We start from the raw sequence: 110,941 nt of genomic DNA, 5'->3' as shown, positions 1-110,941 counted from the left end.
ATAAAGCTCGGGAGGACCATTTATTTACCGAAAAATGGATCTGTGAAAAAATGTTTAATTAAGTACAGGTTAACTAATTAATTTTAACGAATATTTTTAACGGCATATATTAATAGGTGGAACATATACACATTAAATTAGTGTTCATTAAAACAATGTACTAGCTTAAACCCCCTAAAGCCTACATTAAATATATTTTAACAACTCATTAATTCAAAAATTTCTAATAACTAGTTCAATTTCTTTTAAAATGCTGCTTTTAAGATTCTGTGGCTTTTGATAGTCAATCGGAGTTCAAGTGAGTAAAACGTCCCTGAGTCCATCCAGCTCTGATGGGTACAAAACTCGCGATAGGGAAAGTAAAAGCGGCTGGGCATATTGCTGACTACACTATCCCTTCACATGTCTAGGTCAAGAAACGTGAACTTTACTTCATTTGCCAAATGGATCGCTGGGTCAAAGATGAATCTTTACTTTTTACCCAACACATGCTTTCTAATCTCAAATAATGATGAAAATATTAATATTATCATAAAGTATTGCATTGCAAATTACTCAGAAGATGACATATCGAAACAACTGACTGATTTTATATTTGAAAATGTGTGCATATGTGTTTAAACTTTAAAGATAATAAAGTACAGAGGAGGGGGTCACTTACATTCATATTGATTAGGGCAGCACTCCCACACCTCACCTTCAGCACACGGCCACCACACCTGAGGAATGCAACAGTATTTTGACACGGTTTAAAAAAAAATTCATTCTTAGTCAGCCTTGTAAAGAATTAATTGGTTATCACTTCGCACGATTTGACAAGTTAGACATAAATTAATACAAAATTCTTCATTATATGTTCTAAAAGAGTGATTGTTACTTCTTTAGTTTTAATTCAATCTTATTCAGTGTTTCTTCCAGACTTTTTTCTTGGGGGGGGGGGGGTGTGGACTAAAATTTCCGAGGGCGGACAATGTTAAAAGTATATATTTTCTATATAAATTCCATTTCGTTCGGGGGGGGGGGGTAGACTTTCTTCGGGAACGGAGCACCCCCCCCCCACACCGAAGAGATGCCTGGAAGAAACTCTGATCTTAGGGGTCATCCATAAATGACGTCACACTCGTGGGGGGGGGGGTGTTCGTAATTTTGTAACGGTGGGGGAGGAGGGGGGTTCAGATGGTGCGACGTCACACTTTTGCATTATACAAAAGCAATGTTAGAAAACGAATTTTAGACGTGATATCATCATCATCATCATCACTCCTTTATGGCCCCTGGGGAGCAAAGGGCTGCAACCACACTTCTCCAGCGGACTCGGTTTTGGGTTGCTCCTCTAATCTGTGCCCATGAGAGCCCAGCTGTTTTTGCTTCTTCCTCAACCGTTCTCTTCCATGTTTTCTTGGCCGGCCCACCCTCCTTTTCCCCTGGGGATTCCAGTCCAAAGCATGTTTTGCGATGTTTTCTTTTTCTTTTCTTAACGTGTGTCCGATCCATCCCCATTTTCGGGCCTTAATATCTTTCTCTATTGGCTGTTGCTTTAAAATTTGCCACAGGTCTTTGTTTGATATTTTGTCTAGACGTGATATCGCGTTTTAGAAAACTGTTTTAATAAATTGTAATAGGAATTGATTAAAATACTCTATTTCGACAGAGTTCAGACAAGATTTTAGAAAAATATCGATGTTTAAAAAAAATTCAACTGCAATTTTGATAGAGGTTGTAGGCTGAGGTGTCACGTCATTTTAGGGGGGGGGTCTGGCTTTTTGTGACAACGTGTGACGGAGGGGAGGGGGGGCGTAAAAAACGTCCAAAAAAAGCGTGACGTCATTTATGGATGACCCCCCTAAATCATGTTAAGCTTTCCGTGACGGTTGTCTTAAATGAATATTAGCTGACAAAATGAAATCAAACATTCAACTTACGGTGCAGGGCGGATCTCTTCGCCAAAATATTTTCCACGGTAAAGAGTTGGCCTGAGCGAGCAGTACCAATGTAGAGAATACAATCAGAGCAAGAAGTAACGACCTCATTTTTTCTAGATGCAATCTGTAAGCAATACATCCAAAAGTTAATATTAAAAAACATTATTTTAAAAGCTTTAAAATTTAAAAAGCAATAATCCCCAAAATAACATCCTTATTTTAAACAATCAAACGCCTTTATTAAATATATATTTGGTTACGGCCATATACTATAGGCCAAACAAAACGATATTGCCTATTAGCCTAAAAAATTTTCAAAAGCTGTAAAAAAAAATAAAAATAAACCACGACAAAAAAAAAACTGTTTTAGTTAAAGTATTGAACTTATAAACTGTAGACCATAATCTACCAATATATTATGTCTACATAAAACATGCGTCGAAGTTTGGAGAAGAAAAAAAAAAAACTCCTCTTACCAGCTTATATCTCAAATCAAGTCGGAAGATAAGAAAATTAAAAAAGAAAAAAACTTTTATCTGCTGCAAGTTGGATCAGAAGCGGTGACGAAAGTGGGCATGTAGAGGTGTTGATTGTATTATTGACGTCTTAATGAAAGTATGCCAAGGAACTTGAGAAAAATTGTGTTCTAATAAAAATTATTTAAAATGTATCGTAGGCTATAACGAGCATCTATTAAATAATAAAAATAAGTTGTTTAGCCTATCAAAGCGCTAGTGTCGACTTCTAAAATTCGTTTGGTCCTAGTATGTAGCCTACACTGTTTTATAGTATTTTCTGATGGGGGGTCATCCATAAATGACGTCACGCTTTTTCGGACGATTTTTACCCCCCTCCCCTCCGTCACACGTCGTCACAAAAAGCCAGACACCCCCCTAAAATGACGTCACACCTCAGCCTATGCCCCCCCCCCCTCAAAATTGCAGTTGAATTTTTCTTAAAACATTGGTATTTTTCCAAAATCTCGTCAGAATTCTGTCAACATAGAGTATTTTGATCAATTCCTATTACAATTTATTGAAACAGTTTTCTAAAACGCGAAATAACGACTAAAACTCGTCTTCTAACATTGCTTTTTAATAATGCAAAAAAGTGACGTCACACCATCTGAACCTCCCCCCGTCCCCCTCATCACACATCGTCACAAAATTACGGACCCCCCTCCCCCCTACGAGTGTGACGTCATTTATGGACGACCCCCTTGACAAGGGACGACCAGAGTTTCTTTCCCCCTTGACCAGTAGCGTAGCGAGGGGGGGGGGGGGGGCGGGGGGACATATGTCCCCGGGCGCCGACCTTAGGGGGCGACAAAATGGGTTGAAAAAATAAATTGAAAGGTTGAGGGGGGTGCAAATTGAAAGTTTGAGGGGGGGGGGTGCAATTCAAAATCTTGAGGGGGGGGGGTGCAAATCGAAATCTTGAGGGGGGGGGTGCACATCGAAAGTTTGAGGAGGGTGCAAATCAAAATCTTGAGGGGGGTGCAAATCGAAACGTTTGTCCCCGGGCGCCGGGAAGGGTCGCTACGCCTCTGCCCTTGACTCCGGCCTAAAGTTAAAGTACAGAAAACACTGCAACCGCAGACAACTTCTTACTTCACACCAGTGGCGGAACTAGAAAAAAAAGGCTCCCCCGCAAAAAATTTTTTTGGGCCCCCCTATATGTATATATATATATATATATATATATATATATATATATATATATATATATATATATATATATATATATATATATATATATATATATATATATATATATATATATATATATATATATATATATATATATATATATATATATATATGTATGTATTATATATATATATATATATATATATATATATATATATATATATATATATATATATATATATATATATATAAGTAGCGTGCTTCTCTAAATTTTAAATTGTCTATTACCTGAGTATTTTAATCTATTTCATTTCAATGTATAACCACTCTGAGATAACGAACCAGACAAAAATAAGTCCGAACTCATTTCGGGGCCCGAAATAATCCCTTTTTAACACGTTTTTATTAAAACGTTTTTAAAATTAAAACGTTTTTCTTAACTCAGCTTCGCGTTTGTTTGTTTGTTTGCATGTTTGTTGTTAAAATTGACATCAAAAATTAGCCCACTTCTGATTGCTCTAGAGACCTGAAATTTGGCATGCATGCTACTTTCGCCTAACAATTTCAGATGCAATCATAAAAACTAGCAATTAGTGACCGTAATTAGCTTAATTTAATTACGCCCCAAGGACCATAAAATTGAGGACATGATTTCTAAAGATACCGACAAGACTTGAGGCCTATTGACACAGTTACTTCGGCCCAAATCGATGTGAGCGCGCTGGCCGTGATCGTATAGTGGTTAGTACTTCGCGTTGTGGCCGCGACAACCCAGGTTCGAATCCTGGTCGCTCAAGATTTTTAGTCCGTGTATTTATAAACACTTTTTTAAAAACCACGTTTTTCATGTGTAGCAACGGACTAAAAAGGAGAAAATAAAATACTTTAAAAAAAAAACTTTTTAAAAAACCACGTTTTTCTTGTGGACTAAAAAGTAGAAAATAACTATTTACATACATTTGATGACAAAAAACGTGGGTCGGGCAGATGGGTCGGGAAATTTGATGGTGAACGTACCCACGTTTTTTGTCATCAAATGTATGTAAATAGTTATTTTCTACTTTTTAGTCCACAAGAAAAACGTGGTTTTTTAAAAAGTTTTTTTTTAAGTATTTTATTTACAAGTGTTTTTATTACATTTTTATGTTATCGCAAAATGACAAATAGTTGTAATTTTTCCAGGCTGGTCAAATTAATATAAACACGTAAGCTGATTTGTGCAGTGGTTTCTCGCGTTATGTTTATTTTTATAATTTTTTGTATTTATATTATTAGTTTTGAATACATTCATTTTTATAGCTTAAGGATTCTTTAGTATGCTTTATTTAAATAATAATTAAGAGAAGAAATTGCTTTTAAACTTACATAGTACAAAACAATTTAAATGAGCTTTATGGGCACCCCTATTTTAATGAAGGGCAGTAAGTCATGGAAGTAGTTTGAACGTTTGCCTATCTTTCAAACTACAGCTCTTTTAGATTTTATATTTTTCTGCGCAACAGTGTGTGTTTGTTACTGTAGAACAATCACTGCTAAATATTATTTATGAAAAGAAAATTCATTGGTTTTTTTTTGTCGGAATTGGGCCCCTAAACGTCGTGGGCCCCCCCGCATTGCGGGGTCTGGCGGCACTGTAGTTCCGCCCCTGCTTCACACTCACACATTTTGAGACCTCATGTTTCAATATTTTTTTTAGATAGACGAGTCGATAAGGGAGGATGTGTGGCTTGTTTATTTTATTTTTTTATTATTTCAAATTATGATAGTGGAAAAATTGGAAGAAATGTGAAAGAAGTTGTGGCTTATTTCATTATTAAATTTCTAGTACCATTTCCTACGTTTTAAAAATATGACTTCCTAGGGGTTATAACTCATAAAAATAATTTTAGATTTATCGAACTTGATAGCAGACGATAAATGATGGAAATCTGCGATCTTGGAAAATACACGGGTTAGTTGTTTATCAATTCTTTCTCTATTAAAATATAGAATCTAGACTAGATCTAGATCTCGATCTATAGCAGAAATACTTATTTTAAATTCCAAGTGGAAATTATACATTCACAATGTAGATCTAGAATTCTATCTATATTTTAAAGATTCTATAACTTATAGAATCTATAAGGGTAGATTTAACTAGATCTAGATTTTACTAACTGAATGATCGCCACAACAGGTAGTGTACTGAACTGGTGAACTGTACTGTACTGTTACTGTGTTACTGCCTGACTGGACTTACTGTTGTTACAGTACTGTACTAGTACTGTAGTACTAGAAATCAAGTACTAGATCCAGAGGGCGTTGACGCACTCAACTTCACTGCTGAATTTTAAAATCTAGATCTAGAATCTAGATCTAGATCTAAAGTCTAATCCACATAATTACTGAATTAGTAAAGTAATAATATTTATTATTATTTATTTAGTATTTAAGCCTACTTTTATTAGATCTAATGATTCTAAGTTAATACAAAAGTAAAGTTTAGTAAATCATAGTTGTGTAGTAGGCTTTTCCTTTTACTCACACTGCATAATAGTTTTTATTAGTTATAGTTATAGAATAGATTAATGATTAATAATTATTAATTAATATAGATCATAGTCACTCATAGAGTTATAGATAGATTGGGGGGGGGGGGGGGTAAGTAGATAGATCTAGATCTACATCAAAATTTCAAAAATTGTAAATTTAATACAACAAGTGAACAAAGACTAAGATACCCTACTTATTACTAAAGTACTTAATTACTACTTAACCTACTTAGTACTAAAGTACCTACAGTACTCATGAGTACTCAGCCTCCTGCATATGTTCATATGTTGGCATATGAATACCCTTATTCATCATATTATATATTATGTGGCTAGTAATAAAGTTACTTCAATTATGAATTAATAGTTCAGTATATTTTAAAATAGGGATCTATAATTTCTTTTATTTTTTACTTAATTTTATTGCATTTTTAAATTATAGATTACTTTTCTCCTTTCTACAGATGCAATTGCATGGTAAGCATAAGATCAGTTATAACTTATTTCCTTCATTGTAGATCTAGCTTAATAAAAAATAAAAACAAGCTTAATTAATAATATTAAGAGCTTTTTGACTGTTTAATTTTAATTTACTGAGTTGTGTATTGAGCTTCAGGATTGATGATTCACATACTATTTTTTAAGTTTGTTCACATTTTATTAGTTTGCAGCAAACACTTAGTGAGGGAGGTAAAGCTAGTAATGTTGACATTCATCTGATGTTATCTAATATACAGAGATGTGAAGCCATTGTAAAACAGCTTCTGTTGATTGAAAAGGACTCATTTTATTCTGTAAGTTCATTACCAATTCCATTATTATTAACTTTCATAATCTCCAGAGTTGTTTATTATTCTCTATTTTGTTGACTTGTAAATTTGTGTTTCCAGACTGCATTATCCAGCCTATTAACTAGTTTGACAGCACAGATAAATATCTTAAATAAAAAAATATTTCAACTAAATGAAGTGTGCCACAGTGTTCTAAAATCACAGGATACTAAAACAGGATGTATTCAAAGCTTACAGAATGGAGCTAATCAAGGTAATATTTTTTGCCTATTCTTAAAAATTTATAAACTCTGCATGATTTAATGATTTTTTGTAAAAACTGGTTTTATTAATTTTTTTTTCAGATTTAAATCAAAAGCATGATAAGGACTTTGATGACCAACAATCAAAACACCGTCAGAATGTTATAGAATCAACCATTTCAAATGCAGGGAAAGTTGGTTTTGATGATGTAATTGGTCTTGAAGAAGCAAAATGCTCACTACAAGATGCAGTCATCATGCCTTTAATATATCCCCATCTGTTTTCTGGTGAGGAAATAATTAGCAATGTAAATAAAATGCAATTGTCTTTGACAGATTACTTATTACTATACTATAGATAGACCCTACTGTTAAGATGGTCCTCTTTTAGTAATTAAAATAAAGACATTAATTAAGCTATTTAATATGTAACAAGTAATGTTGTAAAACATTAATTGGTCAAATTAATAAATATTTATAGTGGTTTACCAGGTGGAAGAAAACCTTGGAAAAGAATATTGCTTTTTGGGCCACCTGGAACTGGTAAAACACGTCTAGCACAAGCTGTTTCTACTGAAGTTAAAGCCACATTTTACTTTGTTTCCAGTTCTGATCTTATGTCAAGTTGGGTTGGAGAAAGTGAAAAGTAGGGTACTTTCCTTTTCCATTTTACATACCATAATTACTATAACATACAAGTTAAAAAAATATTTTTAAAAATTATATGAACTTTTATTTTTTTTAACATAGCTTTTAAAATATTGATTAACTGTAGCTTAAGTAAGGTTCAATCTTTACAGGTTAATTAAAGAATTGTTTCATCATGCAAGCAATCAACCTAGACAATCAGTAGGCAAAATCCACTTTATTTTATTTCTATTTAATTTTAGTGCTGTTTTTTTTTCTATTTTAGATAATTTGTCAAAATACTAGTAGGTATAAATTGAAAGGTTAAAACCCATATTATTTTAATGATACATTTGTATGATTTCTACACTATTTCTTATTTGCTAACAAAAAAAACAACTGTTTTTTGCTATTGATATAATCGTTACTAATGTATTTTTTTCAAAATTGAAGGTTATATTTATCGATGAAATAGACAGCTTGTGTCGTCATCGGCGCTCTCAAGAAGATGAAGGTACAAGAAGAATAAAAACAGAACTACTTATACAAATGGATGGTGCAGACAGATGCCAGCAAGATAAGATTTTCTTGTTATGTGCAACTAATTGTCCATGGGATTTAGATACTGCCTTTTTGAGACGCTTTCAGAAAAGAATATACATTCCACTTCCAGATGTGTAAGTATTGATACTATGAGGAAAAATGTTTAAGTAATATGATCATATTAGAGATTAAAGTTTTACTAGGCTTGTAATGCTAATAGTCTTATAATTACAATTTTTTGAAAATTAAAAATAGATCCAACAAACACTAGTTTCTTAAATGTTCTAATAAAACCAAGTTAGTATTGAAATTTGCTATACTAATTCCATTAGCGAAAGGAATTTCAACATCTCAATCCAGTTTAGGAGATTTTTCTATGCTTGTATGTCTTCTGTTATATCAACTTTAAATTGATATGGTTGATTTTATGACACAGTTCCTCCCTTCCCCATACTGCTGACATAAAAATAAACAATCAAAATTACTTCAAATTAACACCTTTAAACTTGAAATCAGCTGTTTTCATCTTAGTAACTGACCATTAATTTATATCAAGTAGGTGAATATGATTATTGTAACACAGTGGAAATGAATATATTATTTTTTTTAATCCTAGGGAAAATAAATTTCAATCAATATTAATCAATTATCATCTGTGCATTCTTTTTATGTAACAGTTCGTCTCGCATTCATTTGATGAAACTCCACTGTAAAGGAAATAATGTAAATTTGTCTGACTCTGACTGGGCGCAACTTGCTACACAAACAGATGGATACTCAGGGAGTGATTTATCAACACTTACCAATGGGGCACTTTTCCAGCCTATCCGAGATCTACAAACAGCAAATTATTGGCAGCAAACTAAAGGTATGGCAGTAGATGTTTGTTTTGATGTTATTTTGAATTATTCTCTTTATACTATTCATTAGAATTATGTAACATAAATAAGGTCATGTTGGTTAGAATATTTTGTTGTACTTTTATTGTGTCACATGATACTAACTTATGATCTAAGCCACTTAAATCAACAGTGTTAAAACTTAATGTTTATAATAGAAAACCTACAGTTTCTTATCATCCCTAGAATTATAATGCATTTTTATGTAATATCTTTAATTTCAATTATTGATTGCATTTGATTTTAAGATGGACATTGGATTCCCTGTGAGGTCCACACCAAACTGGCTGTGAAAGCAAAAATGATAGATCTACCCCCAAACAAGGCAATCATTTTTTTTTTCATTAATCACTTATATTTTGCAAATTAATCATCCAAATTTTTTAAAATTACTTGTATGTTTTGTTTAAAGGTATGCCCAAGAGATGTAAACTTGGAAGATTTTCTTACTTCATTAAAGATCCACAGACCAACAGTATCCAAAGAAGAACTGCATAAATTTTCTGCATTCACTTCATGTTATGGTCAATCTGGCTAGTTTATATTTAAATAAAAATCATTTCTTAATGATAATTTAATTTTAAAAAGTGTTTTTGTATGTTTTTGAGTGAAATCATTGTTTTTTTAATTCCTTTATTAAGATAATTAAAGACAAAAATGTGCTGCCCAGTATATATGTATGAAACTATTTCTTTACTTCATATAGAATTAACAGATCAATCATTTGATGTGTTTTTTACATTATTTTTATTAATTTTATTGAGAGCCACTACTATAAATAATCATATATTCAGTATATTGAGGATCCAGTTGAATGTTTAGAAACTTAACATTACAGTATTATACTGTTCTTATCTTTGATCTTACAAAAATGGTTAAGATACTTGCAAACTTAAATTAACTGAAGTAAATATGTAGGTAAAGTAAAGTTCCCTTTTCAAACAGGAGAAATTCCTGTTTCAAAAAATAAAAATTGCAATTTTTGGGGGAAGTAGGCTGAATTATGACATTTTAAAGGTGTCATTTTTGTGATGGTGTGTCACGATGAAGAGTAACAGAAGGGAGAATAGCGTGACGTTATTAATGACGACCCTTGTCACTCAGCCAACTAACAACATATTTGACGTCCTTAAAGATAAGCATCTGGGCTTCCACTTAGCTGTTCGTGACAATTTAGATAAACATTTGACTATTGAGTAAGAACACAATAAAAATCCAGAAAACTGCCTTCAAAAGATGTTCTATATCTCCTGGCCTACAAATGTGAGGTCAATCTTCAATAAAAAGAAAAGTAAAATGGGGCTCTGAGTGGCATATTAACAGTTAATTATGTTAACAGACTGTCATTGAACTTAAAATCCCCATTTATTATTATAAATACAATATTGGATGGAATTTACTCCTACACAACATGGCATGTTGACTCTGACTTCAGCCTACTTTTTATTCTTTTTTTTATTATTTTTTTGGGATTTGTTTGCTTCTATGACCATTGTCCACGGCAGCAGTTTTCGATTTTGAAGTTTTCTCTCATAGATTTAGTTAGATGGGTTGCTCTAGTATAATGGCTTAGGGTCATAAAACCACAATTATACTTTCTTAAAATCGTTTTGGACAATGTTTGGATAAACGTAAAACCAATAGGGGAGATAAGAATTGTGTTAACAAAATTACAAGATGCGTTCACACATTTAATTCCCAGTTAATTCCCTTGAAATTTTATACCTGTACAAATGTGAGATGAGTCATTCCGGAAACTCTTGAAACTATTATTTACCTTATTATCACTGCGCGTTAGTTCAAGAATTCTGTAGGCCAAACCATTTGTTTTCTTTAATGAAGTGACACTTCGGGAACTGTACCAATCTAAATGTAAAGTTGCAACAAAAATGGGCGATCTTTAATTCTAGATTCCTTGCTAGATCTAAATCTAGCAAATATAAAATAATATGTTAATTTTATTTAGATCTAGGCCTAGGCCTAATGTTAAAAATTAAAAATTGCTTAGGCCGCCTATAAATTAAAACTCTTTAGTAATCTAATCTCATGCTACAACCTATACTAGAGAGACTAGTACTAGATCTAGTAGTACTAGTAAAGAGATCTAGATCTAAATCTAGAAAGCATCTAGAGTAATCTAGACTATTCTAGACCTATAGCCTATAGGCCTAATTAGTAATTAATAGGACTTATTTATAATAAGGTGGTGGGGACAATCTGAAAATTCACTCATCAAGTTAATCAAGTTATGACAGATGTTGTCACTTAATGTTACTAATGACTTGGCTACTCCTGGCATACAAACATGTTTACTAATAATTTAATTTTGGTGTAAGACTACTAGATCTAGATAGTAGATAGTTATGCATATTTAGTAAATTGTATTTTTGTAATGAAATGTGATGTAGTTGTTTTTATTTGGATTTGGATACTGAATAAAAGTTTAGGTAATTTTAAATATTGTGCAAGCTCAAAGGGGTATAATTATAAATAACTAATTCTATTCTCCTGAAGATAATCATGTCGGCAAACCCGTATGATCCAATTACAACCACAGACTCGTCCTACCTTGCTGATGATGACTGGGGATTGTCCCTGCCACCCTTGAGATACAAGACTTATACAGGGGTTTCAAGGTATTTTTTCTATAGTTTAGTCCATAGTTGTTATATAATTATACAAGCTGGAGTCTAGACTCCTAGCCGCCTTTACTTTCCCTAATGTGAGTTATGTACCCATCAGAGCTGGGTGGACTCAGGGACGTTGTACTGACTTGAACAGGGATTCAAACTCGAGACTTTTGGGTTAACAGCTTAGCACTCTACTGCTTTGTCATGCTGTCCCATAAGCTAGAGTGTAGTTACATCTTATTAATCCAGTGGTTTTTATCTTATGAACTTAAAAAGTTGCTGCATATAGTAACTTTATGTTTGACTAGAAGTACGTGAGCAAGAAAATTTAGAAAATAAAGTACATAGTTATTATAGTTTATATCAAACACAACATGGATCCCTGGACACTAACCTACAATTTTATGGGTTGCTGATATAGCTTAAAAATATAAGGGAGACCTGTTAAACATGGAGAAATAGGTCTGCATACTAAATTACTAGCATCAAAATTCAGTTCATACTTTTCAAGCTAATGATGAAAATCAGCTGAAACACTAAATGGGGGAAGGGATTTAATATGTGACATTAAAAAAAAACACAGCCAATTTTCTATTGTCAACAGGTTAAAGCGTTTCTGCAGTGAAATACGACATCACCCAAAATGTCTGATTGCTAGTATTGCTACAGTGTGTGTGATTATTTTAATTTCAATAATTATTGCTGTTGCCTCCAATGACCATGGTGTTGAAGTTAACAAAGAGGCTTTTGCAAAATGGACAGATAAAAGCGGTATATTTTATTTAATCCTAATAGTTTAGCATTCTTTTTAAAATCATTTATTACTAGCAGTGTAATTAACAATTAAACGAGAATGTCTGTGGGTATTATAAAAATGCTCTGCTTAATTTCCCATACCTGTGTGGACAAACAATTCAAATTTTAAAAATGTTGCAGCCAATGCAAAAATAATTTTTTTCTAATTACAATTACTCCATAAAATCTTTAGTAATAATAAATATAGCTATTCCTCATTTTGACTTGTGATTTTTTTTTTCTCACTCTTTGCAGCTTTAGTTTTTTACCCAAAACCTCAAGATGGCACTGTTCTCATATCATTTGTTGCTGATGACTTTAAAAAATCAGAAATTCCCTCAATCAAAGCATCATTGAACAATGTCACAGCAGGTATAAAATAATACCATTTTGGTTCATGAATTTATATTTAAAAAAGGTTTGGGACAGATTAAATGAACTTTATTTTTCTTCCAATTTTTGTCAAAGGAAGAGTTTTAATTTAACTTAATCTGTGCTATACCTTTAAAAACTGAGAGGAATAAATCATAAAAAGTAGTTTTTTTTTTTATAAAAATACATAAAAAATAAATGGTTTATTAGCTGTTAAGGTATTATTTCATTACATTTTAAAACATTTCTGTACTGCATGATTGAATCAAATTTGCAGCTTAACCTGCTGATTCATATCACACATTTTTAATCATAAGATTTTCCTAATGTACTTTTCAGTCTACAACTCAGCCCTACAGCTGGATGACACTTATGCAGATTGCAGTTACACCAATGCTCCTTATAATAAAACTTGCAAGTATACCAAAAATAGTTTTGGTGACTGGTGTGTTGCAACAAATAACTATGGTTATGGCTCTGGGCAGCCATGTGTCTTTATCGAACTGAACTTGGTATGGTTATATTTTAACATATCATTTTTCTGAGTTTGGTGTGTGTTGATTTGACACAAATTTTCTCTGAAATATTTCAAACCTCTTATGCTGCACTTATATTGTAAATCAATGATAGAAAAAAAAAGCATTTTAAGTGATAGTTAGCTTTACACACAAAGGAAATTCTATTTAAATGTTGATTTTTATGGCTTTTTAAAAATAATCTATATATATAATTCTCTTCTGGGAGCCGTTAGAAAACAAGCTGCAAGCGCCTCCTTGCAGTCCCCTCTCTTTCTCTCTATCACTATCACTACCACCCCCACCCCACCCCCACATTGTCTGGTGAGCTGTGGTCACGCTGTTTACATTTTACAATCATAGAGACGGGTTTGGTGACGGCTATTAGGGGCAGATAATTTAGTTTGAAACGATTATAAACTTAGAGGAGGTAACTAAGAGGAGGCTGCTTTCACGTGGGGGGGGAGGGGGGTTTAGTGTTTTTAAGCAAATATTTTCAGTGGCAGCATTGGTACTGTCGAATTCACAAATTATAAATTATTGAAAAGTAGAAAAAAAACAACTAAATAGCGGTGTATGATACGCAGCGGGTCGGCTCGTTTATTTAAATGTTGTTCTTCTTTTTTGTGTTTGCTTGCAAACCAGTTACATACTTCCCTTAGACAAGTTTAACTGGAATCTAAATATAATTTAACCTTTAAAAATGTAACCTAAATTTTTTTTTGCAAAAGTTACACTTGAAATAAAACAATAGTTAATTATGTGTAGGTTAAGCTTTGTAATTTTTATTTTACTTTTTTCCCTATAATCAATCAACACGGAATATAGGCAGTTTTTTTTTTATAATTATATAGGCATTTATGAATTCAGAAATATTTTGTATGGTAATTCACATCCTCTATTGCAGTACTCAATGCAACTTTTGATTATATCCTGTATTTTTTTATGTTTGTCAACATTAAATAAGATTGATGTCAAATGTTTTTATGATTTCTATCATTGGGTTAAATATTTTCAAACAAAAAGTGTTTTTGTTTACATTTGTAGAAAGAAGATCAGACGATGCAGCTAATAAATGACAGTAATTCTCGTTTGTGGAACTTATTAGATGATGAAATAAAGAAACATAATGATCCATCGAACATACCATTTACTTGTAAAGGCACAGTATGTATACTTTAAATAATGAGTGTTATTTTATTGAAGCTTATTTTATAGTATTACTAATTATTTTTCATATTTATTTTTGATTGTTTTAACTTGATTTAATTTTTTTTTTTTTTTTGTCAGGATAAAAATGATGAAAAACTTCTCCTGAGTGGACCTGAATATGGTGGTCGAATTTTCTACTCGCCTAAAACAGGTTTTCCATCATTTATCTACCGAAAGAGAAACACAGATATGCCTTTCCTCAAACCTGGAATAATGTTACAGTTTCCTTCCCTTTATCCAAAAGAGTTGATCCATGTGACTTGCACAGTTTGGGGCCAGATATACAGTTTGAGTGGCACCATTTTGCCTCATGACTTGTTGACAACACAGTTTGCTATTTATTATAAGTCCTAGTAATTCTGTTTTGCTGGATATTTATCTAGGTTATAAAAGTGCTTCCCGAAGCAGCTGTGTTTTTCAATTTACATCTGATTGACATTATGCAAGGACATTTTATTCCTTATGCTCATGTTCCATTCCTTATTTTTCATCTTGTGTTCAGGAATCATCCCTCCTTTTTAACCTTTGTCAGAGATAAATAACATTTTTCCCTGATATTATATTAAGGTTGTCAGTTCAAGGATTTTGCAAGTGCTTTTTGTGTATGATATTACTGGTAATTTTGGTAGTGTTCATTGAATCGCTATTGTTGGCAGCATAATGGAAGATAATTACCATCAATTAAAGTGTCTGTAAAATTTATATTTTCCAGCGCTATTGTAACTTGAAAAATCTAAATATTATTAAAATACTTACAAAGTTTGTTGTATTGAAAATTGAAATTTTGCATTTTTAACTAGAATTTAATAGAGAAAATATTTTTTAAATGTTTAAACATTTTTACTTTTTTTTTAGATAGGTCAGCAGTCGGAAGTATGTTAAAAATGTGTGTTTAATTGTCTGTCTACTGCTAATACACATACGAACGCTCTATTAATATTAACTGGTTGTAAAAGTTTATTTAAAGCATATTAAAATTATTAATTCAATTGAAATTCTCTTATAATCACTTTAAGAACAATCTATCTTTTTACACATGTTTGAAATTTGATGAATATATTTCTTTGTTAAATTATAAGCAATGTGTATATACCGGTGCCCTGTCAAAACGGCCCGGGACAAATCGGCCCCGTCAAAACGGCCCCGTTAATACGACCCCGTCAAATCGACTCCCGACAAACCGACCCCGTCAAAATAGCCCCGTCAAAAGGGCCCCGACTTATTGGCTCCCGTCAAATGGGCTCCCGTCATATTGACTTGCGACATATAGGCTCCCGACAAATGGGCTCCCGACATTTAGGCTCCCGACAAATGGACTCCCGACATATTAACCCCTGACAAATAGGCTCAGGACATTTTGGCTCCCGACAAAGCGGCTCCCGACATATTGGCTCCCGACATAAGGGCTCAAGACAAATGGGCTCCCGGCAAATGGGCTCACGACATTTTGGCTACCGACAAATGGGCTCCCGACATATTGGCTCCCGGCAATTGGGCTCCCGACATATTGGCTTTTGACAAAATGACTCCCGACATATTGGCTCCAGAAAAATGAATGATATGACCACTATTGGCATAAAAGTAACCATTGTGTCCTACTTCCAATACCACCATAACCTCTTTTTAATGCCCGAATGAAATTATTTTTTCATGAACCAACATTAATTCACAAACAAATCGAGCCCTTAACAGCTAAATTCCACCAATTCTAAAGTTTTGATAATGTTTAATTTACAACAGAAAAGATCTGTTGCTTAAAAGCGAGCACAGAAGTGTAAATGTATGATATACATGATGTTAACATGATAACAGCATTTTGTTTTGATAACCTACAAGCACAGTGGCGTAGCGAGGTCGGGTGTCACCCGGTGCGGCACTTAATGGTGTCACCCCCCCCCCAGAGGCGTTGCGACCCTTCCCGGGGACAAACTTTCAAGTTTTCGATTTGCACCCCCCCCCCCCAAACTTTCGATTTGCACCCCCACCCCCTCAACTTTTTCTCTATATATTTTGCTATTTTTTGCCTTTGTGTCACCCCCCTAAATGGTGTCACCCGGTGCGGTCCGCACCCCCCGCCCCTCCCCTCGCTACGCCCCTGTACAAGCATATTGCAGTTAGGAAGGTACAGCGTGGACCCTTCTCCCCACACAATGAGTTGGAACAGCCTATAACCGACTCAATTATGGATGTCATAGATAGATGATCCTTAAATTAAAACATACTATATTTTATAATAGATAAACTAATATAAAAATAAGGCCTGCCGAACAAGAGATGCATACGTTGTATTACATAAGAGTGTTGGATAAGCTAACTCTAAAGAATATTGATGAAGGGGTCCCACTGGCAGGTGTCATATTCAATGACCGGGAGACTTAGTCTCTACAGAAACGGTATTGTCAGTGCAGTGGCGTAGCTAGGATTTTTGGGCCCCTATGCAAAAATTATCAGTGGGCCCCTTCGTCAGCCGTTAGGCCAGTGGCGTCGCTAGGTCGGGTCTCACCCGGTGCGGCACTTCGTATTGTCACCCCCTCCCAGGAAACAAAGCATATATATATATATATATATATATATATATGTATATATATATATATATATATATATATATATATATATATATATATATATATATATATATATATATATATATATATATATATATATATATGTGTGTGTGTGTGTCGGCCTACATAGGCCTAAAATTTATATATATGCCACATACTGGTACACGTACGTGTTTAAGCTTTAATCACTGCTGACTTAATAGTAACGATATTTATCTACAGTCTGTTTATAATACAGTTGGATGTAGCATTGTTTTCTTTATAGTTTACGTTTACGTCGTGGTGTCACCCCCCCCCCCCCCCCCCCCCCCTCTTGATATAATTTTCGATTTGTACTTAGAAGACTATTTATCTTTAACTAATGGATCTGGAAAATGGCATTTCATTCTATAAATTTTACAATTTTTTGCCTTTGGTGTCACCCCCCCCCCCCTAAATGGTGTCACCCGTTGCGGTCCGCATCCCCCGCCTCGCCTTCGCTACGCCTCTGCGTTAGGCTACAGAGGAGTTAAACGAAGAGATCAACTTCTACTTACGATGGATATTTTTTAATATATAAATATTCTGAAGGCAACATTTTGTATTTTATATGTCCTGATTTTGTATTTATACTATATTATTATGCTTGCCTACTACTGCTAAAAAGTTTATTTATAGGCTGATTCTCTCAATGTCTTGCACGACAAAGTGATATAGCCTGTAGTGTTATTATAACGATTGGGCTCTGTTTGACCCACAAACACTGAATCCCACTGCCGAAACGGTGGGGGGGGGGGGGGGGGGCTTTTTGGAACTTTTAACCTTTTTCTTTTTTAAAATTATTTATATGTAACAAATATTAAAATTCCATTGTAAAAGTTTTAATTTTTTATGAGGGAAAAGGGCCCCTATGTGCCTTGGGCCCCCATGCCTTGCTTACGCTAGCTTTACGGTAGCTACGCCACTGTGTCAGTGGTCCTTTTGTCTGGAGCCAAATTGACAGGAGCCTTTTTGTCGGGAGCCAAAATGACGGTAGCCTATTTGTCGGGAGTCGTAATGACGGGGGCCGTTTTGTGGAGAAACTAAATGGCGGGAGCCTATTTGTCGGGAGTCGTAATGACGGGGGCCGTTTTGTGGAAAAAACTAAATGACGGGAGACTATATGTCGGGAGCCAAAATGACGGGAGCCTATTTGTCAGGAGCCTTATTGACTGGAGCCCTTTTGTCGGGAGCCTATATAACGGGAGCCTATTTGTCGGTAGTCTAAATGACGGGAGCCTATTTGTCGGGAGCCTATATGACGGGGTCCATATGTCGCTGGCCCTTTTGACGGGGCCGATTTGACGGGGTCGTTTTGACGGGGTCGTTTTGTCGGGGTCGTTTTGACGGGGCCGTTTCGTCATTGGCCGAATTGACGCCGCACGGTATATACCAATTGTCTTATAGATTGTAATAAAAATAAGTGACCCTGTTGTAAGTGGAGAATGATTGCATTGTTAGATTTTAACTAACATTATTGCTTTCATGAAACCTAAATTTCATTAGCTATGCAAAAACAACTTATATTGTCTAGTTTTTGTCAAACATTCCATTTTTAAGTAAAAATTAAAGATTTCAGTTGAGTAGCTATCAGTTAAAATATATACACCATTTTTAAAAAGTAATAGAATGTCAGCTTTCTGCATAGACCTTTTTATTATGCAATTTATCACAGCTTTCAAATTGATGAGTTGTTCACTAGAACTTGTTAAGTGGTTCTTCTGTAGCTTTACAATAATAATAAAGTTTTTCATTTGTCAATAAACTGTAACTATTAATACAAGCTTCTAACCTACACTTCACATATATTCCAGTTTTTTGCACAGCTTTGTATAAGTCCAATTTTTTGGTCTATTTTCCAAACTTGTCATCCATATCACATTTATTGACTTTACATGATATATAAATGAATATGGGAAAAACTCATTTTTGGATTTAAATCACTTAACAAGTTTTGGTACAGCTTTTCTAGTCCAACTGTATCATAGATGAGGTATTTTTAAAATTCATTTCTTTTGTTTTTATGAAAAAAAACTAATAACTCAACACATGATGGTATTCCATAACTTTGATTGCATGGGCATAATTTGTGAATTTTTAGTAAATGCCCAAGTTGTTTTTTGAGTAGGTAAAACATTTTAACATTCTGGTGCATATCTGCACATAGCTATAATTACATTCCAGTCTTTATTTAGAAATTTAGATTTGTAGTGAATATTTTTCTTCCTGTTAAAAATAGTGGCATGTATTTTTTAAACTCACACATCAGTATTTTTGTATTATTGTAATATTTAACTCTTTTTTTCAAACAAGCACTCAATGTGTGCTTATGAAGTTCTTTTCTTTTCACCATATTTTATTGCTTTTAGATTATCCATTTGTTTAAATCCTTTTACAATGTTTAAAACCCTTTGGTAAGATTGACCATAAATTTTCTGCTCAATATGCTATGAAAGCCCATTTTCTTTATGTTTGATTTCATTAACACTGTAGTACAAATTTTTATCCTGGTTCAATTGTTCTGGCATACCCACATGTATTAGAGCACATTATTTTACTAAACAACTTGCTAGCAATCTAATGTTACATTTCTTAATTATCTAACTGAATTTAATTATTTAGAACTTCAAAACATAATTTTGTTTCTTTAAAATGAAAGGTCACATAATTTGCAATTATTTTGCCGTAAAAATGCAATGTTTTTGATGCATCTGTTTAAAATACAATTAAAATAATACAAATATCTTACATATAAATCATATCCAAAGAAAAGAAAGAGGGCAAAAAGATATGTTTAGTTTGCTTAATTAATATTGTAATGTAATAAACTTTTTTCAAATATCACAAAGAGTATTTGTATAGAATGTTGTTTGTCATATTTAAATATCAATCTTTTAAACATTCAGTTCTTAAAATGTACATAAATTATACTGACATTTATTTTCAACATTAGTTCTAGATTTCTACATGTTATGTGTAATTATCAGCTGACTTGATGGATCAAATATGAAATCTTCAAAACCAAGGGAAGTAAATTGAAATTTAACTACCTACTACTTTAAGTTCTAAGTTTATACAATATAGACTATAGATCTAGTTATTGCAGTTTATGTGACCCTAATGGTTTTCATCTTGAACAGTACTTTATTATCTTGCTGAAACTGAAAATTCTGTTTTTGCACTTTTTTTTAACAAGTTTTGACTTTTTCCTTTGTGGCCCCCAGAATCTGTTTTGGGTAGCTCTCAATACTATCATTAACTGTACCCACACGAGTCCAGCAGCCTTTGCCTCTTGTTTTTCTCCAGGATTTCTAAGGGGCAGCCGATTTTCCTCCTTCCCTCTGGATTCAGTGTATGGCTTTCGTTGCAATATTATCTTCTTACCTTCTAATGGTATGACAAATCCATCCCCATTCACAGGGTTTGATGTCCTTTGAGTTTTCCCACAGGTCTTTATTTGACATTTTGTCTGGCCATCTTATTTCAATGATCTATCATGAACATATATTTGTGAATTACTATAGCCGGTCAGTATTTGTCAGTAAACTTTGAGATCTCAGAGCCGTGAAACAATACTGCCTTAATATTTGTATTGAAGATACTTATTTGGCTGATTTAGATTGGTGGGTTATTTGGTGATCTTTATTACCCTATATGCAAGGAACAAATGAATGGCAGTCAATACTTTTCTTTACTCCTGCACACTGGTATGCCATGCAGCATAACACAAAATATTTCATTATTTTAAGAGAATGCATAGCTTTTTAAGACTAGTTATAAAAAGACTAGTCAAACATGTTTTAAAATGTGTGATCTTGATTTGATCTACATTTTTATATTAGTTGCCCTGAACTGGATGAATGCAATTAAAGATAAGTATCATTAACTTGTAATAAGCAAGACAGCTCTTCTTTAGAAAAAAAGATTCCAAAGTACATTTTCAAATAATAACAGAACAACACAAAAGTCTATTTTAAAAAAAAAAACTCAGTTTTTTAAAAAAGTTTCAGTCCCAATATTTAATAACCCCATCCCAGCCTGCTGTGGCAAGTTTTGAGGTCTCATGAGGGTGCCACAGAACATTAATGCAAACATCATCATGGGCCTTGAATTTGGAGTATAATTTGGTGCTTCTCCAGTCCCAGATGTACACTTTTCCATCTGCATCTCCACATGTTATGTAGCTAGAAGCAAAAATTTCAACAACAATGATAATTTTTTTGTAGTGAAATAAGATTTTTTACAAGTTAAACAAGAATGTATCAAACAGGAAATTTATTGTGAAAATAAAAAGGGAATAAAGACATTTAGATTTACCTCATTTCAGGTGAGAAGTCTATCCCACATGCATACCCAGCAACCTAATATAAAAATATATTTTATCACGTTTAAGAATTTAGATTTTTAAACAATGAAAATTAAAAACTTAAAAAAAAATATTGTTCTCATTCGTTATATACAGGAATAAGATAGGCCAATGTTCAACCAGTATAAGAATAATTTAATTCGTTTGAGAATAAATTATATTGTTCCCTACCATATGTCCTGTAAATGTTTTCTTTCTAATGAATTTCATTCTGTTTAAAGCATTGAAAACACAAATTTTATTGTCCATAGACTGACATGCTAACCACTTTCCTGAAACAATACATTTTATTTTATGAAATGTTTCTATAATGTAAAATAACATTCAAATGGTAAATGCAATCTGCATATTTAAAGCTGACAATGTGTAACTTGAAAATTATCAAATCACTTAAATTTGCTTAAATCACTCATTATACACTTACCATTAGGTGACAAAGTAACAGCAGGCATTGAATGCATGGATGGATCAGCAATGTATTTGAAATCAACAGGAACATCCCTGAAAACAGATATGTAGCTAATTAGACTCTGAAATGAGTTATTTAAATTCACATACTACCCCTCGATAGTTTAACCGAAATTAATAATCAGACATTTTTTGCCACCTACAGGAAAGTTCTGAAATGCTTTAAATAAAATTCACTAAGGAACGTATGATTTAACTATACTGGGAAAATGTATATAAACAGTAGATAGTAAACAATGCTATTTATTGGCTACTACCATCAGCCTCTTCTAGTCCAATATTATTCAACAAAAACTAAGTAGCCTACTCAAATAAAACAGCTTACCACTCCCAAACTCTAAGACTCTTGTCATCAGATGTGGAAACAAAACGCCTATTTTGATCAATGAATGTGATTGTGTTCACTGGACCTAAATGCCTGTCATATTCCTGTATGATGTCTCCTGAGCGAATATCCCACTACAAGGTATAAATAGCTCCATTAGTATACTCGTTAAAAATTATCATTTTTTTGTGCTATTTCTTGGTTAATAAATAAGTAAATTTTAGTAAACAGGTGCATTACTTACACACACTATTTTCTTGTCAGAGGTTCCTGCTACAAACAGGTGTTGCTTATCCTCTTCTGGGTGAAATTTTACACAATATGGAACTTTCCGACTGGTAAAGCGAGCTTTACATTCACCTGTTTTTAAAATAAATTACGCTTCATTAAGTCTAAACATTACAATAAGATGTTTGAAAAAAAGATTTTAAAACTATCTAAAATAATTTTATTAATCTTATCCTGCTTTATACATAAATAAATATATAAAACTCAACATTTGGATAATTTATTACAGCTGCCATTCAATAGTAATTCATTAGACCTACCTGTCTCAGTATCCCATAATTTACAGTAGCGATCGTATCCACAGCTAAGAAATTCTTTGCCATCATTATTAAAACAGATATCTCTCACTGCCTGTTTGTGACCAGTGTACGTCCTTATGCATCTTCTTTCTTTATAGACTTCCCAGATCTTTCAGATGGAAAGTCAATACGAAGGATTTAAGCTTCCAAATTAAAAAATGTATGTTCTTTAATTTTTAAAAATGCATTTCATTGTTGGCTTACTAAAATGAAAAGATCTTTTGATTTTAGAAAGTGAATTTTAAAAAGCAAAACTTCAACCTAAATATTTTCAAGTTTTTTAAATTTAATAACCTTTATTTTGCAGTCCATTCCAGCAGACAAAATAAGGTGTGCAAACTTTGGAAACCAACGAATAGCTGCAATGCCTTTTGTATGGCCAGCCCAAGTGTGAATTAATTTTTTGGGAAGGAAACATTTCTCTGGCGGTTCTTCTGATTTAAGATTCACACCCACATCTTGGGGTGGATGTAAAAATGACCTGTTTTGGTAGTCATAAGCATCTTTAACTGAAAGAAAAAAATATTCTTTTTACATTACAATACATTTACAATGTATAATCACTTTTTAAAAAATTAAAGCTAATATGTGCAGCATTTTTTGTGCATAATATGAAATACTGATGTTTACAGTACATACTATGAAGTGTTGTTTTTTCTTCCAAAGGTTTTTCGTCAACCTGTTTTCCTGATTTATTTCTCTTGGCCAGGATTTCATCCAATACTTTTTGCTCTTCCTATAAATAATGTAAAATAATAGAGTATAGTAAAACACACATTAGTGCATATCTACAAAATAGAACTAAAGTTAAAAAATACTTACTTCACTTGGTCTAGAAACTGTCTCTTCATCTTTGTACTTAGCCCATGGGCCTAAATACCCATCAATGTCAGCTGGATCCTCATTGACCTCCCTTTTTCTCTTCTTCTTTTTCTTTTCAACCACAGAATTTGTTTCAAACACAGTTTTACCTATTGTTAGAAAAATGTTTGGACTTAATTTTTCTTTTTTTTAAAAAGACATACTCATCTACTTATTAATGTTTATATGCAAACATACTTTATTAACTCTCTAGTTTGAATCTTTATCAACTCTATAGAACATCCCTGAGTCCACCCAGCCCTGATGAGTACCTAACCCACTTTAGGGAAAGTAAAGCAGGCGGGCAAAATGCTGACCATATTACCCCCTCATATGCTGAGGTCACAGAAACAGGTGAACTCTACTTCACTTGCACCATGGATCATCAGGTTCAAAAGGAGAATTTTTTAACCATTAACAGAAAAATGTAATATATCAATTATTTTTATAAATATTGACTAAATACATTACATACTGCGTAATTTAAACTGTAAAAGTAGTTATTGAATTTAAGTAACATTTTAACATCAACTATAAATACCTTTATTTTCTTCAAGTAATTTCACATCCCCAATAAAAGTATCAGGCTGGCTACCATTATCTACACTGGGATCCAAAGCAAAACCTAAATATAAACTGGGTGATTAATCACAGCATATTCCGAAGCAGTTATATAAAAACAGACATGTTATACCAGTCTTTCTAAAGAATTATCTATGCAAATATTTGTAACAGTATTTACCATAGCTTGTGAATGTCTTTCTTTGGTTGTCAAATTGAAAAGAGTTTACATGAGCTGGCTCTACAAAACCACACAAGGTGTTTTTTTTTTGCGAGTGATTGAGCAGTTTTATATGGATTCACTGGGCCAACCTGAGAAAAAGAGGTTTTTCTATTACTACACAGTTCTCTAACTTATTTAGTGGTTTTTTTTTAGTGCTAGTGAAAATGTACACCAAAAGTTAAAAGTTTGAAAATTACTACTACACTATAATAATACTGTATGAAATAGTAATTTAATAGTTTGAGCCTTTATTATACTTACATATGGTGCAAACAATTCATCATGTTTAGGATTGTACTTCAACTCTTTTGTATTGGCATCAATATGACGTAAACCAGAGCTGTCCTCCTAAGTATAAATTTTTTCAAAAGATTCAGGGCTAAATTAAACATGAAAGATAAAAAAATATGGCTTAAACAAGCATGTATCTTTCATCTACTTCCTCTGCATCCTGTAATACAAGTCATTTGTATATCATGGCATTTAAAAAAGACATGTTTTCCATGTCAAGCTAAGTTCAAAAGAATGTTATTGTTTGCCCTTTAGTCTAGTCCTTAACCAACCCCAGTGTTGTGTGCTGATGAAGACCTTGGGTCAAAACATCCATTGTACCTGTAGGCTGTTGGGTCTAATATTTAATTGTCTTTAAATCTATTTGCCTAATGCTTAGTGAGATGATACTATAATATATATTTATAACTATAAACAATTTTCTTTTTAATCCCCTACCCTAGTCCTACCATATGCCGAACCCTAATTTGTAACGACGGAGTGGTCTAGCGGTAGAGAGCTGGACTGCTAACCCATAAGTCTCGAGTTTGAATCCGGGTTTAAGTCAGAAGAACGTCCCTGAGTCCACCCAACTCTGATGGGTACCTAACTCACGTTAGGGAAAGTAAAGGCGGCTGGGCATAGTGCTGACCACACTATCTCTTCATATGCCGAGGTCACAGAAACAAGTGAACTCTACTTCGCTTGCCCCATAGACCGTCAGGTTTGAAAGGGAAACTGTAACTTTAAATTTGTAACGATAAAACTACTTGATCTAACTACAGTAACCAGTCAAGATTACAATAACCTAACCTAACTAACACACCTATTTTATTTTTAAAATAATGTTTTTGGAATATCGGCAGGCATCTGTTGGCAATTGCACTTTGTATAAATTGTTACGTACTTTACAGTTTAGTAGAGTTTCTCAGTTTAAGTATTAATATTATCTTCAATCATCACTAACTTTCTTCAAAGGTCCACTCAGGCTTATTCTGAAAACTAGACTTAACTAAATATAGATCTAATCTAGATCTAGATATACTTTAGTGACTTGAGTTCGTTACCTTAGTCGCTCAGTTAGTAAGTTAGATCTAGAGTCTAGAATAGCTTCCGTGACATTTTTCCTGAACTGCTCGTTTGTGGTAGCGTAGCGCCGTAGTCTCTTGTACTTACGTCCAAGATCTATTACAATTAATAATACTTACGTTTGAAACAACCTCTGGGGCAGCTACTAATGCTATACTCTGGGAAATTGAAATTTCTGGATTTTTTATAGGTAAAAGGTGTGCGTTTATGCCTTCTTCTTCATCACTACTTGATTCATAATCTTTCAACCTGAGAATGCCAGCCATTTTTATTTAAACCAAAACAATTGTTCCGCACAAAATGAATTTGATTCCGGGGACGAAATTACAAATCTAGATCTATGAAAAAAAATTTGTTTGGTTAATTAGAGGGGTGTCATCTATTTATTAGTTATCAGAAAATTTATTCCAATACAGGTCTAGAAAATCTACCTACAAATTGATATATTCTAGTCAGTGGCGTCGCTAGGTCGGGTGTAACCCGGTGCGGCACCGAATCAGACCTAATGGCAATGGTGTCACCCCTCTCACCCCGAAAAAAATCAAAATGTATAGAGTCTATATATATATATATATATATATATATATATATATATATATATATATATAGATATATATATAGATATATATATATATATATATATATATATATATATATATATATATATATATATATATATATATATATATATATATATATATATATATATATATATATATATATATATATATGCAGTGGCGTAGCGAGGTCGGGTGTCACCCGGTGCGGCACTTAATGGTGTCATCCCCCAGAGGCGTAGCGACCCTTCCCGGGGACAAACTTTCAAGTTTTCGATTTGCACCCCGCTTCTCAAGTTTTTCTCTATATATTTTGCAATTGTTTGCCTTGGTGTCACCCGGTGCGGTCCGCCCCCCCCCCCGCCCCCCTGTATATATGCCACATACTATGTAAGTATGTGTATATGCATGTGTAGGCCTATATGTATTTAAATATATTTTTTATGCATTTTCTCTTTTTTAAAGCTACGCATTTTGGGCTGAACTTCGTTTTATTCTTTTCATTTATAGAAAATGAGTAACGTAACGACCAAATAATTTGTATAACGTTTGAATCCACTAAAAGCTATTTACCTCGTATGGGTTCACAATTTATAAACAAGTTATTATAATTTAACATATTCTATTGCAAAATATACATTTAATTATCAAGCTGATTAAAGTAGCGTGAATTGTTGTTTTAAAACGTTCAGCTGACGGAAAAGCAACATGTGTCAATGTGGCAAGCCAACCAGTTTTCTTAATCTGTTGGTCGCTTTTTATTGCTTATGGTTTCCATTATTCATTTCCGTCTCTCAAATTTGTTTTAACTCAATTGATTTACAATGGATTAATACACACACCTTTTAATAGGAATAGAAAAATAACCCATTAAACATATCACACATCGTACATAAAAAATCAACTACTTAAGCACAATCAACTATTGTTCTACTGGTGTCAGTCACCTTTCTCCACGCACTTACACACACACACACACATACATACACACACAAACATACATGCACAAATACACATGTAAGCTGTTGTATAATAATTTGCTTAATTGAATTATATGTAGATTTGAAAATTTCCATTGTGGTGTCACCTCAATTCATTTCGATGGACTGTGTATATGGTGTCACCCCCCCCCCCCCCCAGTCTTTTTGTCGAAAGTCTTCAATTTGTGCAAACATTATATTAATCCACTTAGAGAAGCCTTTCGGGGACCAACTCTAACAGCTATTAATTCAAGTGAAAAAATCATTGTAATTGTTGTAAATTATTACATTTGGTGTCACCACCCCACCCCAGGCTCGGCTTGATGTATAAGTTATTACAATTCTCAAGAAAACCTTTTCCTCAGGCAAATTTTGCAACGTCTAGTTGGTGTCCGTCACATTACCCTCACCGTCACAGCAATCTTTCATATAAAAATAGTGGGGGGGGGGGAAGGGGTGGCAAAGTGCAAAAGGGTTGGAGGGGGTGGGGTTACACTCAGTTACCGCACTAGGTGACACTCGACCTAGTGATGCTACTGCCTGTCAGTATTAGCAGTTTCGCCGGGCTTATAACTATTAATAGGCCACACAATCAGGCCAGCTTAAATAGTTGTCAGAGGCAATTTGAGACCAGAATTTTTTCATGCATTTCTTCTGATGGGGAGGGGGAGGTAGCAATATATATAGGCCCTATATAGAAAATGTATACTTTAATTAGTGGCTACCACAGGACTTTAAGTAACCTTCCTGTGTGAAAAATAGATAGCCTACAAATGAACGGGGAAAAACACGTTTCTGCCTTTGTCACGTATCTGCACTTTCTTTCAGGCATCTCTTCAAAGGGGGGGGGGGGGGGGTATCAGAAAATGTATGTCAGCTAGACTAGAACATAAACTGCCGCCCCCACTAGACTAGAATATAAGCTTCCGCCCCCACTATAGAATATAAGCTGCAGCCCCCACTACACTAGAATATAAGCTGCCGCCCCCACTATAGAATATAAGCTGCAGCCCCCACTACACTAGAATATAAGCTGCCGCCCCCACTACACTAGAATTATTATAAGCTGCCGCCCCCACTACACTAGAATATAAGCTGCCGCCCCCACTACATTGGAATATACGCAGACGTCCCCTCTAGACTAGGTGGTGGGGATACTGAGAGTGACATGGAGGGCTCATCTTTGGGGTGGGGATATTGATTTGGATGGACATCTGGTGGGTGGGGATACTGACATGGATGGGCATCTGGTGGGTGGGGATACTGACATGGATGGACATCTAGGGGGTGGGGATACTGACATGGAGGGTTCGTCTTGGGGTGGGTAGGGATGCTGACATGTAGGGCTCGTCTAACACTGAGTGCGGGGTCAGGTAAATTTGGGAATCGCTGACTTAGAACATCAACAAACGATTTTTAAAAAAACCACAAATACACCCACACACGCCTCACTTTTTTGCTTGCCCACAACTGTAAACACTTCTTTAGTTTATATTCTAAAGCAGGGGTTCTAAATACTTTGAGCATATCGCTCAAGCAACATATAGTCCCAAGTCAAGTTTCTTAATACCGGTAGATTTTTTTAAACTCAAAAGTGACAAACGAAGAGTCGATTTCCTAAACATATTAAAATTATATAACACTGGATAAGTGACACGAACTTGATATTTAAAAACAACAACAAAAAAACATTTAAAAGTGCTGAAATATTGATTCTTCGTCTACGAGAACTCAGAAGTGCAAAAAACTTTTCAATTACTTTTACATTTTTCATTTTGTGTTTCGCCATCTATTCGGTTGTTTTTTTCGGTTTTGCAATACAAGTGTGACACAGAGGCGTAGCGACCCTTCCCGGCGCCCGGGGACAAACTTTTCGATTTGCACCCCCCCCCCTCGAGATATCGATTTGCACCCCCCCCTCAAACTTTCGATTTGCACCCCCCCCTCGAGATTTCCATTTGCACCCCCCCTCAAACTTTCGATTTGCACCCCCCTCAACCTTTCAATTTATTTTTCCAACCCATTTTGGCGCCCCCTAAGGTCGGCGCCCGGGAACATATGTCCCCCGCCCCCCCCCCCCCTCGCTACGCTACTGGTGTGACAAACTGTATTGACATGATAAACAGTGTTTCCTCCAGAAGTTTTTCTCCGGTGGGGAAGGGGAGGGGGGGGGGCACTTAAAATTTTCGTTGGGGGGGAGGGGGCGGACTAAAATTTCCGGGGGGGGGGGAGGGGACGGACACTGTTAAAAGTATATATTTTCTATATAAATTCCATTTTGTTCGGGATGGGGGAAAGGGGGGGGGCGGAAGAGATGCCTGGTGGAAACTGATCATAAAGGAACCCCTGTTGCATATATTTGATAACCCTCTAATACAATACACCCGCACACTTTGTAGCGTGTCATTCAGTTCAAACCGCCAGCCTTTCACTTCCTGAATAAAAGAGTTCCATGTTTGTTGACATCTCAGTTTGTTGTGTAAACACTCGGCTCGCAGAGTGCGACTCTAGGCGACAGTCTGCTGAAGACGACGCTATATATGGCGCCACATTCGGTCAAGGCGAGTCGCTCAGAAAGTTCCTGCCCAAGCAGACGACAACCTTCACACCAGCAGAAAGACTGTCTCATTCTTTGGACCAACTCTAGCTCCTCGCCATGAAGATCAGTGTTCTCGTTGGCAAGTACTTTGTGATAGAGTTGTCTGCGCTTGTAGTCTCATGTGGTTACTGCTGGTGTACTTAATTACTTATGATGTGATTATTATCTGTTTGTTTGATTTAATTGTGGTTGTAATTGTCTGTTATGTTTGTTATAGTTGTAATTATCTGATGTTATTATTGTGGCTGTATTTGTCAGGTGTGATTATTATGGTTGTATTTGTCTGATATTGCTGTATTTACGATCTGATTATATTGTTGTAGTTGTATATGATATGATTAATGTGGCGATATATGTCTAGTTTGATGTTTATGCTAGTATCTGACCACCCTTGGGATTCAACTGTTAACAATACTATAGTCTTTTCTTATAGTTCTATTTCTCGGATGTTCTCTTAATGACCAATGGCCATTCATTAAGGCGCTGGTCTCACTTTTTAAATGTGCTATTATACAACGCCACAAGCCGGCCCACTACGTAAACACCCTTAGCCACCCCACTACTTGGACACCCTTAGCCACCCCACTACTTAGACATCAATAGCCACCTCAATACTTAGACACCCTTTAGCACCTCCCTATTTAAATGCCCTATAGCCACCCCACGTTTTGGACACACTTAGCCACGTCTTTAGCCACCCCACTTCAGTGACGCCTTTTAACCACCGCTCTTGGACATCGACAGCCACCCCTTGGCCAGTGGCGGAACTAGAAAAAAATGGCCACCCCGCAAAACAAATTTCTGGGCCCCCTATATATATATATATATATATATATATATATATATATATATATATATATATATATATATATATATATATATATATATATATATATATATATATATATATATACAGAATACAAACACTGGATAGTCATTTCTGGCCTGATCGGGTTTTCAAAAAAAAATGTTTTTTTTTTTCAATTTAAACAAATTACAACATGTCATGTTTGAGTGCACTAGTCAGTTTTGAATATTTTTTTTCAGATTTAGAGCTAGTTTACTCAATATGTTTGCTGTAACGCTAGTTAACCTCTGTTCTTTAGCCCGTCAAAAGAATATAAAGCGTGAAAGCTTTGTATGTGTAATGGTTTCTTGTGTTATGTTTATTTTTATGTTTTTTTTTGTATTTATTTTATTAGTTTTAAACATATTTCCTTTTTATGCTATGTCAATCTTTAATATGTATTTTTAAAAAATAATAATTAAGAGAAGTAATTGCTTTTTAACTTGTTTAGTACCAATAGGTGCTAATGAGCATCCATATTTATCCATTTAAAAAAGGGAAATAAGTCATGGAAGTGTTTTGAACGTTTGCCTATCTTTCACACTACAGCTCATTCATATATATTTTTTACGCAACAGCATGTGTTAGCTACTGTATAACATCACTACTGTAGTAGATCTGTTTGTTATTTACAAAAGGTTTTACCGTCAGGTCAAAGATGCAAGAAATTTATTTTTTTAACTATAAAAAAATTATTATGGTCGGCTACGGGCCCCTAAATGGCGTGCCCCCCCCCCCCCCCCGCATTGCGGGGTCTGGCGGCACTGTAGTTCCGCCCCTGCCCTTGGCCTAAAGCGTAGTATGAACGGCGTGATGTATTTTAACACGACGGTCGTTTCATTCTACAGTTACATCTATTTTAGCAATTTAGGCATTTATCTCCCTTAGCATTCAAAGCAAAACTTTCTCATTAAGTCCCTTTGTTTTGTGTCTCCCCCACAGGTTGTGTCTTGTGTCTGATGGCTTGTCTGAGCTACCACGGAGCAGCAACAGTGACAATATCCCAATGCCAGTGTCGTGGCTGCACCAACTGCAGCTGTGCCAGATGGGTTTGCAGAAGGTCCCTTCATGACGCTGGGAAACACAAGTCAGCAATTATTCGACTTCTGTTCAAGAACAGTTTGAGACTTTTGTTGCTGCCAGCTAATTTAAAAGATAAATAAATTGTTGGAATACTAGTTCTTAAAACCTTGTTTGTTTTGTTCTTTATGATATCTGTTTTGTTCTTTATGAGGTTGGTTTCTTTTATTCTTTATTAGATTAAGACAATATGTTCAAATTATTATGAAAAGTGGCAGAAAGAATCCAGTGTGATGTTTTGTTTAGACTCAATGTAGTCATAATAGTTAATCTTTGTATACACACTTTGGTATGTGGTTTTGCTTACACACTGAGATGCTGATCTTTGTAGACACGCTGAGATTTGGATCTTTTTGTACACCATGAGATGTGGATCGGTGTACACACTGGACATGTGGGTCTGTGTCCACACGTAGATATTTGTGTACACACCAATATGTGGGTCCTTGCGTACACACCAATATGTGGGTCCTCGTGTGGAAGAAGTGTCAAGTGTCCTCTAGGGCAAAATGTCTGAAAGAAACTCCTATGTTAGGTGCACCACGAAAATCAATTAAGCAAATGGTTCAGTGTGATAAGTGGTCCGACAAGAATACACACCAGTCATCTTCTTGAAAAGGTTAAAGATGAGAAGAACTACTGAAGACAAACCAAAAGGAACTGAACAGGAACTAACAGTCCCAATGGAAGACAGCGATTTAATTGATGATTCGGATCTAATTTATATGCTCTACGATCAGTGGCGTAGCGAGGTCGGGTGTCACCCGGTGCGGCACTTAATGGTGTCACCCCCCAGAGGAGTAGCGACCCTTCCCGGGGACAAACTTTCAAGTTTTCGATTTGCACCCCCCCCCCCCCCCTCAAACTTTCGATTTGCACCCCCCCCCCCCTCTCAAGTTTTTCTCTATATATTTTGTTATTTTTTGCCTTGGTGTCACCTCCCTAAATGGTGTCACCCGGTGCGGTCCGCACCCCCGCCCCCCCCCTTCTTGCTACGTCCCTGTCTACGATATAATGACAAGAGAACCACAAGAATAGTACAACTAGCTAAAAGTGCCGATCTGTAGATCAACTTTGGGAAAACAAAGCTGATGTAAACTAAAAACTAAAAAGTACGATAAAAACGTGCGCTAATTGAGTGAAAATATTTCAGCACCTTGGCAGCCCCCCTTCAGCTATAATAAATGATAAAATAAAATTTCCAATTTTAAAAGACTGGCCATAGCAGAACAGCCTTTTAACAAACTTGGGAAAACTTTGAAATCATCACCGCGGCAGAAATCAAGATGAAGATATCTAGCATACGTTTTAAGACGCTTCTTAAGTGCTCTTCCATGCAGTTGAAACGTGGATTAGAAGAAAAAGTAAAAGTAGAAAGCCGCCTTGAGTTTCAATAGACGACCCCATAAAATGTGTTATGAAAATAAAAGGGAGGATCGTATCTCGAACAGAGAGATGGGAAAGAAAACCTCACTAAATGATATCGTGTGCAAGAGAAGAAGATGTGTTTACTGTGTGGTGCATTTAAAACGGGAACCTATACTGATTTAAAACCTGCTGATGGGTCGTTTATGAATGACATTGATGTCACATCACACTCGTCGGGGGAGGTGGGGTCCGTAATTTTGTGACGGTGTGTGATGAGGGGAGAGGGTGTTCAGAAAGTGTGATTATGTCGCAGTTTTGCATGATGTGTAATTTTAGAGAACAAATTTTAGCCCTCATTTCACGCTTTGGAAATTTTGTTTAAATAATATTAATAGAAATTGATTAAAATACTATATGTTAACCTAGCTCAGTCAAGATTTTAAAAAAAATCGATGTTTTAAGAAATTCAACATGCAATTTTGAGGGTGATTGTAGACTGAGGTGTGACGTCATTTTAGGTGGGGTCTGGCTTATTGTGGCGATGTAAATCGTCAAAAAAGCGTGCGTCATTTAGATATGTATGATTTCGGACCGGAGCCCTTTCGACTTTTGTCGGGAGCCGTATGACGAGAGTTGCTGGCCCTTTTAACGGAATCGATCACAGGTGGTCTATTTGTCGGTGCCGTTTGACGCTGCACGTTAATACAAACATTTGTCTACTACATTATATGTAGATGTAGAGTGATTAAGTAAAGCACTAGACTAAGTCGAAAGTTGTAAGTAGACCTAGATCTGTAGCCTATAGGCTACTAGAACCAAATAGGTCTATATAAGGGGAGTCATCCATAAGTGATGTCACGCTTTGTTTTTTACCTCCCCCTCCCCTCCGTCACACGTCGTCACAAAAAGCCACCCCCCCCTAAAATGACGTCACACCTCAGCCTACAACCCCCCTCAAAACTGCTGTTAATTTTTTCTTAAATCATCGATATTTTTTTCCAAAATCTCATCAGAACTCTGTCAGCATAGAGTATTTTAAATTTTAATCAATTCCTATTACAATTTATTAAAACCGTTTTCTAAAACGCGAAATAACGGCTAAAACTCGTTTTCTAGCATTGCTTTTTTATAATGCAAAAAAGTGACGTCACACAATCTTAACCCTCTCCCCCTCATCACACACCGTCACAAAATTAAGGACTCCCTCCCCCCTACTAATGTAACGTCTTCTTTATTGTATTAAATTTGCTTTGCTTTGCTTTGCTGAAGCCTACTTTTTGGTAGATCAAACATCTGTTAATAAAATTACAAAGGCAAATCAATGTTGAATGTAGATCTAGATCTATGCCTATTTTTTTTCGTATGAAGTATCTATAAAGTAATTTTTTGTATATTTTTTAGGCCAACCGTTCACCTTTTTCTCCATAAATTAAGTAGGTCTATTTTTAGTATTAAAATGGTGGGGTAAACAAAAGGCCATGGAACTAGCATAGCGGAAGCATGCTTTTGTAACCCTCACGCCACCGAAATCATTCGATACCATTACCATCCATAATTCGTGTCATTACGAACGAACGAAAACATGCATGTGTTCAAGTAAAGGTAAACATGATTGCTCTTAGATTTTATTTTTAGCTCCATTTTAATTTTAGATGGTTTTAAAAGACCCGTAGGCTTAACAGTTGATCTAGACTAGATCTAGATCTTCTAGATCTAGATTCTAGATTAGATCTCTAGTCTCTAGTCTAGACTCTAGACCTAGATTCTAGATCTAGATTCTAGATCTAGATCTAGATCTAGACTATTCTAGACTCTAGAGTTAGAATCTAAGGAAATTTTAGTAAGAGACTGAGCTGAGAGTAAGAGATCTTTAAAAATCTTAACAAATAATTTGAAATTATTAATTATCATCTTTTCAGTACTAGATCTAGATATCTCTAGAATCTAGACTCTAGATCTAGATCAGTAGAGAATCTAAATCTAGATCTAGATCTAGTCTAGATTGCTAGATCTAGAATCTAGATCTAGTCTATACTATAGAGTCTACTAGAGATTCTAGATTCTGGTTCAAGAATCTAGTGAGTAGACCAGACTATCTATATAATATATATAGATCTATAATAAAAATTTATTAGGCCTAATAGGCCTCTATAATATTCTCTTCTGGGAGCCGTTAGAAAACAAGCTGCAAGCGCCTCCTTGCAGTCCCCTCTCTTTCTCTCTATCACTATCACTACCACCCCCATCCCCCACATTGTCTGGTGAGCTGTGGTCACGCTAAATGTTTACAAAGCCAAATGTTTACAAATCGTAAAGCCGTAGAGCTGGGTTTCTATTAGGGGCAGATAATTTAGTTCGATTTTAAACTTACAGGAGGTAACTAAGAAATAACTAAGAGGAGGCTGCTTTCACTGGGGGGGGGGGAGGTAGGGTCGGGGTTAGGGGAAGGGGGGGGGTTAGTGTTTTAAAGCAAATATTTTCAGTGACAGCATTGGTACTGTCGAATTCACAAATTATGAATTACTGAAAAGTAGAAAATAAAACAACTAAATAGCGGCGTATGATACGCTGCGGGTCGGCTCGTTCTTTCTAAAAGGGTCTAGCATACTTTTGTCTTCTAGTTCTAGATTCTACAAACTAGAGAACTAGTCATTCAATTACACTCAGACATTAATACTTAATAATACTCATATGATAACATGGGGATGATTTTAGATACTGATGTCTGATAATCATAATAGACTCTTCCATAAAATAGGTATGTTGGGTTGTTAGTAGTATTGTGATCTCGACTAATTTTATGGTTATGAATTACAGTTAGGTGTATAGTAGGATTAGGGACAGGGTTAGCATTGACATTAGCGAGCAATGTGTGTATTTAGTTAACTTCCGGTAACCTAACACCCCTTTTTTAAAGAAGATTCTATTATCGGACACTGGGATAAAAATTCTCCTGTTAATGTAAATAGTCTGTCATGCTCTGCCTAATATGACAGTTTTGCTGTCTAGTGATTCTTCATGTATGATTCAATTACTAAAAATTATTTTATCTTTATTTTTATCTGCTAAATTTAACTAATATATATGGTCATTCTTGTCTACTAACTGTATTAGCTTAGTTGTAGGCCAATATGTTAGGTAGTGTGTCATTCCATTAAAAAATGTTTATATATGTATGTATATATATATATATATATATATATATATATATATATATATATATATATATATATATATATATATTCACACACTCACACTAATAATAAGCTAATCTAAAATACATTTGCATGTGCATAATTATGAAGCCATTATTGCATATTTTATTCTACACAGAGCAGCCAGCCATACAACTACAAGTGATTGTAATATAGTAATATAAATTGTTTGAATGTAAATTTGATGTATTAACCATTGCTATTGATCATCCAACTCCACATCTACTATTTAATTCTGTGGAGCAAAGGGCTGCAACAAACTTATCAGGGCAGCATTCTGCAGTTGGTCTGCTGTTATATCCTAAATGCTATAGCCCTTGATTTGCCTTTTATAGTCTTCTTCCAGGATGTTCTTTGTTTTTCCTTTGTCCCTGTGGATTACAGTCTAGTGCCTGCTTGGTTATGTTTTCTTCTGTTCTGGTCAGTACATACCCATATTATCATCACAGGTTTTGATGACTCGTCTAATATAGCTCATCATACAACTGCTCTTAGGAGAATCAATCGCAAGATTGAATGATTTACCTCAATGTTTAATTTCACTTTAGGCTGGAAGAGGAATAAACATTAACTTTGTGTGTTTAGTTGTGATAGCATGGCCCTTTTCATCAATGTATATTAGACTGTTAACCATAACAATGCAGCTTATGTCAAAACAACTGGTTGTTGAGTCCAAGAAACAGACTAGTGAAAGCTTTAATAAAATGGTGTCACTCCATTTTAGCCGAGTTTGTATTAACCCCCAACACACACACGTGTAGATTTATGACGCCAGATCTTTCACTTTTAAAACAGGTCGTAAAAGATCAGCTCAAATATTTTTGAAAGAGCTAAATCAGCGTGAAGATGGTTCAGCGGTCTGGTTTTGGTCCTATCATAACAATGACACATCTCACCGTGTCATCGGGAGTTCATTACCACGGGTTTATCTTTTAGGTCAGGGTCTCAAGGTTAAGTGTCTCCAGAATCACTAGCGCGATCGATGGCGTGTGCAGGTTCTTGTCTGCACTGTTTTGTGTACATTTTAAACACAGCACGGAGCAAACAAATGGAATCACAATACACCCTGGTTAAAAGAGATTCATTCATCACTCTGTTGGAATAGTGAGGGAATTTGGTCACATGATCACAGTCACCCACCCGTCTATACCTTCAACCCTTATTCATCCCCTCCCCGCGGTTTCATATTAGTTTTGGGTGTTTCCCCTTTATATCAAGGGATATAACCAAGCTAGGTTGATTGTATCGAATATATTGAGTAGTTTCCCTTTACGCGAAATACTATGTGGTCATTCATAAATGACGTCACGCTTTCTTGGACGTTTTTTACACCCCCCCCCCCCCATCACAAAAAGTCAGACCCCCCCCCCTAAAATGACGTCACACATCGGATTACACCCCCTCCCTCAAAATTGCAGTTGAATTTTCTTGAAACATCGATATTTTCCAAAATCTGGTCTGAACTCTGTCAACATGGATTATTTAAATCAATTCCTATTACAATTTATTAAAACCGTTTTCTATAACGCGAAATAACGGCTAAAACTCGTTTCCTAACATTGCTTTTAATAATGCTCAAGTGTGACATCACACCCAGAGGCGTAGCGACCCTTCCCGGCGCCCGGGGACAAACTTTTCGATTTGCACCCTCCCCCTTAAGATTTCGATTTGCACCCCCCTCAAACTTTCGATTTGCACTCCCCCCCCCCCTCAAGATTTCGATTTGCACCCCCTCACCTTTCAATTTATTTTTCTAACCCATTTTGGCGCCCCCTAAGGTCGGCGCCCGGGGACATATGTCCCTCCCCCCCTCGCTACGCTACTGATCACACCATCTGACCCCCCCCATCACACACCGTCACAAAATTACAGACCCCCCCTATGAGTGTGACGTCATTTATGGACGATCCCTATCTACGGTTATACAACTTTCGGCCGGAAGGGGGGCTGATCACTATTACATAGCGAACATTTAGCAAGCTCTTGTCAATGTAGATTCAACGATTAACTTTCATTACATTAAATAATTGCTAAAATTCAGTTACAAATATCCTCATACTATCTTAAATGTTTAACCCCTCACCCTTTCACATGTCGCCAAATAAGAAAGTCCACTCCTCCGTCCGATGATTTAACCCCCCCCCCCCCCCCAAACAGCATAGTTTGCGTCATTGCGCTATGAGAACGAGGTCTTTGGGATACGATGGCCTGACTCCTATGTCGGTGGGCTGAGCGTCTCGGGTCATTTCCGTGTCAGCCCAGGAGAAAATATGCTAACCGGAAAAGACCAACCCTTCAAACTGGTTAAACCTAGCGGTGTCCGTAGGGCCGCTATGTTTAAAAAAAAAAGGGGGGGGGGTTAAAACTGCATGATAAACTTTTTACCCTATTGGGATTAATGGTTGAATATGTATGAATTGTCGGAGTCAGCTTGAAAAAATTTAAGTTGACCATTTACTCCATCTGTTGTTTCGTAACTCGAACCTTAATATAGCCTAACTTGATAGGAACACACTCAACGGACAACTTGAAAAGGCGTGTGATTTGCCGTTATCAATCAAGTGTAGTAAAGTTCTACAACCACGTGGCGCAAGATGGGGGTGGTGGGGTGGTACAAGGAGAGATAAGTGTGACAATATTTACCAAATCCGGCGCACAAACACCATAAGCTCGGTAGCTCAGATACAAACACATCCAGCATATGAAACACATGCTATGTATTTCCCTTTTTCAATTTTTACAGGCAGAGTTTCTTCCAGGCATCTCTTCGGAAAGGGGGTAGGAGGGGGGGGGGGAGTCTACCGCCCTCTCCCCCCTCGAAAGAAATAGAATTTATTTAGAAATATATACTTTACCGGTGTCCGCCGCGCCCCAAGCCCCGAGAAAAAAAGTCTGAATTAACCATTGTTTATAGGCCTACATATAAAGTAAACACGTAGGCCAATAATACTAGCATGATACTGCAAATCAAAAAGTCGGGATAGGCCTGATACCTGCCAGAGTTGTGTGGTTTTTTTTTTCAAGTCAAATCATTAGCTCACATAAAGACATACGCCATCCAACAGCCCACCTTATACAACCACGGTTGTTACTAAAATGCAGAAATTATTATCGTTAAGAAACTAAATATATGTTGCGTCTTATTTCTCAACACCCCCCCCCCTCCCCCACCGCACCGTTTCTCCCGCGTAGCACATGGTCAGAGAGAGACGTCACAATTTTCACCCCTTCCCCTCCCTAAAGTACGTAACGTCAACAGTTTTAGTAAACAGCACATGCCATTATGTCTTGTTGTGTAATGATAATGTGAGATCATACCAGTGCTACACACACAACCTGTCCCATGTCAGCCATGGTCAGTCTTGTTCACTTGACTGTACAGAGATCATACCACTGCCGTACACACACAACCTGTCCCATGTCAGCCATGGTCAGTCTTGTTCACTTGACTGTACAGAGATCATACCACTGCCGTACACACACAACCTGTCCCATGTCAGCCATGGTCAGTCTTGTTCACTTGACTGTACAGAGATCATACCACTGCCGTACACACACAACCTGTCCCATGTCAGCCATGGTCAGTCTTGTTCACTTGACTGTACAGAGATCATACCACTGCCGTACACACACAACCTGTCCCATGTCAGCCATGGTCAGTCTTGTTCACTTGACTGTACAGAGATCATACCAGTGCTGTACACACACAACCTGTCCCATGTCAGCCATGGTCAGTCTTGTTCACTTGACTGTACAGAGATCATACCAGTGCTGTACACACACAACCTGTCCCATGTCAGCCATGGTCAGTCTTGTTCACTTGACTGTACAGAGATCATACCAGTGCTGTACACACACAACCTGTCCCATGTCAGCCATGGTCAGTCTTGTTCACTTGACTGTACAGAGATCATACCAGTGCTGTACACACACAACCTGTCCCATGTCAGCCATGGTCAGTCTTGTTCACTTGACATTAGGCCTACAGACCTCCAGCTCGATCTAAAACATGGAGGGTTGCTCAATGGCTCATCGTTTGCGGTGGGTAGTTACGTATGGTATATAATTTCGTGGTAATGGAAAGTTTGTTCCACTTCACACATCACCAGATGTTATTTTAAAATACATGGATTCGATTATGGATTGGAAAACTATCGATTCGTCATCCGGAACTCAGTGTCGTAGCTTAGTGCACTGTTTGAACTGCATGTGTGAATTAACCTACCGCGGTACGCCGAAACACAAGAGTCATCCACCGAGCGATCAAATGTTGAGCGACGCCTCTGTCGACGCGTTTAATAAGCAATGGCTGACGTGGTTAATGAATAATAATTCTTGCTACCTAATCCCCACGACAGTTACTGTACCTGTTAAGGTCAACATTGTAACAGCGAGTATAGAGATTTTTTACACTGTTGTAGTCGCATAGAAAAGTATTTGGTCTACCTGTTTTCCTGATCCTCAGGTCCGTTAGTTGTATTAGCAGTTTGTTCACGCTGAGAGTTTTTTTTTTAATAAATCAATAGCAAATGCTGAATTGCTTAATAAATAGAGTTTAATTTTTAGCTTTGAAAACATTGTGAAACAATGTTGTTATACTTAGCCTTGTCCTTGATTGGCTGTAACACACTGGGGAATGTATCGGTGCATGCTCTACCTCAGTAATTTTTTTCTCAACGTCATTACTTTCCTATTGTGCTTTGTCTTTGACGTCTGCTTGTAGTGATTGATTTATTTTAAGGGATCCATTCATGTTATAGGTTTACGCTTCCCCTCTTTGGATATAATTTAATGCTCATGTAATATTTCTCGTTGCAGGTCTGTGCATTGCTTTATGATCTGGTAAACATTCGTCTTATAGAAAGACAATTCAGCAATAGGAAACTTTCTGAACTTCGTGAATCCAATGGAAGGGAATCTGTCCAATAATTCCCCGCCAAAAGAGACAAGGAAAAATAAAAGACATAGAGGTGGTCGTGATAAGGTAAAGGAGACAGTAGCTGAAGGAGCCAAGTTGAAGGCAGCAGTGCCTGAAACAACCAAACTCAAGGTAGCAGTGCCTGAGGCAATCAAACTGAATGAGCCAGCTACTGAGGTAGCCAGGCCAGCCCAACCAATGGCTCAAGTCAGCAATGGTAAAAGTGTTCCAGCCTCTCACGTCATCTTTGACTTGGATGAGAGCAGCACCAGCAATGAGGAGAACACAGAGGCGGAGGAGGAGATTGGCCCTCTGAGATCTGTCAGAGCCCCGCTGTCCACTCAGTCTTCCTACGAGGTGTCGGACATTCTCATGGATCCCGCCTTACATACACCCAACATGAGGTACATTTTTATCATTTGCACTAGAAAACAGTTCAATTAAGTATGACAACATTGCAGTTTTATTTGGAATATTATTAAGAAAGCATTATAAAATCAACTGTGAAAAAATATATTTGTACTGATGCACTCACCAACCCAACCACCATACAACCTCCCCAGCCTCACGCTTGCCTATATTTACACACTGTTGGATAAAAATAAATGACACCCTACAAAATATTAACCTAGGTTTATAGCCTATATGGCCTGTATAAATATCCAGTACATTACATCTGAAAATAGTTTAAAATAATTGTCTTAATGGTGAGTGTATTGATTTGTTCAGCATTGACTGCATTATTTCCGTTGTCATCTAATTGTTCTGAAATTCTTATTTCCCTCTGTATTCTAGTATATTCTCTTATCCTGCATGGCAATTAGTGGTCTTGTTTATTTCTTTTAGTCAGTGGTGTTGAGTTAGTATGGGAATTTGAATCCCACCTGATGGACTGAGAGAGCATGGATTGACCTTGTGACTATAATCATTATGTTGTTTTCAAACTGATTAAGTTATCACATTAGATAGTGCTCTGTTGCTTTGCTACTGTGCTAGATATTCATTCACACGGGGCATGGTTCATAAAATATATGGCCTGCTAGACAATAGGTCAAACTCAAAGTGATTATTAGTACCGGTGAATAATTTATGTTTATGTGCGGCTTCTTAGGGTAGTGTAATAAGCAGTCTATGAATGTTAAAATAGTGCTTCTTTACTAGCATTTTTAAGGCTAGTTTAAGAGTGCAATTTTAAACTAAGCAGTTTTTTTTTTATATAGGCTGTATTTTTTTGTCTGTAAATTTAGTTTCCTCTTGATGTCTTAACAAAGGCATTTCTTTTTTAAAAATTCTCTTAACAGCCAATCTAGCAATATTGTTGGCAATGACTTAAATATCAATACACCTGTTGTTAACATTGATAGTATTATTACCAATAGTATTAGATATATTATGGGGTCATTACCAATAAGATTAGATTTTATGGCCACTAAATGACTTCTCAAGACCCTGGTGGTTTTGGGGCGATTTTGCCTCCCCTTTCCCGATTGTCACAAAACGTGGTCAGACTACCCCTCCCCCTCCCCCATTACGTCTTCATCCTATCCTACCCACAAAATGCATTTTTTAATATGAAAGAGTGATTTATTTATAAAATGTTATCTGAATCAGACCAACATTTTGGTATATTGAATGGTATTGCATTTTTTAAAAACACAAACTTCGTGGACGACACCCCCACCCCAATACCAGGCCATTATAGTATAGACCTACTTTTCTTTTAGAAGACGATTTTGTTTTGCGCTTACATTTGGTATGGCTAATACTTGCTTTAAGTCGGGTCAAGCGAAGAAGGTTGTGAATGTAAATAAGGATATTTCAAATAATATGGTGCAATAGATTTAAAATTAAATGTTACTCGGAAGACTTTAAATTAAAATACTTAATATGATAGTCCCAAGTCGACTTTCTGTTTTCCTAATCACCTAAGTCGACATTCTGTTGCCCTAATCACCGTTATAAAAAAAGTATAAGAGCTCTACTGTTGGGGCTCGGATAGGTATACTATATTAATAACGTTTACAAATGGACCATTAGGAAAGGCGTTTTTCAAGTTACAAGTGTTTCAGGTTACGAACGCTCGTCACGGTCAAGCTCATTCGGCTAGCCTAGTGGGTAGGCCTAGTCCTTGACAGTAGGTTTAGACTTGTGCGGTAGACAGATCTAGATCTACTTTTGCAAACTCCCTGCATAAGAGAGCTAGCCTTAAAAAAACTGTAGCCATGCCCATTGGATTGTTTACAGACTTGAGGACAAAATGGCCGCCTACGCGAATGGAATGTTTTGACATCTGAAAACAGGCTTAGGTCTAGATCTAGCAGTTTTTTTATTTTTTATTTCTTGAGTTCCTAATTTTGTGTAACCAGCCTCAAACAATATTTTTTGTTTGCTACTAAAAATATGGAAGAAAAGTCTACTGAAAATGCAAATGAAAAAGAAGAGTTGGAAAAAAAGCCAACATCTGCAAACCGTGAAACTTCTTCGTTTCTTGGACACAGGTAAACACTCAGTAATGAGTAATGAGTAAACTGAAGGGAAGTGTTAGCAAAAATGCAACACCGCAATATCGCTATGATCATGAGTGTCATTCATTTGCCTTAAGTCTAGAAAACACTAGCTAAACCAGGCAGTTTATTTTAAGAATATAGCCTACCACTGATTTGCTGTCTTAATTTTAATTAATTTTAAACTCTGCCCCCCTTCTCCAGCTTTGTGCTATTAATTAATAAAATATTATTTAGATCTAGTTGTACTTCAAATAAATAACTGAAACTGCTTTACTACTTATATCCCCTGAAGCTGCCCTCAAATAAGCTACACTTTTGTAACATCATATTTATTAGGCTATTAAGCCTATTAAGTATTAAGTAAAGCATTATTTGTCAGTTTTTAGTAGTATTAGTTTAATAATATTATAATATATAACAAATTCTCCACCAACACTCTCTCTACCAGTTAGTCCTCATTAATCCTCATCTAACCGTTACAGTTTGATCAGTAGGAAAAAAAACTAATCAGTAGAAAAACGGTAATTTTTTATTGACTAATATTTTACAAATTTTCAACATATTCTGTTAGTCTATTGTCCTAATTTCTCATAATTCTTTCAAACAAAAGGCACACAATGTCAGGAATTTCTTTGGACACTACTGCCAAACGCAAATCATATGTTAAAGACTTTTGTGTGGCCACTCCTGAAGAATTTGTGAAAAGTTTTGGAGGAAATGTTGTTATTAATAAGGTAAAGAACAATACATTTTATAATTCTCACCTTATGATCAGTCATTTTTAGTTATGGGATAGTTTTAAATTCTAATTAAAATATTTAAATTTAATGAATAGTTTTATTTTTTAAATATTATCGTTTTAGGGGATGTAATATCATTTACAAGTACATAATCGAAACTCCTTTTCAGGTTTTGATTGCAAACAATGGAATAGCTGCTGTGAAATGCATGCGGTCTGTAAGACGATGGGCATATGAAATGTTTAGGAATGAAAGGGCAATCAAATTTGTGGTTATGGTCACACCAGAAGATCTTAAAGCCAATGCAGGTAATAATTATCTCAATTTGTACTGATTTAACTAAGCATTTGGGATTAACTAAACTTTTAAGTTTATATTTTCTTGTATTGAAATCACTATTTATGTAATTTTCAGAATACATTCGCATGGCTGATCAATATGTACCAGTACCTGGAGGTACCAATAACAACAATTATGCTAATGTTGAGCTTATATTGGATATTGCTAAAAGAATTCCAGTGCAGGCTGTCTGGGCAGGTTGGGGCCATGCTTCAGAAAACCCAAAATTACCAGAACTTTTGCATAAGAATGGAATTGAATTTATAGGTTAGTATTTTTAAAAATGTTTACCTTTTAACTTATTTATTATATTTATAATGAAATTTATTTAACAATAATATTGTATTAAAACGTTTATTACAGGTCCACCTGAAAATGCAATGTGGTCTCTGGGTGATAAAATAGCTTCATCTATTGTAGCTCAAACAGCTGGTGTGCCAACTCTCCCTTGGAGTGGTTCAGGTTAAATTAATTTCACAACTATTTTATGTAATTTTTCTTAAAAGCTAATTAAGAATGCTTGTTGCCAAATTAATTAAGGTAAATAAGGTTAATTAAGGTAAATAGTTATAAATTATAACTTACACGACTAAAAATTTATAATTGTTCTCATAATTTAAAAACCAAAAAATAATTAACTAATTTTTAGCTCTTCTAGTTGAAATGTATCAAAATTTACTAAATTGTATTAATTGTTGTAGATAATTCTTTCAAATTCACATTGTTCTGAACTTTTAAGGATTGAAACTGAGCCAGCATGAGCTGAAAAGTAAAACATTGATAGTACCAGCTGAACTTTATCGCAAAGGCTGCACAGCAAATGCAGAGGAGGGTCTGGAAGCTGCAAAAAAAATAGGTTTTCCTGTTATGATCAAAGCGTCTGAAGGAGGGGGTGGAAAAGGAATCCGAAAAGCAGAGAATGCTGAGGAATTTCCAAATTTGTTTAGACAGGTTAATAGTTTTTTAAATTCTTACAGTTATCAGTACTCACTCAACAAGTGAAAATGTGGTCCTTAATAGTAAATCTTATTTCATTTAGTGTAAAAAATTCACATTTTTTAATCTTACAGGTTCAACAAGAAGTTCAAGGTTCTCCAATTTTTGTGATGAAATTAGCCTCAGCTGCTCGACATCTTGAAGTCCAGTTACTAGCAGACAAATATGGGAATGCCATTTCTTTATTTGGTCGTGACTGCTCTATACAAAGAAGGCATCAAAAGATTATTGAAGAAGCACCAGCAGTGATTGCTAGCCCAGATGTTTTTGAGAAGATGGAAAAGGTAAAAAAAATAATTATTAAAAACATAGAAAGAAAATATGAATATAGGACAAACCTAATTATGTTACACTTTTAAATGATTATAATGTAGTGTACTTATAAAAATGTTCTAGGCTGCAGTAACACTGGCCAAGATGGTTGGATATGTCAGTGCTGGTACTGTGGAGTACTTATACAATGCTGAAGAAGACAACTTTCACTTTTTGGAGCTGAATCCTAGATTGCAAGTGGAACATCCATGCACTGAAATGGTTGCTGACATCAATTTACCTGCTGCACAATTACAGGTTTAAAAAGTTTTTAAAATATTAAATATAAGTATTCAGAATTTCTTATCTGCAGATCATATGGTTTTAAATTATATTAGAAGTTTATCTATCTTGGCAACTGTAAACTTTTTATTTTGCAGTCTCAATTTTATTTCTATCTTTCAAGGTTGCTATGGGCATACCACTACACAGAATAAAAAACATCAGACTTTTATATGGTCTTGACCCTTGGGGAGACTCAGAAATAGAATTTGAAAATCCAGTGATAAAACCTAGCCCAAGAGGTCATGTTATTGCAGCAAGGATAACAAGTGAAAACCCTGATGAGGTAACATGCCCAGACTCAATAATTTAATATCTCTTCATCTTATAAGATAAAGAAATATCATTATAAGCAAAATATAAAATTCAAAATAACACAATTACCAGTTATGCTTTATTTTATTTGCTGTTTTATTTGTTGTGTAAGCTAATAAAATAATGAAATGTAATGTTCCACATTTTAAATTACATTCACAGGGTTTTAAACCTAGCTCTGGTACAGTTCAAGAACTAAACTTTCGCAGCAGCAAGAATGTTTGGGGCTATTTTAGTGTGGCTGCCTCTGGAGGTCTCCATGAGTTTGCTGACTCCCAGTTTGGTCATTGTTTTTCATGGGGAGAAGATAGAGAAGATGCAAGAGAGTAAGAAAATCCTACGTGCTTTCTTAGTGCATTTTTTTAAAACTAGAAATGTTTAGATTATGTTTGGACAAAACTTTTATTTGACTTTCAAGCAAGAAAAATGCTATCTGACAGCAGCAACTTTTTTTATTTAATTAAGAAACCCATTTGATTAAGATCATCATCTTTTCCTGTTTGTGTCCAAGACAAATGGGGCTTTTAAATAGAGCTCATCTGTTACAATCACCTCTGCATACTAGGGGATAGTGTGATCCTCTCTATGCCTAATGCCTTTGTTTTCTTAAATGTTAGTCCTGCACCCATCAGAGCGGGTGGGACTCAGGGACATCCTTCAGACTATCCCGGGATTTAACTTTCGGGTTAACAGTCAACCACTCTACCGCTCGACCATACCATCCTATTTAATTAAGAAGCATTATCATGTTTTACACACGAATAATGCCATTCTAAGATAATTTTATAATCCACTTTAATTGTTGGAAACAGAAATCTTGTCGTGGCTTTGAAAGAACTTTCCATTCGGGGTGATTTTCGCACAACTGTGGAGTACCTCATCAAGCTGCTGGAAACAGAAACCTATCAGCAAAACAGCATAACCACTGCCTGGCTTGACAGACTCATTGCAGAAAAGGTGCAAGCTGAAAAACCAGATATTATGCTTGGTGTAGTTTGTGGTGCATTGCACATAGCTGACCAAGCAATCCTTACAGGATTTCAAGATTTTCAAACATCTCTAGAAAAGTAAGCTATGTATATTAATAGTTGTTTTGCTGATGTTGAAGCAAAAAAGCTATATTTTTTAATGCCATTTTGCTGGTTGTGTTCTAATATTTAAGTAGGCTATCAGCCTTGCATTGATGTAATTAGATGTTTTGTATAATAATGTTTAAAACTATGTTTAATTATTTTTTGTAATGTATTACAGAGGTCAAATTCAACCTTCATATTCTTTAAAGAATTCAGCTGATGTGGAGTTTATATTAGAGGGTGTCAAGTTCAAATTGAAAGTATGTTTCCACCACTACAGACATTTATAAATAATGTAATGCAAACATCTACAAACGTAAATCGAATAATTTTTTTTTTATCTTTATTAGGTTGTGAAAACTGGACCAAATGGCTATTTCTTGTTAATGAACAAATCCACATTAGACCTTGAAGCTCATCGTTTGTCAGATGGTGGTCTACTGTTGTCTATAGGTGGCTCTAGTTATACAACATACATGAAAGAACAAGTTAACAGTTATAGGATAACTATTGGAAACCAGACATGTGTTTTACAAAAAGATAATGATCCAACTATAATGAGGTAATATTTTCAAATTGAAATAATGGCATGCTTAGAAGTAATTCTGCAGTGTTGTGTTGTATGTTTCTTACCCTGTTTCTTACATTATACCCTGTTCATTTAGGTCACCATCAGCTGGTAAACTGATCAACTATCTTGTAGAAGATGGAGGTCATGTCTTTGCTGGTGATGTCTTTGCTGAAATAGAGGTTATGAAGATGGTCATGGAGCTTCGAGCATCAGAAAATGGATGGTAATTAAATGTTTTCTTGCCTATAAATTATTAAGCTTTAGTTTAATGTACTAATCTTTCATTATATTTGTTACAAAACCACTTAATAGATAGGCCTTATTGATTTTAAATATTTTTCATTCAAAACAGCTTGCATTATTCTAAGAGACCAGGTTCAGTTTTAGATGCTGGCTGTGTTGTTGCCTATCTCACCTTGGATGATCCTAGTAGAGTACAAATGGTAATGATGCCTGTATGGCTTTTGTATTTTGTGTGTTTTTTTGTGAGGGAAGATAATTACTTGTACCACTTTGATGTAAGAGAAAGGGGACAAAAAATAATCAACATCTGTACAAATTCACAGGCTAAACTGTTTGATGGTCCATTGCCAAGTCAGGAAAATACAGCCACCCATGGAGACAAGCGCCATCAGGTTTTCCAGAAGGCAAAAGCTGATCTGGATAACATTTTGTCTGGTTACATATTGCCTGAGCCTTATTTCAAAGAAAGATTGGCTTCGACTGTAGATCAAATGATGAAGTGTCTCAAAGACCCCGCATTGCCTCTTTTAGAGTTGCAAGTAATATATATTTTTTTTTTTTTAGTTCTGACAAAAAAGTGAGGTTTTATTGAGGGTGAAAATTTGTTTGTCATCCTTAAAAAATGGTTGATCTCCTTTATGTAATATATATATATTTTTTGTAATGTCAAATGTATTGTTTACAGGATTTAATTTCAATGATACAAGGAAGGGTGCCCCAGCATGAAGAGCGTGCAATTCGTAAACTGATGTCAAACTATGCCAGCAACATAACATCTGTATTGTGCCAGTTTCCTAGTCAACAGGTTACTCATTTAACTTTATATTTACACCTTTTTAATTTGAAGTGCTGCTTCAAAAATAAATCTGAAAATTCTTTAGAAATGTTTAATGTTGGTTTTATTTGTTGCTTTGAACAGATAGCAAGTGTGATAGACAATTATGCTGCTACATTATCCAAACGGTCAGATCGTGATGTGTTCTTCATGACCTGCCAGGGTATTGTACAATTAGTCCAGCGATATCGTAATGGAATCAGGGGCCATTTGAAGTCTGTTGTACAGGAGCTACTGCGGCATTATTTGAGAGTGGAACTTCAGTTCCAACAAGGTATTACATCTAAGTATTGTGGAAGTATTGATACAGTCAAGGTTTTTTGTTTTAAGATTATGTATTCATATAAAGGCATGGAAATTTTATACATGTTTGGTTTATACTCATCAGGATCATATGATAGATGTGTGCGCTCCATCAGAGAAAAAAACAAAGAAGATATGCTAGCAGTTGTACAGACAATATTCTCTCATGTTGCTGTTCAACACAAAAATACTCTAGTCATAATGCTGATTGTAAGTTATTTTTTTTAAACTCATAAATTGGGTTATATGATGTGTATTTTAGACTGAGCAGTTATTTGAATAAAGAGTTGTTTTATTTAAACAGGACCATCTATGTGGCAAAGAGCCAGGTCTAACTGACGAGATGGCATCTATTCTTAGTGAACTTACACAGCTAAACAAAACAGAGAACTCAAAAGTAGCCTTGAGGGCGCGCCAGGTTCTAATAGCAGCACATCAACCACCATATGAGCATAGACACAACCAGATTGAATCTATCTTCTTGTCAGCGATTGACATGTCTGGTCATAATTTCTGCCCAGAAAATTTACAGGTTTGTTGGATAGAGTATTTGCAGACTTTTTAAAATTATAAATTTAAAGATAACATTGCAAAGAACTATTTCTTTTAACTTGTTTCAGAAACTAATCAACTCAGAAACAGCTATTTATGATGTTCTTCCAGAGTTTTTCTACCATTCTAATGAGGCTGTGAGGAGGGCAGCATTGGAGGTAACTGTTGCATTTTTTTTTTTTGTTGTTATGATATTGAATTAAGAAAAAAGAACTGCTTTTTTTAATATTTTGTCTCATGTTAGTGCTTTTGGAAATATTGGAGATATATAATTAATCTTGCAGGCTATTGACTTTGAAATAGTGCTATTGATTCTAAATGCATAATGTGGCATGCTGTTTTGATTGAGATCACTTTATTCTGTTGTGTAGGTGTACATCAGGCGGGCATACATTGCCTATGAAATGAACTGCATGAAACATAGTCAGCTAGGTGATGGAAAATGTGTTGTGGATTTTAGATTTTTACTTCCTCGATCACATCCAAATAGGTGCATTGATTTTTTTCAACCATACCATGTTTTAGAAAAAAGAAATTCAAACTTACAAATTCAAACTGTGTATTTTCCATCAATAAATGTTTTATCTTTGTTAACACACAACATAACTATTTGCCTCACTAAAAGGATGATGGTCACACGTCTTGACACTGGAATGATAAGACTGAGCAGTATGGACAAAGATTCTGGGTCTGATTCTGACCACTGGGATGAGCCTCCACTTTGTCAACGTATGGGTGTAATGGTGGCTTTCCAGAGTATGCAGGAGCTAGAGCAGTAAGCTTTTAAGTACTCTATCTCTAACATAAGTAGTTTAAAAGGTTATTTAACTCGATCAGTAATTTTATCTCTTTGTTCATTCGACCAATTGAAACTTTTCAAAATTGAAATTATCTTGTAAAGTGGTTGGTTGCTTAAGATTTCAATTATATATTTAGATACTTTGCTGCAATCTTGGAGCAGTTTCAGTCTTTAACACCTCCCTGCAGTCCTTTAATCTGTGATTTTGAGGATGACAACATATCCACACAGTCAGGATCTGTAAGTGGTATTTTTTTTTTCAAACTTCTCGTTTTTTAAAAAGTGTTTAAAGGTATTGTAGATAATACATTAAACTCTTTTTCTTATATCCAAAGAATATTTCTGACTCAAGCTCTGATGATCCTACCCATATTATCAACATTGCCATGAAACGCTTAGATACTGATGATGATGATGCCCTTGCTGGTCTTTTCCAAGAATTCTGCAGAGGAAGAGTAAGACTTTCAAAAATATGTTCAAATTTTTCAAAATTTACATCAAATTTTCAGTGCATCTAAGGAATATGTTGTTTTGACAAATATATAAATTGGATACAGTTCTTAGCGTTGAGCTGTCATTTTGTTCAAACAATTTATATATTAAAAACATTAGGAAGATTATTAATTGAAAAGCAATTTATCCCTCTTTTATATAACCCTTTTATTTTGACCAGACAAAGGAATTAAATGCAAGAGGCATCCGCAGAGTTACTTTTGTTGTTGCTAACAGTGTAAGTTGTTCAACATTCATCGAAGTAAGTCACACAGTTATTCTAATTATGCTGGCCCCATGCTTATTAAGAAAAACGGGTGACCTGGGCAGCAAGAAGAAAATTATTAAAATTGGGTCCTCAATTTTTTTTCAAATTAGTTTTCTAGCATAAAAATTTGCGCTTAAATTTTACAGCTTTTTTTACAAGCTTTTAAAAAATATAAAAAACTCCTACCTGCATGTCCTTTTTTATTTATACTTTATTTGCAAATTTGTTTTAAGTTTCAATAGGTTTTATTTTTACTTTTTAAGTTTCTTTAATTTTTTAACCTTTCAAAAAAGAATAACAAAGATCATAAATTTTATGAACCTTTATATTGCAGAGAGCAATGCCCAAATATTTTACCTACAGAGCCAAGTTTGAGGTGAGATTTTGTCAAACTCAAAACATAGTTAGAGATAATTTATGGTTAAAAGAACTACTTTTAATAACATCCATTATTTTTTTTTCAGTTTTGTGAAGATCGGATATACAGACATTTGGAACCAGCTTTGGCTTTTCAGCTTGAAATAAACCGTTTGAGAAATTTTGATCTTGAAGCTATTCCAACTGCCAACTTAAAAATGCATTTATATCTTGGAAAGGCCAAGGTGAGTTTCATTACTTTCTTTAAAAACCCATAAACATTTGATATTCACACATTTATTGACATTTCCATAACTTAAGTTAAGAGATAGAAAATTAAATGCCATGTTTTAAGTCATCTTGAAAAAAAAGAAGTTTTAAATCTTAGACCACACCTTATATACATGGTATATATTATGTCTTAATGTTTTTTCTTAACTATAGGTTGCTAAAGGACAAGAAGTTACAGATTATCGTTTCTTTGTGCGCATCATTATCCGCCACTCAGATCTTGTCACCAAGGTTAGAGTTATTTTTTTGGCTATTAATACACTTGAAATTTAAGTATTTTCCATAGTATTTAGCGTTTTAATAAAAGTAATATATTTATGTTTACACAAATGACGAAGTTAAAAAAAAAGCATTTTCCTGTAACAGGAAGCTTCTTTTGAATATTTGGAAAATGAGGGAGAACGCACATTGCTAGAAGCCATGGATTCCCTAGAGGTGGCATTTTCACATCAGTCCGTAAGTAATGTCATCTAAAAAAATTTTCATGTTTAAACTCAAGTTCTTTTGTACTGTTGTGTTAATTTGTTGAATTGCTTAGAAAATCTGTGGTGGTATTTTATTTTAGTTGATATAAAAGAGTGTGTGCATTATATAAAGGTGCCCTCCAATAATTTTTTGTGTATATTTTTATATAGGTAGTTGGAGTGATTTAAGGATTTTCACATTGCTTTAAAGCTGTTTCGTTGAAAAATTGACTCAGTTTTAAAACATTTTAGTTACATTTTCCCCCCAAAATTAAATATGGTTTCACTAAAGATTAAATGCATCAGTGGTTTAAAAAAATATTTGAGCTAAACAGCCCAAAAACATGTTCTCTAGTTGTTAAACAAAATAAATATTTACAGATGTCTTCTGATGCTGCTAATCAGCAGGTATTTTTTTAGATGTTCAATTTTTGCTATTAAAATTCAAATTTAATGAAATTGGTGATTTTTTTTTCAAAGATTTATTTTGTTCAATGTGGATTACCAAAAATCTGAAGATTCAAATGATATTAAGATACAACTAAAGTAGAGTTTTTATAAATAAATTACATTATATTGCATTAATAGATAGTTATAATATTATTTTGCGATGAACAATTACCTATTTACAGACCAGCTATAACTAGTAAAACTTCATAAGTATAGCAAATTTTAAAAATTTCCTTTAATGATGTAAATATAGTTAAAAAGAAATACACTGATGCTTTTTAATTTTAAATCAAGTGCAGTGTAAAACATGTAATTTTTAAAAATTCATAGTTGTCCCTTGTATGAATGCTGACTAAATTTGAATTAGTAATTGTTTAGCACAAACTTCAAATTGTAAAGCTGCTAACAATATTATTGTTTTTTTCCCCACAATATCTTTCTAGATATTATGAATAGTTGAATTACTAATAATTGCCATATTTATATAACCCAAAGATTTTGTATTTTCTAAAATATAAAATATGGTTAACTACATAAATGAATTATTTAAAGCTTGTATAATTTGGAATTACCAAGTTTGTTAATTTAAAGGGTTAATAAATTGAAAATAGCTGTTTAGTTGTACATCTTTAAAGCATACATTTTTTTAATTAGAAGACAAATGGAGTTCACTTAATATCTTTAATATTCTCTCTATTTTTAGTCAAAGAAGACTGATTGCAACCACATCTTTTTAAATTTTGTTCCGACCTTGACACTCACTGAACCTGGCAAGGTAAGTTGAAAATAATTGTTATAAACATTTAACATTTGTAATATTTTTATATATAAATAAAAAATATACTTTTTTATTATCTAATTTGTAAAATTGTATTCAATTTTTTTAGCATGCAAGTTTTACCTCATGACATGATTTCTGTATAAGAATAATTTTCAACTTACAAACAAGCTTAGCGACTTTAATTTGGTAACAGCAGTTTCATTTGTCAAAAATTTTTTCTAGTTAGTAGAAACAGTACGAAATATGATAATGCGATATGGATCCAGACTTTGGAAGCTCAGAGTTTTGAATGCTGAACTGAAATTTACTATAAGGTTAGACACTTTAAAAAAAAAAAGTTATTTTGACTAAGTTAAAAATGAAGAATTTTCTATCATTATGAAAAAAGGTTTTTTTTTGTTATAACAAAGAGAACAATAGGTAACCTGTAAATTTTGTTCATCTGTACAGAATAACAGGTGCTGGTGGTGGCACGAGTTTCCCCATTAGAGTTTTTATCACTAATGAAAGTGGGTACTACTTGGATATAAGTCTCTACAAGGAAGTTACTGACTCAAGGACAGGACAGGTAAAACAGTTTAAATATAAATATGAGTAAACTTTTATTTAAAGGCACTTGAGTTTACATAGCTCATTATAAATGGGCATTGTATTGCTATTTTTTAAATTTGAATAGATGATATTCTGTCATTCTTATAAGAATTTTTGGTACACATTGGTAATGATTGTGACCCCCAGGACTTATTGTTTATTACAGATAATGTTTGAGGCGTTTGGACCTAAGCAAGGTCCTCTTCATGGGTTGTTGATCAGTACCCCTTATCTTACCAAAGACCACCTGCAGCTCAAGCGGTACCAGGCCCAGTCATCTGGCACAACCTATGTGTACGATTTCCCAGAAATGTTCCGGCAAGCCCTTCTTAAGGTCTGGGAGTCACATCTCAAGAGACTGCACATGGATGCCAGCCAAATGCCTGTAGACCTTATCACTGTAACAGAACTTGTATTAGACAGCCACAATCACCTCTGTACCATGAATAGATTACCTGGAGAAAATGAGGTAAATTATTATCAGTTCTTTCTCTTTCAGAAGTTAACCTTGTGACACTTACCATGTTTCTACAGCATCTAGATATCCAGCTGATATTTTCAATGTTAATTGCATCTGTATACACTTTTTAGCTCCAAATATTACATGTAATATTATTTGAAATGCTCATATTTTCTACATTTTTTTTGTCACCTATGTAATTTAGGTTGATGTGTTTTGCATGAAATAATTTCACCTATATCATCTTTTGTTTTGCTCTAGATTGGCATGGTTGCATGGAAGTTAACAATCAAAACTCCAGAGATCCCAACTGGCAGAGACATTATTCTCATTGCTAATGATATGACTTTCAAAATTGGTTCATTTGGGCCACAGGAGGATTTGTTGTTTAAAGTAAGATTTGTTTCTTAATAGAAATGACACATACTAATCTGATAATCCAATGAATTAATGTTAAACAATCGTGGCTCTTTGCCTACATCTCTCATAGTTCTTGTACACTGTGCTTTTGGACTAGTGTATACTATCTGTAGATCAGTAATTATGTTCAGCTGTAAACCTTTTTGTGTCATTTTAGAAAGCTTCAGAACTCTCAAGAAAGCTTGGCATTCCTCGAGTGTATATCTCAGCAAACAGTGGTGCCAGAATAGGAATGGCTGAAGAGTTGAAGCATTTGTTTAGAGTTGCTTGGTACGATGCTGATGACCCAGAGAGGGTATGGTCTTTGCATTTTACTTTTTTTTTGTTGGTCTAACAGATATTTTTAAACTTTGCTCAATGACTTATTAAACACTGCTGAACTAACCTGTGATGAATTTCTATTACAGGGATTCAAGTATCTTTATCTTAGACCTGATGACTATAAAAAGGTTAGCACCATGAACTCTGTTAGGGCTGAATTGATTGAAGATGAGGGAGAATCTCGCTACAAAATTACTGATATTATAGGTAATTTATCTCCTTGAATTTTTTATTTCTTCTGAATTCATATATAATTGGTTTGTTTAGAACGATTTTGATATAATAAAATATTTAATTATAGCAGTAAAGTTGGAAACTTAAAAAAAATTAGTTAAAATCACTTAGCTCTTGCATTTAACAAACCACTAATCCTTTAGGGAAAGAAGATGGTATTGGTGTAGAGTCATTACGTATGGCTGGAATGATTGCAGGAGAAACTTCTCAAGCATACAATGATATTGTAACTATAAACTTGGTAAAGTTATTTTCTTATTAGTATTTTTTGTGTATTTTTTAACTGTCAATGTCATTTTCTTTTAAAGAAATCTAGAAAGCATTTCTCTTTTCTTAGGTTTGCTTTTCTCATTGCATATAAACAAGATTTATTTTTGTGTGTACTTTATGCATTAACCATTTGTCTTTCAGGTGTCTTGTAGAGCCATTGGAATAGGTGCATACTTGGTTCGTTTAGGTCAACGTGTTATTCAAGTAGAAAGTTCTTTTATTATCCTCACTGGAGCTGGTGCCCTCAACAAGGTATTTTTTTACTTGCAATAGACATTTAAAATGATATTCTCATTCTGTCAGGTTTCTAAAAGCATTAAAATCTCTGTTACATTTGCTTATAGGTATTGGGGAGAGAGGTTTATACCAGCAACAGTCAGTTAGGAGGAATACAAATTATGCACAACAATGGTGTGTCCCACTCTGTTGTACCTGATGACTTTGAAGGTGTATGCAAGATTTTACATTGGTTGTCTTACATGAGGCTGGTATGTGAATCACTTTGGCAAAAAAAAAATTGTATTACATTTAAAAATGTATACTAGTTGCATATCTGTTTCAATTTGCTTTTTAGGAAATGCAACCACATTTTATATAACATGCAATTTTTAAGTTTTATAAAGACCTAGAATTTTTAAATTTGTAAAAATCTTGGAAAATTGTTTACAGAAATTTTGCTATTTATAATATACTGACCAGATTTATTTACCTGGGAAATGCCTAATAAACTAACCTTATTTATTATTATGCGAGTGTAAACTCAGATCATGACTTACAAAATTGGCACTCATTGCAGGCTCAATAATTATAGATTTTATAGTGCCAACAATTTCATTTTTAAAGTACCTAAAGAAAATTTAAAGCCCTTCACTTCAGTACATTGGCCATTTTAAATTTCCCAATTTATCTCCCTACCATTTTATTTTATCAAATACATTCAGTATTCATTATAAAAAAAAATTTCAGAAAAAAGGAGGACCTTTACCTATACTACAGCCTTTAGATCCAGTGGACAGGTTAATTGAGTTTCACCCTACAAGAACTGCATATGATCCACGTTGGATGTTGGCTGGTCGAAGAGGTTGGTTTTTTTTACGCTGCTTGTAGCTTTTCTTATTGTTTTTATGTACTTAAATAAAGAAGTCATTGTCTGCTTTGGAAGATATTTTTACTTTCTATTATTATAAAGTTCTCCCAATTTTTTTTCAACCAAATAATTGATCTTATGTTGTTTTGTCATTCAGAGAACGGCAAGTTTATGTCAGGTTTCTTTGATCACGGATCTTTTGATGAAATTATGCAGCCATGGGCACAGACAGTTGTTGCTGGAAGAGCCAGGTCACTATTCTTTTTAAACTTGAATCAGCCTGTGTTCTGTAAACTTTAACCCTTTACTGGCTGGGGCATCAAAATACACAAAATTGATCTACGTTTATGCATGAGATTAAATTAAATAGCAAAATAGTTTACTTATAATTAATAAAACTAATTCCTGAAAAACTTCTAATATTATTTCCATAAAAAATAATTTTAATTGCTAGAAAAAATTCAACTGTAGTCACTGGAGCAACGTTCATTTTCAATAGTTACATTATAAAAAAAGCCCGATTCAACGGCAGAGGCCTGTAAAGGGTTAACACGCACACAGTATCCCATAAGTTCTAGACAATTCCAACCCAACCTCAGAATAACCAGTAACAGCTTATTTTTTGTGTCTGTATAACATCATCTCAAGTACTATTGGGTTGATTTAAGGATTTAAATGTTTTTACAACACAGACTAGGGGGTATTCCTGTTGGAGTTATTGCAGTAGAGACCCGTTCAGTGGAGCTACACATACCTGCTGACCCTGCCAATGCTGACTCTGAATCAAAGGTATTATTTAGGACTACTTTGGTTTTAAAGCTGGTGATATTCATTGAGGTTTTTTTTAACTGCTCTAGAAGCACCTGGTGGTCAAACTTTAATTAAAAATAGATCCTATTAAACCTAAAACAAGATTTACAAGTTTTTAAAAAATGCCAGAAACAAAACATCTATAGTATGATGTCAGTGCAACTTAGCTTCTATGTTGCAGTTGATTCAACAAGCAGGTCAAGTTTGGTTCCCAGATTCTGCTTACAAAACTGCCCAAGCCATTAAAGATTTCTCCAGAGAAGAACTTCCATTATTTATGTTTGCTAATTGGAGGGGATTTTCTGGTGGGATGAAAGGTGAGACAACTTCATTGTTTATGGCTGTAGTTTTTATTACATTTCATATGGGGTAGTCCTACTGTATTTGATCTGGTTCTGTGCAGATATGTATGACCAGGTCCTCAAATTTGGCTCTTACATTGTGGATGCTATAAGAGAGTACACACAGCCCATCTTTGTTTACATTCCTCCTTATGGTGAACTGCGAGGTGGCTCTTGGGTTGTTGTAGACCCACTCATCAACCCAGACTACATGGAAATGTATGCTGACAGCTTGAGCAGGTAAGATTGTTATTCAATGAGAGAATTTGTTTTTTCCAGTTCTTTTTTACCTTAGGTTTACTTCCAACTGTTGATTAGTTTTAACCTGGCTACCATGAAATGAAATGCTCTTCTGCCTGTTATCAATGACTGTGTTTTCTTTTGTCAGAGGTGGAGTCTTAGAACCAGAGGGCACTGTTGAAATCAAATTCCGCAGAAAAGATATTGAGAAGTGTATTAAACGCCTGGATGTAGAAACCAAGAAATTAGTGGAGAAAATATCTAGTCCTGGCCTGAATGCAGATGTGAAAGCTAGACTTGAAGCTGAGCTGAAAGAAAGAGAAGACCACCTTGTACCACTGTATCACTCTGTGGCTGTTATGTTTGCTGACCTGCATGACACCCCTGGTAGAATGGAGGAGAAAGGTTGTGTAACGGTAAGTCTATACAAGACATCTAGATATTATTTCTTTTCTTAAAAGTTTGGCAACCCTTGCCATTTTGTCATGGAGAAATATTTTGTCACCATGAGTATTTTGAGACAGTAAGGGTGAACTTTTTTCTGGCCAACTGCTATAATTAGTTTTAATGTAGTAAAAATCTATCTTTGCACAATTGAATTGCATTTGATTTTTAGTTTTTAAATATGGAATTTTTTACATTTTGTAATAGAAAGTACTAGAATGGGCAAAGTCCAGAGAATTCTTCTACTGGCGTTTGCGCCGTCGACTGCTGGAAAATCATTTTAAAAAACTAATGAAACAACACATACCCGACTCTACACAAGCACAGTTAGATTCTATGTTAAGTCGATGGTTTGTGGAGGATAAAGGAACAATAAATGTAAGTCTGGCTTAATTTCTTCATGCTCTGTAGAAACATTTTAAAAAGTACATGTATTGAATGATACTCATGCCAAAGACACATAAGGCAGATGAAGTAGAGTACATCTGTTTCAATGACTTGAGTGTACATGGAGATAGTGTATGCCCAGCTACCTTTGTTTTCCTAACGTGAGTCAGGTACCCATCAGGTACAGATATGAGCTTGGCATCAGACCACAATATTAGCATCTTATTTTCCCTTTGAAAATTGTCCTCTATTATATTGGTTCCTGTGAGTTTTTCATCATTTTGCAGACTTACCAGTATGAAGATGACAAGCTGACTGTAGAATGGCTTGAAGAACAGATGAAAGATAGCAGTGATAAAAATGCAGTGATGGAGAACATTCGTTGTTTACAACGAGACTTTGTTCTGAGCCAGATTAGGAAGTGAGTGAATAGTTGCAGTTTTACTGAATCATTTTTTGTTTGTTGAATGATTTATAATCATTTGATTACCTGAAAGTCATTTGCCAGAGAAATCGGTCTTTAAATATGAACATATCAAAAAACCTTGCACAACAGATTATTTATCCTATTTAAAAACAAATTTCAATTTTAAAATTTCAGTTTATAACCTAGAAAGCTCATTTGTTCCCCAATTAAGTTTTTTGACAGTTTCCTTGTTTTCTTCAAATTCATTGTCACCTATTATGATCTGGTTATAATTATGCAATGGTTCCACCTCTGTAATGATATATCATAGTACTTATTTTGTTTCCATTAATTTTGAATGTGCTCATGAATTTGTTTGTATTCCAGTCTGATGGGCTCCAACCCAGATATTGTAATGGACTCTATTGTATCCATGACCCAGCATTTGACCAGTACACAGAGAAATGAAGTTGCTCGCATCTTAGCTAACTTAAGTTCACAAGAAGAGACCACACAAGAATCATAACAATTGCTTTGAGTTTTACAGTAGTGTAAAACTAATTTTTTAAATTTACTTAAAATGGCAGTCCTGATTGTAAAAAAAACATACTAGATCTACATATTTATGTAGTACAAGAGCATTGAAAAAATATGGACATAGTTAAAGTGAACAATTTTTATGGTATGACATGAAGCTCCAAAGATGACACATTTTTAGGAAAACAATAAATGTATAATTTATAAAAGGTGTCAACACTTATTCTGTTATGATGTTGGTTTTGACTATATCATTGTTACCACAAATGTTTAAAACTATTCCCAGATTTCACTGTTATATTGTCATAATTAGTCATGTATTTAAAAATTAAATCTCACAAAATATTTAACATAGTAGGTTGTGATGGATTTGTTAAAAATAATTTTGTATTAGGCTTGTAATGATTTAAACCTGTTAAACCTTGGAGATTATTTAAAATGTTTTTGTAATTAAAAAGTCCTGTATGTGTTTAATAACGGCAATAAACTATTTAACAAACATTTCAGCATGCTTAGAATAGAATTGAAGTCTACTTATCTCTGACAATTAATTTGCATTATTTTAGTTATTTTTATAAATTTTCTTTATTTGTTGAGTATTTTAAGAAATATTGAAATACTGTCCTAGAACTAGAAGCATAATATATAATAAATTGAATCACCTTCAACAAACTATTTTCACCATGTACGTGAAATTGTAGAAGACAAAGTTTTCAGCTTATACTACAATGTTTTCTCAGGTGTCAGTTAAGATAGTAAATTATTTTGTTGATTTAATCTAAGTATGTGCATTGTGTTAGGATACTACCTGACAGTTCACATTGAGACTTGAATTGTTCTGTTTTTGTTGAAGTGTTTCAATGCTTAGATTGTTTGTTGATAACAGCTATAGTCATCTACATTTTTTAAACTTAGAAACAGATATTTTTATGAGGCATTTCAGTTTTTGTTAACCAACTACTGTACTTTGTTTATGAATTTTATAATTGTTTTAAAAGTTTGCTGCTAATTGTAAAATTTATATTCAACTTCTTAATAAAAGTTAAATATTTTTCAAATATTTGTCTTAAAAATACTCAATCCTCCATATATATTTTTTTTCTACGGTTTTGAAATTATTTTAGCTGTGTAGGTTATTGATACTGATATTACTTCCTGCATTAGTTAAATATGCTTTGAATTTTTTTTTATATTTATTTTCTTGATACAGAAAAATGGAAAACTATAGAAATACTTTATGAAAACTTATCACATCATTTTCTGTTGTTCCACATCACAAACAGCAAATTAGAAATGTTATGAGCATCTCTCGTGTATATTTTAATATTTTTCTCTATCATTTAACATTGTTTAACCTAACTTGTTTTATTGTTTAAGGAAAAACAAGTTGAATGAAAGATTAATTAAAACAATACACTGTTAGTACATATTACAAGTGCTTTTTGTATGATTTAAGTTCATAATGTGTGCATTGAAATTCTTAAAAATCATTCCATAGTCTCTGTTTGAGCATTCTGTGGCTTGATGGTGATGTCACAATGTTGATTAATGCTAGTATGTCAAGGTTTGTGTCAAATGATTTTGTCTTTCTCATCTTTTGAAAACTAGATTTTTAAATATTTTTTTTTGCAGAATTTGTTGTTTTAGCTACTAAGAAAATAAATTTCAATAATTACAAGCTTTGATTGTCAATTCAATGAAATAACTATAGTGTTTTAATAACTCAAGGCTGGTTGATTTTTCTCAGACACAAGTCAACATGAATTAATAGAAAGCTCCAACCCTTTACATATGAGGCTGATTATACCATAGGCTGAAATACCCTACTGTAAATCACTAAGCACTTTAAGTTAAGCTAAAACATGCATTTCAATAGTTGAGTGTAGTAATGAATAAAGTTAAACATCAAACACATTTCTGATAAAGAGTAAGAAGCATATGCAATAGTTTATGCAATGGTTTATTTTACAAAGGGATTGAAACAATTCACATAATTGATGAAGTTTATTTGTAAAAACTACCTTTTTTAATAAAAGTAATTCTTCAAATGTGATATGCTACTGTTTGCTAGATGTTAACAGAATCTTATTTATAGTAGCATCTGGTATATGATTATTGCTTCAAGTGGTGTGCTTGAAAAACATTTACTAAATTCACATTATTCTTGCTGTTATTTTTTAAAACTTCAATTTATATTTTTTTAAATTTAAAATGTTACCAGTTTTTGATGGTTAGCCAGAGTAGGGCTTGAAGTGTGATGTAATATGTTAAGGGCTGAAGCAGATGGACCTCCCTAATAATGCACAACAGACTCCCATTTTTTCACTTGGTTTGAAAGGATGGCTGGCTGTTTTCCCAAATTTATGGAGGAAGGCAAAACAAAAAAAAGTTGCTATTGGTTTAACAAAGGTCAAGGGTAGTTTGAAACCTGAGGCCGGTCTTCTCTGGTTCTCAAGACCTGAGTTTGTGGATACGGTGGAAGGGTTTGAACCAGAAGCAGGTATTTCTCTCTCTCTTCTTCACCCATCTCCCATTCCAATGTAAAATCCTCGGGTTTCTTACTTGCTTGACTCGGAATAAATTTTTTCTGTTTGATAAACTCAGCATGGCCATCCTTAGGGGGTGTTTCCGGTACTAAATCAGTGATATCAGATGAGGTGTGATCATTCTGCTTGCATCCAGTAGCGGTATCTAAGTATGTCCACCTTGGTAGAGACAAACAATCCATTCGTATAAGGGCCTGAGGTTTCCGGGTCAAAATCTTTTTACATGGTTCTGGTGTTACTTTTTTTCTTGGGGGTGGCTGTAATGAAAGAGCAATGAAAAATTTTTTAAAGTCATGCAAATTAGTCGTTTTATTTTTACTCATTAGGTACCGTATTGTTTGTCATTCTCGCGTCTTCTAAATATAGTATTGAAAAAAAAGATGTTATATTACATTATCTTAGAAGCCTAAAACAAACTACTTTAATGTTTTCGTAAGTTTACAAATAACATGAACTGGCTGTGTAAGAAAATGATAAAAATGCAATGCCTAAACTCCAGCTGTCCTGCATGTGATAACGTTATTCGGCTCTACGATTCCAGCATCTAAACATGTTTATAGAAAACCACGGACGCTTCACTGACTTTGTTAGATGGGAAAACGCAAGTGTTCAAAGCTCATGTTACATTCAGTAGTTGTGAGATTTTAGAATAGATGAAACAAGTATAAAAACCTTTATAAGGTACTTTTTTCTTTAACAAAATAAAAAAGATTTCAAGATCGACTAATGTTTTTACCTTATGATTGAAAAAAACATAAGGTAAAAACATGTGCATTAGACAAGTCTTGTTACGTAGGCTTTTATACTTGTTGTGTTCTATTTTAAGAAATACTTTTAAGATATTAGTACAATTAGTACTATATTTATTCTTGGCAAAAGGTATACTTTATACTAAATGTCTATAATATTCCCTTCTGAAAGTCCCCCTACTCTAGTAACCTATCTGCCCGTTAAGCCCTTGGCCAGACTTTTATACAACACTCAATCAGATCACTTGACCGATCGTCATCGGCACTAACTAATTATCTCGCTTTTTGCTTTTGATTATATACTTTAGTGATTTTTTAAGTCAAGTGAAAAATCGAATAAAATCTGCCAAGAAAATGGATCAAAATTAAGCTATGAACGCACCTGACAACCCGACAGTGTGATCTATGAGAAAGGTTGTTATGCGAGCTTATTCGGCAGTAAATGCGAACTAATTGCTGTAATTTGTCTGAAAGATGTGTCATAATGGACGCCCGTGGGTTGATGTGGTAAACTATCAGCCCGTCAATTATCTATTTTACCCGAAAAACGGCGTGAGTAAACGAACCACCACCTCGTGTAATTATATGGCAAATGACGTAAAAAGATTAGAATTGAGATAAAGGATCTCCACCGTGTCTAAGCCCATATGCCAGGGTTGGTTTGAAGGCTTGGTCTTGTAAGAACAAGCCATCGGTCTATCCTTTGGGTTTTCCTAACTAAAAGCGTGAAATGCCACGTACTGAGCTGGGCTGTTTTACAAGGTATTCAAATTCGTTTTCGCTGTCTTCCTGTCCTGGCTGAATTTTCTTGGCTGAAATAAAAATCATCTCGTCCATCCGGACAACATTCGACTTATATTTCACTTCTTCTTCTTCTTCTGGCTTTTCTTCGGGCTTTGGGCGTGGTCTAGGCTTGGGATAATCTAATTTTACTTTTCTCCATTTGGGGGGTTCGACCTGTATACAAGAACGAGAGCTGGGTTTCGGGGTTTTCGATAGGCTGATTCTGGGTTGCGATTCTATTACAGGAGCTAGTTTTGAAGAAAAAATAAATAAAAAGATACCACGGATACAACAAAGTAAACACAGCTTTTCAAGATGTCGTTAGAGTTGAGTAACAATAAGGGGAGAGGTTATTTTTTTAAGCGAATCTTTTATCAAGCACCTAGAGCATGTAGAAGAAGGGTGAGATAACTAGACATTCATTTTTTTCTTGTCAGTTGTGTTAGCCACACATCTCCACACAGTCGAATCTAACACGTAGTGGTCTAAAAGTTTGATGTTAAAGATACCATAGCAATTGTCCTGATTGCCCGGCTTGCTAAAGATGGAGGTTAACTGTAGATTTTGGAAACAAATCTCCCAAAATGTTATCATAAGACATTTGTGGCATTGCTACCAAGTAATGTAACGATTGCAAAAGAAACCAGACATATTCCTTCCTATACGTATTCCCCTTGTAACGGTTTAAACAGAACACCTACACCCTCAGCTTTATTATACGTGGCTGCCATAGATACATTCTTTAACTAACGCCATTTGCCATAGTAATTACCGGCTTGTTATTATTATTCGGATTAGAAAAAAAGCTCGAGATGAAACTGGTTGTTTTGAAGCATTTCAATTCGCATCGATTGTTTACACTAGGGCTCTAGTCAATAGAACAGTTATGACATGCAAGGACATCTTTTAGTAAGGTGGAATACGAATGTTGTTTCACTCACACATCCTTTACTTACTGCACGATTTTCTATGGTGATGCTGTTGCTGAATATATTGAACTATCAAATATTATTTTAAAAATTACTGTCTTCAAGAGTTCCACTAGACACGCAACTTGTGTTGGAACTAGATCAAAACAATTTTTTGACCATATCGCCAACACGGGATGGGATCCATGTTACCGTGGACCAGACCGCTGCAAGAGGGAAAACTTTGTTAGATTCATGTAAGTGGCCAGATTTTTGTCAATGTGTGCACTACGCCTGATTCGCGGCCAGTTCGGCGACACCTTCAAAACACGGTTGCCTCGGAATATGGTATTTGAATCAGCCAACATGTTGCAGTAGGGCTTATCCCATTGGTTTCCCATGTTAGTAAACGGTTGGTCCTCGCTGAGCTTATTTTCTCATGTCCATCGCCAGCAGTGGAGTTTTGTCAGTGTCGTGAACTTGGGCGAAGCAGGGATACTTAATCTATCTCGTGCACCGAACGGTCGTCCATAAATGACGCAGCTTCCCCCACCCCATCGCCACATATCATCGCAAATAGTCAGACCCTTTAGGAGTCTTTTCTTCCTCCCTTCATAACTGCTAGCTAGCAATTTTGATATGGCCAAAACAGCGCTTATCAATATTTATACTTCAATTTCTTCTAACAACTCCGTACTTGTTACATAATCTTTATTTTTTACAATTAATAAAAGCGTAAAAAAATTGCGATATAGCTGCTACAATTCAGTGTCAATAATGTTTTCAAATTGCTAAATTGTGATGTTATACTTTATATCCAACCTTCCCCCTCGTCACATATCGACCCAAAAGTTCGCCCCCTACCTCAGGAATGTGACGTAATTTATGGACGACCCATTATTAAAATAGATCTATCACTTGCAACACACCAACACCATTCATTATCCGTTACATTGACAGAAAAGTAGCCACTTATACTGTATGTCTGGTGTCTTTTGCTGTTACAAATGAAAAAGCCCAATAGCCAGAATATATTTACGTATGGCACACGGACCCTAGAGGGTCCTATTAAAGGGGGTCCATAACATTTTGTTCTATTACATTTCCAATGGGTCCATGTGTGAAATTCGATTGAAAATACTTTCTGAGCTGCACAGGTGAACCTAAGTAAACATGGAAGTAAAAACCTGGAAGAACACGAGCTCTTGGAGCATGAAAGCACATGACAATAGGAGATTGGTTTTTATATTTATGGTCAAAATTAAGAATGACGTAATAATAAGGGTCGTCTAAAAATAAGCGCCCAAAGAACGTGCTATCAAAACAATTTGAGCTATTATCTGAAAGTATTATCACCAGTTGTCCTTGTGTGTATGAATGGTGTGAATAAGCATTTTTCAAGAATAAAATATAAAATAAAAATTGAGTCTAAAATAAAATGGCAACTAACCATTTCATTTGTGTAGAGGTGTCTGATGCCAGTGTAGGTAAGGGGTCGTTCATAAATGACGTCACACAAGTTTGATTATAGCACCCCATTTTTTTGCTATCTTCGTCACAAAAGGCTGAGGATATCACCCCCCCCCCCCCTGATCGTTTTCTCTTTACACCCACTCCCCTAAAGGAAGCATAGCTGGTTAGAAAAGCAACGTTGATAAATATATATATATATATATATATTTAGAAATACAACAGGTAAGCTACATGGAACGTCTTGACACATAGAATCAGACTTCCCTCCCTTCATAGGTGTGTGACGTCATTTATGGATGTCTATACACATGATATAATCAATAAAAAGCAACAAGAACAACACATGGGATTTACTTACTGTTGCCTGAGCCAGCGGCACTGGTGTTGCTGTTATGCTCCAGTATAGTTGGCGTTATAGGTAGCTTGTTGCTAGTTTGCTGTGGTCTCTTTCCCATTGCTCTTTCTGGAATCTGATCGGAGGGTCGCCAGGCAGTTCCGTTCAAATAATTTTTTTTCTCTTTGGCCGAACCTTTATTCTTTGGATCTTTGTCGCGCTTGTTCGCGGCATGATCATTCATCTCTCTCCATTTATTTCTCGCCCCGAAATTATCGTGAACTTCGTTGGTAGCGTACGGACTGTCGTCTGATACTTTAAATTTTCCTGTGGCACTGGTTTCCGTCGGAGAAAAAAGTTCATGCTTGGTCGATCGGCTGCCACCCATTTCCTTAAAATTTCGCGTATCTTCTTCAGCCCTGTACTTGTAAGAAACCCATGCACCGGGTTCATCCATAAGATCTCGGTTGACATCTTCTGCATAGTCTTCTTTGTTCACCACGTTCTCGCGACAAACGATTCCACCGACTTTCTTGATTTCATGAACAACTGGCACTGCCGGTGGAGCGACGGCGGCATTAAAAGAAGAGAAGGCACCTGCAATATTGTTCTCGCCGTAGAAGCCCGCGGACGGGTTGCGGCTAGCGGTGTAGTCGAAGTAACTGTCCCTCTCCTCTTGTTGCACACGCACCTCCCGACCGTATCTTTGAGTTGGCAGTTCTTCGTAGTCGCTTTGTCTAGGGGTTTTGTATTGAGATGCCTCGTATACATTCCAAGAATCGGCTTCACGGCTCATACGCCCGTCAAGTGGAGCTGCCCCGTACATGCTGGGTGATGCATATGGAGGATCAGCATAATCACCTCGCGATGGACTGCTAGAAAGTGAACGGGGATTAGCACGCTCCAAATGGCCGTACATGCCTGGAGACGAGTAATCGCTGGAGCCATAGGCGCCGTGGCTGGCGTAAGAATCCCCCTGTTGTCCAAACAGCCGGGGTCCCGCTGGGTGGGGACTCATCACAGAATCCATGTAAAACCCGGATGTGCTGTAGTGAGATCCACCAGACTGTTCTTTCACCCCCAGCGGTGGCTTGCGTCTTACATCTTGTGGCTCATAATCCCCCGTATAGAAATCTTCCAAATGATTGTTGTTGTGATTGTTAAAGATAAGATTGTCCTCCTCTTTTATCTCTTTTACTGGTAATTCGTGTTCATTGTTATTGTTCTTATACTTTGGGCAAATGATATTAGTGTAACTATCGTCCTCGTCATTAGGGGGCAATCGATGCAAATTCGGGCAGGCTTCGATGCCTCGCTCTAAAGGATCTCCCATGTATGTTCGAACTCGTGGACCTCGGTACCACATATCTTCCGTGTCTACTTTATTTGATGCTTGGAAGAAGAAACCGGTGTTCGCGGTCTCTTGCATGTCATATTTGGTGAAATCAATGGTTTTCTGGTAACTTGTTTCCTGTTTGACGGGCAGGGGCGCTGGCCTGTGGTTGACGTAATCCGTGTAGGCGGAGTCTTCGCTGGTAGTTATCTGTGGTCTAGAATCCACTTCACCCTTGGAGAATTCATCGTAATTCCATTCTCTTCCGAAATCTGGTCCGTTGCTGCTATTGTTGGAATAGTTGTTGCCCCATAGTGCCATTGTGGTGCCATTTATAATATCCAGGTCGCTGTCGACAACGTAATCGATTCGTGGCCTACCTCTGTACCGGCGAGACATTCGACTCTGTACTGGGCGTGAAGAATTGTTTGTGCTACCATTTGAATAAGGCACTTCTTTGGTAAACATGTCGTTCTGCTCGCTGTTGAAAACATCTCCAGTGTACAGATCTTGTTCGCTCAGCTCTTTATTGCACACGAGTTGGGTCGGTTCAAAGTAAAGATGGCTAGAAGAACTTGCTGAGCTGCTATCGCCGTTGTTGTCGTGGTCGTAGAAGGGATCTTGCTTGTAGAAACCGCCAGTGTAGCAGTTCTCCGCGGGCTCGCTTTTGCCGCTAATGCTGCTATAGGAGCTGTCTGATGTGCTGACATCGCCGCTCATGGTGTAGATGCCCTTACTTGAAGTCAGGTCATGGTAGTTTGGCACCTGTGCCCTTGTTGTCTGTCTTTTAGCGAAATGGTAGATAAATCCCGTGTCTACGTCAGTCTCGCCGCCGTGTCTCCTGGACGTATAATTTTCACAGACACTCTGAGGTCTGATCAGTGCCAAATCCGAGTGACTGCTCCTGACATTAGCGACCACGTGAAAGCTGGTGCTAGACTTGCTCTCGTGGGAACGATCGCGTTTAGACAAGGCCATGTCTTTCGTCTCATAGTACGTGTCTTCTTTGGTGTTCTCCACTGTGTACAGTTCAGCCTTCGCCACGACCAACGCGTCAACCTTGGTTGCTTCTGACGATTTCGGTTCATGGATATCAGCGTCAATTGCTGGCTCGTTATAATAGTTGCCCGTGTCGGCTAATTTAGTTTTAGAAAGGGACGACAGTTGTCGTTCTAGAGCGACAGGTAAATGTTTCACTCCATCGCAATAAGAATTATCTGGAGGAACAGCTGCAGGAATTGTTTTGACAGGCTTGTCTGTGCGAGGTGCAGGTACTGGGTGATCCACATATTTGGGAGGCTCTAGTGTAGTTTCGTTCACCTTGAGAGCATTATGAAGAGTTTGGCCACTGTACAGCTGGTCAGAAAGCACGGAGTGGGGGAGTTTTTGACCAGAGGACTTGGTTTTGTATTCTGTCTGCTTGACATCATCTACCACAGTGGTAACGGCGTCCCCGGTTTTTGATCTTCCAGTTTTAAAGATCCCTGACTTGAAATCGGAGTGGATCATGTTTTCGTTGACGGCAGATCTTGACCAGCTCTTTTTAATGTCGGATCTCTGGTGATACAAGGGCATAATGCCATCGTCCGAGGCAGATCTATGCCTAATGTCCACCTTACCCGGCTCGTCCTTCCACGACTCAGCCGATGCATGCCCTGGGGGAAACAGTCTTTCTTTACCTTTGATGCTGTTCTCTTTTCTTAAAGCAGATGCTTTGTTGGTTCGGATTGTGATTTTAGTGGATGAACGATTCACTTTGAGCAGACTGTCTTCTTTTTTCGTCAACTTTGGTTTCGGGTCTTTCTTGGTAGTAGACGTTTTGTAGGACACTGTAGCACTGCGGCTAAGGCTGCTTTTCTTGAGTTTACTGTCCTGTCTCTTCTCGACGCTATGTGGGGGGTCAACAGGCGTTCCTTCTCTGAGTAGCTGCAGTCGAAGGATTTTAATGGCATTTTGTTTATCTTTTGCAGATTTAATCGATCTTTTAATTGCATCACCATCAGCCGATTTGCTGACAGCAGCAACGAGTTCTTTCTTTGAAAACTTTGTGGTGATGACTGGTGACTGAGTTTTTGTGATTAGATTACTGCCTGTTGATGCTCTCTCGACACGGGGCTGAATTTTCGCGGTACGGGGAACTACTGGCTTAGTCTTTTCCTCCTCGTTATTCTTTGCCACAAAATTGAAAGATTCTTCTTTAATTGCTTTGATACGGTTGAGCTTTTTCTTTTTAAGCTCCAAGTTTCGTAGTAGCATGGACGCTTCATCATCCATGCATGGACTCATCATTCTTGGTGAGCCCACATCACGACCTTTCGATATAGCTAAAGCAGAGCACGTTGACAAGGTACCGTCCAGTATATCAGACGGTGCCTGTAGAGCCAGGGTACTGTCCATTGTAGCTGGTTTGCATGTTACACTACGGTTTAGTAACATTTTCGCACGACTCTCGTTAAGGAAGCCAAGATGAATGTCTGTTTTAAATCGCTGCAAAGACCTTTTACTTGACTCATCTGTATTAGAAATCTTGTTCGCATCTTGCACCTTGGTGCTGTCAAAGGATTTAGTTTCATCTTTCATAAGTCGTGGCCTAATGTCCAGAATATTTTTGACGCTCTGGGCGATGGACTGGGCGTACGCCTTGAAGTCATCCAGCGTACCCAAGCGCACGGTGTCTTTCTTGACACGACCCCAGCAGTTTTTGCACATGCCGCTGCCGCGGTCTTTCATGTCTTGCCCGCAGGTGCCGCTGCTAGTGTGCTGAGCAGAGTCACACTCATGTCTGCTATACGAATCATCGGCGCTTTCGTGGCCTGCGTCGAAGACGGCTGAATCAAAATCACAGCTATTAATAGAATTTGCGAGATTTGTGCTTTGTCTGGAAAGGTTAGAGAAGCAACCCGAGTCTTCGCTTGAATCCCTGGAAATGACATCTTTGACCAAGGTTGATTCCAGCTTGCCTTCAAGACTTTTGCGGACTGGCGATTCACATTTGTCTGGAGAGCAGTTTGTACTTAACTCATCCATGCATTTTGTAACGTCGTGCAAGGCCATGGAAGTTTTACACTCGTATTCTTTAAAGACGTGGGGGTCGCTTGTCTCCCTAGACTCGGACGGGCTCTTCATAGTTTCTTTGTCCAGGCCTTGTAAGCTGTACATTTGGAGTGCTTCAACGTCTGTGTTGATTTTTGTTTGATCGAGTTCCTGATCATAAATATTGTCAGAGACACTAAACGTATCCATCGATCCTCTTTCATATAGTTTGGTAGTTCGTCTCGGTGCCAGAGGTCTAATCGTCTGCGAGGCGACTAGGTCAGACTTGCCTTTAAACAGAAATTTCTTTCTTGGTTTCGTGCTTGGCTGGGTCAGTGGCACGTCAGAGCGCTGGAGGTCTTCGCTTTTCTCGGCCAGCCGGCTCAACGCTTCTCTAGAAATATACACATCGGAAACTTCGTTCAAGTTGTCTTTTACGTCCGTTGTCACAGCGACAGCTAGGTTTGGATCTAGTTCATACATTTCAGTTGCGTCATCATTCTGAAATTTAAAAAGAAAAGTAAACCTAGAGCAATTATTTCAGGCTTATATTTAGCTCACTCACTATGTCTGTTAATCCGCAAATTTTGGAATATTAATTGAACCCACTTTTCCATTGTCCGATTCTGCTGAAAATAGCCACAATAGATCTTGGATGACGACGCAAGAATATCGAATTTGTAATCTAATTAAAGGCTATTATTAAATAGATAATTGAAACAAAAATATTTCTGAATAAAAGGGGAGATATAAAATACTAGTGATCGCTCGATCAGAGGGCCTTAGAGGGTGAACTGTTTTCACGGTTGGCTGACGTCGTATCCTATCCTCGGCCTCGAACTAAATAGGGGTAGAGGTTTAGAGATCACAAGCTACTGGGGGGGGGGGGGGGTTAATGCAATCTTTTTAGTCGTAGCTGTAGTTTCAACTTCATTTCAAACAAATGACTAATAAGTGGAAAACAATTCTCATAAAAACTTGTTTTTAAGGGAAAAGGCTTTAATTATATTAAAAAATCACAAAACATCCCAAATGAAAAAATGCTCTAAAACGTAAAAAAAAATTAGTAACCTTAGTAAAGCTAAATGCTGGTATGGCTAAAACTAAACACCTGGTCGCTCAATTACGGAGATAATAATCCCTTTCATAGGGAGTTCATTGATAGGTTTACCTTCTATCACATAATATAAGATCTATGTTCAATTTTTATCATTGGGCGCCCAGGCAGAGGCGTAGCGACCCTTCCCGGCGCCCGGGGACAAACTTTTTGATTTGCACCCCCCCCCCCCCTCGAGATTTCGATTTCCACCCCCCCCCCTCAAACTTTCGATTTCCACCCCCCCCAACCTTTCAATGTATTTTTCCAACCCATTTTGGCGCCCCCTAAAGTCGGCGCCCGGGGACATATGACCCCCCCTCGCTACGCTACTGCCACAGGCCTTTATTTTTGGTCATACCAGCATAGGGGTCATCCATAAATGACGTCACTCGTACGGGGGAGGGAGTACGTAATTTTGTGATGCTGTGTGGTCATGGGATGAGGTTCAGATAATGTGACGTCACAGTTTTGTACTTTGAAAAATAATGTTACAACCTGAAATTTGGGCCGTTATTTCTCGTTTTTGAAGACTGTTTTTGTAAATTGCAATAGGAATTGATTAATATACTTTATATTGACTGAGCTTAGTCAATATTTTAGACAGAAATTAAAGTTAAAAAAATATACTGCACTTTTGAGGCGGTGGGGAGGGGGGGTTATAGGCTGAGGTGTGACGTCATTTAAGGGGGGGGGTCGAAGGCTGGCATTTTGTGACGATCTGTAACGGAGGAGAGGGGGGATGAAAGGAAAAATCGTCCCAAAAAGTGTGACGTCATTTATGGATGACCCCCATATGGCTTGAGTAAGGCTACACTAAAATATTTTTTTTATTTTTGAGAGCATTTTACTTTTGTATTTTTTTTTTTTTTTGTTGTGATTTTTTAATATGACAAAAACCCTTTTCCTTAAAAAAAATTCAATGTGAATTATTTTAAATCTCTGCTGTGTTGCAAACAGTTCTAGTCTGAGCAGATTCTAACACGTGTAATACACGTCTAGTTATACTTTTGTTTGTTCAAAACCAAAGTGCAAGAGTGAAATTAGGGATAGCTGACTCAGCAAAATAACACAAATCTAAAGTCTGATGCAGTCAACACATAAACAGGCACCAGGTACATACTATCATGCATAAACCTAAGAGTACCTATGGTAGAGCCATATACTATCGGGGTATTTCAAAATTCGGCATTGCTGTTTGGTTCAAGGTGTTTTTTTGTATGCATATGTTTATGAGTACATGGGTGAATAAGGGGGAGGGGTCGTGCCGCCATAATAACGGTGAAATAGCATAACGTTCAGCTACAGCCAGCAATAAAAATTCGCTGTACTTACTAAGACGCCAACCGGAAGTATGATATTCCACGCTTTAGTTTTCAGTCCCGCTTACTCTTACCTCGTGGTTTCTTAACCTTTTCATAGCCACCGAACTCCACCAGTTTCATTTGAGCATTCATCGAACCCTTCTTAATGGTTCTATCGTCCGCATTGACTAAATCCGACTCTTAGGAGTCGGGTGTGTGTCTTGACCTCCGCCGAACTCCTGAGACTGACTCGACGAACCCTGGGGGTTCGATCGAACCCAAGTTAAGAACTATAGCTCTAAAACAAATCCATAACCTAACCTTACCATAGCCTCGACTCTAGTCGTTACCCTGACCCCTAAAATCAATATCGCCGACAAAACCCGATAGCATATTGTATCATCATGCCGGTGTCAATTACAACAGAGCAATGACGTTACATATATTGACCTACCTCCATAACCAGAAGGTCTGAAACTGTGCCTTCCTCAGACTTATCCGCTTCAACAGAGATGACGTCATAGTGGATTCCTTGACTTAAAGGTTCAGACAGGTTGGTGTAGGAGTCTGCGACAGGACTGGCGATCAGGCCTGCGAGTGCAGCAACTGATCCGGTCTCAGGGTCTGCCATGCTAACGTTACAAGATGGGTCGCCTGCGCGACGGTGCTTCGCCCAACAAGTGAGTTCTTCTGTGCTGGCTGGTACTGTTAGAAGTAGAGAATCATCACTCTTGATGTTTCACTTCAGGCTCTGAAAGTAACATTTAAAACACAACGTGTGACGATGCATACAGAAAAGATAGGACTTTGTTAAGTCGCTACAAACAAGACAACACGAGTTTTTCATATCTTCTGACGAAATAGCTGTTCTGGTTAGTGCTAGGGTATGAGTAATGTTTTTAACAAACAGGTTGTATAAGTCTTTCTGACGTTTTAGGAAGTTTGATATAAGTTCACGTTCATGTGTCCTTGTAATATTTTTGTGTAGTTGATTATAATGTAGTTGGTACTGTTGTTAAAGGTTCTAGGTAGAATTATAAGGAAAGTTATTTTAAAGGTAAACAAGCCATTGTTTACATGGGTTACTCTTGGTCAGGGTTAGATTTGTCGTTACTAGTTTATAAAAATAGCACTCAATGCGTCATTTGATGGGTTTATAAATGCTGACTGACCAAACACATGGGATGATATCCGTAAAAAATTATTTAGATCGCGTGGGTAAAGGTTCTGGGCAGAGTTATAAGAAGATTTATTTTTAGTTAGATAATTGTTATATTTGAATGTAAGGTTTAATGGTTAAATTTTTTTTTCAGCGTTACAGTCTTTACAAATATTCGAGTCAATTGACGAGTATCGAAAACAAATCATTGCTGATGGTCCACGTTATAGTAGAAACTACAAGCATTGACAGCCAGAATTTAAGTAAGGGTTAGGGTTAGTATCGTAAGGGTTAGGGTTAGTATCGTAAAGTTTAGGGTTAGTATCGTAAAGGTTAGGGTTAGTATCGTAAGGGTTAGGATTAGTATCGTAAGGGTTAGGGTTAGTATCGTAAGGGTTAGGGTTAGTATCGTAAGGGTTAGGGTTACTATCATAAGTTAGGGTTAGTATCGTTAGGGTTAGGGTTAGTATCGTAAGGGTTAGGGTTAGTATCGTATGGGTTAGGGTTAGTATCGTAAGGGTTAGGGTTAGTATCGTTAGGGTTAGTATCGTAAGGGTTAGGGTTAGTATCGTAAGGGTTAGGGTTAGTATCGTAAGGGTTAGGGTTAGTATCGTAAGGGTTAGGGTTAGTATCGTATGGGTTAGGGTTAGTATCGTAAGGGTTAGGGTTAGTATCGTAAGGGTTAAGGTTAGTATCGATATCAACCTTAAGCGCTATCCGATTGGCTAGGTGTGTACAGGGTTGTATTAAAAACATTGACTGGAAGGTACAGTATCTTCTCGACTTTTTTCTACATTTTCTACCGGTATTGTTGCAGTTAAGGTTCAGGGTTAGAGTAGGAATTAGAGTTACACTCAGTGTTAAGGTAATACGTATTTACTAGATAATTACCCTCCAGTACCTTCACGAGGAATAAAAACATTGTATCCGTCTGTTTTGTTATGGTAAAAGATAGTATACACAGCTCCAAATCATTATAGTGTAAAAACTAAGCTCCAAAACATATAAGTGTAAAAACTAAGCTCCGAAACATTTAAGTGAAATTTCTAAGCTCCTGCCGGTAAAAGTTTCTTCTGCGGGTAAAAGTTTCTTCTGATGGTAAAAGTTTCTTCTGCGGGTAAAAGTTTCTTCTGATGGTAAAAGTTTCTTCTGATGGTAAAAGTTTCTTCTGATGGCAAAAGTTTCTTCTGCGGGTAAAAGTTTCTTCTGATGGTAAAAGTTTCTTCTGCTGATAAAAGTTTCTTCCACCAGTAAAAGTTTTTTCTGCAGGGTAAACGTTTCTTTTGTTGATGAAAGTTTCTTTTGATGGTAAAAGTTTCTTCAGATGGTAAAATTTTCTTCTGATAATACAAGTTTCTTCTGATGGTAAAAGTTTCTTCTGCCGGGTAAACGTTTCTTTTGTTAATGAAAGTTTCTTTTGATGGTAAAAGTTTCTTCAGATGGTAAAATTTTCTTCTGATAATACAAGTTTCTTCTGATGGTAAAAGTTTCTTCTGCCGGGTAAACGTTTCTTTTGTTGATGAAAGTTTCTTTTGATGGTAAAAGTTTCTTCAGATGGTAAAATTTTCTTCTGATAATACAAGTTTCTTCTGATGGTAAAAGTTTCTTCTGCCGGGTAAACGTTTCTTTTGTTGATGAAAGTTTCTTTTGATGGTAAAATTTTCTTCTGATAATACAAGTTTCTTCTGATGGTAAAAGTTTCTTCTGCCGGGTAAACGTTTCTTTTGTTGATAAAAGTTTCTTTTGGCGGTACGTATATTCTGCTGGTAAAGTTTTTATGCCGGTAAAATTTCTTCCATCAAGAAAATATCTACTGTCGACCTATCTAATACAGCTATGCTCTAGATTATAGACTAAATAAAGATAAAAGTAAGCTCAAGGCTTTTTCGGTTAGGGTAACGGTTAAGGATACGATACCAGCAAAAATAAATCCATTTAATGATCTGCTGGTTAACGAAGCATTTATGGCGGTCTGGTAATCGATTTTAACACTAACACGAGAGGTTTTAGTATCGCGGTCCAAAATTCAAAGTGTATGGATGTCTAATCAACACAACTTTAAGGCTAAAGGGGCGGGGGGGGGGGGGGGAGGCATTGTTTATTCAATGTAATTGCTATCTCAGCCGTAAACTTAACCCTGCACCTATATTCAGCTCTGAGCTTAAACCTAATCACAACTCTTTTCTAATCCTAACACAAATACCGACAGAGGAAAAAAAAATCACACAATGCTGTCGCCCTGTCCCTATGTTTAAAAATGGGATTGATCAGCCATACCTACACATCGTTGATAAAGATAATAAAGCGAGGTGTTAGTATCGAAACGACGTGCTTTTGTTCTGCCGGCATCGCTTTGGTGTGTGCTGTTACCACATTTGAGGCAGGGGCGTAGTGAGGGGGGGGGCGTGGGCGGGGGGGGGGGGCGGACAGCACCGGGTGACACCATTTAGGGGGGGGGGGGTGACACCAAGGCAAAAAAATAGCAAAATATATAGAGAAAAACTTGAGGGGGGTGCAAATCGAAAACTTGAGGGGGGAGGGGTGCAAATCGAAAGTTTGAGGAGGGGTGCAAATCGAAAATTTGAAAGTTTGTCCCCGGGAAGGGTCGCTACGCCTCTGAGGGGGTGACACCATTAAGTGCCGCACCGGGTGACACCCGACCTCGCTACGCCACTGATTTGAGGTAAGGTTTAGAACAGTTCTTGGGCAAGGGCTAAGGTTTACAGAATGCACATTGGCAGGTTGTTTGTGCTAATTTAGAAGGTATCGATACACGAAACATGAACTAGACGCTGAGCCTAGATGGACCATCCCCCGAACCTGTCTTGTATTGCCGGCAATTTCCGTGAACCGGTTAGTTTAAGAGCAGCGGTGCCAGCATAAAATAACAATAAGACATGCAGGAATTATATGTTGCTGTGTAGTTGCTGTTTAATAGCTGTTTGGTTGCATATTATATATTAGTCGCTGTGTGGTAGTTGTTTAAATGCTGTTTATTAGCCGCTTATAAGCTGTTTGGTTGCTGTTTGGTTACTATTTAGTAGCTGGATTTTAGTTGCTGTTTGGAAGTTGTTTTGTTGCTGTTTACTAGCTGCATAGTTGCTATTTATAGTTACTGTTTAATTGCTGTTTGGTATCTGTTAAGTTGAGACTGTTTAGTAGCTATGTATTTGCAGTTTGGTAGGTAAAATATAGCGCTCAATTAGGAAGTGCTGTTTAGTGCACGTTTCGGTAAAATATAGCGCTCATTTATAAAGAAGTGCTGCTCTTTAGTTACGGTTTAGGGTTTTTCTAGCCAACAAGTTAGCACTTATTTAGTCAGTTGAGCTAATAAATAAGACATCATTGATTGGTAGAGATAACTATTAAAGCCAAACTTTAAAAGCCAACATTTTGCACCCCCCCCGAAAGAGTATAAAGAGCAGTTTCTTTGAGACATTTTACTGGGGGTGGGGTGTGGGTAATTAAAACTTTGGGGGGGGGGGAAGAGGGGGACATACTGTTTGTGGTGTTCATTTTGTATAGAAATAATATTTCATTCAGGGCTCGGTGGAGGGAGGGGGTCCCACTCCTGTAAAGATGCCTGAAAGAATCTCTGGTAAAGAGATATCAAAGACACAACATAAATCAAATTTAGTGTCAGTAGTGCAATAAATAAAAAGGAAACTAATCTAAATCTGGTTCAACTCTTATTCCAAGATCTATTCTCCTTCGATCTTGATCTATTTCTTTTTCATATTTTTATGTATTGTGTATGATTGCCTCAATTTGATAAGCCAATCCGTTTTGAAATGAATACAAACTGACATCAAATGTTGAGTCAATCCGCATTGTCTTCCCTCTCCCCCTCCCCGGAAAGTTTGAAGTGACCCCTCGGAAGTTTCAAGTGCCCCCCCCCCTAAGCAAAATGTCTGCTTCCGTAGCAGTCGTAGCCAAGTGTAGGGGTTAGGCTTAGTGAAAGTCTATTATTTAGCCTAACTGTAGTACTAATAGTGACCTAGCCTAAGAAGTCTTAAGAGTAGTAGTTGGGGTTTACCATAGTGAGATCTAGATCTGGATCAAGAGTTGAAAAATGTATGATGTATACCACTTCTACAGGCGTGGGTAATGTTATAGGCATCACATACTGATAACACTACTTCTAGTTTTAACTCATACCTAGATTTAGATCTAGTCTAGATCAAGATTCTAGACCTAGACCTAGTCTAGTAGTTGAGTAACCATTCTGCTAGCTTGAATGATTCGATGATTAATTAATCTGGATCTAGATTCTAGATCTAGTCCATAATTGGATCTAGATTTTTTAGTCTATCTTGATATCTATGGGAGGGTTGTCTAGATCTAGATTCTAGATCTATATTTAAATTTTAAAATGTGGTCAAGGTTTCTTTCAGACTTTTTTCTCCCGGGGGGGGGGGGGGGGCGGACAAAATTTACGCAGGGTGGGGGAAGACGGGGGACACTGGTAAAAGTAAATATTTTCTATATAGATATCTAAATTCTATTTCATGGGGGAAGGGGGAGGGGGCGGTAGCCGTTCTTCATGGGGAAGTGGCAGAAATGCCTGAAAGAAACTAAGGTTGTGGTGTGTAGGTATCATGTCATGTTGCTAGATCTAGAATTTAGATCTAGAATCTAGATCTAGAGTCTATAACTTTCCGTAAGTTACAGCGACCTATCAATTGATTGATTATAGAAGAATGGACGTTTGTCTTTTCATTATCAAACAGTTGTTTCCGGCAGTTAGCCTGGCCTAGCTTACTAGACCTACAGGTAGGCGAACAACGGAAAGTAACGTTGAGCTAGAGTCTAGACTAGATCTAGATTCTATTTCCTGTTCTAAAACGTACTTCCACTGACGTAAAAAATATTCTGTTTTTCGTACTCATTGAGTACGCCACCAAAACCGACAAGTTTGACGGTGTATTGAAAAATGGAATGAAGGTTAACTTACCCACTCTGCCAAGAACAACGAAACCTTGAGTTGACATCAGCCGGCCATGAGTGACGTCAGTTGCTACAGAACTTAGCACTCGATGTGCGGCACGGTGCGAAGCGTTTACTCCCATCTTTCTGGGGTTTTATACGGGGAATCCCGATAATATACGCCCGCATTTATTTCAGTGGAATATTTTCTCCTTGAGATTTCGGAGTGAGTATTTCTCGAGGGTTGGAAAGAAAAGAAAAACTTCAAAGAAAATTGTAAAATAAAATAGTAGTTTTTAAAATAATTTAGAAATATTAGGCAAATTTGAATACCCTGTATAAATGTATATAGATCTAGCTGCTTACCAAAGAAAACCAGTAAACTTTATTATTTTGTGGGTTTTAATTTTATCAACTGCTGCGTTCTTAACAATGTTTACATTGATGCCATGATTCTCTTTAAACTTTAACCTGTTAATTTTACTAACTACATCTCTAAGCTATGCTATATAGTTGTTTTTTTTTCAATTGTTTGACTTCTAGTACATTTTACATTTTAAAAACTGTATTGATAGTTTTGATGAAAGAATTCCTATTAGTACTGAAGCCTAAAGAGTAGACTATGGTCTTGTGTCGATTAATATTTGTTTTTTAGTGATGTAATGTTTGTCTCAACAATAGTTTTACAGTCGTTCAGTTGTTTAAAACAATAATTTAATGCCATTTTTGGCTGAGGCATTTTAAATTACTGTGTAGTTTCAAATGCGATTTTAATTTTAATCCGAAAATAAAAGACCCCGGCGTTTTACGGGATAGATGTGGCATGTGCAGTGTATGGAACTTTGAGTAGCTATGTGTATGAGGGGCGGGGGGAAGGTGGCGGGGTGAGGCAAATGTTTAGGATTAAATGTGAGTACATTTCCCTTCATAAGCCAAGGTCACAGAAACAGGTGAACTCTACTTCACTTGCTCCATGGACCGACATGTTTGGAAAGGAATTTTTACTCCACAGTTCGGTGTGAGTCAAATACGATCATATATAATCGAATCCAGTAAAATTCTATAGGTAAAGTTTGTAAAAAAAAATTCGGCGCTGTCTGCTTAATTTAATGACATAACAGAGTCTGTTTAGCTGTATTGGCTAGAGTTCTTGTCTACGGACCCAACAGACCATATATTATTGTGTGGTTAGCCAGTGAAACTGAACTGGTTTCTACAGCATGGCGTCACCCATCGTCCTAACGTTGCTTTAATCCAATATCAAATTATGTGAATAGACTCTCATTATATCGCATGCTTGCTTACATTAACAATTTCTAGTATTTTAAAGTGAATATACGGTAATGGCCAAAGGTACGATGTGAACTTACATATTGTGTAATGAAAAAAAGTGTTTATGTGAACAAAGCGATACATGTAATATGTTGCTCCTAAATATATCAACGCTCAACACAGGATAGAGAGTTACTTTTAATACAAATGCCATTTTAATAAGCAAGAGAAAAAAACCGCGCATAGTATACATTACATTACAAAAGAAATCATAATGAAATACAAGATAGAAATATGTGAATTATGATGTAAAAATGAGTAATAAGGGAAGGGGGGGAGGGTAATACTGTTTCAAACTGCTAGGCTTATGCTCGGACTGCATTTTTGCGGATCTGCTTTGAATGTTATTTTTTTTTAAACTTACGGACATATTTTGAAATATTGCTAAATTTTTTTCGGAGTAAATTGACAGGCGAGTTTTGAGTTGAGTGATGACTTGCCGTGTAACAAAAGGCAATGATGTTTAGAGTTCAAAGAGCTACTCTCTAACAGAATGGCTGTTACATAAACTGGAATGGATTGCTTCTGTTAGAGATTATTTTTTAAATGTCAGCACACATACACACACACACTAATTACAGAAAATAAAGCAAAACTGAAGACTGCCTAAGTAGTATAGCATAGGCCTACATGAGATGGTAATGAACATGTTTATATTGTTGAAGTAATGATTCCTTTTTATTATTGTATGAAAGATTTTCGAACTATTTCAAAGGCAGTGTGAAATATTCAAGCAATCGTCTGCAGAAGATCGCGTATTAAAAAATAGTTCAGTTGGAGTATTTTAACAAATAAATGATTTTTTAAAGAAATTAATAGTAAGAAGATAATCGTAACAAAAAAATTAATATATCCATAAAATAGGATACATTGATAATAAATTAAAAGACAGCCACAGAGTCATTAGCAGACTCTCCTGTCATTCTCGTGTCGTCTGCAAGTCCATGTCCCGTCGTCATGACAGATGCACGTCCTCTCGAGACAGTCCTCGACTTTAGGGAACACTCGGGTCAAGTAGGTCTTGTTCTCCACCTTACAACCTGGTGAGTACAAAGTTTTACGTCATTGCCTGCACGGATACAGCTTATTCAGTTCAACATCATTTTTTTTTCGGCTGAAAAATAAATCTCTTCTTCTACAGTACCCATAACCAACTACCGTCTTTCTCAGGACCCATAACCAACTACCGTCTTTCGCAGGACCCATAGCCAACTACCTTTTCTCGCAGGACCCATAACCAACTACCTTCTTTCTCAGGACCCATAACCAACTACCTTCTTTCGCAGGACCCATAACCAACTAGGACTGAGAAGACTACCATATAGCATGAGTTCTAATACTAGCAACAGTCAATTGTACACAATCCCACTAATACTAGCGGAAATACCTATCTGATAGTTCTGCTTTACACATTTGCCTTATATTTCTGCCTTATGTTTCAGTCCTAAATTTCTTCCTTATATTTCTGTCCTACATTTCTGCCTTATATTTCTGCCCTACATTTCTACCTTACATTTCTGTCCTATATTTCTGCCTTACATTTCTGTCCTATATTTCTGCCTTATATTTCTGCCTTATATTTCTACCCTACATTTCTACCTTACATTTCTGTCCTATATTTCTGCCCTACATTGCTGCCCTACATTTATATCGTACATATATGCCCCACATTTCTGCCATAAATTTCTACTTACATTTCTACCTTACATTTCTGTCCTATATTTCTGCCCTACATTGCTGCCTACATTTATATCGTACATATCTGCCCTACATATCTGCCCTACATATCTGCCCTACATTTCTGCCCTACATATCTGCCCTATATATCTGCCCTACATATCTGCCCTACATATCTGCCCTACATATCTGCCCTACATTTCTGCCCTACATATCTGCCATATATATCTGCCCTACATAGCTGCCCTACATATCTGCCCTACATAGCTGCCCTACATATCTGCCCTACATAGCTGCCCTACATATCTGCCCTACATTGCTGCCCTACTTACCTGGTCTTTCGTTCATGGGTTTCTTGTCCGGCAGATCGCACGTGTTGACGGATGAGCTGGCGGGGCAGACAGCGGTGCCGTTACACTGACAGAAGCACAGGGTCTCGTGACAGTTGAGCTGACGTATGAACGACCGGAGCGTGCGCACGCTGGAACCGTCCATCTGACAGTCGCTGCACCCTTCCACCTCCACATACCCGCTCTCTCGGCCCGAGCTCCCGCCAGATCTCGTCTGCTGGCCCACTGCCACGACAGACGATGCCATGGCGGACGAGGTTAAGGAAGTAGCAGACTGGCCCGACCCCCGGGATTCTCGCCCGTCTGGGGTATCACACAAGAAAAATATTTTCTCCATAGGGCAAACGTGGGTCCCGTTACAAAAGCAGTAGCAGTTCTGTAGGTAGCAGGAGGTTCTGATTTGAAAACTTCTCTGTGGGTTGAACACGTCCGCCCCGACCCTGCAGTCTCGACACTCACCCACCGGTTTGGACTCTTTGACCTCGAACTTGCAAATGTCCACCTTGTTTTCTTCCGAGCAGGACCAGGTGCCGTCACAGTTACAGTCGCAGATCCGCTGGATGCAGCCTTCCCTGTAGAAAAACTTGGAGTTGCCAGGATATTTCGCGTCTTGTATCCGGCACTGCTTGCAGTTGGTCTGGCGGCTTTGTTGGTCGTTTGCCACGCTCTGATCAGAGATATAAACATCGTCCCCGGCAATCAAAGGATCGGCAACTCTTCCTGGAGATCTTTGCATCGTGCAGATATTGACGGGAACCTGATTCGGGCATTTCCACGAGCCATCACAGTTACACATACACTGGAGCTCAGAACATCTGTCTGGTCTATAGGCGAACATTTCGTTTGGAGGATATTTTGTCCCGTACACGTCACAGCTTCGACACGCAGACTCGTGAGGAACCGTCCCGGGCTCGAAGCCAGGTTTACAGCCAGGTGAGATGCGACCTGCGCACCGCCAGGATCCCGCGCAGGCGCAGTAGCAGTCGAACTCAATGCAGTCTTTGACAAAGGTGAAGGTGGAGTTGCCCTCCCTGTTCTGCCCGTCCACGTTGCAAACCCTGCAGGGACCGTTGTTGTCAGCGCCATCAGAAACTGGGAACACGGGCTGTTGGTACACGGGGATCATCTCGTCAACACCGCAGTCAGCACACGTAGAGGTAACGAACCGCCGGCCTGTTATGTAACCGGTTCCTCCCGGGTAGTTTCCAGGTTGGCTGGGGTAAAAGTTGCCGTGACCGGCGAACCCATTCCACTGCGATGGATCCGTTGAACATCCCGGTTTGAGCCTGTTGATGGGGCATGTGTAGCTACCATTACATTCGCATTTACATTGTCTTTCATAACATCCTTCCTCAACAGTGAAGCCCATACCGCCAGGGTAGACCATACCGAGGTGCACACAGTTTGAACACGGCGCCCCTGTGGGGGAGCAGTCCTTATCAGACGTCAATCGGCAACGGTAAGACCCGCTGCACATGCAGTAGCACTTGTAAACCACGCACCCTCTGCGCATGTCAAAATGGGCGCCGGTGGGGTATGTCATGGCGTCGACTTTGCACTGCTGACAATGGCTGATCCCAGTGCTCTCCCGGGAGTAGGACTGAGAGTAGTGGGAGTCTTCTCTCTGGGGCACCCCGGGCGGGGGCGTGTTTTGATGATATTTGGTATCAATCTGAACCGAGTACCCACCGCCAGTCTGGGGGTCGGGTGTTTTGACGAACGAAGAATCGCTGCCGTTGACGTAGACCCAGGCTGAAGCGTCAACTACGACTTTTTTTTGCGGGACAGCCACCGGTAATTTAGCGGGCGAGTTGAAGGTCAGTCTCCGATGGGTCCCGTTTGATTGGAAGTTGACCAGTCTCGGATTGACGTCACACGTGTTTGACTCTTCCCTGCACTGCCATGTCCCGTTACAAAAACATCTGCAATTGCGGAGACGGATACAGCCCTTCTCGAAGGAAAAAGCCTCGGCTGGTGGAAACTGCGCCCCATGCACCACACAAGCCCTACACCTGGCGGTGACGTAAGATCCAGCCGCTTGTGTATTGACGGCCCGCTCCTGCGTGTCTTCAGCTGCGAGGCTCTGGTACCCGATATTGGAAGAAGACCTGACGCTCGATCTAGTCAAGACATTTCCACTTTCTGTCGTCTGCGATGGATTTTGATAACTCAGTTCCTGCCTTGTCCTGGCTGGCACGACTTTTGACTTGAGCGTTTTTTCATTGCAAATGTTTACTGGTTTCTTCACATCACATTCCCAGCGGCCATTGCAGGTACACCTGCAGTCATACTGCTGACACCCTCGGCTAAACTTGAACGTGGTGTTCCCGGGGTACACTTGACTGTGCACGCTGCACGAGCTGCACTGAGATGTGCTTTCAGCGGTGCAGGTGTTCCTGGTGTTGGAGGCTGGACACGACCAGCTGCCGTTGCAGTTGCATGTACACTCGTAGCGGCTACAGCCTCGGGAGAGAGAGAAGCTCGAGTTTCCGGCAAACCGTTCCGTGTCGGACACCAAACAATTTCCGCAGACCGCGGGCTGCTGGCAAACTCTCCTGGCTGTTTTCCCAGGACAGGAGTAGCTGCCCGCACAGTTACACTTACACCTGTACTGCACGCAGTCTCTCGTCAGATTAAAGTAGCTATTTCCTGGGTAGTATTCGTTGGCTGAGATGATACAAGACCTGCATCCTCCTGGTATTTCGCCTTTACAAACATCTCTCACGTCTTCACCTGGACAAAAATAGCTGCCGTTACAGTTGCACTTGCATCTAAAATTGTTACAGCCTTGCCTGATGTCAAAGAACTGGTTAGCTTGGTAAACTTGGTTCTCTGAAATCTTGCACACCCTACACCCCCCCGGGGTTTCCCCTAGACAAACGTTACGTGATTTGGTCAGGTCACAGTGCCACGAGCCGTTACAGTTACATCTACACTCGTGGTGCATGCAGTCCTTCCTGAAGCTGAAGTCTGTGTTGCCGGGGTAGTACTCGCTGTCTGAGACGACGCAACTCCTGCAGCCACCCAGCTCCTCGCCCCTGCACACATTCCTCATCTCCTCCCCCGGGCAGAAATAGCTGCCGTCACAGTTACACCGGCACTTGTACCGCAGGCACTCCCCCTTTCTCAGGACGAAATCACTTTCCCCTTCATACATCTCCGTCGGGCTTATGACACACTTGTTACAGTTATCGTTCACCCCGACTGGGCAGGTATTTCTTACAGAACGCCCTGGACAAGACCAGCTGCCATTGCAGAAACAATTGCACGTATACTCGAGGCATCCTGTCTTATGCTGAAATACGGTGCCGTTTTCAATCTGTCTTCCCTCGACATTACACTGGTGGCACCTGTCGTGGCAGACCCACCGACTTCTGTCTGAGGGACACTCCCAGCTGCCGTTACAAAAACAGTTGCAGCTATACTCCACGCAGTCCCGTGTGAAGGTGAAAGGGCTGTTGGGACGGTAGTTTCTCCCGTCTGCTACGCACATTTCGCATTGACCATACGACGTGCGGTCATTCTCTGTACAAATATTTTTGGCATGCTGTGCGGGACACTCCCAAGAGCCATCACATCTACAAATACAGTTTTTGTACTCGATGCACCCATCTCGTAACTCGAAATATGAATTTCCTCTAACAATCTTATTCTTGGCGTTACACTCATTGCATCCTTGACGTTCTCTAGACGCCGGGGTTCGCCTCTGTGATGTCGATGTAACAGGCAAGGCAGTTGTAGTTTCATTCGGACAAATATTGGTATCAAAGCGTTCGTTACAGGTCCAGGTACCGTCGCACCTACAAATACAGTTGCGACGGCTGATGCACCCGTCGATCACATCGAAGTAGTTTCCTCCTCTGAAGTTGGACCCGTATGCTATACATGACTGGCACCTCTGTGGCTGCTCAGGGACGCTCTCTTCCGCCGTGTTCTCATCACACAAGTACCTGGCCGAGTTCTCGGGACAAATCCACGAGCCGTTACAATGACAGATGCAGTTTTTGTACTCGGTGCAGTCCTGGCGAATTTGAAAATATTCGTTGCCAGGGAATGTTTGACCATACACCTCACAGGTCTGGCAGTTGGAAGAATCCCGTTCACATATGTTCATAGCACCGTTATCAGGACAAGACCAGCTTCCGTTGCAACTACACTCACAGTTCCTGTAGGCCATGCAGCCATCTTCCATGTCAAAAAAGGTGTTTCCCTCGTACTCTGTTCCTCTTACAACACATTTTTGGCACCTGGCGGTGAGTTCCCTCCGAGGATAATTTGTCTTACATATATCTCTTGCACTCGCGCCGGGACAGTCCCAGGATCCATCACAGTTGCATACACAATTTTTATATTCTATGCACCCATTCGTTGCTTCAAATCTACTATTGCCATCAAACTCTTTTCCAAATGCCGAACATTTTCTGCATTCCGCCGAAGCTCTGGCTAAAGGAGTTGTATTCGCAGTGCACACATTGCGTGCATAGTTGGGTGGACATGTCCAAGATCCATCACAGTTGCATACACAATTTTTATATTCTATGCACCCATTCGTTGCTTCAAATCTACTATTGCCATCAAATTCTTTTCCAAATGCCGAACATTTTCTGCATTCCGCCGAAGCTCTGGATGAAGGAGTTGTATTCGCAGTGCAAACATTGCGTGCATAGTTGGGTGGACATGTCCAAGATCCATCACAGTTGCATACACAATTTTTATACTCTATGCACCCATTCGTTGCTTCAAATCTACTATTGCCATCAAATTCTTTTCCAAATGCCGAACATTTTCTGCATTCCGCCGAAGCTCTGGATGAAGGAGTTGTATTCGCAGTGCAAACATTGCGTGCATAGTTGGGTGGACATGTCCAAGATCCGTCACAGTTGCATACACAATTTTTATACTCTATGCACCCATTCGTTGCTTCAAATCTACTATTGCCATCAAATTCTTTTCCAAATGCCGAACATTTTCTGCATTCCGCCGAAGCTCTGGATGAAGGAGTTGTATTCGCAGTGCAAATATTGCGTGCGTAGTTCGGTGGACATGTCCAGGATCCATCACACCGACAAATGCAATTTCTGTAAGCAATACAGCCGTCTGTGACGTCAAAGTAATCATTGGGCGGGAACAGCTGGCCTGTGACGACACAGCTGACGCAGCCTGAGGCGTCTGTCACTGGAGTCGGCGTCGTAGAAAGACAAATGTCCCTGCTAACGGCGCAGGACCAGGAGCCGTTACAGCTGCAGAAGCAGTCCGTGAGCTCCGTGCAGCCGTCCCTAAGCTCAAACCGTCTGTTGCCCTCAAACGTCTGACCTTTGACTGTACATTCACCGCAGGTCTCCGCCTCATCAGGACTGCCGCATGTGTTTTCAACTAGCTGGGGTGGGCACCTCCATGTCCCATCGCACTTGCAGGAGCAGTATTTGAATTTCTTGCAGCCCTGCACCCGATCAAAGTGGTTCCCTCCTTTGATCATTTGACCATCCACCTGACAGGGTTGGCAGACCCTGCGGCCGTTTGTCCCCCTCCCCGGGGTGGTTTGGTCCAATCGCCTGTCGCCGGAGTACCCGTTATTGCTGCTGCCCTGAGAACCGCTCTCTTGCCGTGAAAGGCTTTCTTGCCGATAACCGCTCTCTTCCCTATAACCGCTCTCCTGTCTTGAACCACCCTCTTGCCGTGAACCGCTCTCTTGCCGTGAGCTGCTCGAGGCGGCTGAACTGGCGGATTCTGTTCCCAGACAAGTATTCTTGGCGTGCTGAGCCGGACATTCCCACGAGCCATCACATCCGCAGAAGCAGTTGCTGTAGCGGATGCAGCCGGCGGTGTGGGTGAAATAAGAATTGCCATCGTAGTCGCTGCCGTCTACGGTGCAGGTTTGGCAGGTCGGCTGGCGAGCGGTGGTGGGCGCCGCAGGTGTCGGGCGGGCTCGGGTGGGCGCCGGTGGTGTCTGGCGCCCGCTGCCACAGATGTCCTTGGTAAACCGAGCAGGGCAGGTCCAGGTGCCGTTACAGTAGCAGGTACACTGAAATCTGTGGGGATGGGGGGGGGGGTAGGTATAGTTAGACAGGAACTCGCTTTAGATTAGGAAATGTTGACGTGCAGTATTAATTTCAAATGGCATTGAATGGATCCGTTCAAATATTACTTCAAATGTCAATTCAAGTGTCGATTCAAATGTCAATTCAAACGTCAATTCGAATGTCAAATCTGAATCTATGTCATCTAGCCAAACATGGCCCATGTCATCTAGCCAAACATGGTCCCTGTCGGCTACAGGACATTACACCCCCCTCCGGACATTTCCCCCACAGTATTTACCCCCGGAGCAATTACCCACCTGTCAATAACCCCCACCCCATGGGGAATTACCCCCCACCCCTCCACCAAGATAGAATCCTAATTTTAACTCTATACCTATATATTACCATAATCCTAACCTTAAGACAAAAACAATAAACCTATGAATTCACATCACCCTAAAATTAACTCAAATCCAAACCTAACTAAACATTGATTTAAGCTTAACCCTGGCCCTAACACTAACTATAACCCTAGGCCTAACCCTAACCCTAGCCCTAGCCCTAGTCCTAACCATACCCCTAACCCTAACCCTAGACGTAACCCTAGCCCTAACCATTGCCCTAACCCTAGACCTAACCCTAGCCCTAACCATTGTCCTAACCCTAAGCCTAGACCTAGCCCTAACCATTGCCCTAACCCTAACCCTAGACCTAACCCTAGACCTAACCCTAGCCCTAGCCCTAGACCTAACCCTAGCCCTAACCCTAGCCCTAACCCTAACTCTAAACCTAGACCTAAGCCTAGCCCTAGCCCTAGCCCTAACCCTAAACCTAGACCTAAACCAAGCCCTAACCCTAGCCCTAACCCTTAAAGCTGTGCATCAACAATGTAATTCCCTATGTCATTGATCAGAAATGAACCAAAATCTGGCCTACCTGTAGCAGCCATCAACGTATGTGAACCTAGAGTGACCGCTAAACGATTGACCATTCACTGTACATCTGGTACAAACTGGGGAGATATATCAGGGTGTTATATGTGACAGGGTAGTCTAGTCAAGCGAGCGTTCATGTACATATACATATGGATATGTGTATACCGACAATGATATGTGTGTAAATAAATAAATATGTAAATTACAAGTTGGCTATTTGTAAACGCATGCTAATATAAACACATATGTATGGGTTTGTGCAAATGCATTTGTATGTGTATGTGCATTTTGCACGTATATCTGCCTTTTATGCTTATGTGCATTTACGTATAATGAATGGTATTGTTTACTCACGCGAATTTCGCCTTTCATCATCTGCAGCTGAGGCATCTGTTGATGAAAATATGTGTTTACTTCACTGACGTAATTGTAGGGGAGGGGGAGGTTAAATATTTGTTAATTGGGCATTTAAGTCTTTATGCCATGGGGCACAGGCGGACTAAGCTTTGATGGGGGCCCCAGGCTGAACAATAATGTCACTTGAATCATTGAAGCATTCAGCAAGATTTATTGTGGCGTCACAAGGGTGTCGCCCGGTCGATAACACCCCCCGTCCAACAGTTTTGTATTTTTTTGGTTTAGCGTCACCCTTCTCCCCTACTATGTTTTAATTTTAAAATAGTGTTTTAACGGTAAATCATAACAATTTTCTAGTTGTTGTCTCCCCCTAAATGATGTCTTCTCTTCCCCCCTCCCCTCCCCAATCCCTGTGCGGCACATATCAACGCAGGATTATATGTTTACTTAACCTGCAAAACATGACCATATTGACTATTGATAGGGGAAGTAGCTCCAGAAACCAAATCACATCAATCAGTCCACCACCAGTGTTTCTTCCAGACTTTTTTTCTCCGGTGGGGGTGGGGGAGGGGCTAACATTTTCGGGGGGGGGGGGCGAACACTGGTAAAAGACTAACTTCAGTCTTCTTTTCCTTTTGACATTGCTTCTATAGCATTTGTCCTTCCAAGAATAAGCTATGCTGAGTACGAGGGGGAGGCAGAGGCGTAGCGATGGGGGGGGGGGGAGGGGGGACATATGTCCCCGGGTGCCGACCTTAGGGGGCGCCAAAATGGGTTGTAAAAAGAAATTAAATTGTCAATTTAGCTGCATTTTTTGCAGTTTGAGGGGGGGGGGGGGTTGCAAATCGAAACTTTGAGGGCGGGGGGTGCAAATCGAAAAGTTGAGGGGGGGGGATGCAAATCGAAAAGTTGAGGGGCGGTGCAAATCGAAAAGTTGAGGGGGGGGGGTGTGCAAATTGAAAATTTGCGAGGGGGCGCCAAATTGAAAGTTTGTCCCCGGGCGCCGGGAAGGGTCGCTACGCCTCTGGGGTGAGGTTACGGAAAACCCTAAAGTTTAGTTTTAAAATTTAGTAGAGATTTATTATTGTAAGAATGGCTCTTTGACTCGTTGTATTTTGGTTTAAAATCTCAATGGCAGGATTATAAACACACGTGCTGGGTTGGCACGTGACTTGTGATGGCACGTGACTGCGATGGCACATGAGAGATAAATATCATTCTTGGCTACTGGGTGAAACACGTGTCTATGATTACTAGAAAAATATCAGAGTTCATGCCCCTGATTCTTGTAGGAGCGCTAGGGGATGAAACGCTCCGGGTAAATTGACTCAATGACTGTTTGCATAGTTTCCTCCAGGCATCTCGTCTACCCCCCCCCCTCCACACCCACCCCCCGACAACGTTACATAGAAAGTTACATAGAAAATATATACTTTTACCAGTGTCCACTCCCCCCCCCCCCCCCTGAACATTTCAAGGCCCCCCCCCCCCCCCGATTAACGATTTTAACAACCTGCCTAGTTCTATAACAAAGGGGGTCACAAAATCTAGTAAATAGGGGCAAAACCAACTGCTGTTTAAAAATGTACTTTAAGCAAACGGTAGCTAGTATTGGCATTCATGCACGTTTTATTGAGGAGTCTAACGTTTTATATGGGGGTGAAGGGGTGAGAGAGGTTGCGGGGGGAGGGAGTAATATGTAAAAATAACAAAGTAAACTGTGACGTCATAAAACTTTTAAGTGACCCCCCCCCCCCCCGGAAGTTTCAAGTAACCCCCTCCCCGGAGAAAAATACAGAGGGGCGAAAAAAATATGAGAATTTCACGGAAGACACTGAGACGTTCTGAAAATCTGGCCACATGTGGCCTTATGTGACGTAGGGAGAAACCAAATCAAGGGCGTAACATACCATCAATATTTACACCCATTTGTTATTTATGCGGCACATTATCCAACCTTATGTATTGCGTTGTAACATCTTATTTATATATCATCTTAACATCTTATGTGCCATTAAGTCGCCGTAAACCTAGGTATGAGAAATGTTACTCTGAGACCGGCATGCCGGCTTACCTGTGATTGGTACCAGCGCCAACAGCAGCAAGACAAAGGTACAAGATCCTCCCCCCTGTAGAATAGACAGGTGTATATATCATGTATCAATGATCAGGTGTATACACACGTCAAATATATATCGCACAGGTGAATAAACAGTGCGATAAAATAGCACAGAATAATCAGTAAAATTAACTAAATACTAAAGGGGTTGGTTTTTTTTTTTCGTTTTTTTTTTTTTGTATTTAACATCTAGTATTTTAATTAATTGTTTTTTAAATGTCAAAATATTTGCTCGCATTCTTTTACCACAAAACTTACACTGTAACCCGTATGTTGCGGACTTAACAAAGGAGAAACGAAACAATGAATTTTAACTCACCATGGCAACAAGCAGAGAGAGAGAGAGTCTATCGAGGTTTGAGGCTTACGTCCTATTTATATCCTCGCGACCACTCGTTCGCGTTTATACCAAACATGTGAGCTATTGAGACAGCTCAACATACGAGGGGGGGGGGGGGAGGGACAGAGAGAAGAGAGGGGGAGATGAGGGTCATGGGCTAAATAGGGAGGCTAGGAAGGTAAACATGGTAATTGGCCTAGTGTTGAGACGGGCATGGAACTAAATGATGCTGAAAGTCTAGAACAAGTGTGATAATTTGCTGCGGAACTTTGGTCGCATTCAGAGATGAAACGGCTGACATGGCACCCCGGTGAGCGTTGATTTACACGTGTGGGGGGTGCGTTAGTTTATAGAAACGTGTGGTGGGTGCGTTAATTTATAGACACGTGTGGTGGGTGCGTTAATTTATAGACACGTGTGGTGGGTGCGTTAATTTATAGACACGTGTGGTGGGTGCGTTAATTTATAGACAGATGTGGTGGGTGCGTTAGTTTATAGACACGTGTGGTGGGTGCGTTAATTTATAGACACGTGTGGTGGGTGCGTTAATTTATAGACACGTGTGGTGGGTGCGTTAGTTTATAGACACGTGTGGTGGGTGCGTTAATTTATAGACACGTGTGGTGGGTGCGTTAATTTATAGACACGTGTGGTGGGTGTTTAATTTATAGACAGATGTGGTGGGTGCGTTAGTTTATAGACACGTGTGGTGGGTGCGTTAATTTATAGACACGTGTGGTGGATGCGTTAATTTATAGACACGTGTGGTGGGTGTTTAATTTATAGACACGTGTGGTGGGTGCGTTAATTTATACAGAGATGTGGTGGGTGCGTTAGTTTCTAGACACGTGTGGTGGGTGCGTTAATTTATACAGAGATGTGGTGGGTGCGTTAGTTTCTAGACACGTGTGGTGGGTGCGTTAATTTATACAGAGATGTGGTGGGTGCGTTAATTTATAGACACGTGTGGTGGGTGCGTTAGTTTATAGACACGTGTGGTGGTTGGTTAATTTATAGACACGTGTGGTGGGTGCGTTAATTTATAGACACGTGTGGTGGGTGCGTTAATTTATAGACACGTGTGGTGTTTGCGTTAATTTATAGACCGATGTGGTGGGAGCGTTAATTTATAGACACGTGTGGTGGGTGCGTTAATTTATAAAAACGTGTGGTGGGTGCGTTAATTTATAGACACGTGTGGTGGGTGGTTAATTTATAGACAACATTTTATTTGTAGGCATTACATCAAATTTGTATTTTTATATCAACTTTTGAGCAATTTTCGGTAACCGAAAGTGGTACTTATTCTACTTCCGGTTTCTCAGAAGCCAATAACTTGTGTAGCGTTAAGTTAGATGGACAACGTTTGAAATATAAGTATTAGATTGTGTACGAAGATTTCTATCAACTTTTGAAGGATTTCTTGTAACTGGAAGTGGCACTTTACTCTAATTCCGTGGGAACACAATAACTTGAGTACTGTTTCAGTTAGATATACGAAATTTCAATTATAAGTATGGGGTCATCCATAAATGACGTCACACTCGCAGGGGGGAGAGGGGTCTGTAATTTTGTGACGGTATGTGACGAGGGGGAGGGGGGGTTCAGATGGTGCGAAGTCACACTTTTGCATTATAAAAAAGCAATGTTAGAAAACGAATTTTAGACGTTATTTAGCGTTTTAGAACTGTTTTAATAAATTGCAATAGGAATTGATTAAAATACTCTATTTTAACAGACTTAAGACAAGATTTTGGAAAAATATCGATGTTTTATGAAAAATTCAACTTCAATTTTGAGCAGGCTGAGGTGTGACGTCATTTTAGGAAGGGGGTCTGGCGTTTTGTGACGATGTTTGACGGAGGGGAGGGGTGGGGGAGGTAAAAATTGTCCCAAAAAAAGCGTGACGTCATTTATGGATGACCCCTATAAGATCTTATACTAAAATTACTCCAGAATTTTGAGTGACTTTCAATATATGAAAGTGGTATACTCAATTTCCGTTTCAAAAATACCAGTAACATAAATACGGTTTCAGTAGGGTGGATGAAATCTCATACATATCAGATCTTGATTAATGTGACTTAATAATTAGATGTTTAACTATATTTTTAAAAATAATATAAATTTTCTTCATAAAGTACTAATTTCACATTGTTTCCATTCATCTTTTCTACTTGGTTCTTTTATATTAAAAAATATTTTTAAAATTAATAAATGACTTTTAATCTCGTTTGCACCGAAATCGTCACCACTTCAGTTAGTTAAGAAATACAAGAAAGTTTAGCTTGGTTGTATACCCATCAGATCTGGGTGGACTCAGGATCGTCTAAGGACTCGATCCCAGGATGGGAACTGCAGGTTAGCAGTAGTGCTCTACCATCCGGCCACGCCGCTCCATCACGTAATGAGGTTACGACCATATTTTGTTTACTTCGGGTAATCAAAACAAATTGAAATTGCGCAGTTAATGCGCATGTTTATGTTTTTTATTTGCTAGCCGGAAAATTGCACTTTACTTGGGAAAACAGACAGACTTCTGAAAACACCAAAACATACTTTATAAACTATGCTCGTATACGAAGACATGACACTTTAGGTTTGTAATATTTTGAATAAGCATATGTATGACTGACGTCATTTACCACCACTGAAAAACAAAACTTGTTTTACCAATTTTTTAAAACGAAAATAAATTAAATCGGTTAGCGATATAAATAATAGGTCGCCTGGGAGATAATTTTTTTAAGTTCGATTCATTTTTTATAATGCCAATTTAAGGTAGCACATTACAATGTTAGCGATGTTGCGTATGTCATGAAACACACAAATGCAACATTTATTACCACCCCTACTGCATAAAATGTTATATCAACCACCACCCCGATGGTATACAGTGTTTCTTCCAGACTTTTTCTCCGGGGGTGCACTTGAAATTTTTGGGAAGAAGGGGCGGGGGGGGGCGGGCAACAATTTCCGGAGGGGGGGGGGGGGGCGGACACTTTCAAAAGTATATATTTTCAATATAAATTCCTTTTCGTTCGGGGGGGGGGGGTGTTTAGTCATACATCGATGACGCCTGTTCCTGTTTGTATAACAACATCCGGTTTTACGAGTTGCACCCAGTGATATCCTCTGTTGTAGTGTTCTGTCTCTGAATACTGTAATTATGTTAATTATTGAGACTAGACCTAGATCTACTTACATTTGTTGAAACTTGAAATTTTGAATCAAGAAATCACCATAGATATTATAGTATTTTATATATATATATATATATATATATATATATATATATATATATATATATATATATATATATATATATATATATATATATATATATATATATATATATATATATATATATATATATATAGCCTGTCAGAACACGGCGACCTGTTAGCGTCCAACTGTATAAAAACTTTGAGGTATTTAGGCTTGGGGGGGGGGGGGGGGGGTTAAGCAGGCGTTGTAGCAGAAACAACAACAACAGACTTATGGTGTTAAAGTGTTATTTGGGGCATTTTGTATTACCAGGTACAAGGTATGTTGCTGCCAAAGGTCTTCGTCAGCAAATGAAGAACAGCAAAACTCAGTCGTTGTTTTGGTTTAGTCTTAAACCACACTGTTGTGTGCTGACGAAAACCTTGGGTTCAAGCGTCCACTGTAGCCTAATCTTTCAGGCCTTTTCGTCTATTATAGGCTACTTGCTACATACATCTCATAGCAGCTACCAAGTTTTTTAAAATGTGTTTATTCTGTGGGTCAACGCACCATCACCCCCCCCCCCTTACACACACACACACCCCTTCCCTCACGACGCCACTGCTCTCAAGTACCTTTGTGTTGAATTGTGTGCAGACGATAGACTGTATGGCCGTACCGTCACCGCAGCTTTATCTCGTGTCACAGACTACCCAGTCAAGTGCTCACTTCAAAACAAACGTGGCTTATTTCCCTTGCTCTCAAATGCGTTAAGTAAGCAGTCTAAATTAGGTCAGTGAGAGACTTCTAGATCTAGCCTGCAGTGAGTCAAATACTAAGCACTTTAAAAATCACCAACAATAGCCGGATACTCATTCGAATTTTCTAAAATTCCGTTGTTTTAAGTAGGCCAATAGTTATGTCATTCATCAGTAAATTGGCTAAATAAATTTGTAATTTCTACTTTAGAAAATGGTCCGAAGGGCATGGTATTGGTGTTGGTATTATTTAGTGTTCCTTCAATAATATCTTTTTAATTTCAAAATAACGTTTTAATTTAATTCTTCTTTATTTTATATAGGTCTTCATTTAACAAAAACAAAAAAAAACAAGAACTTTCGGCCACTTGTGTAGTCTCTACATTGCAAAGAATCCTCATCCATTGTATTGTCATGATGAGTGGATCCATATTTTCGTGAGAATGTTTCTCTCCATGAGAAAACTACCATAATTTTTAAAATGATAGTGAATTTCTAATGGAGAGGAAAATTCTCATGAAAATAATGTCAAACTTCAGAGAGTTGATAAAAGTGTGTAGCCAAATCCCGAAAAGAAAAGACCAACTGGCAGACCTAGGCTGTGATGTGTCTGACCTAGGCTGAGACTGTCTGATGTGAACTGACCTAGGCTGAGGCTGTCTGATGTGAACTGACCTAGACTGTGACTGTCTGATGTGAACTGACCTAGGCTGAGACTGTCTGATGTGAACTGACCTAGGCTGAGACCGTCTGATGTGAACTGACCTAGGCTGTCTGATGTGAACTGACCTAGACTGTGACTGTCTGATGTGAACTGACCTAGGCTGAGGCTGTCTGATGTGAACTGACCTCGACTGAGGCTGTCTGATGTGAACTGACCTAGGCTGTCTGATGTGAACTGACCTCGACTGAGGCTGTCTGATGTGAACTGACCTAGACTGTGACTGTCTGATGTGAACTGACCTAGGCTGAGACCGTCTGATGTAAACTGACCTAGGCTGAGGCTGTCTGATGTGAACTGACCTCGACTGAGGCTGTCTGATGTGAACTGACCTAGGCTGTCTGATGTGAACTGACCTAGGCTGAGGCTGTCTGATGTGAACTGACCTCGACTGAGGCTGTCTGATGTGAACTGACCTAGGCTGTCTGATGTGAACTGACCTCGACTGAGGCTGTCTGATGTGAACTGACCTAGACTGTGACTGTCTGATGTGAACTGACCTAGGCTGAGACCGTCTGATGTGAACTGACCTAGGCTGTCTGATGTGAACTGACCTAGGCTGAGGCTGTCTGATGTGAACTGACCTAGGCTGAGACCGTCTGATGTGAACTGACCTAGGCTGAGACCGTCTGATGTGAACTGGCCTAGACTGTCTGATGTGAACTGACCTAGGCTGAGGCTGTCTGATGTGAACTGACCTAGGCTGTCTGATGTGAACTGACCTAGGCTGAGACCGTCTGATGTGAACTGATCTAGGCTGTCTGATGTGAACTGACCTAGGCTGAGGCTGTCTGATGTGAACTGACCTAGGCTGTCTGATGTGAACTGACCTAGGCTGAGGCTGTCTGATGTGAACTGACCTAGGCTGTCTGATGTGAACTGACCTAGGCTGAGACCGTCTGATGTGAACTGATCTAGGCTGTCTGATGTGAACTGACCTAGGCTGAGGCTGTCTGATGTGAACTGACCTAGGCTGAGACTATCTGATGTGAACTGACCTAGACTGTCTGATGTGAACTGACCTAGACTGTCTGATGTGAACTGACCTAGGCTGAGACCGTCTGATGTGAACTGACCTAGGCTGAGACTATCTGATGTGAACTGACCTAGACTGTCTGATGTGAACTGACCTAGGCTGTCTGATGTGAACTGACCTCGACTGAGGCTGTCTGATGTGAACTGACCTCGACTGAGGCTGTCTGATGTGAACTGACCTAGGCTGAGGCTGTCTGATGTGAACTGACCTAGGCTGAGACCGTCTGATGTGAACTGACCTAGGCTGAGACTATCTGATGTGAACTGACCTAGACTGTCTGATGTGAACTGACCTAGGCTGAGACCGTCTGATGTGAACTGACCTAGGCTGAGACTATCTGATGTGAACTGACCTAGACTGAGTGATGTGAACTGACCTAGGCTGAGGCTGTCTGATGTGAACTGACCTAGGCTGAGACCGTCTGATGTTAACTGACCTAGGCTGAGACTATCTGATGTGAACTGACCTAGGCTGTCTGATGTGAACTAACCTAGACTGTCTGATGTGAACAGACCTACGGCAGCATGGAGTCCAGACGTGAATCAAGAAGACAGCAGACAAGTCTTAATGGAAGAATGAGGTGGCGCAGGTAATATGGCTGTAAAACCACTGGGAAGGGTGGAGTTTTCTCATGTTTAATGGGAGGCAACCTAATAATAGGACTGTATGGCAAAGTTTTTCGGATTTTTTTTTAAAGGGACATAACACATTTTTTTACAAACTTCAAAATTTATTTTTTTATCATTTCCCCTGATTCATTCCTGTATCTAAGCAACCACAATTTTTTCGTTGAGTGTTCTTCACTTTTTCGCTGTATAAATGTTGTTTTTTTTGTTGAATATAAAATATTATGTATTTCGTTGGTAAATAATTCAGCATTATTTGCTAATTTGGTCCAGGGATAGTCGTGTTGGTTAATGTCATTTGTATAGTATAACACTTGTTGACATACCCCTTTTTAAGCGCCCTCTGATATTCATCGGCGGTGCGTGAGTAGACAATGTGGTAGATCGGCCTGTAGGTACACAAAGTGGTAGATCGGTCTGTATGTGAACAGTGGCAGATCGGCCTATATGTAGACGATGTAACCTATCGCCCAGTATTATTGAATATTATACAGTTATCTGAACAATACAGAGGTTCTGTTATGGTTGATGTGTTTAACTAAAGACTGATTAAAGTTCAAACAAATTTTCGTGCAAGTGTGACGTCAAACCAGTTTAGAGGATTTTTTAAATCCCTCAACCGCTCACCTCCTATCGTCACAAAAAATTCATCTCCCCTCCCCGCTACCCCTAAAGCAACCATGTTTTTAACAAAAATATAATGGAGGTTTCGTTTGTTTGTTTTTCTTTAAAAATATACGGTTATACAACTTTACGTAGCTTACCGCTGTAATTTGTGTGACTCATTTAAGTTTTAGCGGTGTAGACATAAAGTATGACTTCAATGCCAAAGGTAGAACCAGGTACGTAATTAAGTCCCAGAAAACACAGAGCAGTTCTTAGCTCGACAGGATGTGAGCCAGCCGCTCCACAAGGCACCAAATCGCCTTCGCTTCTCGTTCATTATGTCAGAAGTACACATTTCGCCACAAAAAATGGAACGTTCCTGACCACTCACTTTCATAGCCTATACAGTTATACATGCCTGCTCTCAACCCCTCGTCATTTATGCTTGTCCTACTTAACTCAAGTATTGTTGTACTAAGTTATAACAGATACCTCACTATAGGTCGTCAAAGAATCAATTTTATAACGGTTTTCCGAAATGTCACTCTAAATCCCATGAACCATGGGTCATGGGCCAAGTTATATTAGATACCTCACTCTATGTCGTCAAAGAATCAATTTTATAACGTCATTCCGAAATGTCATTCTAAATCTCATGAACCATGGGTCATGGGCTGGGTCCTTGAAGCCACATGCTGGACGTACTCTGGTCCCTAAAGAACATCCCTCAACTTCGCCATTTTGTTTTCTTTAAAGTCCATAAGGTCTGCGTGATCTAAAAGAAAACCGTGGGATTGTCTAATATGACCAAGTTTAACATCTATTTTATTCTGGTGTGTTGCATGCTATGAAACTCAACGAACACGCCCCCCCCCCCCCCAGAGGTATAAGATCTTTCCGGTGCTGTTAGTCCACCCATTATCTACATCACCACGAAGTTACAAATACAGGAAGCATCTAGTACCGCAGATTCAAACTTAACCTTACAACACGTTCTGCCAAATCTAGCATTATAATACTATTCAAACCCACCATTATATTACCTGTTAAACCCACCATTATAATAACTGCCACACCCACCATTATAATACCTGTCAAACCCACAATTATAATACCTGTCAAACCCACAATCATAATACCTGTTAAACTCATCATCATATTACCTGTTAAATCCACCATCATATCACCTGTCACACCCACCATCATAATACCTGTCACACCCACCATTATAACACCTGTCAATCTCACCATTATAACACCTTAAATGTTACAACACCTGACAAACCTGCTCTCACAACACCTTTTGTTTAAAGTACCATTACAACACTTCCTATGCTTCTCCTCACTAAAGGCCAGTAACCCGAGCAAACCATTATAAAATCATTTCTTTCTTTTACTCGAGCTTTTCCCCATCTAATTTCAAAGCTCTATTCACTGATGATGTTAAACAGTTGAAACGAATGTAAACACTGCTTTTCGTGTGTTTACTTGCTTTAAGAACTTAAACCTTCCCACTAGTTTTTTTAATTTTTATTTTGCTCTCGCGAAGGTGAAGGAATGGCTCATTACAGTTCTAAAAATAGACGGAGCTGTGTCTGTGGGTGCGCGTGTGGGTGTTGTGGGCTCGACATCTCAGCCAACCTGCTCCAAGTTCTAGCCAAACCTGACGCTAGTTGATGTGTAGGGGCACAGCAACTTTTCACTGCTGTGTTCGTGCTTGGATAAACAAAAAGTAAGTTGCTGGTGTTTCACTTTTAGCGACGTATTCTTGACTCGTGATTAACAGATAACCCAGTGTTTGCTCAGTCGACTGTATAATGTCTTAATTTTGTTTCTTTAGTTTAAATAGTTTAGGTATAGCGCGAGTAGAGTAGGTGATAAGCTTCTGAGTGCTACGATACCTGCCACTGCTGCTGAGCTGTTTTCTCCCTTTCTATGATTATGATACCACCTCCTCCTCACCCCCCCCCCCCTCCCCGTTTCAGTGTCATCATTATGGGAAAGAGTAAAAGGACAGACAACAATGTAACAGTAAAAAGTTTGGGGGGGGGGGGGTGTCACTTGCATTTTAAAGAAACACATGTGATCATGTGATGCGAATGTTTTTGTTTTTATTTAGTTAATGCGATAACAATATATTTAGATTTTTATTTATATTTCCCCACGTTTTTTAAAAAAAAATTACATTTTAGCATTTTAGAGTAGGTGATAAGCTTATGAGTGCTACGATACCTGCCACTGCTGCTGAGCTGTTTTCTCCCTTTCTATGACTATGATACCACCCCCTCCTCACCCCCCCCCCCTCCCCGTTTCAGTGTCATCGTTATGGGAAAGAGTAAAAGAACAGACAACAATGTAACAGTAAGAAGTTGGGGGGGGGGGGGGGTGTCACTTGCATTTTAAAGAAACACATGTGATCATGTGATGCGAATGTTTTTGTTTTTATTTAGTTAATGCGATAACAATATATTTAGATTTTTATTTATATTTCCCCACGTTTTTTTAAAAAAAATTACATTTTAGCATGCTATACGAGTTTGATTTTTTGTGTTTTAGATAAATTACTCGCTTTTGGAAAGTTGGCAATTTTATTTTAAAGTGTAACGTCATTTTCGTGGCGGGGGGTCCTACTTTTTTTCCTGGAAACACGGAAGAGGGTAAAAATTTTACAACTTGACGGTCGATTTCTGTCCTTTTAAACCCACGGGAAATTAAATTAATGCTGTACCATAATTTAATTTAAAGAATGTTATTAGTAATAAGTTATTAATCGTGTAAATATTAAAAACACAAAAAAATATACGCCCGATAAGGGACTTGAACCCTTGACCCTCAGATTAAAAGTCTGATGCTCTACCGACTGAGCTAACCGGGCTCATACATCGCGGGGTGAACGTAGCCGATTCATAGCTAAAGGGGCCAAAGTATTTTTTTTAATCGGCTATGAGAAATACCGATTTTATCTTTTTAGGTGGGCTTGCGACTATAATTGAAAGGCTGTAAATATTATTCGATCTAGGTGTATATCAGCCAGATGCGTGGTTTACAGATTGACGTTTTAATCTAAATGATCTCAAGCACCTGAAGGACATGTCATTTTCTGAGGGAGGGCCGAATTTAGACTTGATAAGGCCAAAGCTATATGTGGCCCTTTTTAAAGTCCAGATATTAGATTTTTTTTTAATGCGTCAATGTACAAAAAAATAAGTTTGCCGACAAAAAATGTTTATAACTGTATTGTAAAAAGAGCTCGATCTGTACCACGGTTTGAAAAAAAAAGTTATAAACAAATGTTAAAATAAATAAATGTGGCAACAAAAATCCTTTTGAAGCCCCCCCCCCCCTAAGTTATAGGCACTGTTCCTGGGGGTGGGGTGGACGAGGGGTGAAATATGGCACCGCTTAGGTCTAGGCTATAGGCCTCTCTTGTTTTCTTTAAATTTAAATAACATTTTAGAATTTTGGTGAAGTCCAGAACTGGGGGGGGGGCTTCTGGATTTTCGTTTAAATTGGGGATGGGAGGACTTCTGGATTTTCGTATAAATCGGGGGGGGGGGGGGCTTTTGGATTTTCGTATAAATCGGGGGGGGGGTCAAAGTATGGTCAAAGTTACACTTTAGACCTAGACTTCCCTGTACTAGTCAAAGTTACACTTTAGACCTAGACTTCCCTGTACTAGTCAAAGTTACACTTTAGACCTAGACTTCCCTGTACTAGTCAAAGTTACACTTTAGACCTAGACTTCCCTGTACTAAGCCAGTTTCTCGCCCTTCACTGTTGTAACCCATCAGCTGGGACTTATAATACTGTAACTCTCCCACCCCAACCCCGCCATAGCTGGAGACACATCTTCGCGATGCTTTGTCGCGTTGAATTTCGTAACTGATTCTATTTTTACCTATTTCTTTTCTGTGTATTGCATAAATATAAGACAATACATTTTTTATAGTCCGATTATTCTGATGCATTTCTATTTTCATCTTCAATTAAGAAAAAAATATTTCCGTTTCAGAAATGTTGACGGTTCGGTTTGTGTGTTTGTTCACTCTTATCGCCGCTACTTGCGTGGTAGCCCAGTACTCACCCTACGGCCAGAACCTGCCCAGGGAATGGCCGGTGCAGTCCTACCCCGACCCCCACTCACGTGACACGGAGCAACACAGGAAGTGTGGGAGGTACAACACATCCAACATCTGCGACCCTAACGGCATCATCACCAGGACCGCAGGTAACTCAGCCGGTTCATGTGCTATTGTGAACAGTTTGTATGACTGGGAGGGGAGAGGGGTGTATGTATCCCTTATATTGAATTGATAAAAGGAACAAATGCTCAATCCAAAGACACAATAATTATTAGCTTTTTGTAGGATATATAAATATTGGTATGTGTATATCAGAGGCGTATCCAGGTTTTCGTTGTAGGGGGAGCGAAAAGAGCAAAAAAAAGGCGCCGAATTCTTAACACGTTCTATATACGTATATTATATATATACGAGCCGACCCGCTGCGTATCATACGCCGCTATTTAGTTGTTTTTTTTTTTTCTACTTTTCAGTAATTTATAATTTGTGAATTCGACAGTACCAATGCTGCCATTGAAAATATTTGCTTAAAAACACTAACCCCCCCCCCCCCCCCCACGTGAAAGCAGCCTCCTCTTAGTTACCTCCTCTAAGTTTAAAATCGTTTCAAACTAAATTATCTGTCCCTAATAGCCGTCACCAAACCCGTCTCTATGGTTGTAAAATGTAAACAGAGTGAACACCGCTCACCAGATCATGTGGGGGTGGGGTGGGGGTGGTAGTGATAGTGATAGAGAGGAAGAGATGGGACTGCAAAGGCGCGCTTGCAGCTTGTTTTCTAACTGATCCCAGAAGAGAATTATATATATATATATATATATATATATATATATATATATATATATATATATATATATATATATATATATATATATATATATATATATATATATATATATATATATATATATATATATATATATATATATATAATTACTAGATGTATGTCATTACTTCGCTATGATGTAAAATAAATTGAAAGTAGCACTCTGAAGAAATAAGAAAAAACACACAATGTAGGCCGACAAAACAAAAATTGTATCAATCTAAACAAAAACCAAAATACAAACATTTTACCCAAAAACAATGAACGTAACACAGTCTGTTTTGTAATTCTTGTAAAAAAAAAATGATTAGGCCTAACGAAACAAAACCTTGTAATTGTAACTCCCTATCACTCTCATATAAATTATAAATAAATTAATAGGGTACAAAAATAACGGTTGAATTAATAAGTAAAAAATAAACTGATAGCAAGATCTAAAAGACAGCGAAAAATAGATTATTTTGACACATCCCTTTCCCCATAGATCAGTGGCGTAGCGAGGTCGGGTGTCACCCGGTGCGGCACTTAATGGTGTCACCCCCCAGAGGCGTAGCGACCCTTCCCGGGGACAAATCTTCGATTTGCACCCCCCTCCCTCAAAATTTCGATTTGCACCCCCCCCCCCTCTCAAGTTTTCGATTTATATTTTGCTATTTTTTGCCTTGGTGTCACCCCCCCCCTAAATGGTGTCACCCGGTGCGGTCCGCACCCCCGCCCCCCCCCCCCCCCCGCCCTCGCTACGCCCCTGCCATAGATCTATATCTATATATTGCTATATAGTACTGTAGTGTATTATGTTCATAACCCGTAGCTCTGTCGTAGCGTAAAGCACACACGGGGACAAAACACAAAAACGTATAATGCTGGGGTGCGTTCAAGCTAGGAGAACTATCGGTTTGTAGGTGTTTATGTAATTTTTTAAAAAAAATGTGTGACCGAACGAAAGGATATTTTTGAAAACTTTCTTCGGCAATATTGTTCTAAATTATGGCAGGAATCGATTGGTAAATGTTTCAAGTCGCTAAGTGGTCTGGTTGCCAAGATATGGGCCAAAAACTGCATTTTTTCGAGGGTTTTTTTTCCGGGAAATCCAGGAGGGAATTCGGGAATTTTTTGGCCCACAATCATCCTCGGAACTTGCTTAACATATTTGCTTTGAACTAGTCCTCGATATTGCTTCGTTGAGGAGGAGATACGACTTAAAGCTGCGGACACACATCCATTCATTGCGGACACACATCCATCCATCCATCCATCCAGAAATAACGAGTTAATAATCGCAATTGTCCGTATGGAAATTGTGCTAAAAAAATTCTTACATAATAATAATAATTCCTGGGAAATTATTTAAGACAAGTGAAATAGGGGAAATAATCACTCTCCTTAATATAAATATATATATATATATATATATCTACACATTTAATAATAAATGTCAAAACAAATAAATAATTACTTTAGATTATAATGAAATTATTTAACACTATTCGTGTTCACAAAATGTTTTTGTCTATAATCAGAATTTAATATATCGTCATCATAAATGCTAAAGTATTACAGCATAATTAAAGTTTTTAAAATCAGAGTTGGTTGAAAACCACGGTTTTCGTTATAATTAAAAACACATTCGGAATAACAGTCTACATTTGACTACATGTTGGTCTTTTAGTTCAGATCATATATTGTTAATTAACTATTGCTTCATTTGTGTTCTCTAAAGATCATTTTTTAACATTTAGTGATAGTTAAGGGTTAGATCACTGTATTGATCACACACCTTTTTACTGGTAATTGTAAAAACAATATTCACAGAGTTTTACGTTTAAAAAGCTAATTTTCTGGCGGCTTGGTACTTTGGTACATCATTACGCGTTTTTCTACATGTACTTATAAGATCAGTTCGGGGTGGGTTGGGGGGGGTCAACTTCATTCACCACTGTACGGTCACTTTAGGTCAATTATCCAACCCAGTGTATACCTAGGTGTGACATTAATGTCGCTCTAAACAATTGTGGTGGTGAGGTGTGTGTGGGGGGGGGGGGGGATAACCAACTCAGAGTGAACATAGCGTCAGTTTTTTAGATGACTGTTCTAAACATACATATATATTACACAAATATATATTACACAAATATATATTACAGAAATAGATTTAAATAAGTAGCGCAGTGGTATTATGACAATATTTTTTTTTTACAGAGGGGTCCATGGGGGAGGGGGGGTTGTAACTGTTTCATATAATTTGAAATCGTAATCACTATGGCCCAAACTGTAAAAATACTACTACTTCATCGTGATGACGTTGTTGACCTTGTCAAAATTTCCCCACCACTACGTAGTTTGCTCATAAGTAAATTTAAATAGAGGTGCCACATCAGTTGCATTTGTAATTTTTTTTAAATTAATCACACGATTCAAACTGTATATTTATAAAGTAATTATGTGTGAAGTTTTATGTATAAACATTTTCTAATTCAATTATTCGTAAACAAATACATTATACAGTTGCCTTAAACTTAACACCCCTCTTGCCAAGTTGTACTACCCCGTAGAGGTTTTTTAAACATTGCAATGCATCGTAATGGTTATTTTTAGAATGGCAAACTGATGCAGCTGTTAATACCCTGTTGTAATCGTAGACACTACTAGACTAGTACAATAATGCTTAATTGCTGCGTGAAAAGAAATCTTGTAATTTACATAGATGTGCCAACCAAAAATATTTTTTTAACAAATATCATTGTTTAAAAACTTTGAGTTTAAAAAGTTTCCAAAAAGGCGCTACTTTGCTGAAAATGGCCAGAGGGGGAGCGGCCGCTCCCCCTGCTCCCCCCCCCCCCTGCGTACGCTACTGGTGTATATGTATATATATATATATATATATATATATATATATATATATATATATATATATATATATATATATATATATATATATATATATATATATATATATATATATACGTATACACATCATATAGCAATACATACATATACATAAAAAAAACACATAAACACACAGACATAGACATACACATAAACAAACAGACGGGGAGTACACTGGGAGCATTGGTCTGGAACGGTGTGTGGGAGTACATTGTGTGGGAGTATACTGGGAGCATTGGTCCAATGGTCTGGAATCAGTAAAACTATCATGATCGAAGGTTCTGTGCAATACAACTATTGGTATTTACATCGAGATAGTTACAATTGTCTCGTTAGTGTCAAGTGGCCACGACATAAATGAACCTAATGTAATCACCAGCTGATGCCATAGACAACCTTATCAACAGCATGGAGGTCGACACCAGATGTGGATGCTTCCAATGCGACACCTACAAGCAGGGCTACAAAATACGTGTTGCCCTCTTGCCCAACTTTAAGAGGATATATAGGTAAATCTAAACAAAGGATTTCTATCCTCTTTTGGAAACATGTCATTTATATAATATATATATATATATATATATATATATATATATATATATATATATATATATATATATATATAATATATAAAGCTCAGTTCTGTATGTAATGCATTTGTATATCGTTGGAATTGTACGAATTTAAAAGTTAGAAAATTATCGTGCGCATTTGTCTAAATTTATGAGCTAAAAAATTACTATTGAAAGTGTTGGGAAATTAATTTTCATTTTTCAAATTACAGTAATAATTGTCGGCATGTTCATTAAACACAAGTTTTAAAAAAAATATCATCTTTTACAAAAATTCTAATTATGTCTTTATTTAGTCCTATAGCACTTACTTCCCTTTGATAAATTAGGAAAAACACAATTACTTCCCTTTATAAACCCATTGCATTCCGTGAAAATAATTTACTTTTTAATTACTTTGTTTTGGTGTTGGGAAAAAAAAATAATTACATAATTAGCGGGGATTGATCAAGTGCAAATGTTGTAGGTATTTTACGGATAAGCTTGGAGTATTAAAATTGTTCATCAAATTGAAACAGGCGCGTTCGTTTAAGTGAGTGCAAAAGACTATGAATAAGTTGGGGTACTATAGTCGTTCATTAAGCTAAAACAGGTGATTTCCGCCCCGGGCGTTTATGTTCGCGTTAGTGTTTTCTTTGTGTTTAGGTGGGTTTGCGTTAGTGGTTGCGTTTTGATTTGGTTCGTTTTTTGTTCTTTCTTTTTTCGTTTTTGTTTGTGTTTTTTTTTTTTTTGGGTTTGTATTTGTGTTTTTGGTTGGTTTTGCGTTTGAATTTGGTTTGTTTTCGTTTGCTTTTTCGTTGTTTTTGTTTTTTTTTTGTTGGTATTGGTGTTTGTGGTTGGGTTTGTTGTTAGGTTTTTGTTTTCGTTTGCTTTTTTGTTTGTTTTTTCTTTGTGTTTGTATTGGTGTTTGTGGTTGTGGTTGGGTTTGTTGTTAGGTTTTTGTTTTCGTTTGTATTTGTAATTGTGTTAGCGTTATGTTTGCGTTTTGTTGTTTTGGTTTTGGTTGGTTGTGGTTTGGGTGGGCAATGCCGGGTTTATGATGATTACTAAACACACAGGTAATGGTCTTTAACAGAAAGGTTTTTCACAGAAGCCAGAGCAGGGGCCTGGCCGGGACGGCTAGTATATATATATATATCAGAGGGCGCCCATTACTTTACATTTTTAACTAGTTACCTTCCAGTCGATCATTGACCTATAATTCTGTTAGACCATCGACTTGCAATTGTGTCAGATCATCGATCTATAATTGTGTTATATCATCGATCAGTAATTATGTTATATCGTCGATCTGTAATTTTGTTAGACCATCGACCTGTAATTGTGGTATATCGTCGACCTGTGGTATATCGTCGAGCTGTGGTATATCGTCGAGCTGTGCTTTTGTTACAGGAACAGCAACAGCTCCAGCCTTGCCATGCTGAGGGAGGTGCGACTGTTTACCTACATGCTGTCACAGAACTGGCGCTTTGTTGGCCTGTGTAACGAAACGGTTGTCATTGTTTACATCAAGGACCACAACATTGTGAGTACAACGGGTGGGGGGTATGTCTTTTTATTTGGTATTTTGTTTTCTTATTTCTAATCTGATATGTCATTGTTTAATCGAAATTTTCATTGTTTAATCTGATTGAACCCACATTTACACGGTCAAACCCTTCCCAAACACATATGCTAGCTAAATACACAAACACCATCGTTA

At 37.6% G+C, this 110,941-nt stretch overlaps 7 protein-coding genes, 1 long non-coding RNA gene and 1 other non-coding gene across 18 annotated transcripts in view; 4 read left to right on the top strand and 5 right to left on the bottom strand.

Moving 5' to 3' along the window:
- LOC131941908 (uncharacterized) overlaps positions 1-2,474 on the bottom strand; it is a 2,503-nt gene extending 29 nt beyond the window's left edge. Inside the window, exons 1-4 of one of the 2 annotated variants that reach the window (XR_009386693.1) lie at positions 2,399-2,474; positions 1,923-2,046; positions 662-719; positions 1-40 (exon numbers count right to left, since the gene is read on the bottom strand). The exon at positions 1-40 is cut by the window's left edge and continues 29 nt beyond it. This is a non-coding gene — a long non-coding RNA (uncharacterized LOC131941908). The other variant, XR_009386694.1, reaches the window with a different exon arrangement.
- Positions 2,475-5,312: 2,838 nt separating this feature from the next.
- Positions 5,313-9,742, top strand: LOC131941907 (vacuolar protein sorting-associated protein 4). The gene is made up of 11 exons (XM_059301512.1): positions 5,313-5,522; positions 6,567-6,579; positions 6,767-6,896; positions 6,993-7,146; positions 7,238-7,423; positions 7,628-7,781; positions 7,936-7,984; positions 8,216-8,439; positions 8,983-9,173; positions 9,453-9,529; positions 9,617-9,742. The coding sequence occupies exons 1-11, from the start codon at positions 5,489-5,491 to the stop codon at positions 9,740-9,742; spliced, it is 1,338 nt and encodes a 445-aa protein (XP_059157495.1). The 5' UTR covers positions 5,313-5,488.
- Positions 9,743-10,951: 1,209 nt separating this feature from the next.
- Positions 10,952-15,816, top strand: LOC131941905 (sodium/potassium-transporting ATPase subunit beta-like). Of its 2 annotated transcripts, none has more exons than XM_059301510.1 (7): positions 10,952-11,076; positions 11,719-11,840; positions 12,439-12,605; positions 12,885-13,001; positions 13,341-13,513; positions 14,564-14,683; positions 14,807-15,816. In XM_059301510.1, exons 2-7 carry the CDS (start codon positions 11,725-11,727, stop codon positions 15,080-15,082), a joined length of 969 nt encoding a protein of 322 aa, XP_059157493.1. In that variant the 5' UTR covers positions 10,952-11,076; positions 11,719-11,724; the 3' UTR covers positions 15,083-15,816. The 2 variants fall into 2 exon arrangements, with proteins under 2 accessions (XP_059157493.1, XP_059157494.1); XM_059301511.1 differs by lacking the exon at positions 10,952-11,076 and adding an exon at positions 11,515-11,535.
- Positions 15,817-19,660: 3,844 nt separating this feature from the next.
- Positions 19,661-26,364, bottom strand: LOC131941893 (pre-mRNA-processing factor 17-like). The gene is given in 15 exon segments (XM_059301469.1): positions 19,661-21,494; positions 21,628-21,671; positions 21,848-21,948; positions 22,101-22,177; positions 22,470-22,603; positions 22,714-22,829; positions 23,018-23,165; positions 23,351-23,565; positions 23,696-23,792; positions 23,879-24,027; positions 24,459-24,542; positions 24,660-24,753; positions 24,755-24,790; positions 24,963-25,049; positions 26,180-26,364. Coding segments are annotated over 15 exon segments (1,707 nt in total). The 5' UTR covers positions 26,327-26,364; the 3' UTR covers positions 19,661-21,316.
- An 8,640-nt stretch (positions 26,365-35,004) lies between these two features.
- LOC131941894 (acetyl-CoA carboxylase) lies at positions 35,005-62,923 on the top strand. Of its 5 annotated transcripts, none has more exons than XM_059301471.1 (51): positions 35,005-35,093; positions 41,525-42,028; positions 44,742-44,865; positions 45,041-45,179; positions 45,286-45,477; positions 45,574-45,672; positions 45,950-46,161; positions 46,281-46,490; positions 46,603-46,776; positions 46,925-47,086; positions 47,278-47,441; positions 47,928-48,182; positions 48,367-48,448; positions 48,539-48,750; positions 48,854-48,982; positions 49,112-49,202; positions 49,326-49,541; positions 49,688-49,807; positions 49,922-50,111; positions 50,226-50,350; positions 50,445-50,672; positions 50,761-50,850; positions 51,064-51,182; positions 51,318-51,467; positions 51,629-51,731; positions 51,827-51,946; positions 52,165-52,221; positions 52,586-52,627; positions 52,716-52,853; positions 53,053-53,130; positions 53,266-53,355; positions 53,745-53,771; positions 54,517-54,588; positions 54,817-54,908; positions 55,045-55,162; positions 55,352-55,654; positions 55,907-56,038; positions 56,223-56,360; positions 56,473-56,593; positions 56,764-56,861; positions 57,032-57,142; positions 57,235-57,378; positions 57,857-57,971; positions 58,135-58,228; positions 58,670-58,766; positions 58,969-59,104; positions 59,191-59,368; positions 59,517-59,784; positions 60,020-60,190; positions 60,487-60,620; positions 60,993-62,923. In XM_059301471.1, exons 2-51 carry the CDS (start codon positions 41,613-41,615, stop codon positions 61,129-61,131), a joined length of 7,215 nt encoding a protein of 2,404 aa, XP_059157454.1. In that variant the 5' UTR covers positions 35,005-35,093; positions 41,525-41,612; the 3' UTR covers positions 61,132-62,923. The 5 variants fall into 5 exon arrangements, with proteins under 5 accessions (XP_059157454.1, XP_059157453.1, XP_059157456.1 ...); XM_059301470.1 differs by having other exon boundaries at positions 52,165-52,245; XM_059301473.1 differs by lacking the exon at positions 53,745-53,771.
- A 163-nt stretch (positions 62,924-63,086) lies between these two features.
- Positions 63,087-80,896, bottom strand: LOC131941896 (uncharacterized). Of its 4 annotated transcripts, none has more exons than XR_009386691.1 (5): positions 80,815-80,896; positions 75,156-75,452; positions 67,960-72,802; positions 66,162-66,355; positions 63,087-63,945 (listed from the first exon to the last, which is right to left on the bottom strand). XR_009386691.1 is itself a non-coding variant. In XM_059301476.1 (4 exons), exons 2-4 carry the CDS (start codon positions 75,330-75,332, stop codon positions 63,908-63,910), a joined length of 5,058 nt encoding a protein of 1,685 aa, XP_059157459.1. In that variant the 5' UTR covers positions 75,333-75,452; positions 80,815-80,896; the 3' UTR covers positions 63,087-63,907. The 4 variants fall into 4 exon arrangements, 1 of the variants encoding a protein (XP_059157459.1); XR_009386690.1 differs by having other exon boundaries at positions 66,177-66,355; XR_009386692.1 differs by lacking the exon at positions 80,815-80,896 and adding an exon at positions 80,711-80,799 and having other exon boundaries at positions 66,177-66,355.
- A 1,347-nt stretch (positions 80,897-82,243) lies between these two features.
- On the bottom strand, positions 82,244-93,983 carry LOC131941890 (balbiani ring protein 3). Its single transcript, XM_059301462.1, has 6 exons — positions 93,899-93,983; positions 93,535-93,589; positions 91,455-91,490; positions 91,102-91,177; positions 84,128-90,174; positions 82,244-83,158 (listed from the first exon to the last, which is right to left on the bottom strand). Exons 1-6 carry the CDS (start codon positions 93,899-93,901, stop codon positions 83,022-83,024), a joined length of 6,354 nt encoding a protein of 2,117 aa, XP_059157445.1. The 5' UTR covers positions 93,902-93,983; the 3' UTR covers positions 82,244-83,021.
- Positions 93,984-102,450: 8,467 nt separating this feature from the next.
- LOC131941888 (uncharacterized) lies at positions 102,451-110,764 on the top strand (the record flags this gene model as incomplete). The annotated part of the gene is given in 4 exon segments (XM_059301459.1): positions 102,451-102,605; positions 104,886-105,101; positions 109,047-109,176; positions 110,632-110,764. Coding segments are annotated over 3 exon segments (477 nt in total), but the record flags the coding sequence as incomplete, so codon positions are not given.
- On the bottom strand, positions 103,676-103,748 carry Trnak-uuu (transfer RNA lysine (anticodon UUU)). The gene has a single exon. It is a non-coding gene; the product is annotated as a tRNA-Lys (tRNA).
- Positions 110,765-110,941: the final 177 nt, after the last annotated feature.

The sequence above is a fragment of the Physella acuta genome, unplaced genomic scaffold (genome assembly GCF_028476545.2).
Source record: "Physella acuta isolate Inbredline_101_S28 unplaced genomic scaffold, ASM2847654v3 ptg000376l, whole genome shotgun sequence".
Classification (NCBI taxonomy): Eukaryota; Metazoa; Mollusca; class Gastropoda; family Physidae; genus Physella; species Physella acuta.
Note: the sequence above shows the minus strand (reverse complement) of the source record. Positions and strands in the feature narration are given on the sequence as shown.

Coding starts and splice junctions, on each gene's coding strand:
- LOC131941905 (XM_059301510.1), top strand. CDS start 11,725: ATGTCGGCAAACCCGTATGATCCAATTACAACCACAGACTCGTCCTAC. Junction 12,606..12,884: donor AAAATGGACAGATAAAAGCG/GTATATTTTATT, acceptor CACTCTTTGCAG/CTTTAGTTTTTTACCCAAAA. Junction 13,002..13,340: donor ATTGAACAATGTCACAGCAG/GTATAAAATAAT, acceptor TGTACTTTTCAG/TCTACAACTCAGCCCTACAG.
- LOC131941894 (XM_059301470.1), top strand. CDS start 41,613: ATGGAAGGGAATCTGTCCAATAATTCCCCGCCAAAAGAGACAAGGAAA. Junction 51,183..51,317: donor CCTCGATCACATCCAAATAG/GTGCATTGATTT, acceptor CCTCACTAAAAG/GATGATGGTCACACGTCTTG. Junction 59,105..59,190: donor ATTTTCTGGTGGGATGAAAG/GTGAGACAACTT, acceptor GGTTCTGTGCAG/ATATGTATGACCAGGTCCTC.
- LOC131941896 (XM_059301476.1), bottom strand. CDS start 75,332: ATGGCAGACCCTGAGACCGGATCAGTTGCTGCACTCGCAGGCCTGATC. Junction 72,803..75,155: donor CAGACCTTCTGGTTATGGAG/GTAGGTCAATAT, acceptor TTTAAATTTCAG/AATGATGACGCAACTGAAAT. Junction 63,946..67,959: donor TGCCGCTGGCTCAGGCAACA/GTAAGTAAATCC, acceptor CTTTCATTACAG/CCACCCCCAAGAAAAAAAGT.
- LOC131941907 (XM_059301512.1), top strand. CDS start 5,489: ATGATGGAAATCTGCGATCTTGGAAAATACACGG. Junction 7,424..7,627: donor ATATCCCCATCTGTTTTCTG/GTGAGGAAATAA, acceptor GTGGTTTACCAG/GTGGAAGAAAACCTTGGAAA. Junction 8,440..8,982: donor TACATTCCACTTCCAGATGT/GTAAGTATTGAT, acceptor TTTATGTAACAG/TTCGTCTCGCATTCATTTGA.
- LOC131941890 (XM_059301462.1), bottom strand. Junction 91,178..91,454: donor TGATGAAAGGCGAAATTCGC/GTGAGTAAACAA, acceptor ATATCTCCCCAG/TTTGTACCAGATGTACAGTG. Junction 83,159..84,127: donor ACCCATGAACGAAAGACCAG/GTAAGTAGGGCA, acceptor TGTACTCACCAG/GTTGTAAGGTGGAGAACAAG.